This window comes from Alnus glutinosa, chromosome 10, assembly GCF_958979055.1.
Source record: "Alnus glutinosa chromosome 10, dhAlnGlut1.1, whole genome shotgun sequence".
Classification (NCBI taxonomy): Eukaryota; Viridiplantae; Streptophyta; class Magnoliopsida; order Fagales; family Betulaceae; genus Alnus; species Alnus glutinosa.
Window position 1 is genome coordinate 7,961,408 of NC_084895.1, and position 144,179 is coordinate 8,105,586.

The 144,179-nt window shown below is 37.6% G+C and overlaps 8 protein-coding genes and 1 non-coding gene across 13 annotated transcripts; 8 read left to right on the forward strand and 1 right to left on the reverse strand.

Moving 5' to 3' along the window:
* The first annotated feature begins 36,798 nt into the window (after positions 1-36,798).
* Positions 36,799-37,233, forward strand: LOC133878982 (uncharacterized). The gene has a single exon (XM_062317538.1). The coding sequence runs from the start codon at positions 36,799-36,801 to the stop codon at positions 37,231-37,233; it is 435 nt and encodes a 144-aa protein (XP_062173522.1).
* A 10,643-nt stretch (positions 37,234-47,876) lies between these two features.
* LOC133880123 (probable xyloglucan glycosyltransferase 6) lies at positions 47,877-64,412 on the forward strand. Its single transcript, XM_062319004.1, has 5 exons — positions 47,877-48,797; positions 51,111-51,419; positions 62,337-62,627; positions 62,740-62,853; positions 63,341-64,412. The coding sequence occupies exons 1-5, from the start codon at positions 48,111-48,113 to the stop codon at positions 63,977-63,979; spliced, it is 2,040 nt and encodes a 679-aa protein (XP_062174988.1). The 5' UTR covers positions 47,877-48,110; the 3' UTR covers positions 63,980-64,412.
* A 6,304-nt stretch (positions 64,413-70,716) lies between these two features.
* Positions 70,717-75,344, forward strand: LOC133879659 (RGG repeats nuclear RNA binding protein A-like). The gene is made up of 6 exons (XM_062318309.1): positions 70,717-71,105; positions 71,728-72,472; positions 72,888-73,002; positions 73,081-73,239; positions 73,335-73,397; positions 74,810-75,344. Exons 1-6 carry the CDS (start codon positions 70,871-70,873, stop codon positions 75,023-75,025), a joined length of 1,533 nt encoding a protein of 510 aa, XP_062174293.1. The 5' UTR covers positions 70,717-70,870; the 3' UTR covers positions 75,026-75,344.
* A 4,620-nt stretch (positions 75,345-79,964) lies between these two features.
* On the forward strand, positions 79,965-81,008 carry LOC133880317 (uncharacterized). The gene has a single exon (XM_062319266.1). The coding sequence runs from the start codon at positions 80,005-80,007 to the stop codon at positions 80,908-80,910; it is 906 nt and encodes a 301-aa protein (XP_062175250.1). The 5' UTR covers positions 79,965-80,004; the 3' UTR covers positions 80,911-81,008.
* A 3,400-nt stretch (positions 81,009-84,408) lies between these two features.
* On the forward strand, positions 84,409-88,203 carry LOC133878983 (RGG repeats nuclear RNA binding protein A-like). The gene is made up of 6 exons (XM_062317539.1): positions 84,409-84,474; positions 84,579-85,399; positions 85,834-85,948; positions 86,028-86,186; positions 86,282-86,344; positions 87,755-88,203. Exons 1-6 carry the CDS (start codon positions 84,409-84,411, stop codon positions 87,968-87,970), a joined length of 1,440 nt encoding a protein of 479 aa, XP_062173523.1. The 3' UTR covers positions 87,971-88,203.
* Positions 88,204-92,108: 3,905 nt separating this feature from the next.
* LOC133880251 (uncharacterized) lies at positions 92,109-93,238 on the forward strand. Its single transcript, XM_062319169.1, has one exon. It carries the CDS (start codon positions 92,201-92,203, stop codon positions 93,104-93,106), a length of 906 nt encoding a protein of 301 aa, XP_062175153.1. The 5' UTR covers positions 92,109-92,200; the 3' UTR covers positions 93,107-93,238.
* A 4,550-nt stretch (positions 93,239-97,788) lies between these two features.
* On the forward strand, positions 97,789-98,996 carry LOC133879871 (uncharacterized). The gene has a single exon (XM_062318671.1). The coding sequence runs from the start codon at positions 97,980-97,982 to the stop codon at positions 98,883-98,885; it is 906 nt and encodes a 301-aa protein (XP_062174655.1). The 5' UTR covers positions 97,789-97,979; the 3' UTR covers positions 98,886-98,996.
* Positions 98,997-105,375: 6,379 nt separating this feature from the next.
* Positions 105,376-110,332, reverse strand: LOC133879475 (probable splicing factor 3A subunit 1). 5 transcript variants are annotated; one of them, XR_009902095.1, is made up of 5 exons: positions 110,117-110,332; positions 106,745-108,990; positions 106,324-106,620; positions 105,683-105,745; positions 105,376-105,587 (listed from the first exon to the last, which is right to left on the reverse strand). XR_009902095.1 is itself a non-coding variant. In XM_062318048.1 (4 exons), the coding sequence occupies exons 2-3, from the start codon at positions 108,899-108,901 to the stop codon at positions 106,351-106,353; spliced, it is 2,427 nt and encodes an 808-aa protein (XP_062174032.1). In that variant the 5' UTR covers positions 108,902-108,990; positions 110,117-110,332; the 3' UTR covers positions 105,376-105,587; positions 106,324-106,350. The 5 variants fall into 5 exon arrangements, 3 of the variants coding, with proteins under 3 accessions (XP_062174032.1, XP_062174031.1, XP_062174030.1); XR_009902096.1 differs by lacking the exon at positions 105,683-105,745 and adding an exon at positions 105,986-106,068; XM_062318048.1 differs by lacking the exon at positions 105,683-105,745.
* Positions 110,333-112,247: 1,915 nt separating this feature from the next.
* Positions 112,248-112,356, forward strand: LOC133880803 (small nucleolar RNA R71). Its single transcript, XR_009902419.1, has one exon. It is a non-coding gene; the product is annotated as a small nucleolar RNA R71 (small nucleolar RNA).
* The last annotated feature ends 31,823 nt before the right edge of the window (positions 112,357-144,179 follow it).

The window sequence follows — 144,179 nt, forward strand, 5'->3', positions numbered from 1 at the left end:
AAGGAGAGAATGCGGCGAGCAGGGGAATTTATAGCCACTGTGGGGCCCCCGTCCGGACGGAGCATTTACATCATCCGGACGCGCGCTGCATTGGGAACATGTGGATAGGTCACACGCATTCTCTCCTTACCCCACCGTCCGCCCAGTGGTTGCCGCATGCGTCCGGACTCAATTAGGTCCTGTCCGGAGGATTGGGCTCTATACCCATCCGGACTCCAAGAGAGTGCTGTCCGGACCACTAATCCGTCCGGACGTCAATGGAGACCGTCCGGACGCTCCACACTGAAACACCAGAAAAACTGAGAAAAATTTACAGAGATCAAATTTCCTCAAGTCAGTGTCAGAACACGCATGTATAATCAACTGATAACACAATCAGAGAGCATCTCAAAAACTAAATAGAGATTTAAATGAGAGTTGAGATTTCAATTAGCACAAATAATTTTCCTGATCATTGAAAATTCAAATAGGCAACTCAACTCATGCAATGCGTGTGTGTGTGTGAAGACTAAACCCACAAGGTTTGAAAAATCATGACAAGAGCAACCGGATTTCCTAAAGAAGAGAGAGAATCCGTGACAGATTAGCCAAAAGTCAAACCTTACTCTTACTAGGGCCAAGCCATCCTCATCTGATGCACTCCCCCTGAGATACAACACCGAATTGTTTTACTTGTGCCATGAAGGACAAGATAAATTTTTACTTGCTTATACAGGGCAAGGCGTATTGCAGTACACAAGAAGTGAATAAAACAATTTTAAAGCACACAAGTCATACGAATAACTGCTCAATTCTTATGGTGTTGTAAGCTAGAGGAAATGCCAGAGTTTTTAGATCCTAGGTTCAACTAGCCTGTGGTCAATTTGACCATCTTATCACAAACCTCTTCTCTTATTCAGAAATTCTAGAAGCAAATAGTCAGAGAAGGAAAGATATACCTTTAGGGAGTCTCGGATAATGCACTTTTTCATCGCATGAGGAAAGGAGCTATCTTACTTTTGCACAACCAGGAAAAATAACTTGGCCAAAATAGTCATAAACCCTTAAATATATCTAAGCAAAGTAAATTAATGCTCATAGAATTGAGATATCAGGTAAAGATACATACAATATCTAAACAGCTAAGGAAAAAAAAATCCTGCAAATTCTCCCTATTTTTTTTTTTTTTAATTTAAAACAAACAAAATATGCAATATGGAAATGACATCATATGCAAAGGTAAGATCACACCTGTGTACACTCGATGATGCCAACACAGAAAAACAGTCGCTCGACCTGCTTTTTTTGTCTTCCCCAATAAATACCTGCAAAGTTCTCTCAAGAGAAACATGGGGCAAAACAAACTGGTTCCTAGATTGTATATAACAGTATGTCAAGAAAGATAAGCAATCAAACCTGATGCCATAGGATTAGGAACCAAATCCTAGGCATGAACACCTGAATTTGCTAGGTGCGCCTGTTCCCCCTCATGGGGTAACTGTTCTTCTTGACCCAAGCCTGCCTTCCAGAGGGTGATTGCTGGCAGGACTACATAATCCACTCTATCATGTTCTGCATCTAGATGGGAGGCTCACTGCATTGTTGCTCTTCTTGAGGCCTTCTAAACTGCTTGGGTTTGTTCTTGTAGGTGCCCTTGTGATAGGCTGGTACAAACCACTGCTGAGGCCGCTGATGAGACCAAGGGGCTTGATACTGAGTCCTTGGTGTTTGGTGAGGTGCCTGATGCCATGGAGTCTAATGCTGAGCTGCAGGTCAAGTGCCATAATGAACTTGTCTGGGCACTTCTTTCTTGACTCTGGCCTTTTGTGCTTTCAGGAGGGAGCACTGAGGACGAACATGCCCACTTAAACCGCAGTGGTGGCATATAGGAGGTCTTCTGATGGAATGAGGCTCCTGAGTGCCTGGAACATCACCATTGACCTTGTTTTTCCCTTTATCCTCAACAGTGGGAGGAGGCTCTGAGACTGTAGGCTTCACAAATACAGTCTTTGAGGAGGAAGGAACATCAGAAGAGGAAGCTACATACGCGAGACCAGTCTTGTCATTTGGGCTCTTCTGGATAGACAACATACGAGTCAACTTCTCATCAGTGACTCTCTCTAGCTGGAGTTGTGTCTCTATTAGCTTTTCCTCGAGCTCTTGTACTTTGAGCAGCAATGAACTCTTCTCGGTCTGCAAACTGTTTAGATCATTCCGGTGTTGTTTTTGGCCTTCCCTCAGCTTCTCATACTCTATGTAGAGTGTCTTGTAGGCCTCCTTGAGCTCTTCCTCATTTTCACTATGCTCCGAGTAATATGAGTCTTCTTCTTCAACATGTGGGGCTGCAAAGGCCAGAAATTTTTTAGACTCTGGAGCTTCTTCTTCTGACTCATCACTGAGAGTCACATTGTATGCCTTTCCCTTGCCCTTTTTAAGATTCCTGTAATCGGCCCGGATATGCCCAAAGCCTGAGCATTCAAAACATCGGGGTCCTCTGGGATCTTTCTTATCTTCTTCCTCAGGTTCAGCTTCTCTGGGAGATTTCTTCATTCTTTTAGAAAACTTCTTCTTGAACCGATCGTCTTTCATTAGTCTTTTGAAATTTTTGGCTAACATAGCCACAACCTTATCTTCATCCTCAGAGTCATCTTCAGATGATGCTTCTACCTTCTTCTTGGTAGCCTTTAGAACAATGGTCTTTAACTTCTTGACCGAGGGCAGGGACAGCTCATATGTTTGAAGAGATCCTACCAGCTCTTCAATCTTCATCTCCTTAAGATTCTTGCTTTCTTCAATGGTGGTTACTTTAATTCTGAAACGCTCAGGCAAAGATCTTAGAATTTTTCGGATGAGTTTTACATCCGAGATAGGTTTCCCAAGACTCACCATGAAGTTTCTAAGGTCACTTATCTTGGAGTAAAACTCTCCAAAAGTCTCTTCTTCCAACATCTTAATTTCTTCAAATCTTGAAGTCAACATTTGAAGTTTGGCAGATTTAACTAATTTCGTGCCTTCATATGTTGTTTCCAAGATTTGCCATGCTTCTTTGGCTGATTCGCAGTTTGAAATTTTGGCGAATTCAGAGGGAGAAAGTGCTTGGCATAGAGCATGAAGGGCTTTATCATTAGAAAGTCGGGCGTTTTTCAGAGGGGCTGTTTTAGGAGTTGCATCCTCTGGTTTAGTCCAACCATAGTCAACAATATTCCAACAGTCAATAGATTTTAAAAAGAATTGTATCCGAGCTTTCCAATAGCCATAGTTTGAACCATCGAAGGTAGGAACAGAATTAAGAGTTTGAGACATATCAAAATGTAGAAGTCAAAAATAACACTAAAGAAATTAATCTTCTCAGAGTGTACCAAGCTCTGATACCAATTGAAAAACAAAATTGACTTCTAAAAATAAAGTGTGTGCATAAGTGTCAACAAAAATTAAAGCACAGCGGAAAATAAATGACACATAGATTTTTGTTGACGAAGTGGAAACTCAATCAAGAGAAAAACCACTCTGGGGTAGCCAAACCCAGGAATTCCACTATTCAGAAGATAAAGCTAGATACAAGATAGTAACACTCACATATACCGATGCAGTGGTCGTACCTTGATTTCTGACGTGTAACCCAACACGAATGCTTCCCAACCAGGTCACCTACCTGAAGGGGTCTTCAATGGAATTCTTTATCTTAGAGCTGACCTCTAAGATAGACTTCGGTTTATAACACAACACACTTGTAAAACGGCTTCAGACGGATTGATGACTTCTCTGAGCTCTAATGGAATTCACCCCGAATTCTTGCAGTTCTCAATGCCTAGTGGCCTCTATTTATAGGTTGGGGGCTCAAATGAGCGTCATGCAAAATATACCTGGGCGCCGTTCGGACGGTGGACATGGGCCGTTCGAACAGACAACTGTGCGACAAGAATTTCGCGAGGAAATCTTTCCTGTTTAAGAGCCTTGTCCGGACGGTCGCACATCCGCTGCAAGTAATTTCCTTATAAGGCTTTGCGTGTCCGGACCATGGGGGATGAGCGTCCGGACGGCTATTCTTCAACACACAATTTCCATATCTGTAATGCGCGCGTCCGGACCATGATAGGCAGTCGTCCAGACGGTTGAATTCGAATCGGCAATTTCCTTCTTTGATGAATGCACGTCCGGACCACAGCTGTTAGACGTTCGGACGGTGATATTTGAATTGCGATTCTTGCCTTCAAGGAGACGCACGTCCGGACGGGATACCACATCGTCTGGACCGTCGATCGATCTTCCCTTTCTTGGAACTTGGAAAGAAATCAGAAACTGATTTAGTACTGAGAGGCGTTCGGACGTGCTGCTGAAACATCCGGACGGATGCAAGCTGGATAGAACCTTCTCGACACAGTGGAGAGTCCGAACGGAGAGACACGTCGTCTTGACGGATGATGCTTGGTCTGTTTGGCGTCTGGACGAGATGACATGTCGTCCGGACAGATGGAACAGTGACAGATGGTCGTCCGGACGGGATGGCTCGATCGTTTGGACAGCTGACAGGGAACTGAAAATCTTCTGACTCTGAAGCAATTCTGAATAGTAGAATCCCTGTGGAGCATCGTTACATATAAGTGATTTTGTCCAAACAAAGAATGAGGCCAAAATACTAACAACAAGCAAAAATGAGTCCGCATCACAATGGCATAGAGAAGGGTGGCCTTCTTGAGAGTAAGCTCACTCCGACGGGCTTGAGGCCAAAGGTTGGTTAGAACAACCTTTGCTAAGAATCGTTGCATAGGAGCAAACGCACCAATGTTGATATGGGAGTGTGTCTTCTCCTCTCTCAGTGGTCTCGTACCAAAGAAATCATGCAAGAAGTCAATGCTGGGAGCCTCAACACCAGGAGGAAAAGGAACTCTTGAGACTGGTAGAACAAGGACCCCGATCACAGAACTGATAACCTGGGGATCAATCAGAATTGTTTGTCCTCTAACCATAGTCTGCATGATCAGTCCTTTGTCATCATCCTGGATGTTGATCGTGTTGCCATAGAATTCCCGCAGCAGTCTAGGAAAGGCCAGGCAGGCACAGTTGTACATGTACTCCCACTGGTTCTCCAGAAGCATCTGACCAATGGGGAGTAGGACTGGATCTCTCAGATCGGCGTGGAGAAGATTCCGCTCCAATAGGACCAGCTGCGATTGCATGTGATGACGCCTGTCGGCAATAGATTCTTTAGTTCTTTGCTTGACTCGGGGATGAGAGTCGTCTAAAGACATATTTTCTGGGCTAAAAAAAAATCACAAAAAAATCCGTGAAAACATTAAATCTTGTTAGTCCAAAAAATAATTTGGGCATTATGACGGCTGTAAAATGGACTATCCCATAAATTACAACTACATAAAACTCAACCCAAACAATATCAAGATACCACAATTTAGAAAACGACAATATCTCAACCCAACAATAAAGAATATGAGCAATGATTCATATTAAACACAAAATATGATAATCCCCAAAACAAACTATTTTAAGCATAAAAACTTAAAATAAATCAGTAAAAGGGGAGACAAGCGTACCTGGGGTGGAGATAAATTGCAAAATGGACAAGCGCACGTGAGAAGCACACATAAAAAAAGCACATGAAAAATGCACAAGACGACAAAAAGACCCAAAAAAAAATGAAATGAGAGGGGTTGCGGCACGGGGGAATGCGATATAATCCTACAGGGTTCACCGTCTGGACGGAACTTAAGTGACGTTCGAACGTAGTGCCACGTAAGATATCGCCCTGACACGCTCGTCCGGATGTGCCTATCTTCCGTCCAGACAAAACAACTGCACTGTCCGTACAACCAGAAACACTGTCCGGACGCTTCACACAAAAAAATCTGAAAAATAGAGGAAAAAGAGTAGAAAAATATTTCCCGAATAATTTTTAGAACACATGTATAAAAAGCTGATATCCCGATTCAATTTACATTAAAAAAAAAAAAAACCAAGATATAATTGAGAGTTAAGAGTCAATAAGCACAAAAATTTCCCTGCAAAAAGACATTTTTCAATAGTAAACTTAACTCAAGCAATGCGTGTGTGTGTGAAGGCTTTCACAAAAATTTATGAAGTTCACTGATATGACCTAAATCACCCGGATTTTTTAAAGAAGAGAGAAAATCAATGTTAGATCAGTCAAAGGTCAAACCTTATTTTACTAAAGCCTAGCCACCCTCATCTGATATGCTCCACCTAAGCTGCAGCACTTTTCTTTTACCTCGTTCTTTAGTGACCGTCTATTTCGGCAATGATTTGGTCACTGACTGTTTCTTTTGGGACAAGTTTAAGAACAGATTTATAGCAAATAAGCAGTTGATCTTTTTTATTTATCCATATTTAATCAGTTTTAAATGTTTTTTTATCACTTGGTGCTGCAATTTAGAAAGAATGCCAGAATTTATGGGTTCTAGATTCAACTAGCGAGTTGGTCAATTTGACCATCTTAGCAAAAAAAAAATCTCTCATTTAGAATTTCCAAAAGCTAAAAGTCAGAGAGAGAAAAATGTACCTTAGGGTAGCCTTGGATAGTGTATAATTTCATCACATAAGAAAAACAACTATCTAGTATGGATGCAACTAGGAAACTTTGCAGAAATAAAAAAAAAACTCTCAGTTATATAAAGGCAAAAGTAATTAATGCATCAAAAACTAAGACATCATGTAAAGATACATAGGACATCTGAAAAACTAAAACTTGGAATAATTGTATGCATCTTTCTCCCCTTTTTTTTTTTAAATTTTTTTTAAATAAATAAAAGCAAAAAACAAAAACAAAAACAAAAACATGCTTCACAATAAAGAGGATTGCATAGTCCAAGCATGTAAGGTAAAAGCAAACCTGACCTCAGGGAGAGAGGTTTGACAGTACCAAGATAGAAAAGCAGCCGCTTGACGTGCTTTTTCTATCGTCCCTATTTAATACCTGTATAATTTCCTCAAGACAAACAAGAGGGAATATAGGGTTAGAAAAGATGGTTCCATAACAACATGCAAAGATTTCATAAGATGATATAAAAATGCTATGCAAGTGTACCTGTCATACTCTAGGATTTAGGAACCAAAATCCTAGGCATGTGTGACCTCACCTACTGGGTAGTTCCGCTCCCTTTTGGGGGGTGGGTGTCCTCTTTCTTGTCCTGTCCTTCCTTCTTTAGCTGTAGTGTCAGATATCTGACCAGATCTTGCATGAAGGAACTGACGGAAGATGTTTCTTCATAGACGATTTCCCTTTCAGCAGTCTTCTGTTCCTCCATATACAGCTTCTTGGGGATCCAAGTTTTTTTTGCTTGAGTAGGCTTTTGTAGCTGCTGATGTTTGGGAACATGATTTCTGGGCGGAGATCTATGATGCCTGGGTGGCTTAGGTGGAGGACACCTAGGTCTGATATGACTGCTAACTCCACATTGGTGACACATGGGAGTTTTAGGAGCCTGCCACTTTTTCTTCCTCTGAACTTGCCGATGTGGGCATTTAGGTCTGATATGCCCTGGCTCGCCACAGTGATGGCATGTATGAGGCTTTCTTCTGATAGGAAGCTTGTCCAGAGGTTGAGGGATGACTGGTACCTCCCCATTCATAACAGTTTTTCCCTTACCCACGCTTGAGGGTGGAGACTTGGGAATAACCGGCTTCAAAAAAATAGTCTGGGAGGTAGAAGGAATATCAGAAGTAAAAGGAGGAACATACCCGAGTCTGGTCTTGTCGGTTGGGCACATCTGAATGGAGAGCATGTGAATTAGCTTCTCGTCTGAGACTCTCTCAAGTTGCAACTGTGTCTCCAGAAGCCTCTCTTCTAAATCATTGATCTTTATTAGCATAGCGGTCTTCTCAGTCCTGAGGCTGTTTAGCTCTAGTACCTGCTGCTTGTATTTCTCCTTCAGTGTTAAGAACTCTACATGTTGAAGTTGATAGGCTAACTGCGTATCTTTTTCTTCACTTTTCTCAAAGTAGCAGGACTGAGAATCCTCATTTTCTTCATGTGGGGCCATGAAGGCCAGAAATTTTTCTTCCTCAAGAGTTTCTTCTTCCTTCTCAGACTCATCGCTGAGAGTAGCATTAAAAGCTTTCCCTTTTAGTTTCTTCAGATTTGCACATTCAGTTCTGATGTGCCTGAAGCCTGAACATTTGAAGAATTAGGGACTTCTCGGATCTTTCTTTTCTGCTTCTTCTGACTCTGCTATGTGGGGAGCCTTTCTTAGTCTGTTAGAGAACTTCTTCTTGAATTTATTATTCTTTATGAACCGCTCGAAGTTCTTGGCTAACATTGCCACTACATCTTCATCAATGTCGGAGTCTTCGTCAGAAGAGACTCTGGATTTCTTCTTGGATGCCTTAGATGCCTTGAGGGCAATTGTCTTTGCCTTTCTGACTGGAGGTAAGGAATATTCATATGTCTGAAGAGATGCTATCAACTCTTCAATCTTCATCTCCTCTAGATCTTTGCTTTCTTCTATAGTTGTCACCTTAATCCTGAAACGCTCAGGCAAAGATCTTAGTATTTTTCGGATGAGTTTTACATCCGAGATTTGCTTCCCAAGACTCACCATCGAGTTTCTTAGGTCGCTAATCTTGGTGTAAAACTCTCCGAATGTCTCTTCTTCTGGCATCTTAATTTCTTCAAATTTAGAAATCAACATTTGAAGCTTGGCAGATTTTACCAATTTTGTGCCTTCATATGTTGTTTCTAGAATTTGCCATGCATCTTTAGCAATTTCACAATTTGAAATTCTTGCGAATTCAGATGGTGAAAATGCTTGACATAGTGCATGGAGGGCTTTACCATTGGAGAACCGCGCGCTTGTTTGAGTAATAGTAATTTCGTCTATTTCTTCTGGTTTAATCCAACTAGATTCATCAATTTTCCAGACGCCAATTGATTTTAAAAAGAAGCTCATGCGAGCTTTCCAATAGCCATAGTTAATCCCATCAAAGGGCGGAACTGAATTAAGATTTTGAGACATTATAAAAATAAACAAAATAGAAGTCAAGAGATTACACTCAAGAAATAAATCTAAAACAGAGTGTACCAAGCTCTGATACCAATTGAAAATAAATATTGACTTCTAACAACCAAGTGTGTGTGTGTGTTTGTGTGCAATAAAATATCTTAAATGCGGAATATAAGGAAGACAGGATATTTGTTACGAAGTGGAAACTCTGTGAAGAGAAAAATCACTCTGGGGCAGCCAAACTCGGGATATCCACTATACTGAAACAAAGCTAGTTACAAGATACTCGTACTCACATACCCTTATACAGTAGTCATACCTTTAACTCTGACACGAAGCCCATTGTGAAAGCTTCCTAACCAAGTCTCCTACTTGAAGGGGTCTTCAATGGATTCATTTACCTTAAGGCCGATCCTTAAGATAGATGTCACACGAATTGTTGAGCACACACCGGCAACGGCTTGAGAGCTAGCAGATCTTCGATTCTCCCTAAACACCCTCTCTAAGGACTATGGAATTCGATACAGAATTCATACAATTGACAAACCTAGGGCCCTCTATTTATAGGCTTACAGAAAACCTAAATCTGCTGAGATTCGGACTCTGGCTGTTGAGAGTCCGGATGGAAGATAGCTATGTCCGGACGGCCTTCTGCGATTGCCTTTTAGAAACATCGCAATTCTATCCTTATCAGGTCCACGTTCGGACGGCTTGGCCGAGCGTCCGGACAGTCTTCGCTACAACTCCTTTCTGCATTCAAACGAAACACTGGAATATTCTGAAATGTTGGACAGCGTCCAGACGTGTTGCCACGTCGTCCGGACAACTTGAAGAGACTTCCCTAATAGTGTCGACTTTTGAAATCCAACTCAGTGTAGAATAATGATTGACCTAGCGTCTGAATGGTGTTGCACTGTCGTCCGGACGTCTTCAACTCAATCTGTTGGACATTGCGGGGTGTCCGGACGCCTTCAAAGGCTCGTTCGGATGGTTGCACAGGAACTGTTTGATTTGGCTTGGAATTTGCAAGGAATCTTCATGGACATCTTTTAGAAACTTGTGACCAGTCACATGGCTTGAAATGAACACTGTTCAAATACATGAAGACTCTGAATAAGAACCGATCATCCTGTTAATTTGCAACCATTACATAAAGTGTTTTTTGTCATCCAGAATGTAGCCAATATAAAATACTAACAAATTTAAAAGCTATAAAATCATGAAATCAAGGTTTATCAAAAATACCTCAAAGTGTGATATTTTATAAAAATGTCCACTCAACAAATTCGACTGAAAAAGTGAGGAGAGTTTTTCTTTTCTTTTCTTTTTCTGTTTCCTTTTCTTTTTCTTATTACTGTTTAGAAGACAGGGTACAGCCGAGAGAGACAAAGGTGAGAGGATCCTTTTCTTTTTATTGTTTCTTTTGTTTTCTTTTTTGCTCCTACAAAGAACAGAGATGGTGAGAATCCTTTTTCCTTCCATGTTTTACTTTTCTTTTCCCACCAACTAACCGAACACATAAAGAGAGAAAAAGAGGGTTTTTGAGAGGATTTTTCCTTTCCTATTTCTATGCTGGTCGAATGAGATGAGAGGAGAGAGGAAGAGTGTTTCTGCAGCTAAGAGAGAATGAGAGTTACTTGCTGTTTAGGGAGAAACATGGAGAGTTCTCTCTCTTTGTTACATACCTTTGCTGGCCAAGAGAAGGAACATAGAGAGAGGGAAAGTTTTTCCTTTTCTGCTAGGCTTATTGTATGTGGAAGAGAAACAGAGAGTAGAAAGAAAAAAGGTTTCAGCTTGCTTGTTGTACCACACTGTTGCTGGCCGAATAAAACCAAGGAACTGCTGGACTATCAAAGAAAGAAGGAGAAGATCTCATTTTCTGTTTAAAACCTGCTGACCAAGAGAACCACCTAGAGAAAGATAGAGCTCTTTGCTATTTGGAAGAAGAAAACCAAGGAAAGAAGAAGTCTCTGCTGAAAGAAGATAATGCATTAAGAGAGAAACAGAGGGAGAGATACTTGCAGAAAAATGGAGAAAGAATGAAGAAGAAGAGGTTGGGCGTGAAAAATGATGGGGGATGCACCTCTATTTATTCACAAACGGATGGCTTGGATCATTTTGGGTAGAATTGATCAATGGTTGGGTTAGCAGCATCTAGGTAGTTGACTCATCAAAAAAATGATGAGTTTTGGTAAATATCAAAGTACTAGTGTTTGGTATTGTTGCACTCTGCAAAACAATGTCAATTGAGCGTCGACTTTGGGCGATCGAGAGCCATGTCGATCGATCGTCAGCTTTGGGCGATCGAGCGCCTATCTCCAGATGTGTTTTTTATTTTCCATTTTGATTTATAGACTAAGGGTCCGATAATCTAATCTAGACAATTTGAAGCTGTAATTGTGTCTCAAATATTATTGAATATTCAATCCTATATATATTTATATAATTAAAAAATTGAAATGACTTCTAAAATAAATAAGTGTGTGCAAAGATGTGTGTAACAAAATATCAAAATGCTGAAATAAAGAGACATGTATTTTGTTAACGAAGTGGAAACTCAGTCAAGAGAAAAACCACCCTGGTGCAGCCAAACCCAGGATATCCACTATTCAGAAGACAAGACTAGTTACAAAGTAGTAGCACTCACATATCCCTGATACAGTGGTTGTACCTTGAACTCTAACATGTAACCCAATACGAATGTCTCCCAACCAAGTCTCCTACCTGAAGGGGTCTTCAATGAAATCCTTTACCTTAGGGCCAACCCCTAAGAAAGACTTCAGATCAGGGTAGCAACAGAACACACAGGAACGGCTTAAGAGAGACTAACTCAGCACAATAACTCTACAATGTAACTCTCTAAGCACTAAGGAATTCAATACCGAATTCTTGCAATTCTCAAGCCTAGGGACCTCTATTTATAGGCTGCAGGTTCAAATGAGCGTCTGGCTTGATAAACCTAGGTGTCGTCTGGGCGGTAGACATAAGGCGTCCGTACAAACAATTGTGCAATCGGCTTTCCAAAATTTCCTTGAAATTCTTTCCTGATTTGAGCCGCGTCCGGACTGTGTTACCCTGTCGTCCGGACGGTTGTACTTCAGTTGCACCTAATTTCCATATTAAGGCTTCGCGCATCTGGACCAAGGGAATTTTCATCCGGACAGTTGATTTACTGCACACAATTTCCATATATGTAGCTCGCGCGTTCGGACCCTGAATGATGTCGTCCGGATGTCTGAATTTTGAATGCACAACTTGCCTTATGGATGAACACTTCCGGACGGGAATCCACATCGTTCAGACAGTTGCTGCGATCTCCCCATATCTGTGTTTTGGAAAGAAATCCCATAGCTGGTCGAACATTGAGTGTCGTCAGGATGTGCTGCTGAAATGTCCGGACGGATGCAAACTGGAACAGTTCGAAGCTTATTGACACGGAGGAAAGTCCGAACGGAAAGTTCTCGTCGTACGGACGATATATCACGTCATCCGGACAACTGCAAGGGATCCAATTTCTCTGGCTTGTAGACTGTGTAGAATCTTCTAGAAGAACTCTGAATAGCTGAATCCCTGTTTAAATTCATCATTACAAAGAAGTGATTTTGTCCAATAAAATGTAGCCAATTACAAACTAACAATAATCTTTACATTTTTTTGTATTATTATTATTAGGTCTTAAATTCTATTTTAAGACATTATATTTTATGTCTTAAAATTTGGGGCGCTACAATAGGAGTCATAGGAGAACTACAATTATAATCCTTACTATCTAGGGTTTTAACCCTAGCCCATTGTTACCAACTATTCAGCATGAGCTTGGGTTTTATCCGTAAGGCCCAATGCTCCTTTATCTCTACTTAAGCCTTTTGGAATTAATTCCAAGAGTCTGTAGCTCTTTAATTGGTTAAGCCTATAAAAATTAATTCTTAAGCCTATAGCTCTTTAATTCTTAAGCCCATAGAAATTAATTCCTAAGCCCAGTCATCTCTTAGTAATCAGCCACATACAAATCAAATACCTTGACCCATGTTTTATCAAATAAAATAATCTAAATGAATAAATACATAACCGATGCACATAGCATATGGTCAATTTACATCAGCTCAAAGAGGACCTAAAGGAGAAAATACAAATAGCTTTAGATAGGTTTGTGACAATATCACACGATCCTATTTAATCATGATTGATTCCACTAAATAAATGTGACTACACTTGAATATGTATTTTTAAATTATTGACTCAATCTCTGCAACATACTTGTTTATCACATATTGCCCATCCATCGAATCATTCTGTAGTCGAACCAAAGCCAATACACTTGTACTTAGTTCACTACCTCTTTTCCTTATACTACTGATTTAATTACATGATTTATCCTTGTTGTACCTTATGAGTCTTTCATCTCACCTTACACAAAATAAAGTTTTAGTAAATATGACTTAAACACTCAAGCCCAAGGTTTAGGATAATAATATAATTAAATTTACATCAAGGGAAATATTCCTCATCATTTGGTTCCATGGTAAAGGATTTGGATTCCTTCTTGAAAAATGTGTTCCTACAATGCTACATGCGATCACCCAACGTACAGAAGTGTTGACCAGTGATTTGATCCCATTCTTGTACATCAAAATGACCTACACTTCATATCTGAGTTTGCAATCTTCTTAGGATTTAGAGTAACTGTTATAAGTCATCGTGCATGTACATCATTCTTAATCACAGTGTTGAAAGAATGATGACTCACGTAGTCTGTTTGGTGCATGGCACTAACTTGCACTTACACCAGCATATCAACTCGAAGCCCTTCTTGCTTCTCCTAATCAAGATAGATCATTAAGGTTGACATGTTATAGTCTAGATGGATTTTCAGTTTCCATTTAGGACTACAAACAATCTTTTATAAATTACAAGGACCTATGACTATAATATTTTGTGTAATAATCTCATTACTCATACCTTAGTCAAATAGAATGTAACTTAAAGACCTTACATGTATATCATATGAAATATTCAAAACATATTAATGCACGTAAAGCAATAATATATATGTCCAACATTCAATATTATACAATTTATAGAAAAGCAACGTTAATACAATTGGAGTTTTGGACACCAGTCCCAAAATTCTCCCACTTGTCCTTTATTTCAATTGGACAATTATTTGTAATCCTTATTTACAAAATGAAACATCCAATGTTTCACCAAAGCAAGTAACTTGTGAACAAGATATATCAAAACTTAGTCACAGTAGAATCATGCTACCTCATTACCTCCTTGAGATACTCTCCTTAAGAGATATCTTCTCATTTGAGATAACTTTTGCGTCTCTATGAGTCGCAAAACATTCTTGGCCTGGTTTTGAGTTAACAACCCTTTTGTTGCTATACCTTTCCAACTAACTCTCTTACCTACAAAAGTAACCACTATTACTTTTTAGGCAAAACTCTACGAGACTTTCAATAATCTATTCATCCAATGTTTGAATTTCGATTGCTGATAGTACTCCTACATCATCATCAATGATTAGGGTCTTATCAATTCTATGTATTAACATTTTACTTCATATCTGTCGTACTCATGGCTATATCCAAGTCTTTGATCTAATATCGACTTCTTAGATCAAAACTTGATATTCCAATACTTGGATGCATGCAGAAGTTCAACAAGGTACTTTTGCATCTAGTATATTACATGCCTCTAGATCATTGCTAAAAAAAATTTCTGACGGTATCATACAGATACATCTTTCATGGTGATTATTTTAAAATAATCAACCTTACACTTAATCTTGAATAGAGGTCAAGCATGGTTACAAGTGAAGAATTTTCTCATAGTAGATCCATTTCTTTTTGAGAAACATTCTTTACCACCATTGCTTCGAAGGTTTTATCATTCCTTTCTATTCAACCTTTACTTGTAAACTCAATTATAACATCTTAGTTTTAATGCAGTTAGGCGCCTATACAAGTAGTTAGACTTGGTTGGAATACCAACTAGATTTTACATAGCCTTCATCTATTTATCTACATCCAATAACCATTCTATTGTATTCTTTGGGATATGATTCATCTAATGAATCTCAACTCCCACTACAATATGGTCAGTACTTCAAATATGCAAATAGTAAAACACATAGAGTATCGTAAAAATCCGTAATTTCTTCAGATAACTATTTAATTATCCCTTTTAACATCTTAGCAATTTTTTAGAATCTCCATACAATTTCTTTGGATTTACTCATATAGTCTTAATTTTTAGGAACTTTGTGTGAACCAACATCTTGCTAACAAATAGAACTATATAGTTTTCATAAACCTTTGTTTCTTTAAAGAAATTATGTAGAGTATCAACTTTATTACAAAAGCATTTATTCCTCATATCCCACAATATCTTTGGTGTTGACCAAAATGTAATCAACTGGGATACTATTAATATTTTGATGAGCTATCCTAAGAGATACTTTGATTAAATCAAAAGTTTTTTTATGTATCTAAAAACTCAAATAATTTCATACATAAACTTCTCTTCTTATAACAAATCAGAATATCCTAACCAAAACACATACCTATTCCAAGCTTTCTTTTCAAAGTGAAGAACCTTTTGTTCATATTATCCTCCAAGAATGATTCTTAGACTAGGATCTTCTCGATATCCAATGGCCCTCTAGAGCCCATCTCGAACTAGTCTTTGGATCGTTGATAGATAAACAAGTACAATACAACTTTGGAAATACTTATGTTGAAGAAGTCAAGGCCAATATTGTAACGCCCCAAATTTGAGCCTGTAAATTCGTAAGCAGAAACCTCCGGTTTCCACGTGACATTACTACATCAGAGATAAACTCTCGCAGCGGAATATATATATTTTTTTCTTCTAAAGCCTTAGGAATTGATAGCATAACACATTTAGAGCTGACTGAAATATCTCGGTACATTTATTAAAAGTTACTTATGTTTATCTTTACATGTCATATGCACACTAGGTGCATCAAAATTAGTGCCACAAACAGCACATAAGTTTATAACATAAAACATGCTAAACATGACACCTTTATACATATTTACATGCCCTAAAACAAAACATAAGCACAACTAGTAATTTCTAAACTAGCACATAATCGCTCGTTGAATGGTTTCAAAAATCATCAAAACTGGCATATGGGTCCATGCCTTCATTCTCTAGATCTGCATCAGTAACTATGCAAATATGGCGTTATCATATTTGCATAGACAAACAAGTGAGTCATATATTTTCATATCTACGTTATCATCAATCTAATAACAGTTCATATAGAATGCAAATGTAAGGGTTGTATGAATATGCATCGTAGTAACTATTTAGTTTGTATTTTAGAATCATCTTACTTCAGACCTCTCGTTCTAGGTTATCTGAACCCGTTCACGTCCTTTGCCTCACACTTAAAGTCTTACCTGTTTGCACTGGAATCCTACCGGTCCCAGCATTAGTTATATATTAGGACTTTGGACACCCCTGGGTCACTCTAAACCCCCTGGATCCACTGACTAGCCTTCCTTCCCCTTGCTACTACATTAGCTTGTTGATGGCTATCTCATCAGCCGTTATATTAATTGGACACAACATGCAATGCATGAACAACCACATGCAATAAACACACACTACACAGTCCTTATGAAACATAGAATCATTCCTCAGTAAGTACATCCATACTTACACTCTTCCCCGTGTAGTCCTTAGACTTCTTTTCTGTATAAAAATCCATCCATACAATAATATACAAATCAATTATCTATCAAACAAATCATTGTTTATAGACCCTCATCTCTTTATATTTATTATTATCCATCACTTCATTATATTTGAGACGATCACTTACGATAATCGTAAAACCTTGGTTCATAATTTGATGATGAGGCTATATGACCAATACCACCAAATATGAACTTGAAGGATTAAAATATATCATAAGGACAATAAGAGTAAATACGATCAACTCATGAAGGTCATAAGATCAGTCATGAGGACAGTGAAATTTAAATACGAAATATAAACACGATCTACTTATGAAAGTCATAAGATCAGTCGTGAGGACAATGAAATATAAGTACGAAATATAAATACGATCAACTCATGAAAGTCATAAGATCAGTCATGAGGACAATGAAATTTAAATACGAAATATAAATACAATCAACTCATGAAAGTCATAAGATCAGTCATGAGGACAATGAAATTTAAATACGAAATATAAATACAATCAACTCATGAAAGTCATAAGATCAGTCATGAGGACAATGAAATTTAAATACGAAATATAAATACGATCAACTCATGAAAGTCATAAGATCAGTCATGAGGACAATGAAATGTAAAAGCAGTTTATATTACCCTTTACTTTAATTCTTTTATCTCTTAAGCTTATTGGGTCTTTTAAGCAATTCATAAAAAAGTAATGAAATCAAATAGTAAGGAAGAAGTGTCAAGATTTACTTACCAATTTGATTTGGAGAGAAAAATAACTTCAAGAACACCGAAGTGGTTGTGTGGTAGAAGGAGAGAAAAAAGAAGAGAAAACCAAAGCACAAAGCTTTCAATGAAGTTGTCTAGGATTTGTGTGGAAAACAAGGAGCCTTGCATGCTTATTTATAGGAGGAAGGTAGGGGTATTTAGGTCCAAAATGTAATAAAAGAATTAGCTTATTGGATAATGTCTTCTAAATTTGGAATTTAGAATTTTCGTCCAACTAGAGGGCAGCCTACTCCGAGAATTATTTCGATGGTCAAACCTACTCCGATTGACGTGAAATTTTGAGGGTAGATAGAGGACTTCATGAAAAACATTTTCTCTTTTTGGTTCGTCTCATTTTGAGTTCGTTTTGACGTAGTTTCGGTCAAGTCAAAGTTTCTGTCTATAAAGCCAAAATATCTTTTATCCACTTTTTGCGTTCACACTTGCTTTATTGATTTTTCCTCCTTTTCATGATTACTTTTGAGATATCCTATCCTTTCACCATTAGTCTTGTTTTTTATACATAAATGTTTCTAGAAGCATGGAGATATTATTCTTGACAGTTTTTCGTTTAATATCGACAGTTGGGTTATTTAGGCTCGGGTCAAAAAGTCAACTGGTGGACTTTTTGCTAACTTTTGCCATATGGTATATTTTTCTTTTGTAAGCACAACGGTTTTTGAATTATCTAAATCTGAGTTCGTTTGACCTATTTTCGGTTCAATCAAAGTTTAAAGCTTAAATGTAACTTTTAAGTTTTTAAGGGTTTTTAGGTTTTGATCTTTTAATTTTTCGAAACAACTTTAGGTTTGCTTATAAAAACATGTGGATATTATCTCCTCAACAATATCAATGATTTCTTAAGTACTTGAAATTACTGGGCGTTACAAATATAGTTTGTTTGCATAAGGAAAAAATTATTGCATGAATAGTTGTCTAAAGCCCAAATCCAAGGCTCATTTATGGAAACAAACTCAAGCTAAGTTTGTTCATACATGTCACCATTGTGGGATTGTTGGTCACATTAGACCAAATTGTTGTCATTTGAAATCCCAAAGAGCTTGGAATAAGAAGGATGCTCCTAAGAAAGAAAAAGGATGTTGTAGAGTCTTCTATGTCTAAATATGTCCCTCTGCATAGGAGACAACCTTCTCAAAGGTTTGTCCCTACTTGCTATCATTGTGGCAGAATTGGTCATATCCAATCTAGATGTTTCAAACTGAAACCTCGTGAGCATAAGAATGATAGTCTCTATCTTAGGAATAGTTATGAGGGGTTGTGCAACATGATGATGGTTGTTTTGACTAGGTTAGATAAGTTGGACAAAAGTCACAAAATTGAACCTAGTGCTAAGAAGGCCCAGGTTAGAAAGGTTGATACCATTTTCCTTTTGAGGGGGAGTGATGGAAGTCTCACCTAGAGTTAGGTGGTCAAATGGCATGTCTAAGATCATTGTTCATGCATATTCATATCCTAAAGCATGTAGAGTTCTTTGCATTGCATTTTTTTTTTGTTATTTACGTAATTTCTGTTTTGCATATGCATATGCACCGCATTAATTTTGTGTTTTATTTCAAGTTTTCTTTAAAAAAAAAATTAAAAAAAAATTGTTATTGCCTTCTTCCTAGCTTTGGCTTATGAATCTTAAAGGTTTATTAATTTTTCATGGTTATTTCTTGAACTCAAATCATAATTATCTCTTGGAATGTACTTATTATGCATGAGTTTTTTATTCTTTTAATGGACTAAATTCTTTGCCTAAGTATAAGCTTTTGTGGTACACTTCTAATATGCTAATCTTTTGTGCACTTTAAAGCTTTTATTTGAGTTAAGCGTGACTATAAGGGTGATGTTTGTTAGGCAACCATGTGATGGAGGTAAAGCTGATTTTTAGTCAAATTGACCAACTCGCTAGTTGAATCGAGGATCTAAATATTCATGCAGTCTTTCCATCTTATTTAAGCACCAATGTTTAAAGGCTCTTTCTCAAAAAGAAATATATGAACTAAAGTTCAGTATCAAATTATTGCTTAACATGTCCCTCCCGAAATACTCAGTGACCAAATTATTATCGAAAGAGACAGTTACTAAAAGACTATGTTTAAGTTTGTGCTATATCTCAGGGGGAGTGTATTGGATGAGGATGAAGGTGACTAGGCCCTAGTATGATAAGGTTTGACTTTTGACTTGATGTGTATGTCAACATTTCTCATGAGGATTTATGAGCTTTTGCTTGCTAAGCTTTTCTCCTCACCAAATAAGGTTTAAGCTTGTTCAATAGAATGTTAGCACATACAACACACAAGCATGGGTTGTGCTTTGTTTTTGTTAAATAAAAAATTGATCCATTCATCTTTTGATTCTCATGCCTATTTTGCACATTTTGAGGTATATTGTGTTGGGAATTCATTGTTTAACACATGACCTATTAATGAATTTTCCTTGTGTACTATCTGGATTGTTAGTTTTTGATTGACTACATTCTGTTGACAAAATCACTATTATGTAATGTTGCTGCTTTCACAGGGATGCCGTATATTTCAAAGTCTTCAGATATTCAGAGTTTAATTCTCTGATGTGGAAAGAGCCTTATTATGACAATTTCTAGTGTCACAAGCTGCAAGAAGGCTATTTCTGTGTTCAATGAAGATTCTACGCAGATTCCAACTCAGAGAAGTTGGATCCCAAGCTTCCGTCTAGACGACTCAGTAAAGTGTCTGGACGCTCATTAGTCAGCAACATCCTTCCGGACAATGTGTCAATACCGTCTGGACCCCCATCTGTGTCTAGAAGCTTTGAACTATTTAAGGTTGCATCTAACCGGACGTAATGGCAAATCGTTCGGCCGCTATTTAGAGTTCGAGAAGATTTTAGCGCTCCATTGCATCCGTCTGGACGGCCTGGTTATTCCGTCCGGACGCCAGTCAGAGCTCGAGGAGAATTAGGTTTTCCTTCGCAGACACAAATATGGGAAGATAGTTGCAACCGTCTAGACGATGTGTGTTCCCGTCTGGATATTCTCCTTCATAGGACAAGTGGTGTATTCAACGTTCAACCGTCCAGACTTCAGTCTTCATGGTCCGGACGCTCAAGCTTCATATATGGAAATTGCGAGCATCAGATCAATCGTCCGGACGACAGCTGTTGTGGTCCGGATGCTCCAACTCTTGATATGGAAATTGCGTGCAGCTAAAGTGCGATCGTCCGGAAGCTAGGGCAACACTGTAAGGACGCGGCTCAATTCAGAAAAGAATTTCAGTGAAATTTGGAAAGCCGATCGCACAGTTGTCCGTCCGGACACCTTATGTCTACCGTCCGGATAGTGCCTAGGTATTTCAAGTCAGACCCTCATTTGAACTTGTAGCCAAAAATAGAGACTCCTAAGCTTGAGAATTGTAAGAATTCGGTAGTGAATTTTGTAGAAGCATAGAGAGTTTATTGTAAGAGTTATTGTGTTGAAGCGTCCTCTCTAAAGCCGTTGCCAAATGCAGTTGTTGTGTGAACTGAAGTCTATCTTAGGGGTTGGCCCTAAGGTAATGGATTCCATTGAAGACCCCTTCAAGTAGTGACTTGGTTGAAAAACATTCGTGTTGGGTTACACGTCAGAGTGCAAGATACGATCGCTGCATCAGGTATGTGAATGTTATTGTCTATGTACTAGCTTTGTTTTCTGAATAATGGATATCCTGGATTTGGCTACCTCGGAATAGTTTTTCTCTTAATTGAGTTTCCACTTTGCCAGCAAAAAATCTGTCTCTTTAATTTCCGCATTGTGATATTTTGTTTCACACTATTGCACACACTTGGTAAATTAGAAGTCTCTTTAATTTTCATGGATATTGGATCATACTTTGAGTGGGAGAATTTTTTTCAAAATATTCAATTTTGCATATCATGTGTTCTATTGTTCATGTTGTTGCATTTCATTCATGCTGCATTTTTTTTTGTGATTTTCTCATGATCATGGCTAAGATTAGGGTATAGTGAGAGGTCCATTGTTTTTGTGCATTGCACACTAACGTTCATCTTGTGCATGGTTAATTGTTTTGGTTTGTTTTTATTGTTGGACACAGTGTTTGGTTGTTCTTTTGAAACCCTTTGTCATTTCGTGACAAAAAGGGGGAGTATGTTTGAATTTACTTTGATGTCTTTGATAGAGGGAGTAATTTTTATTTGTTTTGATGATATGATTGATTAACATAGTTGTCCTAATGTGTTTATTGGATATATATCCAATTATTCATCTTTTTGCTAATTTGAGTTTTTACTACTTCATATCTCTATGCGCTTAATGGTTTGTTCATGTTTTAGAGAAAAGGTTAGACTTAGAGAATTACATATAAGTTTATGTTGGGTTTTGGGTTTTATGTTTTTTTACTTGAGCTTTTTGTTGTAATTGGGTTTTGTCATTGAATTGCTAAAGGGGGAGTTTGTTAGTTTTTTTAATGTTGGTAAATTTGGTGTCAAAACTTATTTGGTTTAATCAAGAAAAGAAATAGCCGAGTGAAGAGATTATTGTATAATATTAATCAAGAAAAGAAAGAGTCAAGCGAGGAGATTATTGCAGAATATTAATCAAGAAAAGAAAGGGCAAATTGGAATTTCTTTACGTGAAGTTAAAATCAGATTTGTCAATTCCAAATTGAGCATGTATCCGTATTTTAATCATAACTTTCGGCTCAAGTATCTGATATAACACAAAAGGAAACAAATATCTCAGAAATAAGTTTTCCCTAATTCGGATTTTTACTATGCCAAAATTTCCCCACAATTTAAGACTGAAAATCTGGGCAAATTTTTCTAAAATCCTATTCCAACTTGAACTGGGTTTTCTTTAGAGGTCTATTGAAAGGGACTTATAGGCAGAAGTTCTTTAAGGGATTATACTCTACAATTCAGTGTACTAAAAGAGTGTTTTAGACCTGGATTGATTTATGTTGTATGTCTCTTAGTGTTATTAATTTAACCATCAACCTTGAACAATTGAAGCCAACTGGAGTTCCAGTTAAGGAAGATCAAGAAGAAGAACTCTCCAGAGGTTTTAGGAGAGAAGCAGACAAGTGAGTCACTTGTTATAATTCAAGAGTGTGAAGAACTCTCTAGAGGTTTTAGGAGAGAAGCAGACAAGTGAGTCACTTGTTATAATTCAAGAGTGTGACGACTACAAAGTATTTGTGAATATGAATATCTTGTAATGCGCAGACAAGTGAGTCATTTATGAGTATGAATATCTTGTAATTCGCTGATTCTTCGTAATTAATTGATTTTTTGAGTTTGGCTGCTTCGGAATGATTTTCACTTTGAGTTCAAAGAGTTTCCACTTCGTAATCAAATATCTGTGTTAATTGCTTTACTGCTTTACATATTTGGTTAATTGTTTGGTTGTGGTTGTTTTGGAGTCTATTTATTATTTTCACCAATCTTATAAGCGATCCTAACTACATTAGGTTCCTTATCTCATTAGGTAATAGAAGCTTTAATTCAAGAGAAATGATCTCTACACTCATTTCTCACAACAGCTCCACAACAAGCTGACGTGGCTGGTAATATTTTATTATTTTTTTACAAAAAGAAAAGAAAAGAAAAGAAAACAAAAATAATAATAAAATATTACCAGCTAAGTCAACTTGTTGTGGGTCTGTTGTGAGAAATGAGTGTAGGGATCATTTCTCTTAATTCAATAATTTTCAAGAATAGAAGCCCTAATTTATATGATATGGTTGACCTAATCAAATTAGAAACCCTTCTTTCGAAAGGAACTTTGTCATCTCTTAGGTTCTTGGAGTTTTATCTCCCACTCCCATTAAGGAAAATATTGTCAACCCTAAAACTTTCATCCAAAACTTGACATGGTAACCTTAATCAAATTAGGTTACATCATTCGAATCCTTGTTCATAACTTTCCTAAATTGTGAATCTTAAACATCTCATTCCAACTAAGTTGGAATCCTCATGCTTAAGTCTTGTGAAAAATCACAACATCTTCTTTAGGAAATTATTATAACCTGAAATATTCTTAAGAAAAATTAGATCTAAAAAATATTATGTTAAGGATTTTTGGATCCATACTTTTAGGATTTTTGGATTAAGATTAGGATTTGGGAAAACCCTAAATAATCCATTGGCTTCCCGCCCCTTAGGCTGTGAAACCTTAGGTATTGCACTCTAAGAGTGGCGGCCGGCCATCACAACCAAGCGGTGCCATAGTTTTGGGTAAGACACATGGATCTCATCATTTGCTTTATCAAAACTCTAAGAGTGGCGGCCGACCATCACAACCAAGCGATGCCATAGTTTTGGGTAAGACCCATGGATCTCATGCTTTGCTTGATCACGAGTAAAACTCAATTTAATCCACATATAGTGATCAAATCACTATGCATCCAAAAACTTTTATGAATGCAGATCATGTTTCAATAATATGAAACTCTTTTGAAATTATTGATAACATGAATACCATGCACTCATAAATTTAGAAAAGATTGATTTCATTCCATGTGTTTTTATCTCAAGAACTTGAAATCTAATTCCAAGAACTTCTAAAAAGCACATCCGAGCAACTTGGAACATTATTTTCTTTTGATCGATAACATATTATATACCTTATATAACATATTCCATAATCAAATAAATTTATTTCCTTGATTATGCATCAACAAGAAAACATACAAGTTTTTAACATGTACCAAGAATTCAAAATTCCAGACTTGGCATGCATTAGAAAACATAATGAAACGTGTTGAGAAAAAATTCAAACCACCGTTTAGGCTTTTCCAATGTGTTAACCAATCTTTTTACATGTGAAATCAATTGTCATTTCAATTTTTCAACAATCACAATTCATGCTTAAAAATTCGAAATCAAATAGTTGCTGCTGAAATTAAGAAAAGGGAAAATTACAGTTTAGCCCCCCAAATTACCACCCGTTTTGCTTATAACCCCACAAACTGCCAACACTCCGATTCCGACCCCCCAAACTACCAACGACTCTGAAAATGGCCTCTCTGTTACCTTTTCCCGTCAAAATGGATTAAAAACCCATCACATGCTGTGCACGTGATATTTTAAGACACAAACTACCAAAAATGCCCCTGCTGGAGCTGACGTGGGAAAACGGCCAGCTAGCTATGCACGACTTAGGTCCACCAAAAGTGCCTGTAAAGTCTGCCACCTGTACAGACGCATCACTGTGGCTGCCGTCACCTCTACTACTATGATTATGGATGAAAAATTGAATTGACTTCTAAAAATAAAGTGTGTGCATAAGTGTCAACAAAAATTAAAGCATAGCGGAAAGTAAATGACACATAGATTTTTGTTGACGAAGTGGAAACTCAGTTAAGAGAAAAACCACTCCGGGGCAGCCAAACCCAGGAATTCCACTATTCAGAAGACATAACTAGATACAAGACAGTAACACTCACATGTACCGATGCAGTGGTCATACCTTGATCTCTGACGTGTAACCTAACACGAACGCTTCCCAACAAGGTTCACCTACCTGAACGGGTCTTCAATGGAACTCCTTACCTTAGAGCTGACCTCTAAGATAGACTTCGGTTGTAGCACAGCAACAACACACTTGAACAGGGCTTCAGAGGAAATAACACTTCTCTGAGCAGTTGAGGAATTCAATACCGAATTCTTGCAGTTCTCAGTGCCCAGGGGCCTCTATTTATAGGCTAGAGGCTTAAATGAGCGTCAGGCTGAATATACCTAGGCACCGTCCGGACGGTGGACATGGGCCGTCCGGACGGACAACTGTGCGAACAGATTTTTCGAAATTTCTGCGGATAAATCTTTCCTGTTTAAGGACATTGTCCGGATGGGATGGCACATCGTCCGGACGGTCGCACGTCCGCTGCAAGTAATTTCCTTATAAGGCTCTCGAGCATCGGGACCATTGGGGATGAGCGTCCGGACAGCTATTCTTCAACACGCAATTTCCATATCGGTAATGTGCGCGTCCGGACCATGATAGGCAATCGTTAGGACGGTTGAAGTCGAATCGGCAATTTCCTTCTTTGATGCACGCGCATTCGGACCACAGATGTCAGACGTCCAGACGGTCATATTTGAATTGCGATTCTTGCCTTATGAAGACACGCGTCCGAACGGGATACCATATTGTCCGGACGGTTGATTGATCTTCCCTTTCTTGGAACTTGGAAAGAAATCATAAACTGATCGAGTGCTGAGAGGCGTTCGGACATTTTGCTGAAATGTCCGGACGGATGCAAGCTGGCACAGAAACTTCTCGATACAGTATGGGGTCCGGACGGAAAGAACACTTCGTCCGGACGGATGATGCCGATCTGTCTAGCGTCCGGACGGGATGACACGTCGTCCGGACGGATGGAACAGTGGACAGATGGGCGTCTGGACGGGATGGCTTGATTGTCCGGACGGCTGACAGGGAACTTGAATTCTTCTGACTTGCAGACTCTGAATAGTGGAATCCCTGTTTACAGCATCTTTACACTTAAGTGATTTTGTCCAAACACAGAATTAGGCCAAAATACTAACAATGGACACTCTCGTGCTGTGTTCCAACAGAACTCATCGGTGCTTCGGTACGTCTAGACGAGGATCTTGTAGGCCGTCTCTCGGAGCTCCGAGTCCGAGAGATTTGAACCCAGGTCGCCGAACGAGGTTGGCAGGTCTTCGACTGGGTACACTTGTTGTTGCTGGTGCTGGTGTTACACGAGTTTCTGGAACTCTTCCTGTTTGTTGGAGCCACCAAGTAAGTGTCTCCTGGAGGATCCTAATATTCTGTCTCTCAAAATGTTGGCCATTGTTGGTCCGATGGGTGGGTCAGTTCTGTTGTTATGTGTGTATGTGTGCGTCTCGCTTTTTTGGGTGGTGAGAGAGTGGGGGTTGGGTTCGGTTATTTCTAAATTTTGATGGGAAGAGTTGGAGTTGGGTCTCACCGACCAACTAACCCAAGCTTTTGTCTCTAAAAATTCCATGCACGTAAGTGAAAGAAATTCAACGAAACAAAAAAACAAAAAAAAAAAACAAAAAAAAAACAGAGAAAAGGTGGCTAAAAGGTGCTCTGGAGCCATTTGTTTCAGAAGAGAAACATAGATGTGCATTCTTTTAGATCTCGAACTCTCATCATTACCCCTGGAAACAACAAATACTAGTTATAAATCTGCATGTCTATTGTGGAGCTACTTCTTCTATTCTTGCCAGAAATGACAGAACACCAGAACAAAAATGCACTTGCAATAATCTTGAGAGCAAGACAAATGTCTGCCTTCTCACAAGTTCACATGGATCACAGAGACACTTTGTGATCTTTACAATATAACTGTTGACTTCAAATAATAGTTAACTATTAGAGAATGTTCAAATGCATATTATATTTTTGTAGATCGTATAAAAGACCTTACCAATCAACTAGAGCAGTATAACGAACGCAAAAATATGCCATCATCACTACAAGATTGTTGCGTAGGGCAGCACAATCACTCTTTTCAAGCTCTTTGAATAAGAATGCAACATTGAAAATTTGGTTTCCATTGTTCTTCAGAACCAAAAAATACTTGGGGGGTAGGACACATGCAAGCTACAGGAAAAAATAAAGTAAAACAAATCCTCAAATCAGTATCTTTAAATGAACCTAATGAATCCTCTGCTCCAAAAATACAGAGTGTAAACTATTATAAATGAAAGAGAACATAAGTTTTTTTTGCTTTTTTTTTTTTTTTTTTTTTTTTCCATCGGGACAAGCTCCTCTATTCACCTCTGTTTTGATGTTCTAAAACAGAGGTGAATAGAGCCATAAGGATTTCCTAACAAAACCATAAGGATTTCCTAACAAAATTCCTGCCTCAATGCTGTAAATTTCTACTGCTGCGAAGCAACCCGATTCTTTGTTTCCTGTTGCCCAGAATTCTTCTCATAGCAGTCCACCACTATTGTGTGTTTCACCATCAGCCTAGCGTAAATACATAGCATTCATGCACATAAGGACATGAAACAAAAGAAATAAACAAGCTAGAAGCCTTTGGAAACAACACAGCAGCCCAATGAAGAGGACGACGACGTGGAATGCATTGGACGAGTTGATCTTGGATTTCTCGATGAGGTCCACGAGTTCCTTCCTTATCTTCTCGATCTGTGATGCCAGAATCGTCCAGACGCTCCCTTGTTCAATGGAGGATACCTCGTCCAAATGCTCCCTTTTCGGACAAGCCGGAACTCTAGACGCTGACATCTTGGTCAAGACGATGATCAGAGGCGGTCGAGGGAAATACGACGCAGTACGCTTGTTTTGTTTAAAAGGGCAATTTCGTAATTTCAAGTTTGAAGACAGAGGCATTTTTGGTAGTTTGTGTCTTAAAATATCACATGCACGGCATGTGATAGGTTTTTCATCCATTTTTACGGGAAGAAGTGACGGAGTGGCCATTTTCAGAGTCGTTGGTAGTTTGGGGGGTCGGAATTGGAGTGTTGGCAGTTTGTGGGGCTATACGCAAAACGGGTGGTAATTTGGGGGGCTAAACTGTAATTTTCCCTTAAGAAAATTCCAGATTCATTGATAAACGAATAACGGATTATATCTCTTTCGATTCTCATTGAAACTTGAATCCGTTCAAACCATTGCGTCAATTACGATTTTTTCATGCAAAAAACAATCCCCAAACAATTTTGGGATTTGTTTAAAACATCTTCAAAAATCAAATTACAACAACTGCTGCTGGAATTCAAAAAGTTTCAGATATGTCAAGTAATGAAGAACATATCATATCTCTTTCGATTTTCAACGAAACTTGAATCCATTTGAACCATTACATCGATCACGATTTTTAAATGCAGTAAACAATCCTAAAACAATTTTAAGACTTGTCTAAAGAATGCTAAAAAGTTCGTAATTACAACAACCCTTTGTTGTAAAATTACATCAATATAGTTTGATACAATATAAGTAATAAAAAAAAAAAAAAAAAAAAAAAAAAAAAAAAAAAAATTTACTCCTATTGAGTTGAAGCATTTCAAATTAGATCCTTATATGTTAAAAAAAACATGTTTTAGGATCGAGAACGATCAATAAAAAATCTTCGGAGCAGTTGAATTAAGATTCAACACAAGTAATATATCATAAAGCCGATAAACAAAAAGAACATGTATAAAATCTAAACTAGGTTTTTTTGAACTTGGCTCTGATACCACTTGTTGGGGATCATGCGCTAATCCAAGTATATATAGTGGAATACCGATCCTAGAAAAAATTTCTTCAAGATAAACAAGGCTAGATTAATTAAACTAACATGTTTATGGTACTTATAATCGAAATCGGCCTCTCCTAGGCTAATAGGGCCAGTTGACTTTGGTTGATCTGCTCCTTGCATGTTGAATGGTGAAGAATATGTTATTCGTGTTCTTGACTTAACCTCTCGATCTTCTCTCTGATGATTGAATATTACCGTGAGTGTTAACTCACAACTTGAAGTAGTGAATTGGTAATGTCACGCCCCCGTTTTGGGATATAAGGGAAACGTGAACTTAGTGGACTCATAATGTATAAGTAATTAATAAAAATACAAGAAATCAAGAAGAGGCAAATGGATAAAAGATAATACGCTTCATATCATTAAAAGTTAACACCCTGGGAATTCATTACAAGTTCTTTTTGGAGGCATAAACAAAAGAAACAGCTAAGGTTGTTAAGGTCCTCCGACACGTGGGACAATAAGGTATACAATTAGCCAAAGTGTACAGTATACATAAACAAAAGAACTGCACAAGTTAGTTTTGTTTTCTAAACGGTCTAATCTTCTATAGAAATCCTAAGTACTATTCTATTACTACTGCTACACCATGTCATAGTGGGTCCAAAAGTCCCACTCGTACGGCCATATGTACGGGTCTTTAATAACCAGTAGACCCATAGGCACACCTGTCCTCACCACTATGATAAATAACGCCATTTGAAAAAATATATATATATATATATATTTAGGGGGAAAGGGGTGAGTAAGTTTGACAACTCAATAAGGAAAGCACAACAAGAAAAAATATAATATTTTTAGAACTCTAAAAGGAGTACCAAATAATATTAAATAAATAAGTGACACTTATATCCAAAATGCAAGATGATGCATGAATCGTTTATGCAGCGTGTAAGTTTTAACCTCCACCAGCCCACCTTTGATATTTAACCGAGAGCGGTGCATGTTACATTTGGCACGTCCAAAAGGACTGATCCCGAAGGACCTAAATGCTCATTCTGTCGTCACAGGGGAGAGCCGACGGGTTAGGAACTTCCCTAGGTAAAGACCCCCGACTGATAGCCCATACTTTGGGTGTGGTTGCCACGCTACCCATACGAATCCAGATCAAAACATGATAGTGCCGTGGGGTAAAACTTTGTGTAACATATGCACATATAGTTATGATGATGCCATCATTCTCGCTCACATGGAGCACATGCAACATATACAACATGATGCACAAATACAGCTATACATAATCTCATGAAATTCCAACTACAATATGTAATTATGTAATTAGAATAAATAATGACTAAATTTAAAGGACAAATAATGTGGAGGTGTAAATAAATAAATAAAAAAGTTATAGAAAAATACTTTTTCTTTTGAAAAAGTTTTATTAAAATTTTGCCGGGGTTTTAAGGCTGTGTTTCCCTTACCTGGATTTTTTCTGAGCAGACTCTTAAATATCACTACCTAGATTAGACCATAAAAATTATTTTTAGAGACCATTCCAAGGATAATTAAAATTTATTCTACTCATATCAAAAGATAAATTTAAAGGGGCATTCCAAAGTTTAAGTTTTTATAAACCAAATACCCTACTCAAAACTGAATTCAACTAATTCATATGTAATCAATTTAGTCATTTCAACAGTATGCTATAAGCTTCTAAAAATGCTTAAGGTTATTGTCCAAATAAACAAGTTACTGGAGCTTTTACATTTAGGGGATATAACTAAGTTGACATGCAAGCTAAATATTCCTTTGGAGGTGTAGTAAAATTCTCAAGGTTCATTACTGTTTGGCTACAATTACTTATGAAATAAAAGACTACCTACAATTCTATAAAAGTCTAGATATCAATACTGCCAAGTTATACATTGTACCTAAATTCTCAAGAAAATGCAATCAGTTTCTAAATTATTTCAAATAGGAACAGAACATGAAAAGGTATGCAAAAAAAAAAGGTACCAATATCATATACACCTCACGACCAAACTTTACTCAAGACACAAAATCATAAGCTTCATTGAAAACCCCCAAAACCAACATCATTAATATCAATTTCATCCCCCAGTAACATCATACCCCTGAAAATTATTGGACTTCTAATTAGTTGTGTGTGTGTGAACAGTGTGCAACAAAATATTAAATGTGGAATTTAAAGGAGACAAATATTTTGTTGACGAAGTGGAAACTCAATTAAGAGAAAAACCACTCGGGGGCAACCAAACCCAGGATATCTACTATTCATAAGACAAAGCTAGTTACAAAGCAGTAGCACTTACATACCCTTGATGCAGTGGCCGTACCTTGAACTCTGACGTGTAACCCAACACGAACGCCTCCCAACCAGGTCTCCTACCTGAAGAGGTCTTCAATGGAATCTTTTACCTTAGGGCCAACCCCTAAGATAGACTTCAAAGCTAATCAAATCACACACTGGCAAAAGCTAGAGAGCTAGCAGATCTTCAATATCTCCTTAAACACCCTCTCTAAGCTATAAGGAATTCACTACCAAATTCTGTACAAAATGTATGCCTAGAACCTCTTATTTATAGGCTTTAGAAGACCTAATTCTAGTTAAAATCGGATTCTTAGGCACGCGCGTCCAGACGACAGACTTGGGTGTCCGGACGGGCAACTGTTTTCGTGTCTATAAAGCAATTCAGAAATTTCTCGAATTTTGGCTGGCCGTCCGGACCCTACTATCTTTCCGTCAGGACGGTGGGCCGTCCGGACATTTCTATTGGTCTTCTGGACCATTAGATTGCAGCATTTTTTGTTAGCTTTCCAATGATGCTGATTTCATCCCAATCTGATATTTGAGTAGAAAGTTATGATCAAAATACGGGAGGGTGTCCAAACGGTGTTGCCCTAGCGTCCGAACGATTGCACTTCTGCTACACGCAATTTCCATAATAAGGTCTGAGCGTCCGGACCATGGAGTCTGACGTCTGAATGGTTGAACTTTTTTTGCACGACTTGCCTTATTAAGGATAGCTTCCGGACGGGAATACCACATCGTCCAGACGATTGCAGCTGTCTTCCCCTATTTGTGTCTGAGATAGAAACCCTATTACTTGTCGAACACTGAATGGTGTCCGGATGGTATTGTCACGTCGTCCGGACGGATGCACTTGCACGCTGGATTCTTCTTGAATTCTGAATAGCGGCCGGGCAATTTGCCATTACGTCCGGTCAGATGCAAGCTGGAACAGTTCGAAGTTTCTAGACACTAATGGGCGTCCAGACGGAAAGTTCTCGTCGTCCAGACAGATGATGCTTTGGACAGTTGGATGTCCGGACAGTATATCACGTCGTCCGGATGGCTGCAAGGGATCCGATTTCTATGGCTTGTAGACTGTGCAGAATCTTCTAGGAGAACTCTGAATAGCTGAATCCCTGTTTAAATGCATCATTACAAGGAAGTGATTTTTGTCCAACAGAATGTAGCCAATTATAAACTAACAATACCCATAAGTAGAAAATATCCCCAAAATTTTCCAACCCATTCAGTCTACACTAGAAATCAAAGTTAATAAAAGAATTCTAGATATATATATATATAAGTTTAATCTCTTTTAATTATACAAATAATAATAATAATAATAATAATACTAATAATAATAATAATAATAATAATAATAATATTCTTAAAATATTCTAATTATTATTATTATTATTTTTTGGGTGTTATAGGTAAATAATACTTTACTATGGCCATCTATTTATAGACTTGGATTTACACTCATGATAGGATTGGAGTCATAGGAGAACTACAATTTCAATCCCTGCTATCTGAGTAGCATAGATAGGATACGAGTCATAGGAGAACTACTATTCCAATCCCTACTATCTAGATAGGATAGGAATCAGAAGACTAAATCAGAAGATCCACCGGGCCGATTTGTGGGGACTTGGGATTCTAAGAAGGGGCAAATGCAGTGGCAAAATCTGGGGGATGGGCTCCATGAAGTCCAATTGGACTGGGACCCAAAAGCCTCATCCTACTTCCCTAAGGTGAAGCTACGGTCTGGTCCAGAAACAAACACGTGCCCATCGACCTCCCCTCAAACACGTGTCCAGCTGCCTGATCCCCTTAATGTGCCCTCTAGAATTTTCCCACTGAAAGAGCCCCTGAATCTGTCCGTGCATGAGGTGGGAGCCGAAAACACTAGACGCCCCGCTGAAGCCAGTCAGCGCTACTCTAAGACGTGGAAGAAGAGATCACGGGGTGGGCATCAATCAACCCAGTCAACTTCTGGATTTCCAGCTCCGGGAAAATCTGAGGGGAAGCACAATTCTGAAACCGGCAGAAATGGGGGAAAAAGGAAAGGAGCGGAAGTCACTGAACTTCGATGGGCAAAGAAGGAAAGGAAGTATGGTGCTTCTATGGAATCAACGGTGGTGGCTGTGGAGCAGCCCCGCCGATCCCAATGATTATCCTCAGCTGGAATTGCCGGGGACTTGGGAACCCCTGGGCAATTCGGTGTCTTCACCGTTTGGTGAAGAAGAAGCAACCCACGTTGGTCTTCCTTATGGAAACCAAGTTGATTTCTAGCAAGGTACGGTTTTTGCCTTCTAAATTAGGGATGGATAACATGTTTGTGGTGGATAGTTGTGGAAAAAGTGGGGGTCTTCTACTGCTATGGAAGTCCTCTGCTTTAGTGGAGGTTCAAAATTACAGCCGACATCATATTAATGCCGTTATTACATGCACGTCCTCTGGTTTACCTTGGAAATTCTCAGGATTTTATGGGAATCCTGAGGAATCTAAGAGACCACAATCATGGGCTCTTCTACGGCACTTGGCTACTTTGGTCCCAACTCCGTGGCTTTGTCTTGGAGACTTTAACGAAATTGTCTCATTAGGTGAGAAATCCAGCAGAACTAGCAGACCCCGTAGGCAGATGGAAGCTTTCCAGAATTCCTTGGAGGATTGTGGGCTAATGGACCTTGGCTTTTCCGGACCAAAATTCACATGGAGCAATGACAGGATGGGGTCAGGTCTGACTAGGGAGCGTCTTGATCGGGCGACTGCTAATGCGGAGTGGAGCCAAATATTTACTGTGATTAATGTGGAGGTCCTTCCTCGGGTATACTCAGATCACAACCCCCTTCTTGTATCGTTCTCTAACCACCGGGACAATGTTTGGCCCTCTAGACGACGGTTCAGGTATGAGGCAAGCTAGGAAAAAAATAAAGAATTTGGAGCTTTGGTTAAACAAGTCTGGAGAGTTCGCAAGCCACGGGAAGCAGTATGGTCCAATGTTCGGAATAATCTTAAGGGCTGTCAACGAATTATGCAACGCTGGGTTCGAAAAGAAGGTGGGAAGCTTGAGGACCAAATACAAGCCAAAGAGCAGGAACTCCAAGCCCTTCAATTGCAACCACTGATTGAGGAAGAACAAGAGCTCCAATTGAAGGATGCTATTCATTCTCTCCTTGAACAAGAGGAGATGAAGTGGAAACAGCGGGCGAAAGAAAATTGGTTGCAATTTGGTGATCGTAATACAAAGTTTTTCCATGCAAGTGCAAATCAGAAATTTAAAAGCCATCGTATAGAAAAGATCCTTGATCAAGAGGGGCAGCTGTTTACTGAACATTCTGAGATTGAAGGGGCTTTTATTAATTATTTTACAGAATTGTTCACAGCAGGGTCTGATTTGGAGGTAGAAGCCAGCTCGAATGCTATCCAACCGAAAGTCACAGCAGCCATGAACAATCAGCTGCTGGTTGATTTCACTCCAGACGAGATTGGCATAGCTCTTAGCCAAATGGTAGCCCTTAAGGCCCCGGGACCTGATGGCTTCACAGCAAGTTTTTTCCAGAAGAATTGGAGCACCATTCATGGGGAGGTTTGCAATGCTATCATGTCTTTTTTTGATACTGGTGTGTTAGATCCGAAGATTAATATGACTAATATTGTATTGATTCCGAAGATTTCTTCCCCTCAAAGTGTCACAGATTTTAGACCTATTAGCTTATGTAATGTCATTTATAAACTAATTTCTAAAGTCTTGGCTAACCGGTTTAAAGGAGTGTTGCCAGGAATTATATCCTCTTCACAGAGTGCTTTTCTAGCGGGCAGGTTGATAACGGATAATGTTATTATAGCGTATGAGATATTGCATACCATGCAAAATCGGCTGTGGAGCAAGGTTGGTTTTATGGGGCTGAAGTTAGACATGAGCAAAGCATATGATCGAGTGGAATGGGCCTTTTTGGAGACTGTGATGAGGAGGCTCGGATTTGATGATCGGTGGATTAATTTGGTGATGGCTTGTGTCAAATCGGTGACCTATTCAGTTGTGGTTAATGGCAATTCAGTGGGTTCTATCACACCTGCTAGGGGAATTAGACAAGGGGATCCCATTTCCCCTTATCTCTTTCTGTTGTGTGCTGAAGCTTTAAGCTCTCTGATTTCCCATGCTGCTGAAACTGGTGTCATTACAGGAGTGCCTACTTCACCACGGGGACCAAGAGTCAGTCACTTGTTTTTTGCAGATGACAGCTTGCTCTTCTGCAAAGCAAACTCGGTGGAATGGAGGCGGCTTATGAAGATTTTGGGGATCTATGAAGCGGGTTCCGGTCAGAAACTTAATCTTCAAAAGACATCTATACTTTTTAGCCGTAATACAAGTGCTGAGAAGAAGGCCGAAATCCTTAACCTATCTGGGTTTACAGAAGCACAGAGGATAGACAAGTATCTCGGGTTGCCATCGTACATTGGAAAATCAAAATTACAATCCTTCAACTCCATTAAAGACAAAGTCCAACAAAGGCTTAACAACTGGAAGGTAAAATTCCTATCACAGGCAGGGAAAGAAATTCTTCTTAAAGCTGTTGTACAAGCGATCCCTACATACAGCATGAGTGTCTTCCTTCTGCCAGTGTCATTATGTAAAGAGTTGCAGGGTATGATGCAGCGGTTTTGGTGGGGGCATATGGCTAAGGAGTCCAATGTGCATTGGATGAGTTGGGAAAGGATGGGCAGATCTAAAATGATGGGAGGACTCGGATTCAGGGATCTTTTGATGTTCAACAAAGCCTTGCTTGCTAAGCAAGGGTGGAGGATTTTGCAGAATCCTTATTCCCTTTTTGCCACAGTTCTAAAGGCCAAGTATTTTAAAAATGGCTCGTTCATGGAGGCGGAGGTGGGAGCTCGTCCCTCTTTTGTGTGGAGAAGTTTAACTTCCAGTAGAGATCTGTTGCAAGAAGGTTTATTGTGGAGAATAGGGGATGGAAAGAGTGTCAATATTTGGAAAGACAGGTGGCTGCCTACCCCCACTTCTTTTTCGGTGATGTCTCCAATCCGGGTGCTTCCGGATACTGCTACGGTCTCAAGGCTTATTGACCCTAGATTGGGAGGGTGGAATTGTAACTTCATTAAGGATATTTTCCACCAAGATGAAGCAGAAGTCATTGTATCTATCCCTCTCAGCCCTTCCTACCCTCCGGACAGATTGACATGGCTTGGTACTACTGATGGGTTGTTCACAGTTAGAAGCGCCTATCATATGGGCATGGAAATCCAAGCACGTAGCCACGGTAGCGCATCAAGGGCAGCGTCCGGCCAAAGAGTTTGGTCTTGTATTTGGAGCCTACCGGTGCAAAATCAAGTCAAGATATTTTTATGGCGTGCTTGTAATAATTTACTCCCTACTAGGTGCAATCTAGCTTTGAGGAAAATTGTGGAAGATAACATTTGCCCATGCTGTAGAAGAGAGGTAGAAACTACTTTGCATGTTATTTGGAACTGTCCGGCAGCCCAAGATGTTTGGGGAGGAGGTTCTATTCTGTTTCAAAAATCTTATTTTATGGGGGACAATTTCATGCAATTTATGGAATATAGTATGGACAGGTTTTCTAAGGAGGATGTGGGGTTATTGGCCACTATTGCAAGACGTATTTGGCTGCGAAGAAATAAATTTATTTTTGAAAATTTATTCACCCCTCCACAAGTTGTTTATAAGGAAGCATCTGACGCTTATAGTGATTATTGTAGAGTACATCTTCAGGAGGAACATGGGGGACACATTCGAGAAGTTACAGAGCCTCATGTAGCTTTAACCAATTGTTAACCACCCCCGAATGGTATTATAAAAGTTAACTGGGATGCTTCTTTAAACATGAAAGATAGATATGTTGGTATTGGGATTGTGGCCCGGGATCATAGTGGAAATTTTATGGGGGCAAGGGCAATCACCAAGAAGGTTATAGGCTCTCCGAAACTAGCTGAAACTATGGCTGCCCTTGAAGCGGTGTTGTTTTGTAAAGAATGTGGTTTTTTTGAAGTAATTCTAGAAGGGGATGCCAAACAAGTGGTCAATGATGTTAATGCTAGGAAGACAGATTTGTCGGCAGCTGGTTTGTTTGTGGATGACATTCTTTCAGAGCTTAAAGGTCTGAGGTATGTTAAGGTAGCTCATATAGGGAGGAATTCTAATAATGTAGCCCATGTCCTAGCAAAAGAGGCTTCGGCCAAATTTTTAGACATGGCGTGGCTGGAAGATGTTCCAGATTTTCTTGTGTATGCTGTAAATAGGGATCGTTTATATCCCTAGATTCCAATTTTGGGATCATTTTTATTTTCAATGAAGGCACGTCTACTTGATTCAAAAAAAAAAAAAAAAGGAATCATAGGAGAACTACAATTTCAATCCTTACTATCTAGGGTTTTAACCCTAGCCCATTGTTACCAATTATATATATCATGGGCTTGAGTTTTATCCCTAGGGCTCAATGCTCATTTATCTCTACTTAAGCCTTTTGAAATTAATTCTAAGAGTCCATAACTCTTTAATTGCTTAAGCCCATAAAAATTAATTCCTAAGTCCAATCATCTTTAGTAATGAGTCACATAGGAATCAAATTGTTGTGGCCCATGTTTTATCAAATAAAACAATCCAAATAAATAAAGACATAACCGAAGCAGATAACATATGGTCAATTTACATCAACTCAAAAAGAGAAAAATACAATTAGCTTTAAATAAGTCTGTGACAATATCACACGACCTTATTTAATCACAATTGATTCTACTAAACAAATATGACTGCACTCTAATATGTATTTTCAAATTAATAATTCAGTCACCACGACATACTTATTTATTACATATTACCCCTCCATGGAATCATTCAGTAGTCGAACCAAACTCAATATGCAAACCCAAGTGTAGGCTTTCACAAGTAATAATCCTCGGTAAGTACGAGGTCGATCCACATCGAATGGTAGATACTAAGTAAAATTCCTATTATTGTGCAGAAAAGTAAATTAAATTGATTTTTCTACTAAAAAGTGGAGCAATAGATAGATGATAAACTAAAATAAAATTAACTAAACTAAATTACTAAAAAGAAAACACTAAGGTTTCAGTGATCCACCTAGCAATTTATTACATATTTTTGAGACATATATTTTTAACTCAACTAGGTAGAGAATCAACTCTCCTAATTGGAAAATACAACAATTAAGCGCAAGGTAAATATAAAATAAATTAAACATGGGTTGATTGATAATTTGATTTCAAAAACATGACACCATAAATTAAGCATTCAATATATTTTCGAATCATAACAAATCAAACAAAGTAAGCATTTGATATAAACAAAAATCATAATGAATCAAAATAAACTTGTTTCATTAAATTACTCTCAAATAAAAATCATCCCCAAATTTAATCATTAATCTATGAAGAACAAATAACATAGTCTCAAAAACACATAATAAAAATACTAGGCTTCACCTCTAGCCTTAGCTATTGATTTAGCCACTCATGTTTATGAAAAACATAAATAACAAACAACAAAACTGATTGAGAGCCTCCATAACTGCCCCCTTCTCTGTTTCTCCTCTCCTCTGGCTTCCCCTCACTTCCCCCCTTTTTGCACAAGCAAAGCATGATAGATATAGACTAATTTGCTAGGTCTTTCGATGCCGCACACATGCTTTCTTTATTCTTTTCTTGTTTAGGGATTATTGCAAGTTTGGCCCTTCATGGAAAACAAATCACGTATCTTTACAAATTAATGCAGTCCATGACTTCTCCATGTCCCAATGGTGAGTTATGCATGGAAAGATTTGATTCGGTGCTGGTCCTTTCTTGGAAGGAAATATGTGTGAGTTAGGTCCCCACAAATTTGACAGGTAAGGAAAGAAAATCAATTTGCATTGTTTTGGAAAGAAATGCTTCTCCATGTTTTGTTTTCTTCTACGTGGGCCCCACGAATTTATTCTTTATTTCCTTGGTCCTCCACGCCTCTTTCTCCTTCCTTTCCTTCTTCCTTTGCTTTGACTTTCATTGATTTGCTTGGCTTGCTTTGGCTTGATTATGAAAAGGTTCAAACAGAGCAATTTCCTACATTAGAATATTTTTAATGCTTAAGATTAATAATTCAACACTTTTTCTTAATTGAATCTAAAATGTAGGAATTAAAATAAAACATAGTATGATAATGCTTATTTTAATAGAGAAAATATGCACTTTTAAGTTATTATCACACCCCTCAACCAGCTTATTACTAGTCCCTTAGCAATGAAATAAAAAATGACAAGATAAATCATTTTTTTCGTGGGATGTACGATTGCATTTAGCATATGCAACAAGTCTTTTAAACCCCTAGGACTTCCTAATGGACGAGTAAAGTCTCGTGAGGGTTTGTTAGGAATGATATCCACAAACATTTTAAAGCACTATGTTGTTAATAAATGAGGATTTCCCACACAAACACATGGTTCACACATCATGGGTTTAATAAGGTGAATATCACAATCACATCATTAGGTCATCAAAAATCATTTAACTCATAGCTGAAAAATTAAGACGATACATGTTTGAATAAGTGCAAAGTGAGATTAATATAGACTAATAAGGTTTCAAATTTTCTCAAAGTTTGTGTATCCCAAAATTTGTAGGAATTTTATCAGATAAAATTTGTAGGAATTTTATCAATTTTTTTTTTTTTTTTTTTTTTTTTTTTTTTTTTTTTTTGTAGGCAGTGCAATACTTGACCCCCTTAAGCTTTCTAATTGACTTTATGTAACGAGTGTTGTGCCAGTGACTTCCAAACCAGATGGGTTTTAGGGCACTAGATGTAGAAACATCCCCAATGGCTTAATTACTTAAGTAAAAAAGGCTACGAGGCCAAACTAGCCATACAATCAACCAAATTGAATTTATCATCTTTTGACGCGAACACTCAATGCTTAGTGAGGCAAGAGGTCCGGTTACTCAATGAGATTCAAACTGATGATATATATATTTTTTGAATTTAAGCCAAGGTTTCATCAACAAAATCCTACAAATCTCAAGACACGCATTCCTCAATTCAAATCTTATACCTCACAGAACCAATGCTAATGTGCTTGTGATAAATAATTCAAACAAGTGAAGTCTCTCTAATCCAACATGTGAGTGAAAAGATTCAGATTTTTAATGACATGCAGTGTTCAACATGTTAAACAAACCAATGACATACAAACCACAGTTGCGATGTAATCATGCTCAATCAATAATTTAGCACAATTTTTTTTTTTTTTTACTAAACAAAATTGAGACTAAAAAGAAAACACACAAGACACCAAAAGAAAGACCCCAGAGGGCCCAGATGCTTTGAATGCTCAGGTTTTGGGCATATACGGGCTGATTGTGGAAATCTCAAGCAGGGAAAAGGGAAGGCGTACAACACGACTCTTAGTGACGAGTCCGAAGAAGAAGAATCTCCTGCTTCAGACTAGTTTCTAGCCTTTGTGGCTCCGCATGAAAAAGAGGAGGATTCTTACTATTCTGAGAACAATGATGATGATGGGGAAGAACTCAATGAGGCTTATAAAATCCCCTTTGTAGAGTTCGAGAAGCTGAGGGAGGCTCGCAAGCAGCATATTCATGACCTGAATAACTACAGATTGAGAAGAGTTCATGTTGCTAAAGATACAAGGCCTAGAGACACAGCTTCAGTTGGAGAGGGTCACCGATGAGAAGTTAACCCACATGCTATCAATTCAGAATAGCCCAACAGACAAAACCGGACTTGGGTATGTAGCTCCTCCTTTTGACATTCCCTCTACTTCTAGGACTGTCTTTGTTAAAGCCACAGTCCCCGAGCCTCCACCCACAGTAGTGGACAAAGGGAAGGACATAATCAATGGAGATATACTGGTCACTTAGAAGCTCCCTACCATTAGACGATCTCTCATATGCCATCACTGCGGAGTAAAGGGGCATGTCCGACCCCAGTGCTCCCTTTTCAAGGCTCAAAGATCAAAGGTCAAGAAAGAGGTGCTCAGACAAGCAAATTTTGGCACAAGACCTATGGCCCAGCATAAAGATCCATGGCATCAGGCTCCCCAGTATCAGGCCCCATGGAATCAAGCTCCAAGGCATCTGGCTCCCATGTATCAAGTTCCAAGGCATCATACCTCGCAGCGCCAAGATCCCTAGCATCAACGGCCTCAGCGGAGATTTGTTTATGCCTATCAGAGTGGTAAACCTAATGCTAGCAAATCAAGGAACTTCATGAAGAAGCCGCAAAAGGTGAAGGATGACCGACTCTGCAGGGAGCTACCTATTTGGATCCAAAGCAAGATACAATAGATGAAATCCTACTAACAACCCCCAAAAGGAAGGCAGGCATGGGTCAGGAAGAAGGAAGACATTCACCCCCAGAAGGGGGTTGGACTCACCTAGTTGGTGAGGATACACATGCCTAAGATTTGGTTCCTAATCCTAGAGCATCAGGTTTGATTGCATTGCATGATCTTCCACTTGTTATATCTTTTGTTTGCTTTGCAATTTAGGAACCATTGTTTTTTGCCCCCTATTTCTCTCGAGGGAACTTTGCAAGTACTTTTTAGGGAAGACAGAAAAAGCATGTCGGACGAATGTTTTTCTATATTGGTAATTTTGATCCTTCACAGGTTTGATCTTGTCTTACATGCAAGTCTTATGATGATTTATCTTTATAGCATGTTTTTACTATTTTTAATAAAAATAAAAAATAAAAATTGGGGGAGAAATGCAGGGAATTTTATTTTATTTTTCTTTTCTTGGCATGTCAGATATTGCATATATTTTTGCTTGATATCTTAGTTCATTGCGCATTAATTGACTATACTTTTATATGATTGAGAGTTTATGCTTAAATATCTGCCAAGTTTTTCAAGTGCATGTAAATGCTAGATAGTTACTTTCCTCATGCAATGAAAATGTGCACTATCCAAGGCTCCCCTAAGGAACATTTTTTTTTTCTCTCTAACTTTTTGCTTTTGAAAATTCTTATGAGAGGGATTTTTTTTGTAAGATGGTCAAATTAACCAACATGCTAGTGAACCTAGAGCCTAAAAATTCTAGCATTTTCTCTAGGTTGCAGCAAAAAAAAAAAGCAGTTATAATTCTGTGTTCATTGATTATATGCATAAATTCACTGCTTCTGTGTTGAAACAGCTTTATATATTGTCCTTCATGGTGCAAGTAAAAAATTAGGTGCTGCATCTTAGGGGGAGTGTATCAGATAAGGGTTGCTAGGCCCTAGTAAAATAAGGTTTGACTTTTGACTGATCTTCATTAATTTTCTCTCTTGTGTAGAAAATTCAATTGCTTTAAGTCATATAAGTGAACTTCATACCTTATTAAGAAAGTTTTCACACACATATGCATTGCATGAGTTGAGTAATCTGTTTAAAATTTCTATCTATAGGGAATTTTTGTGCTGATTGAACTCTTAACTCTTTTTTATATCTTTGCATATTTTTGAAATGCTATCTTAATGCTTTATCAGTTGATTATATATGTGTGTTCTAAAGCTGACTTTAGGGAAAATATTTTTTCTACAATTTTTCCTTCAGTTTTTGTTTTTCAGTGTGAAGCGTCTGGATGGTCCCTTCTTGCGTTCGAACGTTCAAGTGGCACGTCCGGACGCGCGCGGCCTTGTCACATGCTTAGGTGGCAACGCGCGTCCGGACGCGTTAGTGATCCGTCTAGACAAGGACTCCACAAGTTATATATCGCGCGTCCCAGCCTTAGCCGCCTCAACCCCTCACCTTTTTCTCAATTTTTCTTGTCTTTTTGGTGAGTTTTTCTCTTGGGTTCTCGCATAATCTCGGCCTTTTTTTGTCCTCTTGTGTTTTTTATCTCATTTCCAGGTATTTTCACTACTTCTTTTGCATTATTTTCAGTTTTAATTAACTGTTTATTGTTTTTCTATTCTGGAATATGTTTTGAAATGATATGAGTATTTTATCTACTGCAGTTGGGATTAGAATATTTATTCTAGCATCCATTTGGACTGTATTGGATTATATTACTGTTTGTAATTTTTGGAAAATTCCATTTTACTGCCGTTATAATGCCAAAATTTTTTGGAAACTAACACTACTATCTTTGAGAATTTTTTGGCATATCTTTCTGGTTATTATTTTTAAAAAATCATGCCTGCTGGCAATCCACATTGCAAAGTTCGACAGAGGAAGATGTGGCAGCTTCCAGAGCCAAAATAATGAACAGGGCAGTCATTCCAGAGAGGAATGTGGTTCAAGCTGATATTATGGTCGCTCCCCTGGATGATATCCATCTAATTATCCAGACTTATCACTGGGGCTACCTCCACAACTGCACCTGCATTGTGCTCACCAGGCTGGTCAGGGAGTTCTATGCACATCTAGAGGTGGTGCATAATGATGACAATGGCATTGTCCTACAGTCTACGATTGCGGGGCATGTTATTATGGTTGATCCACAGGTCATCAACCAGATCATGGGGTACTGGTGCTTCATATTTCTACCAATCCCTTCAATGAAGTAGTATTGGCCCCTTCCTTGGATGAGCTCAAGGAGTTCTTTCATACTGTCCCGCAGGGTGGGGAGTGAGCTTCTACCATCAGGATTGGTGCTTTGTCTCCCCCGCACAACATGCTTGCAAAGATCATCCAGCACAATCTCCGGCCTATTGTCAGGCGTAGTGATTTGATTCTGAAGAGGGCACAGTTTTTGTATGCCATCTGCCTCCGATTGTCGTTTTGTCTGTGCAAGCATATCCTTAGTATTATGCTGGAGGCCTGAGATGAGAGTAATACTGGTCTCCCCTTCAGCTGCATGCTTACTCAGATTATCTTGCAGTCTAGCATTGATGTTGCTTTAGAACCAAAGATGAAGATTCAAGATCCCCTCAGCAAGCAGACCCCGATGAAGTCCAATGCATAGCTGAGGTGTGAAGATCAGGATGAAGACCCTCAGTCGCCTCCTATTCATGTTGAGATACCGGACATTGCTTCTTCATCTCAGACTACTCCGCCACCTCCACAGCAGGATGCAATCTTTGCTCAGATTTTAGCGGTGTTGGCATCTCTACAGGGGGCATGAGCTCCATGCAGCTAGCTATTTCTTCTATGCAACAGGCGATGTCATCTATGTAGTAGAAGCTTCACTCTATTAACCTCCATATGGAGCAGAGCCAGATAAATATCCAGGAGTGTCTCAAGCACCATCATCCATCCAGCAGTGATGATGAGGATGATGCACCTATGGCTGAGGATGATTGATTTTATGTGGTGTTTTGTTTATTTTGAGACATTTCATCTTTATGTTTTGGATATTTTGTAAACATTTTTAACTCTTGGATTATTTTTTACTCTGTTTACCCTTGTCCTGCTGAGACATTGAAGGGGAGTAAATATTTTGTGGTTTTCCTTATACTCTGTTTTACCCTTTTTCATTTTGAGACAAATGGGGAGTATTTTTTGATTGGACCGGGATTGTATTTCTAACGGGTCAAGTGATTTTTGTCCCAAAATGGACAAAGGGGGAGTTTGTTGGTTTGTGATTGGCTGCATTCTGTTGAACAAAATCACTTCTTTGTAATGATACTTTTTATCAGGGATTCAGTTATTTTCAGAGTCTTCATTTCAGAACTATGGCCTTGTTTGTTAAGTTACAGAACAGTACACAGTAATGCGTGTACTGTTCATGTACTTTTTCTTTTACTTTTTCATATTTCCTACTACCAATCAACATCAAAACATTCTAACTTTTTTCACTTTTTATATCACATCAATAATTTTTTATTACTATTTAAATAAAAAAATTACTACAAAACAAAACTTTTTCACCTTTTTATATCACATCATCACTTTTTACTAATTCCAAAATTAACAACCCACTACTCTGTTATGTTATGTTCTGTACATGTCTTTGCCAAACAAGCCCTATGTTTCTAGAAGATTCTGCACAGATTCCAAATCAGAGAAATCGGATCCCTTGCATCCGTCCAAATGACGTGATATTCCATCCAGACGTTCAACTGTCAAAGCATCATCCGTCCGGACCACGAAAACTTTCCATCCAGACCTTCCTTTGTGTCCAGAAACTTCAAACTGATCCAAGTTGCATCCGTCTGAATGTCTCAGCAACACGGCTAGACACCCTTAAGTGTTCGACAAGTAAACGGATTTCTTTCCAAAACACAGATATAGGAAGACAACTGCAACCGTCTGGACGATGTGGTCATTCCGTGTAGACGCTATCCTTGATAAGGCAAGTCGTGCAGAAGATGTTCAACCGTCCAGACAATAGACTTCATGGTCCGGACGCTCAAGCCTTAAGTTGGAAATTGCGTGCAACTGAAGTGCAACCGTTTGAACACTAGGGCAACACTGTCCGGACTCGGCTCTATTTAGGAAAAAATTTCAAGCGAATTTGGAAAGCCGATCGCACAGTTGTCTGTCTGGACGCCGCCTAGAAAAATCGCATCAGACGCGATTTAGGTTTTTGTAGCCTATAAATAGAGACCCCAAGGCATGTATTTTGTAAAAATTCGGTATTGAATTCTGTAATGCTTAGAGAGAATCTCTTAGGAGTTATTGTGCTGATCCGATCACTCTCAAGCCGTTGCCAAGTGTTGTTGTTGTGCTAAAATGGAAGTCTATTTTAGGGGTTGGCCTTAAGGTAAAGGATTCTATTGAAGACCCCTTCAAGTAGGTGACTTGGTTGGGAAACGTTCGTGTTGGGTTACACGTCAGAGTTCAAGGTACAACCACTGCATAAGGGTATGTGAAAACTACTACTTTGTAATTAGCTTTGTCTTCTGAATAGTAGATATCTTGGGTTTGGCTGCCCCAGAGTGATTTTTCTCTTAATTGAGTTTCCACTTCGTCAACAAAATATATGTCTCTTTAATTTTCGCATTTTGATATTTTATTGCACACTATTGCACACACTTGGTAAATTAGAAGTAATATTTAATTTTTCAAAAGCGTTGGCCAATAGCTACTTGAGGCTCAAGGATCACAAGCTTTTCTCTCAGGTGGAGGATATTTTCCAGAGCGGGGCGAGCTTGAGCTCGGCCAAGATTAGCAAGCTGATGATTGCGAATCGGAACTCACCAAGCCGGGCTATAAAATCGGTCATCACGACGTTGCAAACAGACGGTGACCGGAGGGGTGTCGGGAAGATCGGGTCGCGGTTAGGAAATAACGCCACCCCAAATACCCATCTTTTTTTCAAAGAATAAAAATAAATAAATAAGAAATAAAATTTTAGTTTTTTTTTTTGGATTTTTTTTTTATTTTAAATTTTTTGGAATTTTTTTTTATTAGTTTTTAATTGAAAAATGACACGTGGCAGGGGTATTATGGGGATATTTCATCAAAATGGACATTTTTCAAAAGGTTTTGGTAGTTTGGGGGGCCAGAGTACAAGCTTTGCTCGTTTAGGGGGCCATTAGGAAAAAAAGTGATAGTTTGGGGGCTAAATTGTATTTTTCCCATATATATATATATGTGTGTGTGTGTGTGTGTGTATCCAATGTTTAATATTATACAATTTATAGAAAAGTAACATTAATGCAATTGGAGTTTTAGACACTAGTCTCAACATACACCACTACATATTACATTGCAATGACACATTAAAATCAACTCAACATATTTCTAAACTCTAAATCCCACTTAGGTTCTTGATTTTGCACCAGAACTAAGACCCATGGAAAACCCATAGAATTTATAAGGTTCCATCTGACAAACCATTAACTAATAACACTAACCCATAAAATTATCTTAAGGATAGACACAAAATTCATCAATTTACAACACTTTGACAAAACTAGGGTTTTGGGTCTTACCTTGATTTCTCATAAAAAAATGAGATCCGATGCTTGGAAGTTGTCTAGAACACTTCAAAATACACAATACCTAAAGGATATTGAGAGATCAAACTCAAACTCTCAAAAATCAACTCAAAGTTTAGAGGAATTAGGATTTTCAGATTTACTTCAAAACAATCGGTGAAAATGTAGATCTTGTTAAGAGAATCATGTTTTCGGTGTCGGATCTAAGTTTGGAGGCTTCAAAATACCAAGATCTAGGGTTTTGTCTCAAAACCCTAAGAAAAGAAAGGGAAATCGCGTAGGAGAAAGAGATAGAAAATGAGAGAAATGAGCTGGAAATTGTTGTCCAGCAACTTCTATCCTATTCTTACACAAATGACATGGTGCTCTAGCTACCAATTTTTGTGAAAAAGATTGACTACAAATTTCAGGTAATTGGAGTATATGACCCTAATCATTGCTTTCCCAAACAGCTTGGAGGACTCAATTTGTCTCTCTCACAATTCCAATTGAAACAACAAGAGCTGCGTGACTACACCTTATTCAATTGTGACTCGAAGGCGTGAGACTCGATGAACGGTGACGGCGAAACTTGACAGCGTCGTGTTTGGTGACAAGGGAGAGACTGAGAACATGGAGGAAGAACCTTGGAGGTGAGAGCATATAGGAGACAAAGGGAAGGTGTGTGTGAGTGAATGGGATGCATAAAATAAAATTAAAATAATAATAATTATTATTATTATTAAGTATTTATTTTTTATTGATTTAGTGAGTGAACAATACTCATTATTATTGGCAAGTACTATTTACTCACCAATATTTGTTAATAATTCTTATTAATTCACCTATTTCAAGAAAAATTTCAGCAAACTGGTTCACACTATTAAGAATGCTCTAATGTACTAGTATACTCATAGATGTAGATTAGATTTACCCTAATAACAATAATAATAATAATAATAATAATAATAAAAAGAAAAAAAGAAAAAAGAAAAAAGAGATCACATTCGTCTGCGGACCAATTGAACAAAGAATGCGAACCCAAAAGTCTACCCTTTACGCCGCACATGGCCTGCTCGCTGACCAATGACAAACCCTGGTTTAAAAAATTCTGCAGAAACAAACAACAAGACTTGCTTGGTTGGTGCACTGTGTTTCCATATTTAGCTCTCAGCCTCAGCCCCAGCCCCAGCCCCCTCAGCCTCTCTCGTCCTCCTTCTCCGGATCACACCGACACTGACAAAAACGAAAGCAAGGAAACAAACAGATATTTATTTATATACATTCCATTTCGCTCAAAGAGAGATCGATATAGATATATATATATACATTTTCATATCTTTATGTCTCGAGCTCAAAACTACGAGTTCCAGGAATGGTGGAACAAGCACAGAGAAATTAACAACCTTCTAGAAACTTCCTCCGAAACTCCTTCCAGTGCTTCCCTCAACGTCGACATCCGCAGCCCCGCCTCCGACCCGACGGTCGAGAAGGGGCGAGCCCGCAGCGCGCGCCAGCTGTCCTGGGTGTGCCTCTTGAGATTCCAGCAAATCTTCGGCTGCCTCACGTACCTCACCAACGGTGTCGTTTCTCTCCTCCGCACTGCCAACCGTCGGATCGCCTCCCCGGCCTCCGCCGCTGACTCGTCCTCCTCTCGGCTCTACCGTCTCATCAAGGCCTTCCTCATCACGGTCCTACTCTTGCTCTGCGTCGAGCTCGCCGCTTACTTCAAGGGATGGCATTTCAGGCCGCCGTCGATGGGAGCGGTAGGGTTCGTGTACGCCAATTGGCTGGAGATTCGGGCCAATTACTTGGCTCCGCCGCTGCAGAGTTTGACCAATGTGTGCATCGTGCTGTTTCTAGTTCAATCCGTGGACCGCGTGGTTCTGATCCTCGGATGCTTCTGGATCAAGTTCCGGAGAGTGAAGCCCGTGGCGCCAATGGAGTACGCTGCCGCCGACGAAGAGAATGCACATGCGGAGGATTATCCGATGGTTTTGGTGCAAATCCCGATGTGCAATGAGAGGGAGGTAAGAACATGTAGGTTTCGAATCCCTTTCAACATTAGCTTTTGTGAATTCGAACTTAAATTATTGTAATTTTTTATTCGAATTCTTAACTTAAGCAAGAACTCGGCTGTATTAAGTTTGGTGTTAGTTGTTTTGAGTTGTTAAATGTTCGAGTTGTAGTTGTAGATGAGTAGGAAGCTGCTCTTGATGTTGAATTTGTCTCGAACTTTGTGTGAGATGAAGTGTAAATTCAAGTTGAAATTTTGATATGGTGTGGTATGTGGATCTGTTTCTGTGAACAAATTATGAGAGTACGGTTTAATACGTAGAGCATTAACATGCCTTGATGTTTTATGCTTGTTACTCTCCTCAATGACTCTTTTCCCAAATATTACTATCAATATCAGTAGCAGTAGACTAGTTTTAGTAATATAAAATCTTCACGTCTGCTCACCTTCAATTTGGAATCCTCTGCTGATGTTGTGTTCTCTAGAAGTTTATATGGCAGTTTGTGCAGTATTAGTGCTAGTTATATTCCAATTGATTATATGTGGTTTTGATTCTTTTTGTACTTTCCTAGCTATGTGTTTGTTTTCCCGATGAACAAGTTTCTGTGAACAAATTATGAGAGTATGGTTTAATACGATAGAGCATTAACAATATCAGTAGCAGTAGACTAGTTTTAGTAATATAAAATCTTCACGTCTGCTCACCTTCAATTTGGAATCCTCTGCTGATGTTGTGTTCTCTAGAAGGTTATATGGCAGTTTGTGCAGTATTAGTGCTAGTTATATTTCAATTGATTATATGTGGTTTTGATTCTTTTTGTACTTTCCTAGCTATGTGTTTGTTTTCCCGATGAACAAGTTTTTTCCTTTTGAGGAAAAATGATGCTACCATTATTGCTATAGAGCAAGAGTGATGGATGAGGGCTTGGAGTCAGAAGTTGGTACTTGAGTTTGCATGAGCACTTAGTTTTGTTCAAGGTATAGGTCTTGCAGGAATAGTAAGCTAAATACAAGTGATGTGATTCTGCCTTAAAATTATCCAAAAACAAAATGATAATTGTAAAAATTTAATTCTGATCAATCATATAGGTGACTTTTTTATGACTCCAGCACTGCCTGCATGATTAAGAGATCGTTTTTCTAGACTTTAAGATGCTACTTGACTCAACTTATGTCCATACTATTTGGTGTTGGCTTGTACATCCTCCTTTCCATCCTGAGGCTTCATGTCTTCTTTACTCACAGCCCTCAACCAATGTGTTATTTGGCCTTTCTATTGTTCTTTAGTGCCTTTCTGTTGTTCTTTAACCAAACTATCTTAAATGAATTGCTTTTAACTTATCTTTGGTTCACAAGATTGAATACCTGTAGATTTTGTATTGAACTACAATCCCAGGAAAATTAGGTGTACAGCCTTAAACTTAAAATTCTTTTTTTCTCATTGGATTTCATTTGAACCATTTAGTTTCGCCGTGTTGTAACAGAGACACGAATGATATACTATATTATTATATTATATTTATAAATGCAGTAAACTCATAGTGGACTAATTCATGAATTGAATCAAATGGGCCCTTTTAACTAAGCGGTAGAGTCACGCTTTTGATACGTCATGATTAAAAGCATGTAGGGATGAAAGTGTCCATTTTGACTTGATTTAATAATAATTTGATCCTATGCTCTGGCTATATTATATGTATTGATTATGGTAAAAAAAAATGTCATTGATACTTAAATCTCCTGAAATAAATTAAACATATCAACCTCATCTTCATGGACAGTTTAAAGTCACCAGATTTTAAGATGAAACTTCCTTTGTTTCATTTATATAGTTATTTTCTTATGAAGAACAATGACTTGACAGGTGAATACTTGGACATATGAAGATGGGATATGGGTTCTAACCCATTTGGGTGCATGAGTTGTTTTTACCTAAAAAAAAAAAAAAAGAAAAAAAAAAAAGAAGGAAAGACATCGGTCACTTGTAAAAATAGAATATACTTGTGGAAGGTTACAATGAATGGTTTTTTGGCATTTTTGCATGGTTGAGCAAACCCCTATTTGTATTTAAGGTTCCAATTCAAGTTGGATTAATTATTTTTAGTTGAGTTGTGCCCTTCTTCAGCAATTGAACAATCAAGAATGTGAATTGTTCTATTCAATTTTCAGTATCTTTTTGGAGATGGATTAAATTTTGTATGTAGTTATGTTTGTATGTATGTATGCCAATATTTTTGTATATTGTTTTGTTTTAGCTTTTTAGTGAATTTTGTGTTGCTTCTTTCCCTCATGTAATTAATATCTTCTATCATTGGGTGCCAAACAGGTTTACCAACAATCTATTGCAGCGGTTTGCATCCAGGACTGGCCAAAGGAGAGAATGCTCGTACAGGTTCTAGATGATTCTGATGAATTAAATGTCCAAACCCTTATCAAGGCAGAAGTACAGAAATGGCAACAAAGGGGTGTTCGCATATTGTATAGACATCGTCTCATTCGCACAGGCTATAAGGCAGGGAATCTCAAATCTGCCATGAGCTGTGATTATGTAAAAGATTATGAGTTTGTGGCGATCTTTGATGCAGATTTTCAGCCAGGACCAGATTTCTTGAAGAAAACTGTTCCTTATTTTAAGGTAACTTTATAATCATTATGTTATCCCGTTAAGAATTCTATTTGAGTCAGCATGTTTGATGGTTAATGTTTTGATGTGAAAGAACAATGTCTAGTGTTTGGATTCTCAGCTTATATCCATGATGACGATGTCTATAATGCAAATGTAAATACATATGTTTAACATGTGCATACTTCAGCATAAAGAAAGTCAACACTTGTTTTTTTTGTGGACTCCAGGAGAGCCTGGTCTTTGATTCCATTAGAATGAATTTCTTTTTTTCTGAATTTAAGAAGATATATTAGAAAGAGGAGAAGCCTCAGTCTTGATGCATTTCTTGGATTTGTAGCTGTTCAAGTGTTCATGTTGTTGATAGAATTTGAGATTTGCCTTTGTCGGACTTAGAGATTAATTAGGGTGATGCAGAACAATGTGATTCTTTGTTAAATCTTGTCTATGGTTCATAAGCAATCTGCAAGTATTTCAAACATGAGGTAAAAGATGTGGTGCTTAGGTGGCTCACCTCTCTTCTCAAATGCTATAGCATTCTTTCAAAATATCTTGCACATCAATATATGGATGCCATAACAAAGAGTGGAAAATGACTTGTGGAGGCAATCAAGAGTGGAAAATTATGTAACTTAATTTTATGTAGAAAGCTTTAATGTCTGATTTAGGTTTAAGTAATATTTTTCTAGTGCTAGCATCAACTTTGTTGAGTGGTGTCTTAGTCCTGCTTATGAATTTGTCGGACTTACTTTGTTTGGCCTCATAATATTTTTTTTTGATAAATAATAATCAGTTTTATTAAAAGTTTAAGGCGCCCCTAAGTATACCGGAAGTATACAAACGGAAACACCTAACTAAAAAGAGAAAAGAACAAGAAAATCGATAAAACTAAGTGATGGTGGGGATACAGAGTCAACGTCCAAAGATACAAAGTATGAAAAAACAAAGCTAAAATCTCCTCCAAGGGTCTCTCCAAATCCTTGAAACACCTATTATTTCTTTCTTTCTATAAACACCAAAAAGGGCAAATTGGCACCATCTTTCAAATCGCAACACTTCTTAGCCTTCTAGACGCCCACCAACAAGCAAACATATTGATAACACTACTAGGCATAACCCAAGACAAACCAAAGTGAGTAAAGAAAGCACTCCATAAAACGAAAGCCACATCACAATAAAGAAGAAGGTGATCCACTGATTCCCCACTTCTTTTGCACATGCAGCATCTCTCACCAAACCACTCTTTCAATTTTTCCCCCTTGTTTTTGTTTCTAATTGATGTGATCAAGTTGCGTTTGACTGTGTAAAAAGAGTGGGGAAACACCTGATCACCTCCTTCTTTACTATGATATTGCGAGAGTTGTGGAATTTGCATGCAGATGCTTGTGGCATGAAGGGGTTGGTGATTTCTGTTTTCAAACGCTGGGGGTCTCCCATGAGGGAAATGCGAAGGGCTTTTGGGACTTAATGACTCAAATTGACGAGGAGCAGCATCAAGAGTCTTCAGTCTCCACTCCTAAGTTTAAAAAGGAGTAGAGATGTGAATAACTTAAGAGTGCTCAATTAATTATGATATTAGGGGTTTTGGTTCTACCCGGGCCAAGGCCTGTGGTGTATTGTTTTCTAGGTTTTGTGGGCTAGTTCTTGTTAGGGTGCTTGGGTTTCCTTCTGTTTTTGGGTTTTGCGGGTTTTTTATTTTCTTTCTTTCTTCTATCTTTTTCTGTTTTGGTGTCCTTTTTGTATACTTCATGTATCTTTATGGGCACTTTCACGCTTTTTATCAAATTTCTATAATTACCTATAAAAAAAAATCTGTTGTGGAATTTTTTTTTAAATAATGTTTGGAGTAGAGTGGGTTATGCCCAAATGGGTGGTGGAGCTTTTGGTGTGTTGGAAAGGAAGGTTTTGTTGGAATGATTTTAATATTGTTTGGAATGTAATTAATCCCTTCTTGTTTATTGTGGTACATCTAGAGAGAAATGAATGCTTGAAGTTTCAAAGATCGTGAGAAGACGAGTTTGGTCCTACAACTTTATTTTCTTAAATCACTCTTTGAGTGGATGTCTGTTGACGCCTAATGCCCTTCTTAATATCTCTAACTTTGTAGATTTTTGTGTTCTCTTTCCTCGTTCTTGGTTTTGTTGGGTGTTATTTTCTTGTTATGTCCTATATATTTGGCTTGTGCCCTTGGTTCTTATAATGAATTTGTTGTACTTCAAAAAAAAAAAAAAAAAAAAAAAATTAGGAAACTCTTTAAGTTTTATGGGTTGTGGTTTTTATTGGATCAGAATCCTATTCAGCTAAAGATAATGCTATAGACTTGAATAAGGATTCTTCTAAAGCTTTAGAGTTAAACAAAGACTCTTCTAGTTAGACTTCTATTTAGATTAACTCTCTGCTAGTTAGACTTCTATTTAGATTAACTCTAGATTAGTTGTGGATGTAATCTACTAGGACTCTAGAGTTATATGTTCAGATTAGATAGATAGTTTGTTTCATGTAAAACATATCTAGCTATTATCTAGATGTCTCGGATTCTTCTATAAATACAACTACTGCCATACATGTTATGTATGCATAATTACAAAACAATCTAATTCTCTATATGGTGTCAGAGCCTTTCATGACAAACGTCAATGGCTATCCCAACATCTGAAACCGATTCCACTCAAACCTCCAACCCCCCTCCTATCTCTCTCTCTGCCTTTGTGACGGCGCGTGAGAGCGCGTCCGACTAGGGGCTCGACCCTTCATCCATCCTTTCTCAGTTTCTATCTTTTCAGCCTATTGTCTGGTCCTGTAAATTCTCTTTCGATTCGGCGATGTAGATTATTGGGCTTTGGTCGTCTTAGTCCTGGGGGTGGCGATGATGGATAAGGCTTTTTTGGTGGAGTCGAAGGCTTTCTCCTTTTCGGTTTTGGATGGGGCGTCGACGCTGAGGGTGGAGGAGAAGAGGAAAAATTTTCTGGGTGTGATCTTGTTGAATGTCCAGAGTGCCGTTTGGCTTGCGTCGACTTTGGAAATGCTGTTGGGTATCCCGGCAGAGCAAGTTTTTGTGAAGTCATTTAGAGAAGGTTCGAAGGTTTTAATTGCTAGGAGAGATGGGAATAAAGCTGGGCGCTATTTAGAGGCGACTATGTTCGGGTTGGGCGGTCGGAAAGGATCCATTGTTATCCCCGAGGGCCGTGGAGGGTGGGGATGGCTTAAATTTTCAGAGGAGCTGAGAAAGGTTGTCGTTTCTGTCTCAGGTTCGGTGAGTGGCAGACTCGACTCTTCTACTACACCGGAGAGGAAGGTTTTGGAGGAAGATCGACCGACTATGGGCTTGGCTCCACAGTGGACGGGGCCTTCTTTTGTGGAGGTTGTGAGGGCAGATTCATCCTCTGTTGCAAAGAAGATGCCCTTAGTGGGTGATGGTCAGTCCGGGTTAAGGGATTCGTGGGCGTCTCCTTGCGAATTCGATTTTTCTCCGGCGGTGCGGCATGCAGAGGATATTCCGAGATTGGCGGTGGATTGCTTCTCTTTGGAGGCCCACCGATTTGTTTTGTCGGGTAAAGACCAAACAGCAGATCCGCAGGGTAAGGGTTCTCATTTGAAATTTGAATCTTCGAAATTGCGGACGTGGCGTAAGTTGGGGTCCGGTTTTTATTTGGCTTTGGGCCGGGCTGTGGGGAGAGTTCTGAGCCGTTTTACCGGGTCAGGGAATTTTCGAAAACCTGTGGGTTTTCGAGTGACCCGAATCAAGCGGAAACCTAATGTCTCCTGCTTGCCGACAACTTCGCCGGAGACGACAACTGAGATGTCCTCTGGGTTGGATCTGTATCGGATTCTTCCTGGGGGTGTGGAGGTGTCAACGGTGGGAGAGAAATTGGGCATGAGTCCAGCGTCTTCGGCTGATCCTAGGCCGGAGTCCTTATCGGCGACTGTTACAGGGACAGATTCAAGATCGGTGACTCTTTTCGGGGGTGAGACGAGCAGATCCCAGGTGCATTCGGAGGTTTCTAGTTCGAGGGTGTATCCAGCCACTACTTTGTTCGGTTTCCCACCTGCTCCGGCGCCGGAGTTGGGTTTTCCGGTGGGTTCTACTTCTACTTCATTCAAGTTTATGCCTTTGGGGAAGATTCAGTTTCCTAATCACTCTTTTGCCGCTCCGTCTCTCGCTGGTGCATCTCTTTTAGGAGAGAACCTGCGTTCTCACCTCCCTGTGATGGCCTCTAAGCCATTCCAGTGCTACTACAGAAGGGCGAAAATATTGAGGGAAAGGCATTCTGTTAAGTGGGATGAGGGGCTTCTTTCTGACTCTTTGCTAGCTATGAAGATGTCAGTTGGTTTCGTTGATAAGAGGGCCTCAGGTCAAGTGCCGCTAGCGGAGAAGACGGTTAAAAATCCTGCTATAAAGAAGGCAATGACGTCAGTGAGTCAGGGCCTTTTTAGGAAGGGGTTTCTTAATCTTCCTCCGATTTCAGTCCCAACGGTGGTGCCTCAGGAGGTTAACTATGACGGGGTGGTAGTTCCTTATTCTCCTGGGAGTGGTTGCTCCCAAACTCGGAATTGGCCAGTTGGCGTGGATCATAATGGGGAGATTGTAGTATGGGAGGAGGATGAAGATGATTATTCGGAAGTTTTGCCTTTAGATTGGGCGTTGGATGGGGATTTTGGGGAGGGGGCTTTGGCTGTTCGGGACGCCATGGAAGAGGAGTTCCAGGTTTTTGCGCGCCAGAAGTCTAAAGGAAAAAGGGAACTTCTTAATTTACAGAGTTCCATCAACTACGGTGACGCGAACTATCCCTCTAGGCGTAGGAATGCCGGTCGGAGGATTTGTCAGGGTTCGAACATGGGGTCGGACTTGGTTTCGGTTCCGGATCCCGTTCTTGTCACCGAATCTTCTCATTTTCCTCTCCCGGGTTCTTCTTTGGCTTCCTCAGAGGCTGGTCGGAAACATTCTGTTCTTGAGGACTTAGGGAGTGGGTCGGAGAATTCAGCCGTGGGTCCACAAGTTTCTATTGAGATGGGCTCGCCGGTAGGGAGGATTCTTCCTCCCTCCTCCCTGGATGATCCCACCTCCAAGCCGTTAATTCAGGACAAGGGGGATAGATCTTTGGCTTTAACTCCTATGGAGTTGTCTATGGCATGCTCTATGTATTTCGGGGATAAGGGGGATAGATCTTTGGCTTTCCTCTCTGCCCTTGATGAGGAACATAGGCGATGGGATATGATTGATGATTGTGAGATTTAGGGGCTTAGGGGATTAGGGGCTTAGGGTTGGGTGGTTTTGTGGTTTGTTCCTTGTCGGGTCGGTTGTGAGGCTGTTGCTTCTTGTATACTCCGTGTGTACTAGGGGCGCCTTACGCTGTTTTTAATAAAATTACAATTACTTATCAAAAAAAAAATGTCCATCACCATATCTCAGAAAAACTCACCCAAGAAAACTATATTCTCTAGCAATTTCTTATGGTTCCTTTTTTAGAAGGACAAAACTTGTTCGGCTATGTTGATGGAACTCTTCCGCAGCCTCCCAAGTTCATCCCCAACCGCACTTCAGGTCTTCTTGTTACCAATCCGGCCTATCTACCCTGGTATCATTAAGGCCATCTCCAGCAGTTGGAGTTAAAATAGCTACTCAAAAAGTACAAATCTCTACTTTAACCACTGGCTATCTTAAAAACACTCCAACAATAATCTCTATTCCATTCTTCATTTTCTTATAATATTGTTTTTTAATCTTTTTCTTTATTTTTTATTTTTTTTTTTCACTTCTCCCTCTCACTCTCTGGTCTCCCCCAACCCCCAACCCCAACCCATCTCATTTCTTGAGCTGATGAGGATCGGCGAGCATCGAGATGATCGGCGACGAGAAACCAAAACTTGGACGAGTCGAGAATCTGGCGGGCCCCGGCAGTGACGATGCAGAGATCGGATCCGACGGTGACGGCATAGTCGACAGAGGCGTGGATTTTGGTGTGGGGGAGGAAGGCAACAGCGTGCTGGAGGAAAGGGTGTTGGGCTTGGTGTCAACGAGGACGAGCTCATCGGCGAGGTCTTGGGTGAGAATGACGACGTTGCTGGGGACGGAGGAAAGAAGGGCAGCGGCGGTGAAGGAGAGGGAAGGGGTTGGTGGTGTTGACCGAGAGGGGCGGAGGGTTTCGTTGGGCATCAGGACCGGGAGGGACGAAGAGGGAGAGTGGGAGATTGAGAAAATATTAGATGAGGGACGGAGAGTGACAGAGAGGGACGGAGAGGGAGAGAGGGAGAGAGAAAAAATTAATAAAAAAAGTCTAAACACATGAATAGTGAATAGCCAATGTTGGCTATTTACTGTTCATGTGTTTAGAAAAATGGTTAAAGTAACCATTCTGTTGGAGAAGAAAAAAAAGCAAAAAAAGTCAAATTTGACTATTTTGGCTAAAATAGCAAATCTGTTGGAGATGGCCTAAGATCGGATGATTTTTAGCGCCATCATCTCCACTTTGTTTGTGGAAACATTACCTCATGTAATCGGTCTCTCTACATCACGTGACGTGTGGATCACCCTGGAGACTCTTTTCAAAAAGCACAAGGCTTTGCAAATCTCTTGGCTGCCATTGGCAAGCCCATCGACAACTCAGAATTAGTCTCGCACATCCTTGCTGGCCTGGGTGCCGACTACGACCCGCTTGTCACTTCGGTTACCACAAGACAAGACTCCATCCCTCTCACGGATCTTTTTGGCTACATGTCCTATGAGCAGTGCCTTGAGACCCACAAATCAGCCCTTGAACTGAACATCTCCACAGCAAACACAGCTCAACGACAGAGCCCCTCCTATCTGAGGAACAATCGTGGCAACAACTCCGGCTATCGAAACTTCAATTTCTCTCGTGGCAGGGGGCGTGGCCGTGGTCGAGGATCATCTCCGCAATACTCCTATGGTCTGGGACAGTCCCAACGTCCAATTTGTCAGGTATGTCACAAGCAAGGCCACACGGCTACAACCTGCTGGTTTCGGTTTGAGCAAGGATATCAGGCAGAAAATCCAACACTGACTGCCAACCTGGTTTCTGTCGCTTCTGCATCAGATCCACAATGGTATCATGACACTGGCTCCGATGTTCATCTCACTAATGAACTCTCCAACCTCAACATACATGCTGAGGACTACACGGGCACTGATCAAATCCAAGTAGGCAATGGGCAAGGGTTGCATATCTCAAATTCTGGTCGTGGACTCTTACCCACCCCCTCACGTAATTTTCACTTATTTTCTCTCTTTCATGTTCCTCAAATACAGAAAAATCTTATCTCAGTTAATCAATTCACACGTGATAACCATGTCTTTATTGAATTTCATCCTACTTGTTTCTATGTTAAGGACCTTCGAACTCATCAGCTCCTCCTTCAAGGCCCGAGTAAACTCAGTCTCTATCCATGGCCATCCTCTGCTGCCTCAACTTCCGGTTTTGTTGCTGCCTTCATTGGTGAAAAGGTTTCTTTGGATAAGTGGCTTCTCAGGCTTGGTCATCCTGCCTCTCCTTTTGTCAACCAAGTTGTTCAGTCCAAAAAGATGCCCGTGTCTCCATCAAAGTCTTCCTCCGTTTGCTTTCCATGTCAACAGGGCAAGAGTCATCGTTTTCGTTTTAGTTATTCTCCTTCTATTTCCAATAAACCCCTTCGATTGTTGTTTCTTGATGTTTGGGGCCCTACCTCCACAGCCTCTGTAAACAACAACCGATTTTATTTAAGTGTGGTTGATGATTTTAGTAAATATACTTGGCTTTTTCCTCTTGCTACCAAATCTGAAGTGTTTGCAACTTTTCTTCGCTTCAAACAACTTGTTGAAACGTTCTTTAATACTAAAATCAGATCTGTTCAAAGTGATAATGGTGGCGAATTTCGTCCACTCCAAACTGCACTCAATTCCATGGGAGTCTCTTATCGCTTAAGTTGTCCTCACACTCATCATCAAATGGGAACCGTTGAATGAAAACATCGCCGCATAATTGAAATTGGTCTTTCTCTTCTTGCTACTGCCAGTGTTCCATTTACTTTTTGCAACACAGCTTTTGAAACAGCCACATACCTCATAAACCGTCTTCCTTCCAAAGTAACAAAGAAAAAGTCCCCATATGAGTGTCTCTTTCACCTCACTCCAGATTACAAATACTTAAAAATATTTGGTTGTGAATGCTGGCCTTTTCTCCGCCCATATCAATATTCAAAACCCTCCTTCCGATCCTCCTTGTGTGTGTTTATTGGCTATAGCAAAAACCACCTTGGTTACAAATGTCTTCATATCCCATCCGGTAGAGTGTACATTGCAAGACATGTTGTCTTCAATGAAAACAGTTTTCCATTCTCAACTTCATCACCACACAGAGTCTCCTCTTCTCCTCAAACACCTTCGTCCTTATGGATTCCTTGTGTTCAGTCCTTCCCTTCTCAAACTTCTGAATCCTGTCGAAATACACCAAGTTTTACATCTCCAAATTCATCCACTTCTACATCTCCATCAGCTACTACCACTACTCCAAATCTTCAAACCATTGTTTCTTTTGACCCTTCCTCAAATTCTGAGTTAGCTTCTTCACCTAAACCACTGTCTGTCCGTCCTTCCAGCTCGAGTCCATGGCATGACCACACGATCTCAGAATCAGATTTACAAACCTTACACATTTACTGATGGCCGAGTGAAGTATCCACCTCCTCAAGCTCTCATTGCTTCCATAGCTGCACATGAAGATGTTGCCTCCAATAATTCTACCTTGGAAGTTGTGTAAAATCATGTGAGTGAGTCTTTTTCTAGGAGTTTTAATTGTTCAAGCGCGATTTCAAGTTATCTATGCATGAGAATGCCGGCAAGTTAGGAGACATAGAAACTTGAATAACATCATCATGGGAAGGATATCCCTCTGAGGAATGTATGTTCCACGACAAGAAAAGTTATTGTTGGAAGATGTGAGGTTAAAATTTATAGCCGATTATGATTAAGGGTATGCTGTGCGCCTAAGTGATGGTAATGCAATGCAAGAGGTCTCTGAAATCAGGTTGTTTCTAAACAAGCAACAGATTGAGCTACTAGAAAGCCATTGTGCTAACAAGGGGGCACTGGCTAACTGCTGCTGGTCTGGTAACTGCTTGCTTTCCGAAGCTCAACCATGCTTTCAGACCTAGTGAGAACCTTAAATTCTGAGTCTTAAAGTTGCATTTTGTATTCAACTGGAAAAATAAATCTTGAATAATGAATATCATAGGTTATACAGACATCCTGTGATATTGCTACATGGATACATGCATTCAAAGATATTGATAACATCTACACCCTCAGGAGGGCCACCCCATCGCCTTCGAGAGGCCAAAGCTCATGCAGTAGTTCAAGCCCTTATAACTGGAAAGATAAAGCTCAAGTAAGGTGCATTGACAGACGAAGAATTATGCTGACATTTTAAGAAGACTTCCAGAACTAGGTGTTAGGATAAACTGATGCTGAAACTTCCAATTTTGGAAAAAGTTCAGAAGAAATACAACTCACAAAGGCTTAATTCCTATGCATTATGCTCCCCTTTAAGTAGTAAAGTGAGTGGGGTGGGTAGCATATTGGTTGAGCCTAACTGCATGGTTAAATATCCACCCAATGTCCTATATGTAAGTTTCCTCAAATCCTTTAACAAGGATTTGGTAGATGATTCTTAAAGTTAGTCGAGATGTAACCTACCTAAGATCCGGAAATAGTTTGCTCCTAATGTTGAGAAGAGTTTGCTTTACAAGACCGAAAGTCAAAGCATGAAAAATAGGACAATTACCTTTTAAAATGGAAGGGTCTGCCAGAGTTGGAAGCTAGTTAGGAAAGGGATACAACATTGCGGCAGTTCAAGAGATACATGAAAGAAAGCTTGACACCCTACCAAGAAGGACATCTAGTATTTTCGGTGAGGTCGGTTTGTTGAATCTTTCACTTGATAGCAATAGTGGTGGCATGTGATGGCACCTTGCACCCATGCCAGCACGGTCTGATAGGTTGCATGCTGATGTGTGATGTGGGCTTTGTGGTGCTACGATAGCATTCTCATGGACATGGTCATGGGCAAGCCAGCATGCAACATAGTGGGTGCTAGTATCCTCAGTGCTATTAAGGCTGACCATGTGCAAGCTTGGAGTAGGATTGGCATGGACCAAGCTGTCCATTTAGATATGCAGACAAGTGCTGGACATGGATAGATGCTGGGCCACTGACATGGGCTAGCAAAGAACAAATTAAGTAAACTGTAATCGGTTAAGACGTGCACTGACTATGCAACTTCTAGGCCAAGTGATAACCTGATGCGTGGCTCAGGATGTGGACAAATGTGCATTGCAAGATAGTCTCAACTCTAACCCACATATTTTTAATTTAAGTCGTTGATTTCATATGTGTTCCACGTCTAAGCTAACCTAGTCTAATTTGTAGGATCTAATATTCTTTATCCCAATTCATCATATTTTTCATACTTAATTTGTAGGATCTAAGCTAACATAGGATCTAATATTCTTAATGTTTGGGTCCAAATGTGATATTGTAATGTGCTTGAAAATGCCAATGGTCTTTAAACCAAATGGCATCCCCTTACCTCACAGGGGTGGAGGGTGAAATCTTGGATTGAGTCTCTTATGGGTGTGTGGGTTGAATTTACCCATAGATAGGGGCAAATTTTCTACTCCCTTTGTTGTGGTAGTGGTAGTCGTCTTTTGGTGAGGTGATTCCTAATCGATATCAATGTATTTACTCAGTTCTTCCTTTCCCCCAACCCCGCGACATTCACCATCTATGGACTCTATCAGAGTGCTTTTCTTTAATATGGAAAATGTTGTGTAGATTGTTATGCAGATATTTATACAGACAGAGGTGATCTACAAGTTCTGATTATCCAACTACAATTTTCTTTTCTTTTTTGTTTTGTTTTTTTTTTTTTTTTGTAGGGGAATGATGATCTGGCATTGGTCCAGACAAGGTGGGCATTTGTGAACAAGGATGAGAACCTGCTTACAAGATTGCAGAATATAAACTTATCGTTCCATTTTGAGGTTGAACAACAGGTCAATGGTGTGTTTATCAACTTCTTTGGCTTTAATGGAACTGCTGGTGTTTGGAGAATTAAAGCCCTTGAAGAATGTGGTGGCTGGTTGGAACGAACAACTGTTGAGGACATGGACATTGCTGTCCGTGCTCATCTTTGTGGATGGAAATTCATATATCTGAATGATGTAAAGGTCGGATGTCTTGCCATACACGGTTTCTTAACACGTTTGGAGATGATCATAAGGTTTTCCAAACTTACTCTTCTATTTTTTTTTTGACAGTAACTTGCTCTTCTATTTGCAGTGCCTTTGTGAACTTCCAGAGTCCTATGAGGCATACAAGAAACAGCAACACCGATGGCATTCAGGTCCAATGCAGTTGTTCCGTTTGTGCTTTGTTGACATACTTCGTTCGAAGGTAGGGAAGTTTCATTTACATATGATGAAATTTTCATGACATTGAATATTATGCTTAATAATTTATTAACCTTGATTATCAAGAAAATCCGAAGTTACTGAATGGTATCATAAGGTAATGAGGAAACACAGGATTATGTGGTTGACTAATCATATAGTGCTTTCCCATAACAAACTAGGAAAGTTCCATTAAGGCTTTCCAATCGTATAGATGTATAGGCACAAAAAAAAAACTTGTAAATGTATCCTTCTAAGAATTACTCAGATTAAGTTGTTTATGTCATCGTTGTGTGGCTTTTCCTTGTTCTCTCTCTTCTTCCCTTTTTTTTTTTTTTTTTTTGGGGGGGGGTTTCTTTTTCAATTTAATCTGAGTAATTCTTGAAGTATACATAAACATCATTGTGTGGCTTTTATTTTGGAAATAAGAGTAGTGCAGCTTCAGTTTTGTGTCCTATCTCATGTTAATGTTAATGTCTTTCACATTGCAGGTGAGTTGGGGCAAGAAAGGCAATTTGATATTTCTTTTCTTCCTTCTACGGAAGCTTATCCTGCCATTTTATTCATTCACCCTCTTTTGCATCATTCTCCCCCTGACCATGTTCCTTCCAGAAGCTCAGCTACCAGCTTGGGTTGTTTGTTATGTTCCAGGATTCATGTCTATTTTGAATATCCTTCCAGCACCACGGTCATTCCCATTCATAGTTCCTTACCTTCTTTTTGAGAATACCATGTCCGTGACCAAATTTAATGCCATGATATCTGGATTGTTTCGGTTTGGAAGTTCCTATGAGTGGATAGTTACAAAGAAATTGGGAAGATCCTCAGAGACAGATCTAGTTGCGTTCGAGAAAGAATCCGATCCACTAGGGGAAAATACAAGTCTTCTTCACAAGTCGTCCTCAGAGTCGGGCCTTGAAGAGCTTAGCAAACTAGAGATGTCTAAGAAAACCGGGAAAACTAGGAAAAACCGTTTGTATAGGAAGGAACTCGCCCTCGCATTCATTTTGTTAACTGCCTCAGCAAGAAGCTTGATGTCTGCTCAAGGAATTCATTTCTATTTCCTGTTATTTCAAGGGATCAGTTTCTTAGTTGTTGGTCTGGATTTGATAGGGGAGCAGGTGAGTTGACCTTTAGGATTCTGTTTGGGATCGATTATTGTTGGAAACTATTTCCCAGGATGTGGACTGGGATTCACTTCACCCATAGAGTGGAGCGAATTAATACCTGCTTTTTGTGGGTGTTATTGGCTCCCAGTTGAAGCCATTTTTCTTCATGCTTACTTGGCGCATATTTATAGTCTATATGTTTATTTTTGTGTAGAGGGGGGAGGGGGGCTATTGTACCATTGTTGCTGCCAAGTCGCATTCCTTAACAAGAATAGTGAAGAGAAAAAAAGGATTTACGTATTCCCAGCCTCTTTGTTTGTTATGCTACTTATGTAACTTCCTTGTCCATGCCAAACGAGGCGGGAGTTGTTAGATTATTACATTCTTTATAAATTTTTATTTTGTCGAGATACTTTGATCATATTGGTGCTGAAATGAAATGGATGTTCTCGAAGGATATGTGTATTGCTTAAAGAGAAATGATCCCTACACTCATTTCTCAGCTTGTTGTGAGGCTGTTATGGGAAATGAGTGTAGGGATCATTTCTCTTGCTTGAATTGTGAGAGGTTTCTTCTAGTTCCTCAAGCACTGTGACTGTGCAATGTCTGACAGACAGGTTCAAGATATACAATTTTTTTTTTCCCAGAATATACCAGCAATATTATAGTATCAGCATCATACAAGTGTTTATGGACATGTATATGTCCAAAGTAAAAGTATACATACGACTTAACAAAAAGTATACATCATGAACTTTTTATGTGTCTTAAGTATGTAATGTCATAAAAATTAGAAATCAATCGGAGTTCATTTTTGGGTCGTTTTAAGGAGTGATGCCACTTTTCGACCTGAAACTTTGAACGTGTGGAAACATGGACAAACAAACTCCAAACGCTTTAAGCGAAATATCAAAACAATCGTCTCGGAGTCATCTAGCTGCTTGTAAAATTTCAATGCAATTGGAGTATGCATGTTTGGTGGAAGGGATGGTGCCAGACCTAGCTCACAGGTAGCCAACTGGTAGCCCCAAGGACTGCCATGTCAGCCCTACCTAAGGTGGGTGGCTACTCGGGCTGATGTCATCCAATCCGATTTGGCCAATCGGGTGACATCATCCATGGCTGACCCTCTTTTGGCACTCCCCTAACCAAGTATTAGGGTGCCACGTGTCGACACTCCATGAATTCGAAAACCCTATAAATAGTGTGCTTCTCTCATGTTAATTTCATGAAATTCTAGGGTTTCTATTTATAGAAACACCCACATCCTAGAGAGAGAGTGAATTAGAGAGAATATTTTCCCGGAGGTCAAGAAGTGTTTTTTGAAAATCGTTCGGTACGTCCATAGCTTTCATAATTTTCAATCCATTAGTTTTAATTATGTCGTTAAAGTGTCCAAGAGGCTTATCTAAGTTTATGTTGTGTTTTAAATTTATATAAGTTTCTAAATAATACAACAATGTCGTAGTGATCTCAAATTCAATTGAGCATTCCACAATAATGTCGTTGTGAAATAAATAGGGATAATTGCACCGTTGGTCCCTGTGGTATGCCATAATTATTTTTCACTCCCTATGGTTTAAAAAGTGCATGGGAGGTCCCTGTGATATGCAATAATTACGTTTTACTCCCTGGGTCGATTTTCCGTCCACCATTTTGACGGAATCTGTTAGCCCTACACGTCAACACCACGTGTTGCCAATAAGATAGCGACACGTGTCCATCTTCATAAAAAATATAAATTTATTAATAAATAAATAAATAAATTTATTTTTTTAAAAACAAAAAAAAACAAAAAAAAAAAGAAGAAAAAAAAAAAAAAAACTGGCAGGCAAGGGGTGGCCGCGCGCCACCCCTAGAGGCCGGTGGGCCACCCCCAGTGGCCGAGGGTGGCGCGCGACCACCCCCAGGCCATTGGGGGTGGCCTTCGGGCCACCCCTGGCCACTGGGGGTGGCCGCGCTCCACCCCCAGAGGCCGCCTGGGGTGGCGTGCGACCACCCTAGTGGCCGGGGGTGGCCATCGGGCCACCCCTATATCTACTGGGCCACCCCCAATGGCCTAGGGGTGGCCCCGCACCACCCCCGGTGGCCTCTGGGGGTGGCACGCGGCCACCCCCTTGCCACCTTTTTCTTTTTCTTTTTCTTTTTTTTTTTTTTTAATTTTAATTTTAATTTTTTTCAAAAAAATAAGTATTTTTATTTATTTTTTAATAAATTTATATTATTTTATTAAGATGGACATGTCAGTGCCACATGTTGCCAATAAGATGACGACACATGGCGTTGACGTAGCATTTGACGGAATCTGTTAAAATTTTTAACGGAATTTGACTGTAAGGATCTATTTGTAATTATTGCATATCACAGGACCTCTCATGCACTTTTTAAACCATAAGGAGTGAAAAATAATTATGACATACCACATGGACCAACGGTGCAATTATCCCAAATAAATATGATAAATGAGTGCAAAGAATGAATTGCTCTAATTTTATATAATTTTCTACATAACAATGCATATATGCTTAAAAAAAAAAAAAAAAAACCTTGCTTCACCTATGGCATACCGCAAACGTTTGGCAATCAATTAAGGACAATTGTTCGTCTCACAATTGACGAACGTTTTGTGAATCGTGCAAGGCTTGGAAAACGTTCAGCATTACCGAAATGTACACAAATATAAAAATAACCTAATCTAACGTGCTAGCTCTAGATCATAGCTCCTAATAGCATAATAAATGTATAATAAAACATGTCACCGCGACCATTTATTAAAAAAAAAAAATGATTAAAAGCTTATATTTTGAAAATATCATTTTCATTTGAAAAGGGAAATAAATCCATAAAACTTGCATGAAATGAAAATTGTAAAACAAATTGTAAATCAATAAGGATAGAACATTAGTAATCATGAAAGAAGGGTTAAGTAACAAAGGTTACTTCAAATGAAGATGGATTATCAATAAAACTATTCTTTTCACTATAGAATTTTCCTCTTATAAAGAAGTGTGATAGGATAGGTACCTTCCAACATACTGTACAACATGTCAATGATCGTTCGTATGAGGACCATAATCGTTCGCAAATGGATGACAAACGTTCGTCAAAGGTATATCGAATGTTCGAAGAATCATGGAGAACGTTCAGGGAGGAAAAATAAATGAATTAAAAGCACTCTATTTTGTAAAAAAAAAAAAAAAAATGTTTTTGATGATTGTGTGATTGGATTAATATTTTATAAAAAAATTAAATTTTATATGGGGATCAATGTATATAAATTTTATATTTGTTATATGACATTTTGGTGTAATTGTTATCCGATCAATATGTTGTAAATGGAAATTTTATAATCAACCTGCCAAGACAAAACATGTGAGAGAAGCAATTTATTAAACACCTAGTGTGCAGTTCTTATAAAGAATAACTATATATAGTTAAGTTTAAAAATAATATTTATATTTCATCCACAAATATGTTTCTCAATCAATATTCAGGGCTATTTAGTCATGTTTTAAAGAATTATTATCCATTGTAGTTAAGTTATTAATTATAGAGAACTAAATGAACATGAATAAAATTATTCTTACAATCAAAAGTTATGTTTTTAATATTATGATATCTTAAGTATAATATAAATTCAACTTCTAAATATATAATAATAATAATAACAAACCAATTCCTTCTATTGTTGGTTGGCCAAATACCCCCAAAGTCTTCTATGAAGCTACCATCCAAAGTCTCCATAAAAGCATATGAACGACAACGTTCTACTCGCTTGAATTTGAATCTTGTCTTTGTTTTTGTCTTTTCACTTGGTCTTATTACCTAACCCTTACTAACATTAATATCCTTAATTCTTATTTTGTGTAGCAAAAGGAAAAATGCAATAGAGGGAAAAGCTTCCATGTCCAACATAAAAGAGGTAAAAGACTTCTCATGAGAATCCAAAATGGTAAAAACTTTCATCTTTCTTCATTTTTTAGTAGGTATGAATATTGACCTTCTCAAATATTATTATGTTATTATTATCGCCTATTACCTTACAATGATATAAAAGGTATCAGTCATGTTTTGAGTGTCGTTAAGGATATTATGACTTTTATTATATGTTTCTTACAAACTGACTTAACAGTTTACCTAACATTTATCACATCAGTTACTAAATAATTAAATTTGATTGTGATTGATGTGACAATGCAGTGCGAACTGCATTATCAACTTGAAAAGGGTTTGTAGTATCTCAAACATTTTCCTTACGCCTTAGTTAATCTTCTGGTCTATTAGAATGAAAAATATCAATACTAGAGAATTTTTACTAACCGTTTTAGGTTCATTATGACATATCTATATAAAAATAAACTCAACTAATTCTCAATTTGGTAGTAGGTCAATATCATTTTATTTTGAAGCCACATATTAAAAATTCATAATAAAATGGAATACTCTTTTTTTTATATATATATATAATTTGTAAAAAAAAAGGAAAAAAAAATAGCTATACATATTCCAAATAATAGATCTCATCCATGATTGACATATCATTTGAAAATCAGTTTTTTTAAAAAAATAAAAAATAAAAAAAATTAGTAAGTATAGCACTTCTCTTTTTAAAATAGTAGATCTCATCCATAATTAACATCATTTAAGAATCAATTTTTTTAAAAAAATAAAAAATAAAATTGAGAAGTGTAGCACTTCTCGACAAATTTTAGTCGTGAGTATAAAATATTAAGAAATGCTAAGTTGTACACCCTTGTAAGAGCATTAGTAGCAGTTACCCTATATTGGTTCCCTTCCCTATATTTAGGGAAAATTTCATAAAAAAATCAAAAAACCTCCCACAGCAGATGCCCTATATTTAGATGAGGGGGTTGGGAATGAATAGTGATTCCCAATGTATACATGTCTACTATTCATTCCCTATGTATTATTTTAATATAAAAGAAGAATAATTAATTGATATAGTGAAGAGAGAAAAAGTAGGAAAGAGAGAAAAAGAATAAAATAAGAGTAAAAAAATAATATTTAATTGATATAGGGAAAAGTAAGGGAATCTATTGTGGGATTTTTTTTTATAGGGAAGTAAAAAGTAGTTTTGTTCCTTAAATATAGGGAAAATGGTTGGGAATCTGCTGCTAGTGCTCTAAAGAGCATTAGTAGCAGTTACCCTATATTGGTTCCCTTCCCTATATTTAGGGAAAATTTCATGAAAAACATCAAAAAACCTCCCACAGCAGATGCCCTATATTTAGATGAGGGAGTTGGAAATGAATAGTTATTCCCTATGTATACATGTCTACTATTCATTCCCTATGTATTATTTTAATATAAAAGAAGTATAATTAATTGATATAGAGAAGAGAGAAAAAGTAGGAAAGAGAGAAAAAGAATAAAATAAGAGTAAAAAAAAATAATATTTAATTGATATAGGGAAAAGTAAGGGAATCTATTGTGGGGTATTTTTTTATAGGGAAGCAAAAAATAGTTTTGTTTCCTACATATAGGAAAAATGGTTGGAAATCTGCTGCTAGTGCTCTAATCCTGTTGTCCAATCCATCTTACGTGGATCTCTTTGAGTTATTATTCTTTCTTGGGATAATTGCACCGGAGGTCCCTGTGGTATACCATAATTATTTTTCACTCCCTATGGTTTAAAAAGTTCACTGGAGGTCCTCGTGATATGCAATAATTACAAATCGATCCCTGGCGTCAAATTCTGTTAAAATTTTTAACAGATTCCGTCAAATGCCACGTCAGCGCCACGTGTCGTCATCTTATTGGTGACACGTGGCGCTGACATGTCTAATTTTAATAAAATAATATAAATTTATTAAAAAATAAATAAAAAATACTTATTTTTTTTTTAAAAAAAAACAAAAAACAAAAAAAAAAAAGAAAAAAACAAAAATGGGAAAGGGGTGGCCTGGCCACCCCCAAAAGGGGTGGCCAGGCCACCAACAGCCCATGGGGGTGGCCGCGCGCCACCCCCAGAGGCCGCCGGCGGTGGCGCGCGGCCACCCCCAGGCCATTGGGGGTGGCCTTCGGGCCACCCCTAGATCTTCTAAGGGTGGCCCGATGGCCACCCTTAGTAGATCTAGGGGTGGCCCGAAGGCCACCCCCTGGGCCTTGGGGGTGGCCGCGCGCCACCCCCGGCCACTGGGGGTGGCCGCGCGCCACCCCCTGCAGCCACTGGGGGTGGCGCGCGGCCACCCCCAGTGGCTGGGGGCGGCCAGGCCACCCCCAAAGGGGTGGCTGGGCCACCCCTTCAGCTTTTTTTTTTTTTTTTTGTTTTTTTTTTTGAATTTTTTTTATAAAAAAATAAGTATTTTTATTTATTTTTTAATAAATTTATATTTTTTATTACGATAGACACGTGTCGCCATCTTATTGGCGACACGTGGCGCTGACGTGGCATTTGACGGAATCTGTTAAAAATTTTAACAGAATTTGACGCCAGGGATCGATTTGTAATTATTGCATATCACGAGGACCTCCAGTGAACTTTTTAAACCATAGGGAGTGAAAAATAATTATGGTATACCACAGGGACCTCCGGTGCAATTATCCCTTCTTTCTTTGATTTTTTTTTTTAAAACAAATAAAATAATAAATAGAAGAATAATAACTAAAAAAATCCCCATAAAATATTTCTCTAAAATAATTTTGATAGCCAAAAAAAAGGGGATGAAATTGACGACTTTTGACTCCTGCGTTCCCTTACTTCCTAAGCAAACCCCTCAGCTTCTCATTTCCTATTAAATACTAAAGAAAGACTCCTCACATTAAGCTTGGCTAATAAAAACCCCAAACAATGCTGTTTGGAAACGATGGAGCAACTCAATAAGATTAGGGTTAGGGTTTGATCGATCAAAGCCTCCTTTTCTCCTTCTATCCCTCTCCCTTCCGTTTCTCATGGCCCGGCAGGTTAACTTCTTTGCACTATTGGGAGATGGAGAGGGTGACGAGGACGTTTCGGCCCTACTGGAGCGCGTCGCTGCCGTGAAGGCGGAGACTCCGCCGGCGGAGAAGAAGAAGAAGAAAGAGAAGCAGCAGCAACAAGAGCAGCCCGTGAAGAAGGAAGAGTCGGAATGGGGTATTGACGACGCCGATTTGACCAAAGCAAAGCCTCTTGTGCTGCCCGACTATGGTGATTGGTTCCAATCCATGGGTTCTTTTTCTTTTCTGTTTTTCTATCGTTATTGTATTCGTTGGGTTCTTGTTATCTTGCTGTGATTTGTGTTTGGTTGCTCATAAATTGGTGAAGAAGAATGTTAGTATCATGAACACGGGGAATCTTTGTGCTAAATTTGATGGGTTTTGTGTTAAAATAAACTGTGTATTATGAGAAAATAAAAGGAAATGATGTAACATGTATCTGGGTCTGTTTCTTTCGAGGTCTTAGATCTTTCACACACACACAGATATATATATATTGATTTTGTCCCTGTGTGTTTGTTATTTATTTTCTCATTTTGTTATCGAAATTGCTTTACGAAGGAGTAACAATTCAGGGATAACAGTCGTTTATGCGATTAGAGATGAAGTGTAAAGTTGTCTTAGGGAACGGCAATATTGGTATGCAGATATTCTTGAAACAGTATATTGTGATTGGGAATTACGGTAACATGTTAGTTTGATTTTTATAATTGTTTTGCTTTATTGGATTTCTCTGTACGTGATACCCGTTGTGTAGATTTTTTTTGGTGTTCAATGTTTGTGTCAGCGAGAGTGTTTCACTGATACGCTCTTCTTCTTCTTTTCATTTTCAGTTACAAAAAGAGATATTATAGTTAAAAAACGGCAGCCAGAGTGGCAGGAGCAGGGCCAGGGTCGGGGTTCTGGAAGGTCTGGGCCAGGTGGGAATGGTTATGGACGGAGTTTTGGAGGAGCTGATGGCTATCAGCACAATAATGGAGGACGGAATGATTATCAGCGGAATAATAGAGGGTCGGATGGCTATCGGCGCAATAATGGAGGGGGAAATAATGAGAATACTGAAGGGGAAAATGACTTCCAGAGGAATGATGGAGCTGATGCTGGAAATGCAGATGGGGGTGATTGGCAGGAGCAGGGGCAGGGGCAGGGACATCGGCGTGGTGGTGGAGGGAGAGGGAGAGGGAGAGGGAGAGGCCGTGGTAGAGGAAGGGGATTCAATCAAAGTAATGAGTTTGGAAGTGAGAGCCAGGATGTTGCGAGCAATTATCAAATTGAGAAGCAGGGACCTGAAGGCAATGATGATGGTAGTTGGGAGCAGAATGAGGGTAAAATGCAAGGAAGTGAGGCTCAATATGATGAGAGGCCAAGAAATGTGAATCGGGGCTTTGGTGGTGACAGGAGAGGGTATGGTGGGGGAAATCGTGGTTTCAGGGGCCAAGAGGGCCGCTCTTATGATAGAAAAAATGGAATGGATAATAGAAGGGGTGAACAATCAAATGATTCTGAAGTGAAGGAAAACATTAGTGGTGATATGGGGAATGCAGTGAAAGTTGATAACTACAGTGGTGGAGCTGAGTGGTATGCTCTTTCTGCAAGCAACTCTTATGATTTGGGTAGTTCTTATCAATTTTTTATTTTTATTTTTGCTTATTTGCAACAGTTAAAGATCTTCCTTTCTGTGTGTACCATATATTATGGAAGTTGTCTTTTTTCCTCTCTTTTTGGCTGCCATTTTTCACTTGCATAAAATATGACTACAGTTGTCACGAATTTGGAAAATTATACAATGAGCTATATATCATGTCACAAATGCTTATCATGTCATAATAAAAATCAAGTTTACAAAGGCAAGCTGTCTTAAAACCAAACAACTAGCATTTATGCTGTAGGATTGTGAGTGGCTGAGGTTTTCTGAGCTGGAGGCCACGACCAGGGTCCAGTAGAATTTCTCCATTGAAGCTTTTAGACTTCTGTTCTGTTGGTTTTGTAACAGGGATGTTCCTGTGACTACTGAAGGACCTACTGATGCAGTGCATGAACAGGAAAAGCTTGAAGCTCAAGATAATTCTGAAAAGAAGGCCAAAAATACTGATGAGGATGATGAGAAAGTAATGATTGTCAGTCATTAAATTTATCAAGAACATCTTCTCAATTGGAGATGAATTAATGAATCTTTTGGTTTACAGGAAATGACACTGGAAGAATATGAGAAGGTGCTCTTTGAAAAGAGGAAGGCTTTGGAAGCATTAAGAACGACTGAGGAAAGAAAGGTCACACTTGATAAGGATCTGGAGTCTATGCAACTTGTTGAGAGAAAGAAAGATGACAGCCTTTTCATCCAGCTGGTGTGTAGACTTGTTTGTTTGTCTTGTCTTTTTATCATTTCTATTGTTTACATGTAATGTATTTGGATCCATGTCCTTTTTCTGATGTTAATCAGAAGTCTGAGAAGGAGAAGCTTAAGAAGAAAGGTAGCCTTGAAAAGGATGACAAAGTTCGGAAGGTAACTATGATGCTCCCTTGTGTGCAATATGTGCTCAGGTCTTACTTTTTCTCTAGTGTGATAGTTGTTCTTGTTAGCAAACATAATAGAAAACTTGTCTATTAGTAGATTTCTTTTTTATTCTTATGCTCAAAATAGTCAAATTTGACTATTATCAAGTTTTTTTTTTTTTTTTTCAATCCAGCAGACGAGGCAAAGTGGTTATTTTCCTTATAGAATGAATAGTGAATAGGCTATAGAGCCTATTCACTATTTATTCTATAACTAATAAAATATTGAGAAAAATTAAAACACTATGATATTTATGTATCCCACTTTTCATTATAAAAGCGTGCATAATAATACATAACATGATTATTGAAGATGAACGAAATACTAACGATACTAGTGACATTGAATATGAACAAATCGATGACACTCCCTATGTACAAATTTTACGAGCATACTCTGGATTTCTGGAGTTCATTGAAAGGCATGTGAACATTAGAGACGGTAAAACTCATTCTTAGCTGCAATTCGATCTTATCAAGCACGTGGCAATTGCGTGGTCAATCTTAAGAATTATTAGTCTTATTGTATGTTTCTAGTTACTATATTTTCTTTTTTGCATTGGTTTTTGTTGCCTTTTTTTTTTTTTTTTTTTTTTTTTTTAATTTATAGAAAATGATCAATTGCTTTGTTTTTGGTTGCTTTGCTTTCATAAATTGTGTAATTTTGCTACTTATCAAAAAAAATAAAATTGTGTAATTTTGCTAGAATATTGAACTGGTACAACATTCGTACGGTGTAACTCAAAGAATGTGTGGAAATTCAATATTTTATTTTTCATTGAGTGTTGGCAAAAATATAATATTTAAATGCAAGTAAAGAGTAAAATAGAGAATCTGTTGGATAGAGTACAGAAAAATCATTAGCTAAAGTAGAGAGTTGTACTTTTTTAATAGATACTTTGGCTATTATTATTAGAGATGCTCTTATATATATGAATCACATGTTAATTCTATTTGCTTGTTTGTTGAAAAATATAATCAACGAGCCAAATTATTAGAAGTAATAAAAAAGTAGTCTGAAACTTTTGTACGAAATCTTTTAACACCGGCATTTTCCACATGCTGGCTTTTTAGTGCACTGTTTCACGGTTTAAATGTATGCTTTCTTCTTTGCACCCTAGTGATGCATGACTTATGCGGATAGCTTATGGGGTATGTTTGGTGTAGTGCTAGTTTATTGTGATAGATTCATGGTATTAGCAGTTATGCAGTTCTTTTATTATCTTTTTGTAAGAGGAGAGAGGTGGGGTGGATCCTAGTCCTAGGTTCTTCTATTCGTGAGGTTCTTCCATAGAAACTCCTTGTTGCTTTGCCTCAGTGTGGCTTTCCTGTTGTATTAACATAGTTCTGTTTTTCTTGCAGTCGATGAACATCAATGAATTCCTGAAACCAGCTGAAGGCGAACAGCCTGTTGCTGCTCGTGGACATGGTGGTCGAGGTCGTGGGCGTGGGCGTGGGGGCCGCGGTGAGTCTAGGGGAGAATTTCTGGGCCGGCGACGTCAGGCGGAGGCTGATCCTGCACCTAGCTTTGAGGATCCTAACCAATTTCCTGTTCTGGGAGGAGCAGTTAAAGTCTGAAGTTCGTTGTTCTTTGGACTGTTTTCTTTCTTTCTGTTTGATATCATCCGATGTTTATTGGACTAGCTCCTATTCTAGCTGCTAATTGGGCCAAATTTTGAAGAAGTCTATTGAGGTTTTGGCGGTTGCCATTCCTTTCTTTTCTTATATCAATAGAATCTACTTGGGGAGGATGATCATTTTATCGCGTCTTTGCTTCAAGGGATTTAGTGGAATTTTTTTTATTTGCACTATATATTTCGGTTTTGGGTTCTTGTGATGGTTATATTATTGATTTTGGTCAAATAATTGAATTTTGTTTGTATGAGTTTCTATTTTAGTCCTGCTTGCTTGACTACTTCCAGTTACCTAATGGATTTCAGGCAGGACAACACAAATTTGTGTGTTAACTGGCTGGGATTACCATATTGATATAGGAACCCAGGTTTTTGTCCCATAGTTGTAGGTGATGAGCATTGATATGAGCAGTTTTAATTTCCTTCTGCTAGAAAATGATTGAGATTTTATTCATCCTGACTTTGTGAACAATTATGTAGGCATCACCTAAGAGAGCCGGCATTCCAAGAAAAACCCCTTTCTTTTTTCAATTGTGTTTTGACTGTACATAGATTGTCTTTCTTGTGGGTAATGATGAATTTTGTTTATGGGTATTTCATTTCTCTACAAAAGATGGAATTTTGGTTGGAAAGGCTATCTGGGTTCATATGGTAGTTAGTTTCAACTAGGGTTGGCAATTCGGGTTCACGGGTCGGGTTCGGGTCAACTCGATTCACCCGATTATATAAACGTGTCAACCCGAACCCGGCCCGATTATTAATCGGGTTGTGACACGTGACCCGAACACGACCCGATTAATAATCAGGTAACCCGAACACGACCCGACAAACCCGACTAAAAAACGTGTCACCCGTTTATTCGACACGACACGACCCGACACGGCATCAATTTCACTGTTTTCACATGTTTCAACCTTCAATTTTTTTTTTTTTTTTAATCGGGTTATAATCGTGTTGGCGGGTCAACCCGCGTAACCGGGTTATAATCGTGTTGGCGGGTAATCGTGTTATTGGGTCAACCAGTGCAATCGGGTTATAATCATGTTGGCAGGTCAACCCGCGGGTTGACCCGCCAAACACGATTATAATCCCGAACCCGATTATAATAAACCCAAACCCGGTTTTTTTCGTGTCGTGTTCGTGTCGGGTTCGCGGGTCGTGTCAAAAATTGCCAACCCTAGTTTCATCCAACTAAAACTAATAATAAAAAAAATATTTAGTTAAAATGAAAAAATATTTGGAGAGTTTGGTGTATAAAATTTTTAAAAGTGATAGATAAAATAATAATAAAAAAAATAGATTTTTAGGCTAAAATTTTTTTAAAAAAATTTGAAGAGCTCAATATAGATGGTATAAGACCACAAACATAATTGTTAACTTGTTAACTTTTTGTATTTGCCTGCATGTGTTAACGCAAAAAAAGTGTTTATTCAAATCGTAGGTAATTGGATGTTTTTTTGAAAACGCAGTATTTTAAAAGGTTAACCTGCGATTTCAAAGACTAAACTGTAATTTTGTCAAACGCTTAATTGCGTTTTTAAAAATTATTTTTTTAAATTACACATTTTAAAATCACTATTTTTAAATCGTACTTTTTATAATCTCAAACCCAAACGAACCTCAGTACGAATACAAGTTGTTACAAGGCAACAACTGTGCATTAGAAGGACTTTCGATTAAGGAAGGTTGTGATGCTGAATTGGTGCCCGCAATGGATCCTTGTGCCAGCTATGAAGACCCTTAAATAGCTATGTCTTATTTAGGAAGAATAATAGATGCAGTGGGTATGTTCCACGACTTATGCATCAAGTAATTTTAATAAGGTAATTCAGATTCTTGCTCCTAAAGCAAAGGTCTGGGCAGTGTCAATAAGGGAATTAGTGCCCCAATAGGTTTAGTACTTTCCCTATCAACCATGTATTCCTTATATTCTTAATACCCTGTATTACGATAATATAAGGGGGAAGTTTTTCAATAATAAGGATGAGAAAATTATTCACAACTCTTGTAGTTGCTTGTGAGTTTTGTCACCATAAGTAAATACAGGAGGTTAGATCCTGTTGCCTTTTTCTATTACTAAGCCAATAACACGTTCCGAGTCTCTAGCCCATAACAAAAGTTTATAAAATTAATTTTTATACAAAAAAAAAAAATTATTTTATTAACTAAAATATGATAAATCTTAATAAATATGAACTAATTGATGATAAGTATAGGTTTACGAAAATATATATATATATATATATATATATAAAGCATGATATTTACTTTATATAAATAATGAATAAGTTAATTAACCATAATTTTTCATCGTACCAAATATTGAAAAATAAGAAATATGATTTTTAGAAAACATTTTACTTCGAAACAAACAAAGAAAAAGAAAGAAAAGAAAAAAAAAAGAAAAAAAAAAAAGAAAAAAAGAAAAAAAAGCTTTACCATAAGGCACTCATGGTGAATGTCAAGGTTCCATTGAAATGGTGGGTTTTTATTTCTTTTTTATTATGAGAATATTGAGTTTTATTTTGATAGGAAAAATACAGAATCAATTTCTGGAGTTTGCTTCATATCTTTATAGATTTATTATTATTATTATTATTTTGTGTGTGATTTGGAATTTATATTATAAGTTATTTTTGGTTTAAACCATTATAAATAAACGTATATTGGTAGTATCTCACCATTATTTATATAGAGTAAATATCATGTATTATATTTGTGGTTTGAAATATGATAATGCACTAACAATTTGATAAACTTATATCACGTGGCCACATGATATACTACCAATATACGTCACGTAGATGTCACGTAAGATGACGTATTCATTTTGTAATCAAATTGGTAGCATCTCTAGCATTTTCTATATTTCATATCAACATGATGACATGTCACCATCAGATGGCCTCTGATCCATGTCATACCCCTACAATGTTCCACATCAGCATATTTAAATTAACTATTGGATTTATAGAATCTAAATGTGAGTCTTAAATATCAAACGATTAATTTAAAAAGAGATGTACATTAAGAATATGATACAACGGCAAAATATTGTTGGAAAATACATTCAAGGCAGATAGACTGTCGAACGCCACCGCCATTGTCTGATAAACCAGATGTTCTTTTATCAAGTTATTTACAAGAGAAATGATTTCTACACTCATTTCTCACAACAGTCCCACAACAAGCTGACGTGACTGGTAATATTTTATTACTTTTTTACAAAAAGAAAAGAAAAGAAAACCAAAAAATAATAAAATATTACCAGCCACGTCAGCTTGTTGTGGAGCTGTTGTGAGAAATGAGTGTAGAAATCATTTCTCTATTTACAATTCTTTCACAAGCTGGCGGAACAGCTGTAGCATGTGATAATAAGTTGTGCATAGATATAGGATGCATATAGATTTATGGTGCATTTGAGATTGCGATTTCGTAGATAATAAGTGCTATTTTAAACTAAATTACAGAACATAAATTGTTTGGAAATTGCGATTTAAAAACGCAGAAAATATATTTTTTCAAATCGCTAGTATGATGGTATTTTTTAAAAAAATACAGAATTTTAAAGGTTAATTTGCGATTTTAAATGCTAAACTGCGAGTTTACCAAACGCTTATCTTGCGTTTTTAAAAATCATTTTTTCAAATCTCACATTTTAAAATCTTACATATATATATATATAAAGAAAAATTACATTTACACCCTCTAACTACTACCATATTTACAATGCCCATAATGTTTCAATTTTTACTAAGTAACATAATCTATTATTGAGGTTGTAATGCCTCATTTCTGCACTCAAAATGATAAAAACAAGAAGAAAAAAGAAAATGTGAAAAGAAAAAAAAATTATAAAAAAGAAAGAAAAAAATACAAATATTCAAAAAAAAAAAAGTAAAATAAAATAATCTGAAAAGACGAAAATAAAGGCAAAGATTTAGATAATGAAAAATTATAGGTATTTTTGTTAATTTGGGTCGAAGAACAAAGAATTTGTAAATCCAATAAAAAACCAAAAAATTAAGAACTCGTTAGAAATAAAGTGATGGTTAGATAAGAATAATAAATAAAAGATAAAGATTAAATCGATTTCCACAATCCACACAACCTCAAGCTTCTTGGTACATATGATCAATAATTTGGATTCCTTAATGTCAAACAAATCAATCCCCACCTCTAACCCTTGACAATCACCAAGGAGACTTGCTACACAGGGTATGTTCATCCGTCCCCTGTGAGCATTTTATTATAAAAAAATAATTTTTTATTAAAAAGTTGGCTTTGATGTCTCATGAAAGCCAACTTTTTTAATAAAAATTTATTTTTTTATTATATATGGGGATGGGGGACGGATGAGTGTCCCCCATCCAGCATTTCCCATCACCAAGAGGCACCAAACCAACCCTTTTCTCTTGCAAATTGCAAGCTTTTATATTTGACCACGTGCTAGTCTCGTGTTACACGATCCGAATAAACCAAGACACGGTTCTTGCACAACTACCATACAGGAGTATAAAGACATGAGTTAATCCCACTACGTGGGACCCATTATATGAATTCCACGTGTCTTTAAGCTCCGACACAACAGTAATACAGGAAAATCACTGGAATAAACCCCCCCAGGTACTGTCGGATATGCTGCCACCTGTACAGTCCTACTCGGATACTTAATTTAATTCCCCGCATATCCTCTCAAATTATTAATCTCCCCCAACTCCCAAAACTCACCTTCTCCGAATATTCCCACGTAAATTCCCCTCCAAACCCTCTCTCTCTCTCTCTCTGTCTCTCTCTCTCTTTTCAAAAGACACGACCATTTCGGCATTTCCTTTATTATAAAAGGCTTTCCATTTCGTATTTCCTGATCATCAACATGCAAATCTGTTGAGACTTTGAAAGCTCTCTTGAACAAGAACAACGATGGCGGAGTTTGCTAGGGCTAAGCGAGTTACTGACCCGCTCGACGAGAAGGTCAGAGCTCGGCTCGTCGGCAAAGATCAAACCCAACTCAGTTATGCCAGCAGCGGCAGCGAGCACTCGACAGGTGACGACTCACCCTGCCTCTCCGAGCTCGTCCACGGTTTCCTCGAGAACGATTGCGAGGCTGACTCCCGCGACGACGATCATGACTACTCCAAGCGACTCGACTCAGCGTCCGACCTTCGCGGGGAGGTGGAAGATATGCTTAGATCAACTGCCGGAGACAATGCCGTGGACTCGTACCGAAACTTGCTCGTGGCTCACGTTTCAGAGGCGGCGGAGACGTTCTCGCGGCTGAGATCGAACCGAAACGCGTTCCGACGAAGCGTGATGGCGTTTCTGCGTAAGCTGGGCCACAATGCCGCGATCTGCAAGACCAAGTGGGACTCCTCAGGGGGGCTCACCGCCGGGAGCTACGAGTTCATTGACGTGGTCCAACCAGGCTCCTCCACGTGGCACCCCACCCGGTACCTCGTCGACCTCGACTTCGCCGCACAGTTCGAGATCGCCCGGCCGACGGACCAGTACTCGACGCTTCTGCGCTCTCTGCCGAGGGTCTTCGTCGTCCGTAGCGAGGAGCTGAAGAAGGTGGTGAGGGTTATGTGCAACGTGGTGAAGAGAACGCTGAGGAGCAGGGAGCTCTCCGTTCCTCCGTGGAGGAAGAACCGCTACATGCAAAACAAGTGGTTCGGACCGTACCGCCGGACCACGAATCTGGTCCCGGAGAATACAGTCGGTACAGTTACACTTCCGGTGGGCGGTGCAAAATGCAAGTTCGTCGGGTTCGACGACGCCGTTTCCGACGTCAGTGTCAGCCACCGCGTCTTCTTCGTCCGCACCAGATGATGGATGCGCACGCGCGTCATAATAGCTTTTTTTTGGGGGCTTTTGTTTAAAAATGAGGTTTTTGTTGTAAAATTAATGAAAATAACAAGACAAGATAAAGAGATTGTAAATATGAAATTAGTTCTTCAGGAACTATGTATGATTCTTCTTTATAATTGTGTGTTTTACAAAGTATCCAATACTCCCTTTTATAGACATAAATCATAGTGGGAGGTTAAGGAATAGGAAAGGATAGGACATGAATTAAAAGGCTACATCAATGTATTACATGAATGTTATGGAATTCTAAAAGATAACATGAATGTGTAGAATTCCAATAAATGAAACTAAATGGTCATCCACCAAATGCATGAATGCATTCATAACAGTTTTGGAAATGAGAAATAATACACATATATAATTAAGTTTTAAATTTGTAAGACTATGTGAATTTATTTTGAACAAAATAATTGGAGTTATCATGTCTTAATTTGAAGAGGCCCGATGTCAAATACAGTGAGTATAAGCACATCCACAGCCTACACATTAAGCTAAAAAAATTTAATTTGGGTGCTATCTACAAATAAACAAATATTACAATGACATATGTTTGAGCCACTCTTTAACAATAAAGCACCCCTAACAAAGAAAAGATGGTTGATCTAGTTAACAAGCCATAAAAAGTCTTGTAAAATCTATAAATTTAACAGACAGACTTTCAAAAACTACTCTAAAAAAGAGAGTAAAAAACAACTACAGAAAGCACTCCTTACAAGCCGACGTCGGAAGAGAAACTGCGCGTGTATTGCGGGAACTGGCGGAAAAATATAGATCTGGCCTCAAAAGTAGATGTAGAAGAAGAAAACTCAACCAAACTTTCGCTAACGACATGAACATATAGGTTGCTTCCTTACGAAACGTCTCGTATTAACTTTCTTGCCTGACAAGAAAAAGACAAAGACAAAGACAAAATAAAATAAAATAAAATAAAAGCTCCATAGTCTTAGGAGAACAAAAGCTTTACTGAATCTAAGTAAGGGGAAAACAAAAAACCTCTATAACTTTTGAAGGAACAGGATGGAAGCACCATCGAAGGGAAGGAGTCTCCCTCATTTTTCAGAACACCTCTTTTTTTTCTTCTTTTTTAAGACTTTGTGAATTCATAAAACTAAAGATAAATTTAACAATTAAATGTATAGAAAATATAAAAATATCATTACTCTTTAAAAATAAGTCAAGTAAGTCAGTAATGGATGGTGCGATGGGATAGGTGATATTTATGAGGATGAAGTGGAGGTTCAGTGTTGTTTGGATTGATCTCTGTCTACATGGGAGTGTTGATGTGGACGTGTGATGCGAAGAATGGGAGGCATTGTGAGATATAATTGAGTGGGATATTTTTATGTCACATTATTTTATATTAGTCTTATATTAAAATACATTGCGGGTGAGATTTATGTATATGAAACTTATATATATGGAACCCACATGCATGAATCTTAAACCCTAATGAACTGTTTGGCAACCAAGTGGAATAATTATTCCACTCGGGTTTTTTCTAAAACCCACCCACCCGCATAAAACCCGAATTTTGACCCGAGTTTTGACCCGAGTTTTGAGAAAATTCAATGCTGTTTTTCAGATTAATGGTGGGACCCACGCGCAGGAAAAGTTGACTAAAACAACACGTGGGTCCCACATTTAAATAATAAAATATTAATAATTTAAATAAAATAAATAAATAAAAAAAAGAAATTAAAAAAAAAAAGAGGGGTGGCTGCCGGCTAGCAGCCACCCCCCATGGGGGTGGCCGCGCGGCCACCCCCGACCCTTGGGGAAGGCCGCGCGGGGGTGCTTGGGGGAGGCCGCGCGGCCACCCCCAAAAGGTTGGCAGCCACCCCTTCCTTCATTTTTTTTTTTTTTAATTTTTAATTTTGATTTGAATTATTTTTTTAAAAAAATATTATTTATTTATTTTAATTAAATAATCAATATATAATAAACTATTATTATTATTTAAATTATTATTTCACACAACTTTTCAAAATACTAATCATTATACACAACTTTTTAAACTTCCAATCATTTCTTACTATTAAAATATAATATTTTTCAATCTCAAAATTCAACACCCAAACACAATTTTTTACCTCGATATTTGTAAATAGAATTAGAATTCAATTCTAATTCTAAAAATTCAATACCCAAACGCACCATAAGTGTTTTGGTGTAGAATTGATGTGAGGTAATGTGACGTAAAAAAATCATTTCCCATAATTGAGTACGGTTGATTGTTGCTTTTAGTTTTTTTTTCAAAATTTTTATTTTTTGTAAATATTTTTTGTTTTGTTTTTATATAATTTTAAGAAATTTTATAATTTTAGGAAGTATATTTTTGTGATTAGGAGAGACATGCATTGACATTGTTTGGTAGTTTAGGAGGAAGCATTGACACAATTGGTAGTTTGGATGGCACATTGACAATTGAGTAGTAGCTTGAGGAGGGGGGGTTTGTGTACTTTCCCTGCCAAAAAAAAAAAAAAAATTTGTAATTTAAAAGTAATTTTGTAATTTTATAAATTTTATAGGGGGTATAAAGGTTATTTTACCATTTGACTATCTGATTTAACCTCAAACCCTAATAAGGGTGAGATTGTAAAAAATTGAAAGTTTTACATTAAATTGAAAGTTTTTGAACTTTGAGAGGCAGAGAGATTGTAAAAATGATGGAAGTTTATAGGGTTAAGTGAAGTTTTCCCTATTTAAAAAGATATAAGCGAATTTTCTTTTTATGTGATGCTATATGTAAGACTCCTATCTCTTAAAGATGATGTGGTTTTGAAAATTATCATTGAATTTGAGATTGATTACTATTAAATTTTGATATAATAGTGATTTTAAAAACCACATCACATTTAGAAGAAAAGAAGTGAATAGGAATGTTGCATATAGAATTACTTTATGTGTATGTGTATATACATGTACAATAAAACATACATATAGATTAGAAATTGAATCATTTAAGATTTTAGATAAAATATAAAATAAAAATAATCAATTTTGTGATATATATATATATATATATATATATAAGATTTAGTACGAATACAAAGTTTATAAAAATTTTGAAATATGTAACTATTTTGGGTCGAGCAATGTTAGACCTCTTGCGTCTAACATTGGGTTCTTGTTATCTTGCTGTGATTTGTGTTTGGTTGCTCATAAATTGGTGAAGAAGAATGGAAGTATCATGAACACGGGGAATCTTTGTGCTAAATTTGATGGGTTTTGTGTTAAAATAAACTGTGTATTATGAGAAAATAAAAGGAAATGATGTAACATGTATCTGGGTCTGTTTCTTTCGAGGTCTTAGATCTTTCACACACACACAGATATATATATATATATATATATTGATTTTGTCCCTGTGTGTTTGTTATTTATTTTCTCATTTTGTTATCGAAATTGCTTTACGAAGGAGTAACAATTCAGGGATAACAGTCGTTTATGCGATTAGAGATGAAGTGTAAAGTTGTCTTAGGGAACGGCAATATTGGTATGCAGATATTCTTGAAACAGTATATTGTGATTGGGAATTACGGTAACATGTTTGAGTGTCTTGTGTTAGTTTGATTTTTATAATTGTTTTGCTTTATTGGATTTCTCTGTACGTGATACCCGTTGTGTAGATTTTTTTTGGTGTTCAATGTTTGTGTCAGCGAGAGTGTTTCACTGATACGCTCATCTTCTTTTTTTCATTTTCAGTTACAAAAAGAGATATTATAGTTAAAAAACGGCAGCCAGAGTGGCAGGAGCAGGGCCAGGGTCGGGGTTCTGGAAGGTCTGGGCCAGGTGGGAATGGTTATGGACGGAGTTTTGGAGGAGCTGATGGCTATCAGCACAATAATGGAGGACGGAATGATTATCAGCGGAATAATAGAGGGTCGGATGGCTATCGGCGCAATAATGGAGGGGGAAATAATGAGAATACTGAAGGGGAAAATGACTTCCAGAGGAATGATGGAGCTGATGCTGGAAATGCAGATGGGGGTGATTGGCAGGAGCAGGGGCAGGGGCAGGGACATCGGCGTGGTGGTGGAGGGAGAGGGAGAGGGAGAGGGAGAGGCCGTGGTAGAGGAAGGGGATTCAATCAAAGTAATGAGTTTGGAAGTGAGAGCCAGGATGTTGCGAGCAATTATCAAATTGAGAAGCAGGGACCTGAAGGAAATGATGATGGTAGTTGGGAGCAGAATGAGGGTAAAATGCAAGGAAGTGAGGCTCAATATGATGAGAGGCCAAGAAATGTGAATCGGGGCTTTGGTGGTGACAGGAGAGGGTATGGTGGGGGAAATCGTGGTTTCAGGGGCCAAGAGGGCCGCTCTTATGATAGAAAAAATGGAATGGATAATAGAAGGGGTGAACAATCAAATGATTCTGAAGTGAAGGAAAACATTAGTGGTGATATGGGGAATGCAGTGAAAGTTGATAACTACAGTGGTGGAGCTGAGTGGTATGCTCTTTCTGCAAGCAACTCTTATGATTTGGGTAGTTCTTATCAATTTTTTATTTTTATTTTTGCTTATTTGCAACAGTTAAAGATCTTCCTTTCTGTGTGTACCATATATTATGGAAGTTGTCTTTTTTCCTCTCTTTTTGGCTGCCATTTTTCACTTGCATAAAATATGACTACAGTTGTCACGAATTTGGAAAATTATACAATGAGCTATATATCATGTCACAAATGCTTATCATGTCACAAATGCTTATCATGTCATAATAAAAATCAAGTTTACAAAGGCAAGCTGTCTTAAAAACCAAACAACTAGCATTTATGCTGTAGGATTGTGAGTGGCTGAGGTTTTCTGAGCTGGAGGCCACGGCCAGGGTCCAGTAGAATTTCTCCATTGAAGCTTTTAGACTTCTGTTCTGTTGGTTTTGTAACAGGGATGTTCCTGTGACTACTGAAGGACCTGCTGATGCAGTGCATGAACAGGACAAGCTTGAAGCTCAAGATAATTCTGAAAAGAAGGCCAAAAATACTGATGAGGATGATGAGAAAGTAATGATTGTCGGTCATTAAATTTATCAAGAACATCTTCTCAATTGGAGATAGAATTAATGAATCTTTTGGTTTACAGGAAATGACACTGGAAGAATATGAGAAGGTGCTCTTTGAAAAGAGGAAGGCTTTGGAAGCATTAAGAACGACTGAGGAAAGAAAGGTCACACTTGATAAGGATCTGGAGTCTATGCAACTTGTTGAGAGAAAGAAAGATGACAGCCTTTTCATCCAGCTGGTGTGTAGACTTGTTTGTTTGTCTTGTCTTTTTATCATTTCTATTGTTTACATGTAATGTATTTGGATCCATGTCCTTTTTCTGATGTTAATCAGAAGTCTGAGAAGGAGAAGCTTAAGAAGAAAGGTAGCCTTGAAAAGGATGACAAAGTTCGGAAGGTAACTATGATGCTCCCTTGTGTGCAATATGTGCTCAGGTCTTACTTTTTCTCTAGTGTGATAGTTGTTCTTGTTAGCAAACATAATAGAAAACTTGTCTATCAGTAGATTTCTTTTTTATTCTTATTCTTATGCTCAAAATAGTCAAATTTGACTATTATCAAGATTTTTTTTTTTTCAATCCAGCAGACGAGGCAAAGTGGTTATTTTCCTTATAGAATGAATAGTGAATAGGCTATAGAGCCTATTCACTATTCATTCTATAACAAATAAAATATTGAGAAAAATTAAAACAATATGATATTTATGTATCCCACTTTTCATTATAAAAGCGTGCATAATAATACATAACATGATTATTGAAGATGAACGAAATACTAACGATGCTAGTGACATTGAATATGAACAAATCGATGACACTACCTATGTACAAATTTTACGAGCATACTCTTGGATTTCTAGAGTTCATTGAAAGGCATGTGAACATTAGAGACGGTAAAACTCATTCTTAGCTACAATTCGACCTTATCAAGCACGTGGCAATTGTGTGGTCAATCTTAAGAATTATTAGTCTTATTGTATGTTTCTAGTTGCTATATTTTCTTTTTTGCATTGGTTTTTGTTGCTTTTTTTTTTAATTTATAAAAAATGATCAATTGCTTTGTTTTTGGTTGCTTTGCTTTCATAAATTGTGTAATTTTGCTACTTATCAAAAAAAAATAAAATTGTGCAATTTTGCTAGAATATTGAACTGGTACAACATTCGTACGGTGTAGCTCAAAGAATGTGTGGAAATTCAATATTTTATTTTTCATTGAGTGTTGGCAAAAATATAATAAAAAATAATATTTAAATGCAAGTAAAGAGTAGAATAGAGAATCTGTTGGATAGAGTATAGAAAAATCAGTAGTTAAAGTAGAGAGTTGTACTTTTTTAATAGATACTTTGGCTATTATTGTTGGAGATGATCTTATATATATGAATCACATGTTAATTCTATTTGCTTGTTTGTGTAAAAATATAATCAAGGAGCCAAATTATTAGAAGTAATAAAAAAGTAGTCTCTGAAACTTTTGTACGAAATCTTTTAACACCGGCATTTTCCACATGCTGGCTTTTTAGTGCACTGTTTCACGGTTTAAATCTATGCTTGCTTCTTTGCACCCTAGTGATGCATGACTTATGCGGATAGCTTATGGGGTATGTTTGGTGTAGTGCTAGTTTATTGTGATAGATTCATGGTATTAGCAGTTATGCAGTTCTTTTATTATCTTTTTGTAAGAGGAGAGAGGTGGGGTGGATCCTAGTCCTAGGTTCTTCTATTCGTGAGGTTCTTCCATAGAAACTCCTTGTTGCTTTGCCTCAGTGTGGCTTTCCTGTTGTATTAACATAGTTCTGTTTTTCTTGCAGTCGATGAACATCAATGAATTCCTGAAACCAGCTGAAGGCGAACAGCCTGTTGCTGCTCGTGGACATGGTGGTCGAGGTCGTGGGCGTGGGCGTGGGGGCCGCGGTGAGTCTAGGGGAGAATTTCTGGGCCGGCGACGTCAGGCGGAGGCTGATCCTGCACCTAGCTTTGAGGATCCTAACCAATTTCCTGTTCTGGGAGGAGCAGTTAAAGTCTGAAGTTCGTTGTTCTTTGGACTGTTTTCTTTCTTTCTGTTTGATATCATCCGATGTTTATTGGACTAGCTCCTATTCTAGCTGCTAATTGGGCCAAATTTTGAAGAAGTCTGTTGAGGTTTTGGCGGTTGCCATTCCTTTCTTTTCTTATATCAATAGAATCTACTTGGGGAGGATGATCATTTTATCGCGTCTTTGCTTCAAGGGATTTAGTGGAATTTTTTTTGTTTGCACTATATATTTCGGTTTTGGGTTCTTGTGATGGTTATATTATTGATTTTGGTCAAATAATTGAATTTTGTTTGTATGAGTTTCTATTTTAGTCCTGCTTGCTTGACTACTTCCAGTTACCTAATGGATTTCAGGCAGGACAGCACAAATTTGTGTTACTGGCTGGGATTACCATATTGATATAGGAACCCAGGTTTTTGTCCCATAGTTGTAGGTGATGAGCATTGATATGAGCAGTTTTAATTTCCTTCTGCTAGAACATGATTGAGATTTTATTCATCCTGACTTTGTGAACAATTATGTAGGCATCACCTAAGAGAGCCGGCACTCCAAGAAAAACCACTTCTTTTTTCAATTGTGTTTTGACTATACATAGATTGTCTTTCTTGTGGGTAATGATGAATTTTGTTTATGGGTATTTCGTTTCTCTACAAAAAATGGAATTTTGGTAGGAAAGGCTATCTGGGTTCATATGGCAGTTAGTTTCAACCAACTAAAACCAATAAAAAAAAATAATATTTAGTTAAAATAGAGAAATATTTGAAGAGTTTGGTGTATAAAACTTTTAAAAGTGATAGATAAAATAATAATAAAAAAATAGATTTTTAGGCTAAAATTTTTTTAAAAAAATTTGAAGAGCTCGATATAGATGGTATAAGACCACAAACATAATTGTTATCTTGTTAACTTTTTGCATTTGCCTACATGTGTTAACGTAAAAAAAGTGCTTATTCAAATCGTAGGTAATTGGGTACTTTTTTAAAAACGCAGTATTTTAAAAGGTTAATCTGCGATTTTAAAGGTTAAACTGTGATTTTGTTAAACGCTTATTTGCGTTTTTAAAAATCATTTTTTTAAATTACACATTTTAAAATTACTATTTTTAAATCGTACTTTTTATAATCCCAAACCCAAACGGACCTTAGTACGAATACAAGTTGTTACAAGGCAACAACTGTGCATTAGAAGGACTTTCTATTAAGGAAGGTTGTGATGCTGAATTGGTGCCCGCAATGGATCCTTGTGCCAGCTATGAAGACCCTTAAATAGCTATGTCTTATTTAGGAAGAATAATAGATGCAGTGGGTATGTTCCACGACTTATGCATCAAGTAATTTTAATAAGGTAATTCAGATTCTTGCTCCTAAAGCAAAGGTCTGGGCGGTGTCAATAAGGGAATTAGTGCCCCAATAGGTTTAGTACTTTCCCTATCAACCATGTATTCCATGTATTCTTATTGAGTAATGATTCATCCCCACCTAAAGATACAACTTTTCACCACCTTGTCTATGTGGCAAGGTGGTCCCCCACTACTTTTTGAGTTTTTTATTTTATTTTTTATTTTTTAAAAATGAATTAAGGTGAGGGATCACCTTACCACATAGGCGAGGTGGTGAAAAGTTGTATCTTTAGATGGCGTTGAATCATTACTCATTCTTAATACCCTGTATTACTCTATATAAGGGGGAAGTTTTTCAATAATAAGGATGAGAAAATTATTCACAACTCTTGTAGTTGCTCGTGAGGTTTATGACACTTCGAATACTCTATTTATCTGTCACCATAGGTAAACACAAGAGGTTAGATCCTGTTGCCTTTTCCTATTACTAAGCCAATAACACGTTCTTGGTCTTTAGCCCATAACAAAAGTTTATAAAATTAATTTTTATAAGTTTCTAAACAAAAAAAAATATTTTATTAACTAAAATATGATAAATCTTAATAAATATGAACTAATTGATGATAAGTATAGGTTTACGAAAAAATATATATATATAAAGCATGATATTTACTTTATATAAATAATGAATAAGTTAATTGACCATAATTTTTCATTGTACCAAATATTGGAAAATAAGAAAAATAAATTTTAGAAAATATTTTACGTCGAAACAAACGAAGAATAAAAAAAAAAAAAAAATTACCATAAGGCACTCATGGTGGATGTCAAGTTTCCATTGAAATGGTGGGTTTTTATTTCTTTTTTACTATGAAAATATTGAGTTTTATTTTGATGGGAAAAATACGGAATCAATTTCTGGAGTTTGCTTCATATTTTTATAGAATTATTATTATTATTATTATTATTATTGTGATTTGGAATTTATATTATAAGTTATTTTTGGTTTAAACCATTATAAATAATCGTATATTGGTAGTATCTCTACCATTATTTATATAGAGTAAATATCATGTATTATATTTGTGGTTTGAAATATGATAATGCACTAACAATTTGATAAACTTATATCACGTGGCCACATGATATACTACCAATATACGTCACGTAGATGTCACGTAAGATGACGTATTCATTTTGTAATCAAATTGGTAGCATCTCTAGCATTTTCTATATTTCATATCAACATGATGACATGTCACCATCAGATGGCCTCTGATCCATATCATACCCCTACAATGTACCACATCAGCATATTTAAATTACCTATTAAATTTATAGAATCTACATGTGAGTCTTAAATATTAAACGGTTAATTTAAAAAGAGATATACATTAAGAATATGATACAACGGCAAATTATTGTTCGAAAATACATACAAGGCAGATAGACCGTCGAACGCCACCGCCATTGTCTGATAAACCAAATGTTCTTTTACCAAGTTATTTACAATTATTTTACAAACTGGCGTGACAGTTGTAACATGTGATAATAAGTTGTGCATAGATATAAGATACATATAGATTTAGGGTGCGTTTGAGATTGTGATGTTGAAGATAATAAGTACGATTTTAAACCAAATCACAGAACATAAATCGTTTGGAAATTGCGATTTAAAAACGTAGAAAATATATTTTTTCAAATCGCTGGTAAGATGGTGCTTTTTTAAAAACACAAAATTTTTAAGGTTAATTTGCAATTTTAAATGCAAAACTGCGATTTTGCCAAACTCTTATCTGCGTTTTTAAAAATTATTTTTTCAAATTGCACATTTTAAAATCTTATATATATAAGGAAAATTTACATTTACTCTCTCTAACTACTAACATATTTACAATGCCCATAATGTTTCAATTTTTACAGAGTCCCATAATTATTATTGTGGTTGTAATGACTCCTTTCTGTGTTCAAAATGATAAAAACAGGAAGAAAAAAGAAAAGGTGAAAATAAAATACATTCAAAAAAAAAATTATAAAATGAAAGAAAAAAAAAAAAAATCTTAAAAGACGAAAATAAAGGCAAAGATTTAGATAATGAAAAATTATAGGTATTTTTGTTAATTTGGGTCGAAGAACAAAGAATTTGTAAATCCAATAAAAAATCAAAAAATTAAGAACTCGTTAGAAATAAAGTGATAGTTAGATAAGAATAATAAATAAAAAATAAAGATTAAATAACCAATCGATTTCCACAATCCACACAACCTCAAGCTTCTTGGTACATATGATCAATAATTCGGATTCCTTAATGTCAAACAAATCAATCCCCACCTCTAACCCTTGACAATCACCGAGAGGCACCAAACCAACCCTTTTCTCTTGCAAATTGCAAGCTTTTATATTTGACCACGTGCTAGTCTCGTGTTACACGATCCGAATAAACCAAGACACGGTTCTTGCACAACTACCATACAGGAGTATAAAGACATGAGTTAATCCCACTACGTGGGACCCATTATATGAATTCCACGTGTCTTTAAGCTCCGACACAACAGTAATACAGGAAAATCACTGGAATAAACCCCCCCAGGTACTGTCGGATATGCTGCCACCTGTACAGTCCTACTCGGATACTTAATTTAATTCCCCGCATATCCTCTCAAATTATTAATCTCCCCCAACTCCCAAAACTCACCTTCTCCGAATATTCCCACGTAAATTCCCCTCCAAACCCTCTCTCTCTCTCTCTCTCTCTTTCTCTCTTTTCAAAAGACACGACCATTTCGGCATTTCCTCTATAAAAGGCTTTCCATTTCGTAATACCTGATCATCAACATGCAAATCTGTTGAGACTTTGAAAGCTCTCTTGAACAAGAACAACGATGGCGGAGTTTGCTAGGGCTAAGCGAGTTACTGACCCGCTCGACGAGAAGGTCAGAGCTCGGCTCGTCGGCGAAGATCAAACCCAACTCAGTTATGCCAGCAGCGGCAGCGAGCACTCGACAGGTGACGACTCACCCTGCCTCTCCGAGCTCGTCCACGGTTTCCTCGAGAACGATTGCGAGGCTGACTCCCGCGATGACGATCATGACTACTCCAAGCGACTCGACTCAGCGTCCGACCTTCGCGGGGAGGTGGAAGATATGCTTAGATCAACTGCTGGAGACAATGCCGTGGACTCGTACCGAAACTTGCTCGTGGCTCACGTTTCAGAGGCGGCGGAGACGTTCTCGCGGCTGAGATCGAACCGAAACGCGTTCCGACGAAGCGTGATGGCGTTTCTGCGTAAGCTGGGCCACAATGCCGCGATCTGCAAGACCAAGTGGGACTCCTCAGGGGGGCTCACCGCCGGGAGCTACGAGTTCATTGACGTGGTCCAACCAGGCTCCTCCACGTGGCACCCCACCCGGTACCTCGTCGACCTCGACTTCGCCGCACAGTTCGAGATCGCCCGGCCGACGGACCAGTACTCGACGCTTCTGCGCTCTCTGCCGAGGGTCTTCGTCGTCCGTAGCGAGGAGCTGAAGAAGGTGGTGAGGGTTATGTGCAACGTGGTGAAGAGAACGCTGAGGAGCAGGGAGCTCTCCGTTCCTCCGTGGAGGAAGAACCGCTACATGCAAAACAAGTGGTTCGGACCGTACCGCCGGACCACGAATCTGGTCCCGGAGAATACAGTCCGTACAGTTACACTTCCGGTGGGCGGTGCAAAATGCAAGTTCGTCGGGTTCGACGACGCCGTTTCCGACGTCAGTGTCAGCCACCGCGTCTTCTTCGTCCGCACCAGATGATGGATGCGCACGCGCGTCATAATAGCTTTTTTTGGGGGGCTTTTGTTTAAAAATGAGGTTTTTGTTGTAAAATTAATGAAAATAACAAGACAAGATAAAGAGATTGTAAATATGAAACTAGTTCTTCAGGAACTATGTATGATTCTTCTTTATAATTGTGTGTTTTATAAAGTATCCAATACTCCTTTTTATAGACATAAATCATAGTGGGAGGTTAAGGAATAGGAAAGGATAGGACATGAATTAAAAGGCTACATCAATGTATTACATGAATGTTATGAAATTCTAAAAGATGACATGAATGTGTAGAATTCCAATAGATGAAACTAAATGGTCATCCACCAAATGCATGAATGCATTCATAACAGTTTTGGAAATGAGAAATAATACACATATATAATTAAGTTTTAAATTTGTAAGACTCTATGTGAATTTATTTTGAACAAAATAATTGGAGTTATCATGTCTTAATTTGAAGAGGCCCGATGTCAAATACAGTGAGTATAAGCACATCCACAGCCTACACATTAAGCTAAAAAAATTTAATTTGGGTGCTATCTATAAATAAACAAATATTACAATGACATATGTTTGAGCCACTCTTTAACAATAAAGCACCCCTAACAAAGAAAAGATGGTTGATCTAGTTAACAAGCCATAAAAAGCCTTGTAAAATCTATAAATTTAACAGACAGACTTTCAAAAACTACTCTAAAAAAGAGAGTAAAAAACAACTACAAAAAGCACTCCTTACAAGCCGACATCGGAAGAGAAATTGCGCGTGTATTGCAGAAACCGGCGGAAAAATATAGATCTGGCCTCAAAAGTAGATGTAGAAGAAGAAAGCTCAACCAAACTTTCGCTAACGACATGAACATATAGGTTGCTTCCTTACGAAACGTCTCGTATTAGCTTTCCTGCCCGACAAGAAAAAGACAAAGACAAAGACAAAAAAAAAATAAAATAAAATAAAAGCTCTATAGTCTTAGGAGAACAAAAGCTTTACTGGATCTAAGTAAGGAAAAAACAAAAAACCTCTATAACTTTTTGAAGGAACAGGATGGAAGCACCATCGAAGGGAAGGAGTCTCCCTCATTTTTCAAAACACCTCTTTTTTTTCTTTCTTTTTTTAGACTTTGTGAATTCATAAAACTAAAGATAAATTTAAAAATTAAATGTATAGAAAATATAAAAATATCATTACTCTTTAAAAATAAGTCAAGTAAGTCAGTAATGGATGGTGCGATAGGATAGGTGATATTTATGAGGATGAAGTGGAGGTTCGGGAAATGCTGGATGGGGGACACTCATCCGTCCCCCATCACCCATATATAATAAAAAAATAAAATTTTATTAAAAAAGTTGGCTTTGATGGGACATCAAAGCCAACTTTTTAATAAAAAAATATTTTTTTATAATAAAATGCTCACAGGGGACGGATGAGCGTCCCCTGTGTAGCAAGTCTCGTGGAGGTTCAGTGTTGTTTGGATTGATCTCTGTCTACATGGGAGTGTTGATGTGGACGTGTGATGCGAAGAATGGGAGGTATTGTGAGATATAATTGAGTGGAATATTTTTATGTCACATTATTTTATATTAGTCTTACATTAAAATACATTGTGGGTGAAATTTATGTATATGAAACTTATATATATAGAACCCACATGCATGAGTCTTAAACCTTATGTGTTTTGGTGTAGAATTGATGTGAGGTAATGTGACATAAAAAAATCATTTCCCATAATTGAGTACGGTTGATTGTTGCTTTTAGTTTTTTTTTCAAAATTTTTATTTTTTGTAAATATTTTTTGTTTTGTTTTTATATAATTTTAAGAAATTTTATAATTTTAGGAAGTATATTTTTGTGATTAGGAGAGACATGTATTGACATTGTTTGGTAGTTTAGGAGGAAGCATTGACACAATTGGTAGTTTGGATGGGACATTGACAATTGAGTAGTAGCTTGAGGAGGGGGGGTTTGTGTACTTTCCCTGCCAAAAAAAAAAAAAAAAAATTGTAATTTAAAAGTAATTTTGTAATTTTATAAATTTTATAAGGGGTATATATAAAAGTTATTTTACCATTTGATTATCTGATTTAACCTTAAACCCTAATAAGGGTGAGATTGTAAAAAATTAAAAGTTTTACATTAAATTGAGAGTTTTTAAACTTTAAGAGGCAGAGAGATTATAAAAATGATGGAAGTTTACAGGGTTAAGTAAAGTTTTCCCTATTTAAAAAGATATAAGCGAATTTTCTTTTTATGTGATGCTATATGTAAGACTCCTATCTCTTAAAGATGATGTGGTTTTTAAAATTATCATTGAATTTGAGATTAATTACTATTGAATTTTGATATAATAGTGATTTTAAAAAGTGATTTTAAAAACCACGTCACATTTAGAAGAAAAGAAGTGAATAGGAATGTTGCATATAGAATTACTTTATGTGTATGTGTATATACATGTGCAATAAAACATACATATAGATTAGAAATTGAATCATTTAAGATTTTAGATAAAATATAAAATAAAAATAATCAATTTTGTGATAAAATATATATATATATATGATTTAGTACGAATACAAAGTTTATAAAATTAATTTCTATAAGTTTCTAAACAAAAAATTTATTTCATTAACTAAAAAATGATAAAATCTTAATAAATATTAACTAATTGATGATAAGTATAGATTTACGAAAAAAAAAAAATATATAAAGCATGATATTTACTTTATATAAATAATGAATAAGTTAATTGATTATAATTTTTCATCGTACCAAATACTGAAAAATAAGAAAGACGAATTTTAAAAAATATTTTACGTCGAAACAAATGAAGAATTTTTTTTTTTTTTTTTTTTTTTTTTTTTTTTTTTTTTTTTTTTTTTTTTTTTTTTTTTTTTAACCATGAGTGCCTCATGGTGGATGTCAAGGTTCCATTGAAATGGTGGGTTTTTATTTATTTTTTTATTATGAGAATATTTGAGTTTTATTTTGATGGGAAAAATACGAAATCAATTTCTAGAGTTTGCTTCATATTTTTATAGAATCAATTTTTTTTTTTTTTTTGTTTTGTTTTTGTTTTTTTGTTTTTTTTGTTTTTTTGTTTTTTTGTTTTTTTGTTTTTTTGTTTTTTTTTTTGTGATTGTAAGATGACGTATTCATTTTGTAATCAAATTGGTAGCATCTCTAGCATTTTCTATATTTCATATCAACTTGATGACATGTCACCATTGGATGGCCTCTGATCCATATCATACCCCTACAATGTACCACGTAAGTCAGCATATTTAAATTAACTATTGAATTTGTAGGATCTATATATGAATTTTATATATCAAACGATTAATTTAAAAAGATATGTACATTAAGAATAGGATACAACGGCAAATTATTGTTAGGAAATACATACAAGGCAGATCAACCGTTGAATGCCACCGCCATTGTCCGATAGACCAGATGTTCTTTGACCAAGTTCTTTACAATTCTTTCACAAACTGGCGTGACAGCTGTAGCATGTGATAATAAGTTGTGCATAGATATAGGATGCATATAGATTTATGGTGCGTTTGGGATTACAATTTTGTAAATAATAAGTGCAATTTTAAACTAAATCACAGATTATAAATCGTTTGGAAACTGCGTTTTTAAAAATTGCAATTTAAAAACGCAGAAAATGTGTTTTTTCAAATGGCTGGTAAGATGGTACTTTTTTAAAAACACATAATTTTAAAGGTTAATTCACGATTTTAAATGCTAAACTGCAATTTTGCCTAATGCTTATCATCGTTTTTAAAAATTATTTTTTCAAATCGCACATTTTAAAATCGTTTTATTAAATCGCAAACTCAAACAAACCCTTAAAACTAATGTACCAAAAGCATACAAGTCACTAATTTCATTTTATATATATATATAAAGGAAAAATTACATTTGACAAATTACATTTACTCCCTCAAACTACTACCATATTTACAATGCCCATAATGTTTCAATTTTTACTAAGTCCCATAATCTATTATTGAGGTTGTAATGCCTCGTTTCCACGCTCAAAATGATAAAAAATGAAGAAAAAAGAAAAGGTGAAACGGAAAATGCATTCAGAAATTTTTTTTTTATAAAAAAAAAAAAAGGAAAGAAAAAAAAAATACAAAATAATAATAAAAAAAAATCTGAAAAGACGAAAATAAAGGCAAAGATTTAGAGAATGAAAAATTATAGGTATTTTTGTTATTTTGGGTGGAAGAACAAAGATATTGTAAGTTTTCCAATAAAAAATTAGAGAAAAAAAATTTAAAAATCAAAAGATTAAGAACAGTACGTTAGAAATAAAGTGATAGTTAGATAAGAATAAAAAATATTAAGTATAGATTAAATAACCAATCGATTTCCACAATCCACACAACCTCAAACTTCGGATTCCTTAACGTCAAACATAATCCCCCACCTCTAACCCTTGACAATCACCAGGAGGCACCAAACCAAACCAAACCAACCCAACCCTATCTCTTGCAAATTGCAAGCTTTTTATATATGACCACGTGCCAGTCCCGTGTTACACAAACCCTACCCGTCCTCTGTAGCCCGAATAAACCCCCCTAGGTGCTGTCGTATATGCTGCCACCTGTACAGTCCTACTCGGATACTTAATTCCCCGCATATCCTCTCAAATTATTCAACTCCCAAAACTCACCTTCTCCGAATATTCCCACGTAAATTCCACTCCAAACCCTCTCTCTCTCTCTCTCTTCAAAAGACACGACCATTTCGGCGTTCCTTTTATAAAAGGCTTTCTATTTCATAATACCTGATCATCAACATGCAGATGATCTGTTGAGACTTTGAAAGCTCTCTTGAACAAGAACAACAATGGCGGAGTTTGCTAGGGCTAAGCGAGTTACTGACCCGCTCGACGAGAAGGTCAGAGCTCGGCTCGTCGGCGAAGATCAAACCCAACTCAGTTATGCCAGCAGCGGCAGCGAGCACTCGACCGGTGACGACTCACCCTGCCTCTCCGAGCTCGTCCACGGTTTCCTCGAGAACGATTGCGAGGCTGACTCCCGCGATGACGATCATGACTACTCCAAGCGACTCGACTCAGCGTCCGACCTTCGCGGGGAGGTGGAAGATATGCTTAGATCAACGGCCGGAGACAATGCCGTGGACTCGTACAGAAACTTGCTCGTGGGTCACGTTTCGGAGGCGGCGGTGACGTTCTCGCGGCTGAGATCGAACCGAAACGCGTTCCGACGAAGCGTGATGGCGTTTCTGCGTGAGCTGGGCCACAATGCCGCGATCTGCAAGACCAAGTGGGACTCCTCAGGGGGGCTCACCGCCGGGAGCTACGAGTTCATTGACGTGGTCCAACCGGGCTCCTCTACGTGGCACCCCACCCGGTACCTCGTCGACCTCGACTTCGCCGCACAGTTCGAGATCGCTCGGCCGACAGACCAGTACTCGACGCTTCTACGCTCTCTGCCGAGGGTTTTCGTCGTCCGTAGCGAGGAGCTGAAGAAGGTGGTGAGGGTTATGTGCAACGTGGTGAAGAGAACGCTGAGGAGCAGGGAGCTCTCCGTTCCTCCGTGGAGGAAGAACCGCTACATGCAAAACAAGTGGTTCGGACCGTACCGCCGGACCACGAATCTGGTCCCGGAGAATACAGTCCGTACAGTTACACTTCCGGTGGGCGGTGCAAAATGCAAGTTCGTCGGGTTCGACGACCCCGTTTCCGACGTCGGTGTCAGCCACCACGGCTTCCTCGTCCGCACCAGATGATGGAGAAGCGCGCACGCGCGTCATAATAGCTTTTTCTTTTTTTTTTTTTTGGGGCTTTTGTTTAAAAATGAGGTTATGGAAATGAGAAATAATATACTTACATTTTCTATATATTGTTTTTTACATCCATATATAATTATGTTTTAAATTTGCCATTGAATTTATAGGACTTGATGTAAATTCATTTTGAACAAAATAATCGGAGTTATTATGCATTAATTTGAAGAGGCCCGATGACAAATACAATGAATAAAAGCATATTGACCGCCTATACATTAAGTCAAAAAAATTTGACTTGGGGTTCCACCTACAAATAAATAAATATGAAAAATGACTCTTGCACAACAGTTGTGCAAGGTCTTAAAGATATGGGGTGGGTTTCACCACATGGATCTCACGTGGGACTCATCCCATGTCTCTAAAGTGGTACACAATTGTTGTGCACCAATCACTCCTCAACAAATATTACAAAGACATATGTTTGAGCCACTCTTTAACAATAAAGCACCCTTAACAAAGAAAAGAGGGATGATCTAGCTAGCTAATAAGCCATAAAAAGTCTTGTAAAATCTATAAATTTAACAGACGGACTTTAAAAAACTACTCTAAAAAAAAGAGAAAAAATTACATAAAGCACTCAACACAAGCCGACATCAGAAGAGAAACTACACATGTCTTACAGGAACCGGCAGAAAAACATAGATCTGACCTCAAAAGTAGATGTAGAAGAAAAAGAAGAAAGTTCAGCCAAACTTTCGCCAACGACATGAACAGAGATGTTGCTTCTCTATGAGACGTCTTGTATTAGCCTTTCTGCCAGAAAAGACAAAAAAAAAAAAAAACAAATACAAAGCTCCATAGTCCTAGAAGAACTAGGAAAACAAAAGCTCCACTGAATCTAAGTCATGGAGAAAACAAAAAACCTCCCTAACCCTAAAATGGCTAGGAAGGAAGCAAACACCTCTTTATTTTTTTTTCTTGACTCAATATAAAATCATAAATCTATAGATAAATTTAAAAATAAAATATATAAAAAAAATATATATAAAAATATCATTACCCTTTAAAAGTAGGAAAACGTTAGTTTTGTGCGCATGTAGTAAACCTAATATTTTTCTAATCAGGTCAAGTCGGTAATGGATAGTGCGATAGGATAACTGGATAAGTGACATTTATGAGGATGACGTGGAGGTTCAGTGTTGTTAGTATTGATCTCTCTGTACATGAGAGTGTTGACGTGGACGTGTGATGCGAAGAATTGGAGGTATTATTGTGAGATATAATTGAGTACTGTTGACTGTTGATGAGTGGATATGGGCGCGCGTGGGTGGGTTGTGGATCAAAAAAGTGAAATAATAATGAGAAGACAAAAAAAAGGAAGAGGATAAAGAGAAGAAGAAGATGAGGGAGGACTGAGGAGTGGTCCTCTGCTTTGGTGACACGTTTTACCCAAAAAAAAAAAAGCTTTGGTGAAACGTTTTGTCGTTTAGGTAAAGTGCAAAAACAAATAGGAGCATGAGACTATTGAGACTTATCCTAATTCCTAATACTAAATTAAATAAATTATATATTGAAGGAATAATCATTTGGAAAATGCCGAAGACTCAACCTGGAAACTCCCACGTTCTATTCTCTCCCTCAGTGGCAGGGTCACGTACGTGTCACAACAGGACTTCAACAAAATTTATTGGCTTGGTGCATGCCACGGTTCTGCGTCCTATTCTATCCATTACTTGCTTTATTATAATTAAGCAAAAGAATAATATTATTCAGTTTTAAAGTATTTTCAGTAGTTTTTAAATCTTTTTCTTTAAATATAGAGAACAAAATTACTTTCTACTTCCTTATAAAAAATACAAAACAGCAGCTTTCCTTCATTTTTTCCTATATCATTAAAATATATATATATATATTTTTACTTTTACTTTAATTAAAATTAGGAAAAAGAAGATAAAGTAAGAGAAAGATAACATGTTTTGTGAATAAACAATTGAATGTGAAGTGAATAGTACTTTCCAATGCATTGAGAAGCACTATTCACTTCCCAGGAAAATGAAAATTTTAGGGAAGCTGCTGTATAGGAGTTTTTGTAACATTCTTGAAATTTTTCCTAAAACTTAGGGAATAGATCCCCTTTAGGGAAGCTGCTGTGAATACAATATTCACTTCCCATTTAATTGTTTATTCACAAAATATGTTATCTCTCTCCTACTTTATCTTATTTTTCTTACTTTAATTAAAGTAAAAGTAAAAAAAATAATATTTTAATGATATAGGGAAAAATGAAGGGAAAGGAAGTTGTTGTGGGGTGTTTTTTGATAGGGAAGTAAAAAATAGTTTTGTTCCCTATATTTAAGGAAAATGGTTGGGAAGCTGCTGTGAATGCTCTTAGAGTTGATTTGGAAAGTGTTAAGGTTCGTCAAACTACCCTTATCCTATTGTTATATACTTGAGAAATTAAGCCCATAACACTTGGCATGCCATGTGATTGTGTAAGTTAAAAATAAAAATTGTCCAGCTCCTTTGTAGGTGGTTCACCACCACCCAACTTACTAATCAAACTTTCGAGGGTGGATATACTATCTTTACATGCATTTATTGTCAACTTACTAATCAAACTTTCGAGGGTGGATATGCTATCTTTGCACGCATTTATTGTTGTTAGGTACTTGTTGGCTTGTTTTTATAGCATAAGCTCGTAAGTTTAAGTTCGTAGGTTTACGCCTCTAGATGGTTTTGTTGGCCTTAACACTAGTTTGACGATATAATAATATTGGACGTAGTTTCTTTTGAATGGATATGTTATTGTGGCTTAGGACTCTATTAAGGATCTTGTTAAGACCTTAGGACTTGCCTAGAATATGTTTTGCAGGTTTTTGGTTTCGGAAATGAGTTTCTTCCCAGCACCGAACGTTTAACCTTTATTGGACGAACATTCGATGTCAATACCAAACGTTCAACTCCATTTGTCCGAATGTTTGACGGTCAAGCAGAGAGCCTATTTTGAGCATATTAACTTAAGACTTGTTTTAGCTTGGAATTAGGACTAATGATAGGTCTTTTCACAATTTTAAAGGTTGTGGAGCTTTATGAGGATTTTATAGAGGAGCCTTATGATATAAATGAGTAGAACTTATACGGATACTTGTTATTATATTTTCCGCATGAGCATGTTTACAACTCACATGAAATACCTTTTAAACAATTGTGAACTCTACTTTGTGAAAATGAGTAAATGAATCAATAAGATGATGAAAATTATGTTTTGTAAACGGATGCATATAAAAATCAATAAATAATAATTGCATCGTATGACATAGTACACTGGTATGTGCATGATAACGTCTATGGACTTCCTATACATGTTAACTCTATGGTCAAATGTTTATTTTTATGTTTGGCCTTGGATCCATAGTTCTTGTGACCGGCGTAACCATGTTTGAATGATGATTACTATAGACGGACGTCATTAGCAGCGTGAGACACCCGAAATCGAATTTGGTTGGGCTGCTAATGATGGACAATAGCGTACAATATGCAGGGCATCGGTATTGTATTACAGGTCACTCGGAATAGCGCCAACCTTACCGGAAAGGGGTTAATATTCTGGGCTAATCATTCTTATGTTTTCACAAGTATGCAAGTGTTCTTTTATGGACTAATTTACTTGAGTGACTATTCATTGAGTATCACATGGTGACTGTGGTACATTATTTTATTTGGTGTCTCTTATTGCTGTGAATTCCTTGGAGGGAGTACTCACTTTGTGAGTTTTGTTTTGTACATCACTGTGATGTACCTTATGAGGATGCATATGATGCTGCTTGAGTTCCTCTTCTCATTTGTGACAGAAAATGGAAGAATGTGGTTAGTGGTGCGGGACACCTGCTAGGGAGATAGATTGCTCATGTTGAGAGGGAGTTGACATTAAAGTAGTTTTAGTTTTTTCAATGCATTCTTTGACATGTTTTATGGGATGTATTATTGATACATTATGTTTTATGATACACTTGTATGCATGTTTGTATATGATGCTTCAAATGATTCTACTTGTATCCTTTTTGGGAATGACTTGATGTTGGTTCTCTTGCCCTTTCTTTGCTGAGCTCAGCGTGTCCTTCCTCACATACTTCATTGTATGTCTCTTTGTCCTTCCTGAAGGAGGATAAATTATGAGGTTGTTACTTCATTTTTTACTAACCTGTTGGAATGGATGTTATTCATTTATAATGTATCTATTTTGTTAGGCTTGGATTAGAGTTGTAAAGTGTTATATACTTGTGATTGTTTTTGTCTCTGATGTATTCTGGTTGTCACTGAATGGCCAAATGAGGAGATTGCTAGGTTTTAGAAATTAAGGTGACTTTACTTGGACTGGCTTATCTTCGACAGCTTTTCAACCTTTTGCTTTTTTTTTTTCCCTCCTATAAATAGAATAGGAAGCCTCTTTGGGTCTTTTAGAGGAGACATACTAGAGCGAAATCAGACCTCGAGTACCTCTAGAGAAGTTTTCTTGCTTCTCCCTTGTAAGCCAGGAGGTTTTTGTTTGAGAGCCATCAATGGTTTCCCCCCTGTTAGACTTTGTGAAGCCTATAACTCATTTTGAGCCTTAAAACCCTCTTAAGAGGTTGCTTCACTATTGTTGAGCCAAAAGATGATTTGTAAAAAGCTTGTAGCTTTCTCTCTATTGGAGTCTGTTCTTTCAAACCGCACCATACACAATCTTCAATTGCCAAAAAGTCTACCGGTAGGTCAGTAAGGAGAGACATTCGAAGAAGATTGGCTAGCAGGGAGCTCATTGTTCATATAATTGATTAGAGTATTTTACATGAGTTGTAAGTTTACTCTGCTTGTATTTTAATCTTCTTCAATAAAGTAACCTCTTGAATTTGGTTATCTCGGAGTGGTTTTAGCAGCTGCATTTTCTGTCACAATTCTCAAGATTTCAGATTTACAAGCTCACTCATAAAAGAACTTGGGTACAAGATTGAAGTTCAATGGGCAGGTTAATATTTTTCCCTAAACCACCTTGATCACAGCGGAAGACAACCAATATTTTGATAATACAAGTTTAATATTCCCACATCTAAAAGGAAAAATGTTCTATTCCCTTCAAATAGAACTTCTGTCAATTTTCTTTTTCCCTAATCAAATGGAAAAGGGTTACGATGACGAAAAAACCAAGAGGGAGTAGACTCCCCAACAACAAACTCAAACAGAAATACAATGCAAAGAATAAGAGAACAACAAATAGAAAATGGGCCAAAAAATTGCCAGTCCTCGGACTGCTTAAATGGACTCAACAAGGACAATAAGATAAAAGAACCATAAAGTTTAATCTGCCCGCTAAACCATTGAAAATGGGGTATGCACATTCCCTTCAGAATCCCTTCTGTGTTATGCCCAAGAAGGAAGAAAATCCGAATGTGAAACTCCTGCTATCTAATACACATACTTTCAACAATTATGGCACACAAAGGATAAGAATAACCCTCCGTTTTATGTTAGGACCCATTTAAATTATTTGTCCGAATTTGAAAAAATTCGGGTAGATAATTGTGAGAGTCCACATATGAAACCCATCTGACTGACAAAATAAAAATTGAACTGTCTAACCACTTATCCAGTCAGGTGAATCTTATAAATAGTATCTCACAAATTCATAATCACTTGTCCAAATTCTCTCAGATTCGGATAGATAATTTGAAAAAAAAAAATCCTAATCCCTTTTTGATCTGGCCCTAGAATTAGCATACTGCATAGTTATTCTGACTATCAGTGGATGGATAATTACAACTCTGGAAAATCGAACGTATACCCATTTACAGAAACCATGATTTGCAAGTTTTCTCAAAGGTTGTGGGGCTCAGTGCTGCAGCCGTTCACTGTTTCAGGTTCTATGGGGGCTTTTGTGAGAAGTTTAATTGATGGGTTTATTCCCACAAGATAGAAATAGCTATTCCTCATTTTAAGGAATAGATATTAATAGGAATATCTATTCCTCCACCTACGAAACTTAACAAACTATAAAATAACTATTCCATTCCGGGGGTTTATTCTACCAACCAACTATAACTAGTTTTAACTTATATACAAAAAAAAACCTACAACTAGTTTTAAGATACTCAATGGTTAAGGTAAAACACCATATTAATCAAGCATTGCAAGGTAGAGCAAAAAAATCCAGAAACAGAACAAGAAAGCATGGGAGGGAAACTCTTTCAATCTGAAAAATTGAACCTTTATAGGTTTAAAGACAACATTATTTCTCAACTACTACTTGGGCTCAAACTTTCATATATGTGCACTAGCAAAAAGAATCAAAGGATGGTATTATCTCACAATAAAGTGGTGGGCAGAGAGACTGGCTGAGTTGATAAATTAGAGAGGAAAAAGCCTTGATTTAGAAAAGCATAGGGAACAATAGGCAGAAATTACAGCTCAGCAAGAAGAAGAGGACCCTACCAGTGAATAACTGAAAAATAAAGTGTAAAACACTTAAATAGGTACATTGTTTCATTTTCTCAGACCAATTCTCCATTCAACTAATCTCATAAACAACATAGCAAGGCCTTAGTCTTGCTCTATACAAGTTCAAAATAATACACAAAAATCTAATTTATAGTATATGAGAGAACAAAAATTAGATTTATCTGCTGCCTCTAATCTCTATCATGAAACTGCAATGAAACCTGATCCATGCTGCAATAAAAAGGCATGTATAAATAACTGTCATCAGACCTGTGAAAACATGGACCATGAATGCTACATAAAAGGGAAAGATGGAAGCATACGACCTGTATAAGAAACATATGCTGGGGTGGCACAGTCCTTTCATTTACTCAAACAAGTAGCCTTTTCTGTAGTAAGAAAAACGGCATCAGAAAGCACCAACTCCCCCAGACATTGCTTGCTATTGCTATTGGCTGGTCCAATGGCTGGTCTGAGGAGAACATTGCAGAAAAATGGAACAAATTTGTAGGGCATAAGCCCTGCAAAAGAAATTCCATAGGATGCAGCGTTCTCCATAGAAAACCAATAAGTAATCTATCCATCTAAATGTGCAGGCATAACAAAATATAAATACTTGCAAAAAGAACCTTCCATCACTACGTTCACCAAGAGCAAAACTTGCAGCAACGAAATTGGAAATGAAAAGCACAATAAGACTGGAGTTCAAAATCTTCAGTGAAGCAACCACAATGCAAAAGGAGAAGATGATTAGTAGTAATAAGTAGATGACTTGATCAGCCTAAGAAAAAGGAACTCATTGCCCTTAGATACCATACATGCCACTAGGTTAGGACAAAAAAAAAAGTTCAGAAAGTCATTCTAGTGATACAGCATTTCCAACATAACATCCATGAAGATAGAATAACAAAGTTCAACAATAATATATTGAATACTCTCATTGTAACAAGAAAGTTCCAACAACCACCTTAAATGCCCCGGTCAAGAAAGCTGTTCATCTTTTTCTACCACCACGCTCTCTTAAAGAAAGGTTAAGCGTTTCTCCTGCTCCAATGTTGTAATATGCCAGCGACATATTGTCCTTGAGAAAGCCAGGTTTTCCACTCAATTTCTGTTTATTGGCAGGAAGCTGGATATCCCCTGCAATTTTCTCCTTCAGACTGCCAATAGTTTCAGATAAAGACTGCACTGTAATCTCCAGAAGCTGCCCTTTGAGATTTCCTTCATCAACATTGGGAACAGAGACAGTGATTCGAACAGCCCCCTGCAAAAATAAAAATAAATCTAAATCAGAAAACCTAGAGCCTATTGATTTAAAAAATTAAAAATTGAATACCACTTGAAGTTTACTACAGTTAAAAAGAGCCAAATGCAGAGACTCCACATACCGGATGCTGAGCAAGAAACTGGTCTTCTGGAATAAGCAAAGAATCATCGAGCTTCTGCCTCTTTGGCTCTGGTTCATTCGGAAGCGGTGGAGGAGCTTCCTCAGGTGGTGGCGGTGGAGGCATTCCTTGAGGCAAAGGCGGTGGGGGCATCATAGGCATGGTAGGTTGATGCACAGCAAGAGGAACAAAAGATCGGGGAACTGGCACATGCATAAACTGGGAACCAGGTGGAGGCGGTACAGGAATATTAGTAGCATTCATAGATATTGATGGTGGCATTTGGGGTGGTCGATTCACCAAAAGAGATTGCTGTCCAGAAGTCATTGTCATTGGAGGTGGAGGTGGCCGAACTGAAGGAATCATTGGCATAACTGGTGGCCTGGGTGGGGGTACAGGGAGCCCGACATTAGTTGGAGCAGAATACTGGACTGTGTTTGGGGGCACACGAGGAAGATTCAAGGCTAGTCCAGGTGGAGGAGGAAGTGGACGAACTGATGGCATGCCAGGCCTAGGAGGAAGTGCTGCAGGACCAGGAAGGTTTCTTGGATCATTATTACCAGCATCATTTTGATCCTCTCCACTAATATTTTGTGACATGGCCTGGTTTGCAGTGCGTCCAATGCTTCCAGAGTGACCATCCCATATAACTTGCTTTGGTTGCTCATCTTTCTTCTTCTCAATCTCAGCCTTGACAGCATTAGAGACTTCTTCCTCTGTGGTACCAAAAATATCCGGACGGGTTCGTGCAAGCCCCACAATGTTCCTGGAGATCTCGTCGTCCTGAGCAAGCGTAGTCTCACGAATCTTAGCAAACATCCTTTCTTTCTGCTCTTTGTACTTGGGATCAATGAGGGAAATCCTCATGTGTTCGGACATCTCATTAATGGGGATTAGCTCACCAGTAATTGGGGAAACAACAAATTTTGTTGGGTCTCTTTCTGCAGGGATCCTATCCTCTGGTCTCTTCCAGTTCTTCACAATTCGCATTGGTGGCTCTGGTTCCTCTGTTACCATCATCTCATTCTTCTTTCCATCACCATTCTCTTCAATACTAGTTGCCCTCATTCCCTCTTCAACAAGCCGCACTTCTTCTTCATCCATTTCCATCTCCACCACCTTTCCTGGCTCAACAATATCTTCTTCCATAACTGACACCTTACTTCTCCTTATAACCTCCTCCAGGGTCATTGGAGGGGGTAAATCATCATCCTCATCATCCGCAAAATCTATCATTTCAACCACAACAAAATCATGCCAATCAATCATGGCCATCTCTATTCTTTCCTGCTCCTTTTCATCCTCAGCTTTCTGCCTAGCCTGCTCTTGTGAACGCTCCCACTCGAGACGATTCATACTTCGTTCAAGCACAGTTGTCATGTCAGCAACACTATTCTTTAGCTTCTCCGTCAAACCCTTTGGAGGCATTAAGACTTTTGAATATGCATCAGCAAGCGAAGTGAAAAACATGAACATACTGTGGGTTGGCTTCAAAAAATGGAACTGGGGGTTATTGATTTCCCTGCTTGTCAATCCTGTCAAGAAAGATTTCCCATTTCGGGCCACAAACTGAGCAGTGAGCTTAATTATCTCAAGTTCTTCACCAGTAATCCCTTCAGGAAGCCGAACGGTATACTGCTCAGCTTCCGGGGGCTCAAGAACTTTACGAACAGGTTTGAACTGCGCAGACAGATCAACCTTTGCTGCTGCCGCTTCATTACCATCAGCAGCTGGGGCAGATGGGAGCAAATCAGGCACAGCAGAATCAGTAGGCTGCTGAGCAGAAGACAGATTTTGAGCACGAAATTCGGACAACCGATGTTGATAATATGCATGGTAGGGATCCGATGCATTCAAGAAATTGAACTTCGCATTGCCAGCATTATTTGCAATAATCCTCTTTTCAAACTCTGGTCCATTCTTTGAAACAAACTGAGCAGTTTTGTCAACAATGGTTCTGATGTCTGGGGGAGGATGAATAATTCCAATGGTTCTTGTGTGGGTTGCAACTGTTGAAGGCGCCAAGTTAGCTTTGATCTGCTCCTCGTTTGAAGGTGTTTCATCCTGCTGCTCATCAGACACTTGAGATGCAGGAAGAGGGCCAAGATTTCCATCAAGAGGAGGAGCAGGGAGGGGCAAGATCGGCAAAGAACCTAGCATTTTTTTTTTCAACAGAAACAAAACCTTAAATATGAAGTGACAAAGTGATGGCTTCAAGACAGATTCATCTACCAGCAAGTTATCATTACCTGTGATAAGAAATCAAAGCAAAACCTGGTTAGCTTCTTGCTCAAATAATTGCAAAATGAAGCACTTTGAAGATCTCTCAGCACATCAAATTAAGCAAGCATAACCCACAGCCCAAACCCAAAAGGGGCCCAAAATGCATGGTACACTACAAAGACTAGCATCCTGGGATCTAATTTTTCTTTCTTTTTTTCCTTTTCTCTTGTTCATCAAATAATAGAGGAAGGCATAAAATATATAAATGGATTTCCGATACGTATTATTAGAGAAGTAAAAGAAATCTCATCCACAGACATAAGATACCATTCAGAGTATAAGAATACTCTAAAATCTATCACATAATAGAGGATCCCCAAATATTCTCCATTAATTTCACATAATCGTAATATTCTGCAGTTATTGGGCATTAATAGATTTTCTGCTTGCTTATTTAAAAAAAAAAAACCGTGTACCCTTGTGATTGGTGGGTTGGAAGTACCCTGTGTTTGAAGTGGTGTAGTGTGGGTTGAGGTTCTGGCTGTAAGTGTACCGCGCGGAGGTACACTAGCGAAAATTCATGGCTTAGAAACTCTCTCTTATTCAACCATCTCAAAAAATCCTACTAACTAACAACATTACAAAATCAACTTCAATCAACAATCCAACACCTCACCTTCAACGCCAAATGGAAATTTCAACAAAACTCAACCTTTAATCCCCAGACCACAAAGAGAAACTCAACCCAGCATCACTTTTGGCCAAGCAGAACCAAAATCAACAATAAAACCCAAACAAAATCCTCTCAACCCATTCGGTCATCTCTAACCGAATCCAAAACAAGCCAAAACACCATCAATCACCCCTCCATTCGGCCAACAACCAACAAAATCAACCCAAATCTTCGAACAACAATTTAATCTACTGAAATTCCAAACAACAAACTCAATCCAAATATCAAAGAGCACATCAAAAACCCCTCTAAAATTATGGCAACCAGCATATACATCCAACGAAATCAACACCCAAATTCCACCAAAATTCAAAATCAATTAACATTTAGAGTGTCGACCCATCATAAAAAAAATTTCAGCAGCTATAAACCGATTGGGTACCTCAAGAACACAAGGAAAGAAAAACGAAGAGTCTTACCTAGCTTTGTCGTTTCTCTGGGCCATGTGCCTTTTTGAAGACACCCACTCCTTTCACCCTTCTTCTTCTTCTTCTCCGACTCCCGGCTCTCTCCCTCTCTCTCTCTCCGGTGCAACGGGAAGCAGGGGCCGGGAAGGGGATGGGCTGTGCGGCTAGGAACTAGGTTCACTTGAAACAGGGACTGTGTCACGGTTTCGGGAGTGATTTTATTTAACGAAGGAGAGGATTCTCATGCGTTTTAACGGGAGGGGGGATTCGTCTATTTCCATTTTAACCCCACGACTTCTCTAAATAATACAACTACCCAATTATTTAATTTAGGAAAAATTACAGTTTAGCCTCACAAACTGTCAGCCGTTTTGCAAGTAGTCCCACGAACTACCAACGTTTGGACTCTAACCCTCCAAACCACTAAAACGTTTCAAAAATGCCTATTTTGTTGAAATATGTTTATAATACCCATGCCACGTGTCATTTTTCAATTAAAAAAAATATAAACTAAAAAAACTAAAAAACTAAAAAAAATTAAAATTTTATTTCTTATTTTTTTTTTTTTAAATAAAATGGGTGTTTGGGGGGTGGCCGGCACCACCTTTGGGGTGGCAGCGCGGCCACTCCCCAAACACCAATTTTTTTTTTTTTTTAATTTAAATTTTATTATTTTTTAATTGAAAATGACACGTGGTAAGGGTAATATAGGCATATTTCGATAAAATTGACATTTTTGAAACGTTTTGGTAGTTTGGGGGCTAGAGTCCAAGTGTTGGCAGTTCATGGGGTTACTTGCAAAATGGTTGACAGTTTAGAGAGCTAAATGGTAATTTTTCCTTTAATTTACAATTTAAACTAACTAATTTCACTAAACAAGTAATTAACTTATAGTGTTACTCGTAGCACCTCTACACTAATTAACTTGTAATTAATTGGAATTACAACACTAAAACAAACTGTCAAAGTAAAACTATAGCGAATAGCGAAATGAAATGATCTAAGAAAATCTAAAATATCCTTAAGTATAATAATTATTAAGATCAATAACCAACATAGACCTTCCAAGAATAAGAATCTACAAGATAAAATACTACCGACTATTCTAATCAAACATGACTAAGTAGGTTAGTCACTCAGCATCTTCATCCTAATAAAATGCTACTCCCAAAAGTCCAAAAAACCTGCTAATCTGCAAAACACAAAAGTGTTTCACAGTGGAAAAAGAAGTAACTGCTTAAGTCCACGACTTAGTTGTAATGCCCAAGAAATAATTTGAACACTTAGTAATTTAATAATTAAGTTTAAACACTGCGAAGAGTGGTGATAGACTTGATGTGTTCCGGTTTTCCTTTAGAAGAATTAGAACCACTCAAAACAAATCAACCTTGTGGATTTTGTTGTGGTTGAGCAGGAAACTTACATTTTTCTTGAATGCTTAAAAATGAGGTCAACTTGGTGAGAGTGCTTCTTATATCATCGATGGCCTGTGATTTTTTATTATTGATGGTTGCTTGCCCTTGCACAAATGTTTGCAAAGTGTCCTCAAGAGTCCTCTTATGTAGGGGAGCATAAAGAACAGAGTTAGAGGGCCTTTGAGGTGGTGGTGGTGCATTATTCTCCTGTCTCTAACTAAAATTGGGGTGATTCCTCCACCCCGGATTGTATGTCTCAGAATATGAAGATATAAAAGGCTTTTTGTAAGTTTTCATGGCATTTGCTTGATCATGCAATACTTCTTTAAAAGCTGGAATAGTTGGACACTCATGTGTTGCGTGTCCAATTATATCACAAATGCCATACATTACCTCTTTTTGCATAGATTTGATTTCATTATCTTTCCTTAATTCCATGGCTTCAACTTTTCTAGTCAAACTTAAAATTCTAGCATTTAAGTCATCCCCTTCCCTAAGGTGATACATACCTCCACTAGATGTAGTGGTAGGAGGCTTGGTCTTATTAGAATTTTCAAAAGGAGCAGTCATGTCCTAAGATTTGGCATTTTCAGCTTGTTGGTCAAAGTACTCCCAAGCCTCATTGGGATCCTTGTTTAAAAATTCAGCATTGCACATCATTTCTACAAATTGACGCATTTGGAGCATCAAACCCTCACAGAAAAAAATTAATGGTGTGCCAAATTTCGTAGCCGTGATGTGGGCAAGGGTTTAACAAATCTTTAAAGTGTTCCCAACATTGATAAAATGTCTCTTTTTCCTTTTGAACAAAATTCATGATTTGTCTTTTAAGAGCATTGGTCCTATGAAAAGGAAAAAACTTTTTGAAAAATTCAGTTTGCATCTCTTGCCATGTGCCTATTGACTTAGGTCTCAAAGCATTAAGCCAAGTCTTTGCTTTCTCTTTTAGGGAGAAAGGAAACAATTTAAGCCTAACTAATTCTTCACTACAAGTTTGGTCATGAAAAATGAAACATACTTCCTCAAATTCTTTTATGTGCAAATAAGGATTCTCATATTCAACACCATGGAATTTAGGAAATAATGGAATCATACCTGGTTTGAAATTAAAATTATTAGCTTGGTGAGGAAAAATAATGCAAGAAGGGGTACTGTTTCGAGGGGGTTGCAAATATTCACACAATGTCCATATTGATGGACCATTAAGATTCATATTCTCATTCTCCCCATGATCACTACCATCATTAGCCATCGTGCCAAGTGTGTGAGAATGTATTGAAGACTCAAACAAATTATCTAAGCAAGCTTCAAATTCTATTTTTATCAAACGACCACTCTGATCACGAAACCAACCGTTCATACACCAACAAACAAACAATTATAAAATAAAATAAAATAAAAGATAGAATGAGTTGACCGTATCTGCGATGAATCTCAAATCAAAGCAAACCTCATTAAGACAGCCTAGTGCTCTTTATCAACGCCGAAATCCCAGGCAACGGCGCCAAAAATTTGTTGACAACTTAAGTATGCAATCCCAAGTGCAGGTTGTCGCTAAGTAGTAAATTCTCGGGAGTCCGAGTGTCGAACCATAGGGATTTGGAGAACAAAGAACACTAACAAAATAAGATTAGGAAAAATCTGTGACAATTGATTTGATTGAATGATTTTTATAAAATGCAATAAAAGATATAAAGGAAATAATAATTAAAAGAAATTGCTAAGCCATTAGGGTTTTACTTTTAACAAAACTATAATACTAATTCCTCAACTCATTTTATAACTCAATTGAGAGGCAACTAAGGAGTGCACCCAATCGGAAAATAGAGCAGTGATCATAAAGAGAAAATATCATTAAAAGATCAATCTTAAAATTGATTGATTTCATTATGCAAATTGGTTATTTGATTCGCAGGGAATTCCAAGCATTCACTGTACCTGTAGTTAACAATGAATCAAGGAATTTTACAGAACAAAAACCATTTTCTAAAAATAAATCATGCAATCGATTAAAAAGATTATACATTAAAAACCATAGAAGAGTTGGAGAATAAATACTATAATTTCATTAAAAGTTCTATCATCAAATAAATTCCATCATCAAGGTCCTAAACATCAAGCTAGCAAAATAAAAATACACTCTCAAGAAAAATAAGAACAAAGATCGTTCTTCGGTTCCACGTTTTTCCCTTTTTATCACCACACAAGCAGCAGATAATTGAACAACAGAGAGACGTGATCCACCCTATATTTTATCCAGATTTTCCTCCTTTATTCAAGGTGGTTCTCTGATCTTCTAAAATCTTCTCATTATTTGAATTCCTTCTTTTGAGCCAATTGGTCCCACATGATTTGACTTCCTTCTTTCTTTTCTTCTTTTTCTTCTTTTCTTTGGTCTTCACTCTTCACTGTCTGACTCTCTCTACGCAAGCTAGCAGCATTTGAATTGTCCTCCAAGTCATGGGTCTCACGGTAAAAACTTCATCTCCATCAAGAACTTTATCTCAACATACATATATCTAAAGTGATAAGAGATAACATTGTTAAGATTTGTATTTGGTTTTAAAGTGATGAAAATATTTATTCAAATAGTATGATAATGCTTATTTTAATCCAGAAAAACATGCATATTTAAGCTATCATCACAAGATAAGACCCCAAATCATAGATATTCTTTAAGTGTTGTAGATTGGGATTTTAAGTGTCTAACCCTAGAATTTCTCTATGGGTTAATATTATTAGTTATTGGGGTGTCAAATGGAACCCTAGAATTTTTATGGGTTATCATGGGTTGATGACACTTGTGATATCCAAGCGTCATTGTGATGTTTAAAGTAAAGTAGATTGGTGATTAGTGTTTTTGCAATGTCCTAATGTAGTTGGGCATTGCAAGCTTTGGAATTAGCATTGTTCATCAACATCAATTAGAAAGATTAATTATTTAATACTTACTGAGGATGATACTGTTAGGAATAATCTCACTCTCACCGGCCCATCTGAAAAGGATCAGGCCTCAAGGCCAGCATCAGCCCATGAAAAATTGCGGGCCTCAAGCCAAGACAGCAAGACTCCCGGATAGGCCAATCCTAAGAGATTTACACCCAAACTAGTCTTCTCCGAAAAAAGGTTATTTCTGGAAGTACGCGACAGGTGATACATCCAGATTGAGTCCCGGGAATACAGACATCCCAAGACCGAGATTCAACTCATCCAGTCAAGGCTCGGGGCAAGCATGTTTCGAGAACTCAGGTAGCATTCTCATCCTAGTAAATCCAGATTGGAACCTTACTCCAAGTAGAATTGGGGTAGGAGTGACAATCCGGATCCAATTAGAACTCTTTGAAGATTCGGTCAAACAGTCCTAGTCCTAGTTGAATTGGGATAGGACTCCCAGTCCAAATCTAATCCTTGAAGATCCGAGATCAAATCTTACTCCAAGGCAAATTGGGAAAGAAATCCAATCTAGGTCTGATAATGAATACGAGTCCAAGTCAAACTCTGACGGCGCTCTTAGGTTAAGTTTGGGTAGGAGGCCTAATTCAGTTTTTCCTTCACCTTTTAGCCTATATATAGGCCCTTATACCAAGTATAAATGACATACTAAATTTTGGTGCATTAAGTATACTTTTCTCGCAAATATTAACTTAGGCATCGGAGTGAGAACCCTGATAGGATCTCTTAATTTTAGTTGTTTTGCAATGATCGTGGGAGTTTGAAGAACATGCTGTTCACATTGTACCAGAAACTAATCTAACATTTTGGGGTTGTTTGTGGGAACGATTATTCATTTTTCATAAATATATATATATATATATATATATATATATATATATATATATATCCGCCATGATAGTGAACACACATTCTGGCAGCCGAGTCAACTGATAGAGAAGACAGCAGCCAAAGCCAGTCATTCAGCCTAACCTGCCCTTAAAAGATCAAAATAATCTACAGGCTCCACCGTTCCTTCCCCCAAGCGGTAGATTAGGACTGCGTAGCAATGTTAGAAGAGGCATCTTGGAAATTTGTTAGTATTTTGGCCTCATTCTGTGTTTGGATAAAATCACTTATGTGTAAAAATGCTGTAAACAGGGATTCCACTTGTCAAAGCATTTTCAGAAGACTCTGCACTGCGAAAAAGATAGAAGATTTCAGCCTCCTTGTCAGCCGTCCGGACGACGTGTTTGATGTGGTCTTTTGTTTACCAAAATATATCAATAATAAATAACCACTCGCAATAGGACGAATCCTTGTAGGATAAGGCTATAAAGAGGGTGTCGAACCTCAAGGACTGCGTAGGTATTATTATCAAGCTTATCGAGATTAAATATAACTTAATTTAAAATATATTTGATTTGATTTTGTTTTCTAAAAATAAATACATAAAAGTAAAAGACATAACAATAAATAAAGTTGGGATAAGAGAAAGAATAAGGGATTGATTTCACCACTCACCGCATAATAATGGTCAATCATAAATTAATAAGGAAAATTCATACTATGCATGATATTGGGCTCGTCTCACTCGAGTAGTCAAGAAATTACCTCTAAAGAATAAGTATAATCCATCTTCGGTTGGCATGGACCGTCCACCTAACCACTAAGATGCGGTACAACCCGTCTTCCCTAGGCATGGACTAGCTACGTCTTTAATAGGATATACACACAATCAATGGAATAGTATAACCCATCTTCGGTTGGCACAGATTGTCTACCTAAATTATACTAAACTAGGATGTAGTACAATCCGTCTTCCCTAGGCATGGTCTATCTAATCCTCTTGATCATGTATCAATTAAAACCGCTGTATAACAATCATTTACATAATCACAGAAAATATGAAGGATTGAGTTCAATCAATATAAAAGACTTTCTAAGACAAGATAAGAAATTCATAATGATTGAATATAAAACAGTTATACAACCATCATGCATAGAGAAAATCCCAAACTAAAATACAATTAAACCATTGTTACTTGGAAAGGGCTACATCAACACCCTATTAAGAATTTAGCTGCTCATCGTGGTGCTGAGATGGTCTCCTACCATGTTCTTGTCCTCTTCAATTTGTCAAGCCTTCAAGAAGAATTTTTTCTAAAGCTAAGCACAAGCACAAGCACAAGCACCAGCACAACTTCTCTTGAAGCTTAAAGGTCTATTTATAGAGACTATGAGAGGCCTAGAAGCTCTTGGAATTCCAGAAAAATCATCTCTTGAGTCTTCTTGTCCAAGTAGGAGATTGAAACTTCATTTTTTATTAGCTTTCCAACGCTACCCATTTCATTGTAATCCAATATCTGAGCCACAAGTTATGATCCAACCACTGAGACATATACAGAATCCAAATTTGAATCCAATCCGATTTGACTCTTATTGGAGAAATTCCGATTTAATCATTCTCTTGATTTGATTAAACTTAACAACATCATATAGGTATTCTATTATGATTGTTTAAGCTTACCAATATCTTCTAGGTCTTCTCAAAGTGTGCTTTAACCCCAAAATTAATGGAATTAATTGTGTCTTTATTTAAAACCTGAAAAAAAAAAAAAAAAAAAAAAAAAAAAAAAAACAAAATCAAACAAATAACAATGCTAAGGAATTAACATATATAAGTTAAAGGGCTTGAATGTGCAACATTCGACGCTTATCAGTGTTATCCCGTCCGGACGCCCATCTGTCCACTATTCCATCCGTCCGGACGACGTGTCATACCGTCCGGACGCCAGACAGACCAGCATTATCCGTCCGGACGACGTATCTTTCCGTCCGGACCCTCCACTGTATCGAAAAGCTTCTGTTCTAGCTTGCATCCGTCTGGACCTCTCAGCAACCCGTCCAGACGTCCATCAGTGATCGATCAGCTTCAGATTCTTTCCAAGTTCAAGATATGGGAAGATTGATACACCGTCTGGACGACGTGGTTTCCCGTCCGGACGCATTCATACATAAGGCAAGAATCGCAAATCAAATATCACTGTCCGGACGTCAATCAGCCTTGGTCCGGACGCGCATGCAACTAATATGGAAATTGCCGATTCGACTTCAATCGTCCGGACGCCTGCCCTTCATGGTCTGGACTCACGCATAGCAGATATGGAAATTGCGTGTTGAAGAATTGCCGTCCGAACGCCAGAAGCCTTATATGTAAGTTACTTGCAGCGGACGTGCGACCGTCCGGACGTCAGTGTCTCACCGTCCGGACGCTGATCTTAAACAGGAAAGATTTTCAGCAAAATTTTCGAAAAATCTTGTCGCACAATTGTCCGTCCGGACGGCTCAGGTTCACCGTTCGGACGGCGTCCGCACATATTACAACAGCCGCCCATTCTGCACCTCAGCCTATAAATAGATGCCCCTGGGCATTGAGAACTGCAAGAATTCGGTATTGAATTCCCCAAGAGCTCAGAGAAGTTCAAGATCCCTCTGAAGCCGTTACAAGTGTGCTGCGCTACATCTGAAGTCTATCTTAGGGGTTGGCCCTAAGGTAAAGGATTCCATTGAAGACCCCTTTAGGTAGGAGACCTGGTTGTTCGTGTTGGGTTACATGTCAGAGAGCAAGGTACGACCACTGCATCGGGTTAATGTGAGTGTTACTATCTTGTATCTAGCTTTGTCTTCTGAATAGTGGAATTCCTGGGTTTGGCTGCCCCAGAGTGGTTTTTCTCTTGATTGAGTTTCCACTTCGTCAACAAAAATCTGTGTGTCTTTTATTTTCCGCTGTGCTTAATTTTTGTTGACACTTGTGCACACACTTTACTTTTAGAAGTCAATTTCGATTTTCAAAATTAGACCAGAAAATAAAGAACAAATACCCGTATTTCTTTTTTTACTGCGCAGTAATTGTATTTAAGATATGGGTTGAATACAATTCGCCCCCCCGAAGTTTCAGAAATTTGCAATTCAGGCATTCCGTCACCCTCACTAGTTAAACCCAAGGGAAAAGTGAACACGTACGTCTCACATGCCATGTTCAAAGATAATGTCCCCTTTATACCCTTGTTTTAGCACTTTAAATTATCGGAATGCCCTTGAAAAACAACACACGCCTTTTAGACAAATTAATGTAAGAGCCACAACCTTTGAGAACACTTTTGTTGGCTTCAAGCCAACAGGGTCACGGTCTGAGCTTTTAGGGTTTCTTCAAAAAGCAACCAACCCATGGAATCTTCCACTGAAATTGGCACCTTTGGGTCCACGCGGCACAGCGGGGCCACATCTTCAATTGAGCACATTTGTTTAGTGAGCGGCCGATGATGGTGAAAACCGCCCACACCATCGAAAATTTCGGTAGGAGATTCATGAGTTGCGAAAATTGGAAAGTAAGTTAGTGACTCGAATTTTATTTTATTTATTTATTTATTTATTTTCTGTTCTTGTATTTTGGTGGTCAATATATAATGATTATTGGTTGTTTGTGTTCAATTCTAATGTGGGTTTGTATTTCTCGGTAACTGTAAGTCAATGGTTATTGATTGTTGGTGTTTGATTCTTATGTTGGGTCTGTACTTTCGTGTTTTAAGCTTGTAAATTGACTCGTTTCTTGCATGAGAAGCATTTTGTAAACCTAAAATTTACTGAGTAATGCGTAGATGAATATTAAGTTTTTTTTTCTTTTCTTTTATTGTCGTTGAGAAAATAGGTCGAATATTTGCAATACCCCTTCTACCAAATTAATTAACTAAAGCAAATTCTTAAAGAATGTACACTATCACTCCAAAAAACAATGGAAATCCTATAAGTGGTTCTGTGTATACATCATGCTTAAGTTCCCCATATTCAAAAATAATAATGAGAATCTTCTCATGAGTTGAAACCTGCACAAATTGAAGAACATATAATTCTTTGGGATTTAATGCGGGAAAATCAGTATATAAGTTGAAACCCAGTATAGGTTAAGCTACTGTTAATGCATTCCTAATCTTTTGAATAATGGTCTCAAATTGTATAGGTTAAGCTATCTATGACTAAGCTATCTATGATTTCTCTACCTTCTTAGTGAAGTAGTTGAGGAGCTGCATAAAGCTCACTCTTATTGAATAATGGTCTCAAATTGTTATGGCGATTAATCATTGTTATTGGTTTTATAGATTAACCGTGATTGTGGGTTCTTTGAATGGCTTGATCCTGAGTTGTGTCAATATGGTATGAGGGTGGCGAGACAATTGCGGCGAGGGCACGAAGTGTTGGTAGCAGAAGCAAAGCGATGTGAAAGCATAGTTGCAGATGAAGTTGGGAAGGTAAAAGCTGAAATGGGGACAAAGATTAGGCAACTCAAGGCATTAATTGAGAAACAGTCTGAGCAACTGAAGTCAGAAGTGGAGATTGGGGAGATCAAAGTCCACACAGTGAAGAAGAAGTACCAGAAAGTCCTTGTCTGTTCATGGATCTTTTGTGCACTTTCACTATTTTTGTTTGGATACACTTACAAAGGGACACACAATGGCAAAGTCTGTCGTATGCCATTGGCTTGAGTCATCCATATGTACTAGTTTATTACTTTTGGGTTTGTAATGAAGTCTATGATTTACCCCATGTTTTAAAGCTACTATTATTATTGTGGTGTAAAAGACAACGTGTGATGTGGTCTTTTGTTTACCAAAATATATCAATAATAAAATTAACCACTCGCAATAGAACGAATCCTTGTAGGATAAGGCTATAGATAGGGTGTCGAACCTTAAGGACTGCGTATGTGTTGTTATCAAGCTTTTTGAGATTAAAAATAACTTAATTTAAAATATGTTTGATTTGATTTTTTTAAAAAAAATAAATACATAAAAGTAAAAGACATAAATTTAAAGATAGTAGGGATGAGATAAAGATTAGGGGATTGATTTCACCACTCACCGCATAACAATGGTCAATAATAAATTAACAAGGAAAATTCATACTATGCATGATAAAGGGCTCGTCTCACTCGAATAGTCAAGAAATTACCTCTAAAGAATAAGTATAATCCATCTTCGGTTGGCACGGACCGTCCACCTAACCACTAAGATGCGGTACGACCCGTCTTCCCTAGGCATGGACTAGCTACGTCTTTAATAGGATACACATAATCAATGGAATAGTATAACCCATCTTCGGTTGGCACAGACTGTCTACCTAAATTACACTAAACTAGGGTGTAGTACAATCCGTCTTCCCTAGGCACGGTCTATCTAATCCTCTTAATTATATATCAATTAAAACCGTTGTATAACAATCATTCACATAATCACAGAAAATATGAAGGATTGAGTTCAATCAATATAAAAGACTTTCTAAGACAAGATAAGAAATTCATAATGATTGAATATAAACATTAAAATCAATTTTCACAGTTATACAACCATTATGCATAGAGAAAATCCTAAACTAAAATACAATTAAACCATTGTTACTTGGAAATGGCTACATCAACACCCTATCATCGTAGTGCTGGGATGGCCTCCTGCCATGTTCTTCTCCTCTTCAACATGTCAGGCCTCCGAGAAGAATTTTCTGTCTAAATCTAAGCACAAGCTCAAGCACCAAGCACACCTTCTCTTGAAGCTTAGGGGTCTATTTATAGGGAGCACACAAGTCCTAGAAGCCCTTGGGATTCCAGAAAAATCGTCTCTTGAGTCTTCTTGTCCAAGTAGGAGATTGAAACTTCAATCCAAGTAGGAAAAGGATTTCAAATTCGGCAAGAATTGCGGTCTTTTATTGCGATACAATTTTATTATAGTAAACGTTCGAATTAGAGAAAATCTATTTCTGACATATTTGTTGAATATTTTATTATCTTTCCAACGCCACCAATTTCATTGTAATCCGATATCTGAAGCAAAAGTTATGATCCAAACACTGAGACATATGCAGAATCCAAATTTGAATCCAATCCGATCTTGACTCTTAGTGGAGAAATTCTGATTTAATCCTTCACTTGATTTGATTACACTTAACCACATCATATAGGTATTATATTATGATTGGTTAAGCTTAAACATATCTTCTAGGTCTTCTCAAAGTGTGCTTTAAGCCCAAAATTAATGAAATTAATTGCATCTTTATTTAAAACCTGAAAACATTAAAATAACACAAAATCAAACAAATAACAATGCTAAGGAATTAACATATATAAGTTAAGGGGCTTGAATGTGCAACATTCTGCGCTTATCAACGTGTTCAATGTGATGATTGGAGAGTGTGTGCTCCACGTTTTGCTAATATTCTTGTTAATGTGATGTTAATATCCTTTGTGTTATAAGACAGCTAATGCAGCCAGTGTAGATAAAGGCCATGTCAATAAAAAAATATGGGTGAAAAATATGGATTAGGACCATTAGGTCAAGCAAAAGGTGGTCGTTTTGACATCTTGTTTTTAAGCATGACCATATTTATGAATATTGACCATAACTTCCTCAAATGACACAAACTGACATTAGTATGGTTGTCCAGTAGATGTTTTCATGATTGTTTATTTGAGACAAAAAAAAAAAGATAAGTATATTTCTAAAACCATGGATCAGATATCAGTTATATTCCAGTCATTGCAAATGATGTACTTAGGTTTTACAAACATAATCATCATTGTCTTATAATAAGCATCCCTAATGTTAGTATTTTATGTTGGCTACATTCTGGATAACAAAAACACTTTATGTAATGGTTGCAAATTAACAGTAACAGGATGATCGGTTCTTCTTCAGAGTCTTCATGTATTTGGACAGTGTTCATTTCAAAGTATGTGACTGATCACAAGCTTCTAGAAGATGTTCATGAAGATTCCTTACAAATTCTAAGCCAAATCAACCGATTCCTGTGCAACCATTCGAACGAGCCTTTGAAGGCGTCCGAACACCCCCGCAGTGTCTAGCAGATTACGTTGACATCGTCCGGATGACAGAGCAACATGTCCAAACGCTAGGTCAATCATAATTCTACACTGAGTTGGATTTCAGAAGTCTACACTGTCAAGGAAGTCTCTGCAAGTCGTCCGGACGATGTGGCAACACGTTCGGACGCTGTCCAGCATTTCAGAATATTCCAGTGTTCCATTCGAATGCGGAAAGGAGTTATAGCAAAGACCATCCAAACGCTCGGCCAAGCTGTCCGGACGTGGACCTGATAAGGATAGAATTGTGCTGTTTCTAAAAGGCGATCGCAGAAGACCGTCCGGACGTGGCTAACTTCCGTCCAGACGCTCGACAGCCAGAGTCCGAATTTCAGCAGATTTAGGTTTTCTGTAAGCCTGTAAATAGAGGGCCCTAGGCTTGTAAATTGTATGAATTCTGTATCGAATTTCATAATGCTTAGAGTGGGTGTTTAGGGAGAATTGAAGATCCGCTAGCTCTCAAGTCGTTGCCGATGTGTGCTCAACAGTTCGTGTGAAGTCTATCTTAGGGATCGGCCCTAAGGTAAATGAATCAATTGAAGACCCCTTCAAGTAGGAGACTTGGTTGGGAAGTGTTCACGATGGGCTTCGTGTCAGAGTTAAAGGTATGACTACTGCATAAGGGTATGTGAGTACGAGTGTCTTGTAACTAGCTTTGTTTCAAGTATAGTGGATATCCTGGGTTTGGTTGTCCCGGAGTGGTTTTTCTCTTCACAGAGTTTCCACTTCGTTAACAAATATCTTGTTTTCTTTATTCCGCATTTAAGATATTTTGTTGCACATAAACACACACACTTGGTTGTTAGAAGTCAATATTTATTTTCAATTGGTATCAGAGCTTGGTACACTCTGTTCTAGATTTATATTTCTTGAGTGTGATCTTTTATTGACTTCTTTGTTTATAATGGAAAAAAGGTGAACTCCAAAGGATGTGTGACAAATTGTTTGAACAATTTGAAAATTGTAAAACTTCTAGCATAGATCATCGTCAAAGACTTGAAAGTTTTGAAAAAGAAAAAGATGTGTTTGTTTAAAAAAATTAGGTCTTTAGAAGATGCTTTAATATGCTCAAAACTGCCTTTGGAAAAACCTTGTGATTATGATATGAGTAATAGTAATACTTCATCTTCTTCACATTCTATGCCTATTCATAGAATTATATTTGTCAAACCTGGCATGTCTACTCATCATTCTCATGCGTCTAGTAGGAATAAAGGTAAAAGGTACAATTATATCCCTACTTGTTATTATTGTAGTATTATGGGTCATACTCGACCTAACTGTTTTCAATTACGCTCTCAGAAGCCACGGGATAAAAAGCATGTACCTAGGGATGATGAGCATGGTATTAGAAATCAGGTCAATAATTTATGTGATCAAGTTAAGCTCATTAGTAAAAAAAATTAGAAAATCCTACCTCTCATGAAAAAAATCCTTTCATGCCTAAAAAGAATATCTCTAATAAACAAGTTTGGATTAAGGAAAGTGACAATCTTTGTTTTGTTGACCATATTACATTAAAAATCCTAGATACTTGCTTGTGGTTTTTGGATAATGCTTGCTCTAAATAAATGACAGGTGGCAGGACACTCCTTAAAGATATTCAAATGGGCAGAGGAGGAAGAATTACATTTGGAGATGGTAGTCAGGCCAAGGTAATTGGCAAAGGATAGATTGACATTCCAGGGATAGAAGTATCTCAAAAGGCTCTATATGTGGAAGGTCTGAAGGCAAATCTCCTCAGCATCAGCCAATTATGTGATGATGACTTGGTTGTCCAATTCTCTAAAAAGGAATGCAACATCTTTGAAAATAATGGAAAGTGGCTAATGGGAGGAGAAAGGACTAGTGACAACTGTTATGGCATTCCAGGTCTCTCTTCAGTTTCTCAGATCATTTGTAATAAAGCTACCATTGATGAAAGTGAGCTGTGGCATCAACGTTTGGGTCATCTAAACTTCACTGACATGCTCAAGATTGCAAGAAAGGAAGTTGTTAAAGATCTTCCTAAAATGAAAGACACTGCAAAAAGAGTTTGTGGTCCATGCCAGCTAGGAAAACAGACTCGAGCTGCTCATAAGAAGACATCAGGTATTCTTACTTGCCGTAATCTTAAATTGCTTCATATGGATCTCATGGGTACCACCTGAACCTCTAGCCTCGGTGGAAGGAAATATATTTTGGTTATTGTAGATGACTATTCCCGGTACACTTGGGCTTTTCTTCTTTGGGAAAAATCTGATGCTTTTGAAGCCGCTCAACATTTGTTCAAAAAAATTCAGATAAAGCAAAATTGTGCCATCATGAGGATCTGAAGTGATCATGGCAGAGAGTTTGAAAATGCTCGATTTGAGAAATTCTGTCACTCTTATGGCATTCAACATGAGTTTTCTTCTCCAATTACTCCTCAACAGAATTGGGTTGTGGAGCAAAAAAATAGAGTTTTACAGGAGATGGCTCAAGTAATGATTCATTCTAAAAATCTTGCTCAACATTTTTGGGGAGAAGCTATCAACACTACATTTCATATCATTAATAGAGTCTACCTAAGGCCAGAAACTATCAAGACTCCTTACGAGATTTGGCTAGGTAAGAAACCCATTGTTAAATATTTTTGGATTTTTGGTAGTAAATGCTATATTCTACGAGACAGGGAAATTTGGCTAGTTAAGTTTGATCCCAAGAGTGATGAAGGCATATTTTTGGGATACTCCACCAATAATCGTGCATACATGGTTTATAACACCAGAACAGAAACAGTAATGGAGCCCATCAATGTGGTCATTGATGATGATATTAGGGCACATAGCAAGGGGGAGATTTCTCAGTCCACTCCAGAGGCTCTACCTTTTTCCACAGATAATGAAAGTAAGACTTCCTCTTCACTAGTTGATCCTGTATCTACTCCTCCTGCCTCTCCTACAGCAGCAGATGTTCTTCCTAACTCAACTGATTGTATGCCTACTGAGGAAACTGATCCTACATTAGATCAAGATACAGAGCTGATAAATCCTCTGGTTGAACCCGCCTTTTGGGTCAAGCTAAATCATCCCTCCAGGCAACTTCTTGGGAATCTCAATGAAGGTAGACGGTTAAGAAGCAGAATAATCAACCCCTCTAATGAGGTTGCTAATCAAGTCACTTACAATTGCTATATGCCTCAATTTGAACCAAAGAAAGTGGAGGAAGCATTGCAAGATGATAGCTGGGTTACTGCTATGCATGATAAGTTGCATCAGTTCACTCGTAATGATGTCTGGACTCTAGTTCCTAGACTGTCTGATTACAATATCATCGACAAAAAGTGGATTTTCATGAACAAATCAGACGAACATGGCACGGTGATCCAAAATAAAGCACGGCTTGTTGCTCAAGGGTACACTCAAATTGAAGGGATAGATTTTGATGAAACTTTTGCCCCAGTTGCTTGCCTTGAATCTATCAGAATTCTGCTCTCTATATCCTGTCATCTAGGTTTCAAGCTTTATCAGATGGATGTCAAGAGTGCCTTTCTGAATGGCATTCTTCAGGAAGAAGTTTATGTGGAGCAACCAAAAGGATTTCTAGATCCTCACTATCCTCAACATGTCTACAAGCTGAAGAAAGCCTTGTATGGTCTCAAGCAAGCTCCACAGGCATGGTATGAGAGATTAACCACTTATCTTCTGGGAAAAAGGGTTCACAAGAGGACAGGCAGATCGAACTCTCTTCATCAGAAATCAAGGAAATCACAAACTCATTGCTCAAATCTATGTGGATGATATCATCTTCGGAGCAACCTTAGATTCTCAAGCTCATGAGTTTGCTGAAGAAATGAAACAAGAATTTGAGATGAGTATGATAGGTGAGTTGACCTATTTTCTGGGGATGCAAGTCAAACAAACCTCTGAAGGGATCTTTATTTCTCAATCTAAATATTTAAAAGATCTGGTGAAACGGTTTGGTCTGGATGGGAAAAGCCATGCTCGTACTCCCATGAGCACAAGTGTCAAGATTTGTGCTGATCTGACAGGCAAGCAAGTAGATCCTACTCTTTACAGAAGTATTATCGACAGTCTTTTCTACCTAATAGCAAGCCGACCGGATATTGCTTTCAGTGTTGGAGTTTGTGCTCGATTCCAAGCTAATCCTAAGGAATCTCATCTCACTGCTGTCAAGCGCATCATCAAGTATGTAAATGCCACTGTTCATTATGGTATATATTTTTCTCGAGAAACAAATCTTGTGCTTACAGGATACTTTGATGCAGATTGGGCTGGAAATGCTGATGATATTAAAAGCACCTCTGGCGGATGTTTTTATGTTGGTACTAATCTAGTAGCTTGGATGAGTCAGAAACAAGCCTCAATTTCCCTTTCCACTGCAGAGGCTGAGTATATTGCTGCTGGAAGTTGTTGTACCTAGTTACTTTGGATGAAGAAATTGCTTTGTGATTATGGCTTCAATCAAGACATGATGGTCATTCACTGTGACAATACCAGTGCTATAAATATTTCCAAGAATCCAGTTCATCATTCTCGAACCAAGCACATTGACATCCGGCATCATTTCATCCGTGACCTTGTTGAGTCCAAGGAAGGAGCTCTTATTTTTATTCCCAAAGAAAATCAATTGGCTGACATCCTCACCAAACCTCTTGATGGAAACAGGTTTGAATCTCTTAGAAAAGCCATTGGTGTTTGTGACATGTCCTAGGCATGTCTCTGCTTCATGCTCGGATCAGACTCTTCCGTTCTTCTAAGCCTTTTCCGTGGGTTGCATATTTTTTTTGTTTTTGTTTTTGTTTTTTTTTTTTTTAAAAAACAGAAAATAAAATAAAATTAGGGGGATTTGATGCAAGGTTTCTTCTAAAATTTTCAGCTATCTCATGTATATTTATCTGTTTAGACAAGTTCTCTGTGCTTTGATAGTATATACATTCATATGGTTAAGATTTTAAGTGTGATATGTGCTGAGTTTTCCTACTGCATATATTTGATAGATAGTTACTTTCTCATGTGATGAAAATGTGCACTATCCAAGACTCCGTAAGGTATTTTTTTTTCTCCTCTGATCTTTTGCTTCTGAAAAGTCTTTTGAAAGTTTTCTTTTTGTGTGATAGGATGGTCAAATTGACCAACTTGCTAGTTGAACCTAGAACCCATAAATTCTAGCATTGTCTCTAGGTTGCAGCACCAAGTGATAAAAAGCATTCCAAACTGAATAAATATGGATAAATAAAAAGATCCACTGCTTCTGTGCTATAAATCTGTTCTTGAACTTGTCCCTATAGAAATAGTCAGTGACCAAATCATTGTGGAAATAGACAGTCACTAAAGGACGAAGTAAAAGAAAAAAAAGTGTTGCAGCTTAGGGGTAGTGTATCAGATGAGGGTGGTTAGGCCCTAGTATGATAAGGTTTGACTTTTGACTAATCCAACTATGAAACTTCTCTCTTTAGCAATTTCAGTTGCTTTAAATCATATCAGCGAAGATCATACCTTATTGAGAAAGTCTTCACACACACACACACACACGCATTGCATGAGTTTAGTTGACTATTGGAAAAACATTTCTGCAGGAAAAGTTATGTTCATTGATTATTATACTCTTCTTTATATGTTTGCGTATTTTTGACAAGCTATCTGACTGTTTTCTCAAGTTTAGATACATGTGTGTGCTGATTTCTTGTTGAAGCCCTAACCTTGTTCTTTTCTCTTATTTTTGGTTATGGTTTTTCTTAAATACTCGGTTTACCCTTTGTCCTCGTGTGACAAAAAGGGAGAGTATTTTTTTGGTTTTTGGACCGGGAATGTATTTCAAACCAGTCAAGTGTTTTTGTCCCAAAATGGCCAAAGGGGGAGTTTTTTAGTATTTTATGTTGGCTACATTCTGGATAACAAAAATACTTTATGTAATGGTTGCAAATTAACTGTAACAGGATGATCAGCTCTTCTTCAGAGTCTTCATGTATTCAGACAGTGTTCATTTCAAAACATGTGACTGATCACAAGCTTCTAGAAGATGTTCATGAAGATTCCTTACAAATTCCAAGCCAAATCAACCAGTTCCTGTGCAACCGTCCGGACGAGCCTTTGAAGGCGTCCGGACGCCTCACAGTGTCTAGCAGATTGGGTTGACATCGTCTGGACGACTGAGCAACACCGTCCGGACGCTAGGTCATTCATAATTCTACATTGAGTTGGATTTCAGAAGTCGACACTGTTAAGGAAGTCTCTGCAAGTCGTCCAGACGATGTGGCAACACATCCGGACGCTGTCCAGCATTTCAGAATATTCCAGTGTTCCGTTCGAATGCGGAAAGGAGTTATAGCGAAGACTGTCCGGACGCTCGGCCAAGCCGTCCTGATAAGGATAGAATTGCGCTGTTTCTGAAAGGCGATCGCAAAAGACCGTCCGGACGTTGTTAACTTCCGTCTAGACGCTCGACAGCCAGAGTCCGAATTTCAGCAGATTTAGGTTTTCTATAAGCCTATAAATAGAAGGCCATAGGCTTGTAAATTGTATGAATTCTGTATCGAATTCCATAATGCTTAGAGAGGGTGTTTAGGGAGAATCAAAGATCCGCTAGCTCTTAAGCCGTTGCCGGTGTGTGCTCAATAGTTCGTGTGAAGTCTATCTTAGGGATCGGCCCTAAGGTAAAGGAATCCATTGAAGACCCATTCAAGTAGGAAACTTGGTTGAGAAGCGTTCACGATGAGCTTCATGTCAAAGTTAAAGGTATGACTACTGCATAAGGGTATGTGAGTACGAGTGTCTTGTAACTAGCTTTGTTTTCAGTATAGTGGATATCCTGGGTTTGGCTGTCCTGGAGTGGTTTTTCTCTTCACAGAGTTTCCACTTTGTTAACAAATATCTTGTCTTCTTTATATTCCGCATTTAAGATATTTTGTTGCACACTAACACACACACACTTGGTTGTTAGAAGTCAACATTTATTTTCACCTAAACTTGGCAACACACTCTAACTATTAATTTTACTCTTTCTTTTCTTCTAAACTTGGCATCATACATATCCTTACCCTTTAACTATTAGGTAAAATTCAACAGAAAAGTGAAGATCCTCTTCCTAATGCCATCCACACCAACAAAGGTTTTATTTATTATAATTTCCTGATAGCAATATGTAATCAACACAGAATTGAAAAGAACCAAAGCACTATCATTTAGCAATGTTGAAACAAGCTTGGGAAAATGCTAACAGAACCTTCAAGGACATAACCCTAAAAGACACACAATTCCACTCTTCAAGTACTGTTTCCCACACAAGCAAATCATTTGCTCAACTCTATTGTTACAACCTAATTCTAACAAACACATATCTAACACCACATTAACAAGAATATTAACAAACATGGAGTTCACATTCTCCCATTCAATATACATATTGTATCAAAACAGAAATACATATTTCCTTACAAACCATGCCTTACATATTGTATCTAAACACCACAGAAAACATCAGTTTTTTGGTTCTTCTAAAAACAACAAACAACAACAATTAGTTCTTCCAAATTGGGTTCATCCTTTTTTCTTTCGCTTGCATAATTTGAATCCCTTTTTCAACAATTGTCACAAGATTTTTGCCTTTGCCTTTGCCTTTGCCTTTGCCTTTGATTTGGACTGCTAAGGCATGTGATGCACCAGTTTCTACTACACGTTGAGGTTCTAAATCACTATCAAGGCCAGTGGTTACAGTGGGACCTTTTTTAATGGGAGCACTGCGGAACATAGCCTTCAACCTAATGGATTGTCAATTTTTTAAAGCAACATATACTGCTTTGGAAGCTGCTTGGGTTGGCACTCTGCCCCATGCTAGAGGTGGGAGAAATCTTGCAGCACCAGATGGAGTGTTTCCTAGTGTCCTTGCAGCAGCAGATTGAGTGTTTTCCAGTGTCCTTGCAGCATCGGATGCTGGCTGAAAAGTCCTTGCAGCCTCAAATGCTGGTTGGAAACTCCTTGTGGCAACAGATTGACTTTGGTTTGCATTCTTCTGTCAAATTGTTAATGGTGACAAAGTTAGCCATAAAGTTAGCCATATCATGACAAATATTAACTAACTATAGTACCTTCATACTAACCCTTCTTGCAAGGGTTTTGGTTCTTCTACATCTGCTAGAACAGCCACTTTGTGATTGAATAAAATACCATAAAACCAAAAATAAAAATAAAAATAAATATATATGTCAATCATAAAAATTATTTGTAAAAATAAACATAAGTAATAATGACTGTCAATATAGTCAACTCACACTTGTTGTAGGCTGGCTAGGACACTCGACCTCTGTTGCAGATTGTAAAGCTTGTGTGGAGGGTCCAGCCCCATTTAGTGGACATGCCCTTTTATTGTGCCCTAATACCCTACACTTGGAGCATCTCATCCTCGCTCCAAATTTCCTCATTCTGTTTGGATTTTTAGGGTCTCTACTTTCATCAGGACCCCTCATTCGTAGCTTCCTAGGTCTACCTGGGGCAACTCTTGGTCTTGGAGGTTCCAATATGTCATGCCCGACAGCACGGACCCATTGTTCTTCACTAGGCATAGGGTATATTAGTGGGGCATATGCTTTTTTGTACATCTCTAAACTATAACATTCATGGGCATAATCCTCAGGTTCCCTACAATCAAACAGTATAGCACAAACTGCATGCGCCATGGGATACCGGTCATTTCCCATTGTCTACAACCATAAGTTTTATTACGCAAGTCCACAACATACCGCAACCGTCTGGGAGCTTCAACTTCAAACAATTTCTCACCAGCAAAATGGGGAACACATTCCATTGCATCTAGCCCAATTGACTCCAGCTTCTTTGCCACCTTAGGACATAACTTACTAGTCAATTTTGAAATGCCATCCCTTTTGACCTGATACCTCCTCATAAGTTTTATTCTTAACATCTCCAACATGGTCAAGATAGGCTTGTCACGAGCTTTCACAATGTAGGTATTGAAACACTCGCATATGTTGTTCACAAGAAGATCACACTTAGGGTAATCGTGGAACGATCCTTTAGACCACCCACTTTGATCAATCTTGTTCAAGTACTCAAAAGCAGCTGGCTCATTCTTTTCAACTCTTGCATATGTGCATTGAACTCGGCTTTGGTATATGCACATGCTGCAACCCATAGCTTATCCTTCAGTGCAACCCCTCGATGCCCTTCATCTATAAAGTTTGCCCATAAATGTTTAACACAAACTCGATGATCCGCCATCGGGATCACATCCTCAAAAGCAGGTATAAGACCCTACAAAAACGAAATAAAGAGTAAATTAGCAATATAAAAAATGACTAATTGTATGCAAATATATATATATAGTAATGGTGTGCAAAACAATCACCTTCTATCGATCAGAAATAAATGTCGGCCTAGCATGCTGGTTATGTGTTCCAAGATCTGAGACCAGCGTTTTCAAGAACCAAGTCCAACTGTCCTTGGTCTCGACTTCAACAACCGCATATGCAATTGGGTACATATTGTCGTTGCTATCCCGACCAACAGCAGCCAAAAGTATTCCCTTAAATGACCCTTTTAGAAAGCACCCATCTACCCTCATAACTGGCCTACAACCATCTAGAAATCCTTTCTTCATGGCTGTAAATGACATGTATAGCTTATGAAATTTGGGTGGAACCTCAGGGCATGGTCTTTCCACCTTCATCAACACAACACTTCCTCTATTGGTCCTTCTCACAGTTTCACAATAATCCCACAACCTCTCATACTAACACTCTAATCTGCCATAAATTTGTTTTACAGCCTTCCTCCTAGCCTTATACATACAACTTGTACTCACATCTACCTTCCACCTATCCTTCACTTCATCCAATATCACATCCATTGGCAAGTTGGGCTGAACCTTGAACTTGTCAATTAGCTTGTTAGCTATCCAAATTGTATTTACAATCGAATTTTTATATTTCCTGCAACACATGTTTCAGTTGCATATAAATTATTTGGAATGACTGCTCATCTACCATCTGTTGACCATACACACGATAATGACATTTGAGATCTCTACACACCACACTACACTTTCTCCTTTGATTTCTTTTAAATCTGACGTCTTTCCCCCTTCTCACATTATACATCTTAACAGCCTCTCTAAACATCTTAATGTTTGGGAATTTTTGTTTCAGTTTGATGTCTGGATCAGCTAGGTCAACTGCATGGAAGTCATGATTGGGTGCATGTGTAACTTCTTCGTCTTCCCCAGTAGGACATGGTGACTCCAGTATATCACTCCTCCCCATTTCAGAATTATTGTCCTCGTCATCAGCAATATCAAATGATCTCATGAAATTGCCACCACCTTCAAACATATCAACATTACTGACATCAGTATCAGTATTGTCATCATCATCACCCTCATCCGTATTGTCATCAGCCTCACCCTCGAAGGAATACTGTGTGGAGGGTCCAGCCCCACCACCGCCAGATTGTGTGGAGGGTCCAGGCCCACCACTATCTCCATCCACTCAACATCGAAAAGATCCAACCCTAGCTCTATAGTCATTTTCATCTTTATAATCATCTTTTTCATTATCACCTTCATCATCTTCCCTTTCCCCAAACGATACAATGTATGAATGCACAATGTAATGGCCGATATGGCAAGAAGACAAAAACAAGACATTATCTTCAGATGTTATTAGGTGCAAACCATCTACGAGACTCTTCACAAGGTCTTTAAAATACATCAAATCTCCAGACTTGTAGCCATATTCTTTTAAAATACCTCCTATCTCAAAGAATGATAGCTTATCATGATCAAAAGTCTCATGATGTACTGTAATAGAACCACTAACATACTCACACCTGGAGTGTCTGTCAAACCTGCTCCCATGATGAACCTCAAAGATCAATTTGGGGGATCCCACCCTATAAGGTGAAATGGTAACATACTTAAGTAAAAAAAGAATACAAAAACACATAGTAGACTTTTTGAGTTATGAATAGAAAGACTGCAATAGTAGACTTTTTGATTATGACATTGGTATAAGACATGAATGTGGGCCTGAAGGAGAGGTAGAGAGAAAAAAGCAGGGTGTATTATCCCTTTCCACTAGACAAAAAGCAAGAGAGTTATTGAAAACAATGCAATCGGGTACATTTTGGGACCACTATTGTTAAACAAGCATATAAATGTTTCTCCCAATCAGACAACATGACAAAGACCCTATGAGGCAACTAAATAAATCAGATTTACAGCCTCTATCGTTATTGCAGTGGACCCAACCTCACAAAATGATAATGCAGCAACCAACAACATCTATGCACACTTGAAAGCAACATATGATCACAATTCATCAGCTAAATCGACCCAAAACAAAAAGGTAATAAAAAATTACAAAACCGGCAAACCCAACATTCACATGTGAAAGCAACATCCCAACACAATAAATTTCGCAGTATCGCAAAATTCATTGAAGGAATTTCAGAATAATTACAGACCCGAACAATATAAACCCGAAAATTCCCAATTTCAACACAACCCTAATTTTAAAATGTTCATTTTTTGACTTACCTCCAACCACAAAATGGAAATTAGTGCCCTCGTGAGAGAAATCCCTAATTTCCGTAACACACTGCCGCAATGTCATGCTTTGTAGTTGTTGATAGCAAACGAGATGCTCTGGTTTTAAGAACACGAGAGTTAGTGTTTTCAACTGGTTGAAGAACACGAGAGTCAATGTTTTTTTTTGTCTAAAAGGCATGTGTTGTTTTTCAAGGGCATTCGGGTAATTCAACGTGCTAAAACAAGGGTATAAAGGGGATGTTATCTTCGAACATGGCACGTGACACGAACGTGTTAACTTTTCCGTCGGGTTTAACTGATGAGGGTGAAGGAATGCCTAAATTTCAAATTTCTGAAACTTCGAGGGGGTACATTGCAAATTTTTAAACTTTGGTAGCCAAATTGAAAATGGCTAACAACTTCAAGGGGGCGAATTGTATTTAACCCTTAAGATATTTTGTGAATAGTGACTATGAACAGTGATGTAAATAGTGACTATGAATAGTAAAATTACTTTTTACTATATATAGATGTATTAGAAGTTAACTATTTCAGGAAACCTTTGAAAGCTACATGGAAGGTAAAAATCCTAAGTCTGAATATGAACAAGGCGATTCTTCTAGAAGTTCAACCAATGTTGACTTACCTGAAGAAGGTAATCAAAACGTTGAGATAGAAGAAAACAAAGAAGATTATGAAGACCTAGAGTCAGTGACTGACTTGCTAAACCTTGGTCTTGAGTTTGAAATAGAGGATCAAAGTGATGAAGGAATAGTCTTAGTTGTTGATAACTAGGGGGATTGGCCTCTAGCAGTTTGGCATGATCCCTTATTTTTGAGACTACCAAGTCATCAGTTACACCCCGATGAAATTCCACAGATATCCTCTGGGCCTCATCTTGATGACTCTGAAGATGATGAGTAAGGTAAGTAAAATCTTAAAGTTTAAGTTTCTTTATATAGTGTAAACTTTATGCATATCATTGTTTACAAATTTTGGGGACGAAATTCCAATAAGGTGGGTGGGATGTAACATCTAGGAAATTCAAGCACTTAAAATCCATTATAGAACTCATTAATATTGATGAGAAGGCAATATCAATAAGTTTCTATAACTAATTTAGAGTTGTCTTAAAATTATAAAGCTTATAGGACGTTTGAGTGTTCTATTTTTTGAAATCTAAATTCAACTATAATTTATTGCATGAATTTCGAGGCAAAATAAAGTTGAAAAAATGTTTGGATGATTTATAGAATTTAAATTGTATTTGAAATCATGTTTGGGTGATAGTTGTATGAGAGTATTTTTTTTACGGAAAATCATGGTAGGAAATGATTGGAGGTATGAGAATTTGTGTAGATCAATTATTGGAAGACATGTGGCGTGATATTACTGGTGTGAGGAACAGTAATATCACATGCCAGAAGATTGTGCGTGCAGTTTTGGTAAAAAGGGCTGATTTTTTTTTAGACTCGTCGAACATGTTGGAAACAAGATCAAATAATCCGGTGCAGCCAATCTGACGGTAAGCTCGGTCAATGGCATTATTTTTTCCATCAGCAACCGTTGGATCAGAGAAAAGTTTCATCCAATGGTTGCTATTTCCACTCTCACATTTACAATTTCTACACACACCACACAATAGCACAAGCTCAATTCGAAATACGCATTCGCCTGGTTTACCGTGCAAATCAGGAGTTATTGGGTGTGGGCACTCGGACGCTATACAGATCAATTCAACGACACAGATGAGAACTCATATACATGCATCGCATCTGATGAGTGCCAAAAAGTGTATATTTAGACCACTTAATTTACATAAGTTAGACCTTTAATTTTGTTATTTTTAATATTTTTTTTGTTAGTTTTGGTGTTTTAGTATTTTTTGCAGGTGATTGATAAAAAATATGATATTTTGGTAGAAGTGCAAATAAATTGGACAAGTGGGGCCAATCGTAGATGAAGTGATAAAAAGGAAAAAAAATATGTGTATATATATATATAAAAGACAAAAGAGAGACATGCGACCTCACCATCAAGACTTTGCAACACCTAGCAATAATACTCATGGACTTTGTGAAAGAAAAGAAGGCAAATCCGTGAATGAAAAGAGGAGAAGAAAAAGAAGAAAAATAATAAAGCAAAGCAGGCCACCACATGCAATCAAGTCTTCCTTCCTTTTCGGCCACCACATGCAATCAAGTCTTCCCTTCTTTTCGGCAGCACATGCAATAAAGCATCTCTCTTTCCACTCAACAAAGTCTGGAAGCACCGAACCACACCATTCTCGTGAGACACAAGGTGGAAAAGATAAAAGACAAAGGAGACATTAATTCTCTTGAGCTGGCAGCAAAATAAAGAGACTTGACTCTTTCCAAAATGTGCAGCACGTGAATCTCTCCACTCAAATGGGACAGCATCATTTCCACCTTTCGGCCATCTTCCTTCCACTAAAACCGCATCTCTACCTCCACTCTCTCTACCCATTCGGCCAGCATATATATATATATATATATATATGTGGAAGAAAGAGTGGTTGAGTAGGGGAGTAGAGGCGTGAGCCTCTTTGTACATAACTTCTTCTCTCCTTCCTGCTTCTCTCCTTCTTGTAGCTTATTTCTTTCCTTTTGTAACTCTTTGATTTTTATGCTTTTAATTTAATGTTTTAAGTTGTAGTTATTTTATCATGAGTAGCTAATATTTTCGTTTAGGGTTGAGGATGAAACCTCACCATTGAAGAGAAACTGAGTTTCATGCTTGTTCATGCTATTTGAGTTTATGGGTTTGATTTCTCATTGTTCTACTTCGATTTTTCTGAGATGATGTTTTGATATCTCTTGTGGTTTCCGGATACAAGTGATGATGTGGAATAAGTTTCATTAAATCGATTGCTTGGTTTTTCATCTATCAAAACATTGGATATTCATTGTGTTTCGTTCGACTAATACATTTGATGATTTGGTTAAATCCTAATATCTTTTGTGATTTGTGCAATGAACGGATTCATTGAATGATTCAAATGATTTTTGAAGCAATGTAGAGCATATCTAAGATTTGTATGTGACAACCTCAAAATATGTGTGATGAGCATGAGATTAGGTTATTGTGATTTGGTGAGTGTAGATTCCAAAACCCTAGACCCCTTTATTTTCATTATTCTTGTTTATGTTTTCTTTTATAAAAAAACCATAAATTTGGAACTAGGTTAAAATAGGATTAGTTTGAATAGAAACTAATTTTCGCAACACAATTCCCTGTGGGATCGACCTCGCACTTGCATAACGCTATATTGCAAAACGATTCGTGCACTTGCGAGTACTAATTTAAAACACAACAGCATCCAATGGTAATTAATCCGTCATCGCTAAAAACACGGTGTAAATGTTTTGCACCCAATTGAACCGCATCCGCTGTACGCGTTTAACGCCTTGGTAGACTAAAAAGTGGATGAGACGTGCGTAGGAAGAGCAAAAATTTGCGTTGGAATTCGGAAACTGAAGCTTGAAATTTGAAGCGAATTTGGGTAATATTCGGGTTGAATGCAGGTTATATTATATATCTGAATTTCAAAAAAAAAAAAAAAAAAACCCTAACACTATAGCAAGTAGAATTTTTTTCTTTTTTTGCATCCAAACATCCCATTAATGATCAAGTCTCAAACCCTTAAAACTGAAAGTTGATATTTGAGCTTAAAACTTTGACTGAACCAAAAATAGGTCAAACGAACTCAGATTTAGTCGAATTAAAGCCCATTATACTCACAATAAAAATATCTATCATATGGTAAAATTTTGTGAAAATTCCACCGTTGGCTTTTAGACTTATAATTGACTATTTGGTTGCCAAATGGCACTTTTGTTGACGTTTTATTTCTAAATTTGGACATGATAATTATGTTTTTAGAGCAAATAATGACTCAATATAATACATATATTGTAATAACCTGGATCTCCCTATGGGATAAATTAGTAAATTGCCAAAAAAAAAAAATTTAATATTTTTTTTAAAATAATAAATACCTAATTTTAAATTTAATTATTTTTTTATTACTATTAAAATATCCATTTTATTTATAAACCCTAGTAGCTGTTTTTGGTCTATAAACCCTAGCTCTATAAATATGCGTTTAAGTCATCACCATCTTTTCCTCTCACAACCTTTACCAGCCACAGCCACAGCCACACCCACTCTCACTCTTGCAAGAACTTTCAACTTCTGCAAGCAAGGTAATATCTTTGTTTATTTTCTTTCCTTATTTGGTTAGTTGACAATACAACAACCACCTGCATATTTTCTTTCCTTCTATATTTCTTTTCTTTTTCCTTTTGTGTTGGTACAGGGATAGCTAGTAGACGTGATAACATATTTATTTGTCTTCCTGTTATATTTTTTAAAAGCCTCATTGTAGACCACTGAAAGTAGCTTTCTCCCTTCTTTATTCGGTCTGTAGCACCGGTTATTGTCCATGTTCCCTTGCTATTGATTTTTTTTTTTAATCTACTTCTTGTTTCCCCCACTTTTCGTATACTTTTATACTTGGTTGTGTTTCTCCTTTATTTTATTTCCATGTACCGATTATGGTTTGTACTTTCCTATTATTATTTTGTTATTTTCTAAGCTGACCGTGACCTTCTTGGTGGCATAACTTGCATTGCCTTCTTCTTTATTATTTTGTTTGTCTTCTTTCTTCAAATATCAGACCTACAACTTGACCTTTCACCTCTTATTCCTTTTTATTTTTGGTTTCTTGTACCGTGTCCTCTTTTGTTTCTTTTTATTTTTGGTTTCTTGCCTTGGATGTTGAACAACCGTAGCCTTGTAGGCCTTTTTATGTTTCTTGTCCTTTCTCATTTATTTCCATTGGTCAGCAACCCACGCTTGAGTTATTTTCTTTTTGTTTGTTTATTTTCCTTCTTTCTATTTACTGTACAGGAACAAGACATAAGTAATATTCTTTTGTTTTGTGTTGTTCGGTCTTTGTCTCTATTTGAATAAAGGTATTTGCCTTCCTTTCTCTGTCCCTTTCCTATTTTCTTTTTCTCTCTTCTATGCTAACCACCGTACAGATTTGTTATATATATATATCTTTTTTTTTTCTTTCTAATTGTCTTAAATCTATTCCACAGAGAAACAAAACAGGTTTTAATCCAAGTGTTTAAAACCTTTCTATTAATTGTTTAAAAATCACAAAGCTTTTAATAGCTTATTTTAAGTATATGTATAATTCTGTGATACCTAAGTTTCTCAAAATTTCAGTTACTAGCACTTGTTAATACTTTCTTTTAATATATGTTAACACGTGTTGTCGCGTTGTCGCAGGCAACCAAAAATAAAACCTTTACTTCTAAAAATACATGTAGTAGTGGAAGTAAGGGTCGATCCCACGGAGAGTATTTAGCCTAGTTTTATGCTACGTGAACAAGGATTTGGGGTTTGAGTATAATGAAAATAATTTTAAGAAGAACAATTAAGGAACAATTCAAATTAAAGTATAAATCAAAAGAACAAACATTGGTCTAAACTAACATCCACAATCGGAATTTTACAACTGATCATCGATGCAAGTATATATCAATTCAAACTTTGAATATTTACCATTGGAACTATTTTCCTATCTCTCCTTAGTTGCAGTTAATTAGAAGACAAGTGCTCTAATTAACCCTAACTAGTAAACAACCTAAAACAAGTGCTAACGGTTTAATCTAGTAGCAACCTTAAGAATTAGAGAGATCGATGAAGCGAAACAACACAAGCACAAGCGGTTGCATTTAATTTAGTCGGACGTTCTTCCTAAGATTTAATAATTTCTGACGCAACAAATCATTAAATCTTAGTTGCTTCACAAATTAGAGGGATCAAACAATTATGGATTTGATATCTAACCCAACAGTAGATTGCAACGAATAATAAACTAGTAGGCCTCTTAGTAATTAAACGAGACAATCATGAAAATAGATACAGAAGAACATCCAATACTCAAAGCATAAATTGAACAATGAAAATAAATTAGATCTCACAGTTTTATTGATTCCGAGGCTTCTGTTTCCTTCGACCAATTATGAAAGTTTAGCCACACAGGGCCATGATTAAAACTCAAAGGAAAAGTTAGAGAAGAGGGAATAGGATAATGATTTTTGCTAGTCTGATGATTCTTCCCCTTTATACACGTTCATCCCCCATATTAGAAGCCTACAAAATCTCCTAAAAATATTCTAAATCTTATCTCCTAAAGATATTCTAAATCTTATCATAAAATAACAATATCCAAATCTAACTAATTAAGGAAAATATTTAAAATAAAAAAAAAAGTCCTAATATAACTAGGAAGGTGGTATTTTCAGCTGGACTTTCGTGCACAAGATTTGAAAACTTCCGCAAATAGACCATGTATTAGAACGTCAACTTCAAGCCTGATTTCGACCTTGATACAGTTAGTATATCTCAAAACTCAAACATAAAAGTGGTAGAACTTTTTCTTGGTGTTCCATAGCATCTTGAAATCATCTCAATCGGAGCTCGGATGAGAGAGTTATACCCAGATTACAAAGCGATGTCGAAATTGTCCAAAATCGCCAAATTAGCTTTGTTTTGCATTTAACGCCTCCATTTGCATCCTAAATCAAAATAAAAGAATAATGAGTACATTTAGGCACCAAATAAGGATAAAAGACTAAACATTAAGGGAGAAAAATATGATATTTTGCATTCTCATCACATGTACACTAATCGTAAAAGGACCGGTATTGATAAGCCAATAATATACTAAATCAATTTAATTCTTCCTTGGGAAATTCATTTTCAATAGGCTAGCCAGGCGAACAGTAGTTATGTCAGTATGTTGTCTAGTGACGAGAATGTGGTAATATATGGTTTGAACCTGTACTTAGGTGACTAGCTAGCTACTAGGAAATTTCAATAGCTGCGTTCAGAGATGTAAGGAGATCCTCTACCCTTTCTAAGATTGTTTTGCGTCTTATTATTTCATCTTATATCTTTAGCACGTTTGTAAAATAACTATTTTATTTATTGCAAATTTACATGAATTGCATGAAAGATTTCTAAAGAGTTTGAAAATGAAAGGTTGTTTGAAGGGACATGATATCTTTGAAATTCAAAATTTGTTGAGAAATTTTTGAGAAAGATTTTAGTCCTTTTATAAAGTTCCTGAAATGGGAAAGTCACTACTTTTAGAAAGTGATGAAATGAGAAGTGTAAAAAGGTAAAACCCTCCTACTCGTGCCCTCAAGAAGTATAAGAAAAGTTTTATGAGATAAGAACACCTGTGTGGAGGAGATTATTATTTTGGCCCCAGAGATTCACAGATATTTAAGCTCGGTACTGTTGCCTGAGATGGAAGCACACCCGCTGAAGGGCGTTGAGAAGACGGAATCCGTCTCTAGGTCATGCTAAGTGCATTTTGATTAATTAGCTCACGAGGCAGGCCTGCGGCCACAGTTCCCTGCTATGGTTACAGCAAAGACCACGCAACCCTAGTACACAGGGTATAATAGTGTGCACGGGCCATAAAAGAAGAATCTTATTTATAAGCCTATATCCATTTGATTTATGAAAAATAGTGGATTTATATTTTATATCTTTTGAGATTTGAAAGTAAGAATTTTACGAGTGCAGTTTTAAAGAAAATGAATTTAGCTCAACCGTTTTATGGTTGAGGTTTTTCCTTACTGAGCCTTTCTCGCTCACCCTTACTTTGTTTTTGTTTTCAGGTTTTAAGCAATGAGACCTAGGCGGCCGGAATGAGGATTTAGGCTAGCAGTAGGAGCATTGCATGACTTTTCCTATCACAAGTGCACTAGCACAACTTATGTCTTTTGTGCTTTTTTCTATGTTATCGAACTTGAAAACTATTTTGATAATCGTTTTCTCATGTATTGAAGTTTTTGAATTAAACCATTTCCGTTCACTTTAGAAATCCTGTATGTTAGTTAAGTGCTTTGGCAAACCTTATATTTTTTGTCTCTGAGCAAGTATAAGGACAAACCTAACCCTAACAGTCTGGGGGCGTTACATATATAGTTATTCCTTGAATCCTATGAAGTCATAATTCAATTTGGTGACAATTGACTTTTTTACCCGAAAACAGTGCTTAAATGACCCAACTGTTGAATTAACTACAGAATTAATGCAAAGACCATTGTTTGACCGACCAACATGCTGATTCTAAGTAAGAGTTACTGATATTTTTCTTGTTAGACTCATTTGGTTGAAAGGTAAGTCTTATTAGAAAGTTAGGAAGACTTTTAGGTAAAGGTGACTTGTTTTTCAAAGGAAGGAAGCTTCCTTGTCTCACCTTTTCCAGCATGTAGCTGTATGGTTTCCTTCACCAATCGAATTAGGCTTTTATAAATACAATGCAAGGCTTAGTCTACCATCTTTTTCAAAGACAAGTCCATTTACATGCAAAAAACTTCCAAGCCTTTCTATTACATCCATTCGGCCAGATTGAAGTTTTGTGAGAGAAGTTTCTGTTTTGCCTTCTAGAGCTTTTGTCCAGTAGCCATAGAAAGGATAGAAATGCTTCTTAACTTACTCTTTCATAACCCAGCTTTGTAGTTTAGAAAACAGAAACAAAACAACTCATCCAAGCTTTCAATTCGGCTACTTTGGAGTTAAAGGAGAAGTTTTGTTCCAAAAATCATTTGATATGTTTCTATGTGTTTAAGTGCTCCATAGGTGTTCTCAAAGAAGTATTTTGTGTTAGCATACTACATAGAATTCAGAACTCTAAGGATATGGTTTCAAAAAGAAAAGCTTTGGAGAGAAGAACCTACGGTACACTTATGTTCTTCCTTTGATTTTATTGAAGTTGATTATGGATCCTATGAACTTATGAATGTAAATATAAATTGTTCTTGTTGTTTATTAATGTTGTGATGGTCTTGGATCATCATAGGTAATTGCTATTGCTTATATATCTATTACTTATTCCATATATCTATAAATATATATTGTTAGGATTCCAAAGTAGTATCTAATCCTTATGACTTTCATGGGGGAGAATATTTATATATCTTGTTAAGATTCATGTTTAAACATTATGTCGTCAAGAGCACTATGCTATGTTTTGGTGTTTAAACATGAATCATATTACTATGTATATTCTTATATTGTTCTCTTACTTGCTATTTATTTTAGAAGTCAATTTCATTTTTCAATGGCAAATCGTCCGACCGCTATTCAGAGTTCGAGAAGAATCCAGTGTTCAAGTGCATCCGTCCGGACGACGTGGCAATACCATCCGGACGCCATTCAATGTTCGACAAGTAATAGGGTTTCTGTCTCAGACACAGATATAGGAAGACAGCTGCAACCGTCCGGACGATGTGTGTTCCCGTCCGGACGTCAGACTCCATGGTCCGGACGCTTAGACCTTATTATGGAAAATTGCGTGCAGCGGAAGTGCAACCATCCGAAAGCAAGGGCAATACCGTCTGGACACCCTCCGGCATTTTGATCATAACTTTCTACTCAAATATTGGATTAGGACAAAATCGGCGTCATTGGAAAGCTAACAAAACATACCATAAATTGATGGTTTGGACAGCCAATAGAAATGTCCAGACGGAAAGATAATAGTGTCCGGATGGCTTGCCAAAATTCGAGAATTTTTCAAAATTGCTTTTCAGACACGGAAACAGTTGCCCATCCGGACTCCCAAGTCTGCTGTCTGGAGGTGCGTGTCAGAGACTCCGATTCTAACTAGAATTAGGGATTCTAAAGCCTATAAATAAGAGGTCCCTAGGCTTGAAAACTGCAAGAATTCGGTGGTGAATTCCTTATAGCTTAGAGAGGGTGTTTATGGAGTTATTGAAGATCTGCTAGCTCTCTAGCTTTTGTCAGTGTGTGATTTGATCAGCTATAAAGTCTATCTTAGGGGTTAGCCCTAAGGTAAAGGATTTCATTAAAGATCCCTTCAAGTAGGAGACCTGGTTGGGAGGCGTTCGTGTTGGGTTACACGTTAGAATTCAAGGTACGACCACTGCATCCGGGGTATGTGAGTGCTACTGCTTTGTAACTAGCTTTGTCTTCTGAATAGTAGATATCCTGATTCTAAAACCTATAAATAAGAGGTCCCTAGGCTTGAGAACTGAAAGAATTCGGTGGTGAATTCCTTATAGCTTAGAGAAGGTGTTTAGGGAGATATTGAAGATCTGCTAGCTCTCTAGCTTTTGCCAGTGTGTGATTTGATCAGCTGTAAAGTCTATCTTAGGGGTTAGCCCTAAGGTAAAGGATTTCATTGAAAATCCCTTCAAGT

Coding starts and splice junctions, on each gene's coding strand:
- LOC133878982 (XM_062317538.1), top strand. CDS start 36,799: ATGAAAGATAGATATGTTGGTATTGGGATTGTGGCCCGGGATCATAGT.
- LOC133880123 (XM_062319004.1), top strand. CDS start 48,111: ATGTCTCGAGCTCAAAACTACGAGTTCCAGGAATGGTGGAACAAGCAC. Junction 51,420..62,336: donor AAACTGTTCCTTATTTTAAG/GTAACTTTATAA, acceptor TTTTTTTTGTAG/GGGAATGATGATCTGGCATT. Junction 62,854..63,340: donor TTGACATACTTCGTTCGAAG/GTAGGGAAGTTT, acceptor TTCACATTGCAG/GTGAGTTGGGGCAAGAAAGG.
- LOC133879659 (XM_062318309.1), top strand. CDS start 70,871: ATGGCCCGGCAGGTTAACTTCTTTGCACTATTGGGAGATGGAGAGGGT. Junction 73,003..73,080: donor CTGATGAGGATGATGAGAAA/GTAATGATTGTC, acceptor TTTGGTTTACAG/GAAATGACACTGGAAGAATA. Junction 73,240..73,334: donor ACAGCCTTTTCATCCAGCTG/GTGTGTAGACTT, acceptor GATGTTAATCAG/AAGTCTGAGAAGGAGAAGCT.
- LOC133880317 (XM_062319266.1), top strand. CDS start 80,005: ATGGCGGAGTTTGCTAGGGCTAAGCGAGTTACTGACCCGCTCGACGAG.
- LOC133878983 (XM_062317539.1), top strand. CDS start 84,409: ATGAAGTGTAAAGTTGTCTTAGGGAACGGCAATATTGGTATGCAGATA. Junction 84,475..84,578: donor TATTCTTGAAACAGTATATT/GTGATTGGGAAT, acceptor CCCGTTGTGTAG/ATTTTTTTTGGTGTTCAATG. Junction 86,187..86,281: donor ACAGCCTTTTCATCCAGCTG/GTGTGTAGACTT, acceptor GATGTTAATCAG/AAGTCTGAGAAGGAGAAGCT.
- LOC133880251 (XM_062319169.1), top strand. CDS start 92,201: ATGGCGGAGTTTGCTAGGGCTAAGCGAGTTACTGACCCGCTCGACGAG.
- LOC133879871 (XM_062318671.1), top strand. CDS start 97,980: ATGGCGGAGTTTGCTAGGGCTAAGCGAGTTACTGACCCGCTCGACGAG.
- LOC133879475 (XM_062318048.1), bottom strand. CDS start 108,901: ATGCTAGGTTCTTTGCCGATCTTGCCCCTCCCTGCTCCTCCTCTTGAT. Junction 106,621..106,744: donor AGTTTCTTGCTCAGCATCCG/GTATGTGGAGTC, acceptor TTATTTTTGCAG/GGGGCTGTTCGAATCACTGT.